Source organism: Schistocerca nitens, chromosome 1, assembly GCF_023898315.1.
Source record: "Schistocerca nitens isolate TAMUIC-IGC-003100 chromosome 1, iqSchNite1.1, whole genome shotgun sequence".
Lineage (NCBI taxonomy): Eukaryota > Metazoa > Arthropoda > Insecta > Orthoptera > Acrididae > Schistocerca > Schistocerca nitens.
In genome coordinates, this window is record NC_064614.1 from 144,792,549 (window position 1) to 144,936,727 (window position 144,179).

At 41.5% G+C, this 144,179-nt stretch overlaps 1 protein-coding gene across 1 annotated transcript; it reads left to right on the forward strand.

The window, feature by feature from the left end:
• The first annotated feature begins 5,110 nt into the window (after positions 1-5,110).
• On the forward strand, positions 5,111-117,406 carry LOC126222592 (uncharacterized). The gene is made up of 5 exons (XM_049942195.1): positions 5,111-5,189; positions 53,532-53,713; positions 85,407-85,605; positions 109,690-109,796; positions 117,284-117,406. The coding sequence occupies exons 1-5, from the start codon at positions 5,111-5,113 to the stop codon at positions 117,404-117,406; spliced, it is 690 nt and encodes a 229-aa protein (XP_049798152.1).
• Positions 117,407-144,179: the final 26,773 nt, after the last annotated feature.

Below are 144,179 nucleotides of genomic sequence, written 5' to 3' on the forward strand. Positions count from 1 at the left end.
CAGGACACTGTGCAAGCTGATAGTGGCTTCATAACGGTTGTGAAATGTTTTCATGGGGTGGACTGGATCGTCTTGTCCAACTGAACCGATCATTGACTATAAATGGTTATGTTCGGTTACATGGTGACCTTTTGCAGCCATTCATATACTTCATGCTCCCAAACAATGATGGAATTTTTATTAATCACAGTGTGCCATATCACTGGGCGACAGTTGTCGTCTTTAGTTCGAAAAACATTTTGGACAATTAGAGCGAATGATTTGGTCACTCAGATCGCCCGACGTGAATCCCATCGAACGTTTATTGGCTGTAATCGAGAGGTCAGTTCCAACACATCAGTTGAGGAAATACACAGTAGCTGAAACATGACATCACGAGGTGGAATGAGACAGGAACTGAAGATGCTACTACGCAGTTACACCTATCGTAGGAAATTGCGCATTTAAGTCGCCTTGTGGTCTGATGGACTGCACGTTAAAAGATGGAAGGGTTACTCTCTAGCCTGCCCGCCAAAGCTATTTATTTTCGCTTACTAATTATTGCTAAAGTAACATACACATTTTGTTCGTAATAATATGAGACAATCTCTTAACACTGCACCATCATTACGTAATCAAAATATTGTTACTATTAACTTTCAGTAGATGCCTAAGTAATTGGAAAGTACCTAATTACTTCGAGTGTCTTGAGCTTCGCGCTGAGCAGGGTGATTTACGCCAAACAGTAAGTTGCATGGATGATGAGGAATGCCTGTAATTTTTTTGCCATATTTGTCATACGGAATGGTATACCCATGAAGGTATAATAAGGGAAGTTGTGATGACGTCACAAAATTGAAGCCGTTAGTTGCTCCAAATATTAGCTTCTGGTGGAAGTGTTTTGGTCAAAAATGGCAGCTTTCGCCATTTACGAGTGTTTTAATATGTTCTGATTATTATCTAAAGTACAAAAGGACCGAAATGTGGCAAGTGTATGAAGTATGGAGCAAGCGTGTCATCGTAGAGTGCGACCTGTTATTGATTTTAGTCTGCTGAGGACGTTTTGTTGTATGGTTATTATGCGAGGCCGCAGGATTTCTTTGCTGTCCAATGTGTAGTTTAAGGCTACAGGTATTAACTTACGTAAATGGAAACTTCAGCCTAACGCAAGTAAAAAAGGTTTCTGCATTCCATTTAAATAATAAGGAAGCCCAATAGAAATTACATGTGACTTTCGACAGAATAGATATACCGCGTGCCCATAGATGTTCGGTCTCACATGCGGTTCCTCTTTGTCAAAATGTCTTGGTTCAAACTCGTCTAGGGGTTGAACCGCATGTGTCGCATTACATGTCCTAAATTAGACACTTGTGACCCTTTGGTTAAATTGGCTGGCTGATGGCAAGTTTGCGAAATTGTATGAAGTTAATATGAAATATAACAACAGTAATAGTAATATCGGGAACTAAATTAACGACCCATAAATGATGTAGGCCACTCAGTTGCGATTTGATTAGAATAATGTTTATTCACATAGCAAACTAATTGCGAAAGTGGTCGTGTTTAGAATTATTGTTACACTCGAGCGCATATCCGTTTGACACAGATCGATCATTCACAATCTCATCGCGAAATGCAAGTTCACTACTTTACCTCGTTAACTATGCGAAAAGTTTTGAGTTCACACCAGGCTACTCACCGCTCAGAGACTAAATCGCGCGATATCACACAACGCGAAATTTTCGTTTGACTTGCTAGCTACCTAAAGACCGAGCGTCCGCTTTCGCGTCTCAATCCGAACTGTACCCTTTGGTGTTTACACCAGAACTGTCCGCTTTCGCGTCTGCACCAGCACTGTCTCAAGCCGCGTTTTCCCGCGCGCCGAACATCTTCGCTCAGCTGACTAGCACAGTTCCCTTTTCTGAGGCTGTCCATCTGATTGGCTACAGCTTATTCTACATTATTTTACATTGTAACATATTTAAATAATCAAAGCTTGACCACTTTTACGTTCTAAATAAAGTAACAAAATATATCTATTACATAATAAACGTTAAATTCTTTTACATAAAACCAATACAATTTCCTTCTTAACTATGAATGTCACAGACAGTAGCCTGGCACCCATGTGCTTTCTGATAAATAAATATACAACAAAAGTAACTATTTTGCACCAAACTTTACAACAAATATTATGTTAGCTAATAATTCAATAAGGTGTCATGCTGCCATTGTTCAATTTGTTTGGTGTGGAGGAAATGATGATCTGATGCTTAACTGATACTGATAATTTAAATTTACGATATCTTTTAAACAAATAAAGTTACAGAGTTGATATTTACAACGTTTGTCATTTTAATGATGCGCTTCCATATGAAATGTCGATCGTTAAGATCGACTAAAGCGTTCAGATTTTGCATTCAAGTCTGTGTTACAAAACTTGTTAATTTCACTTTAACAGTAAATCCTAAACTATTACAGAGACGATCAATATTCAAGTTTTATTGGGATCACCATGAATATTTATGAAGGATGGTAGATTTAAATTACTGTGGCTTCATTCCCTGACTTACTACAGAATTAAATGGTTTCCGTAAATGTTTCCCTTTATGGTCGATCTTAGGTCCGCCATATTTAAGGCTGTTACGTCTCCTTGGCTATAAATGCCTTCTACTGGATTTCCCTATGATGTAGGTTCTCGTCTGTCTCACTCGCACACTACAAGGCTTAGGCCTCAATAGACAATAGACGCCTGTGAGTTTCCCCATCTCGTGGTGAATCTGCGCCCTTTATGTAGCACACAGTCCTGGACGACGGGCTTCATTTCACAATTCCTGAGGGTTGACTCTTTCGGCCATATACACTCCTGGAAATTGAAATAAGAACACCGTGAATTCATTGTCCCAGGAAGGGGAAACTTTATTGACACATTCCTGGGGTCAGATACATCACATGATCACACTGACAGAACCACAGGCACATAGACACAGGCAACAGAGCATGCACAATGTCGGCACTAGTACAGTGTATATCCACCTTTCGCAGCAATGCAGGCTGCTATTCTCCCATGGAGACGATCGTAGAGATGCTGGATGTAGTCCTGTGGAACGGCTTGCCATGCCATTTCCACCTGGCGCCTCAGTTGGACCAGCGTTCGTGCTGGACGTGCAGACCGCGTGAGACGACGCTTCATCCAGTCCCAAACATGCTGAATGGGGGACAGATCCGGAGATCTTGCTGGCCAAGGTAGTTGACTTACACCTTCTAGAGCACGTTGGGTGGCACGGGATACATGCGGACGTGCATTGTCCTGTTGGAACAGCAAGTTCCCTTGCCGGTCTAGGAATGGTAGAACGATGGGTTCGATGACGGTTTGGATGTACCGTGCACTATTCAGTGTCCCCTCGACGATCACCAGTGGTGTACGGCCAGTGTAGGAGATCGCTCCCCACACCATGATGCCGGGTGTTGGCCCTGTGTGCCTCGGTCGTATGCAGTCCTGATTGTGGCGCTCACCTGCACGGCGCCAAACACGCATACGACCATCATTGGCACCAAGGCAGAAGCGACTCTCATCGCTGAAGACGACACGTCTCCATTCGTCCCTCCATTCACGCCTGTCGCGACACCATTGGAGGCGGGCTGCACGATGTTGGGGCGTGAGCGGAAGACGGCCTAACGGTGTGCGGGACCGTAGCCCAGCTTCATGGAGACGGTTGCGAATGGTCCTCGCCGATACCCCAGGAGCAACAGTGTCCCTAATTTGCTGGGAAGTGGCGGTGCGGTCCCCTACGGCACTGCGTAGGATCCTACGGTCTTGGCGTGCATCCGTGCGTCGCTGCGGTCCGGTCCCAGGTCGACGGGCACGTGCACCTTCCGCCGACCACTGGCGACAACATCGATGTACTGTGGAGACCTCACGCCCCACGTGTTGAGCAATTCGGCGGTACGTCCATCGGGCCTCCCGCATGCCCACTATACGCCCTCGCTCAAAATCCGTCAACTGCACATACGGTTCACGTCCACGCTGTCGCGGCATGCTACCAATGTTAAAGACTGCGATGGAGCTCCGTATGCCACGGCAAACTGGCTGACACTGACGGCGGCGGTGCACAAATGCTGCGCAGCTAGCGCCATTCGACGGCCAACACCGCGGTTCCTGGTGTGTCCGCTGTGCCGTGCGTGTGATCATTGCTTGTACAGCCCTCTCGCAGTGTCCGGAGCAAGTATGGTGGGTCTGACACACCGGTGTCAGTGTGTTCTTTTTTCCATTTCCAGGAGTGTATTTAAATGAGAGCGAAAGGCTCGTTAACTCACACGCCTAAGTACGGAGGAGACCAGACAGCGAGGTCATCGGTCTCATCGGTTATGGAAGGACAGGGAAGGAAGTCGGCCGTGCCCTTTCGAAGGAACCATCCCGGCATTTGCCTAGAGCGATTTAGGGAAATCGCGGAAAACGTAAATGAGGATGGCCGGACAAGGGATTGAACCGTCGTCTTCCCGAATGCGAGTCCAGTGTACTGGAATCACTGTGAATCGGTTCTTGACATTCAAACAACAGTGCATCAAGAAGTTTAAAAAATTTCACTCAAAAATGAATCTACTTCGCAAAATTGCCGGAAGCAGTTGTCGTGTGGACGCTAATACTTTACTTTGTGTATCCCGCTGGTGAATATTGCGCTCCCGTGTGGAATGCTGGAACTAATACTCACCCAACAACGCTCACTTGGTTCTAGATCCAACAAAGACCATTGGCGGAGGGGAGTCTAACTAAACCACCAAACCTGCTCCAGGCTGAACTGCATTAGAATTGCTCAAGGAAGGTGCGGGTACACCTTGTCCAAGTGACATGGTTTCCATTCATTTGCATGTTGCGACTGTGGAGTGGAGGAGCAAAGAATGGAACCCACTGTTAAGGAGTGCCTACTTCGAGCTTCTGCAGGTGATCTGATGACTCTGCACCAAGTGAATCAGAGTACTCTGGACTGGTTGACAGATTTGGACATTTTCATTTGAGTGTAGACACTTCTGTGTACTTATAAAACATCACGATATACAAATAGACATTAACGTGCAAGAGGTGTAGCGCACGCGAAATGTCGGATTGTTTGACGCGGACGTAGGCGAGAACATGGTGCCGTTTGCAGCCTGTCGTGCAAGCAACGTGCGGTCTCTGTCAGAGGTTACGAGCGACGTGCCTCCGGCAGCAGGTGAGTGAGTGCCGCGACGTGACGAGCAGACGGCGACGTGGCGACGGACGTCTGACGGCTGACGAGTCCTCCGCTGCGCTGCGCTGCGCAGTCCCGCGTCTGGCCCTAAACGCGTTAAGGGAGCCCCCGGCGTGATTAAGGGCTGCTGCTGCCGCAGGGCGCGCCGCGGCTGATGGGACGACGCCCCGCTACTCCAGGGCTGCTCCTCCTTGCCTGTAGCCGCCGTGCGATACACGCCGCGTAACCTCCAGCCTACTGCAGGCGACCTTTAAGCTGGGGCTAATCTCACACTAGGCGACTTTCTCCGATAAAGGTGAAAGACTACCACGTCTTGTAAATTGTCAACAGAGTTCGGCAAAAGGAGACAGACGACAAAAGGTCATCATTCAAGTGTTAAGAATGGCTGTGGTGTGAGGTCTGAGTGGGTTACGGTCAAATGGGAGGTGTTCCATGGATCAGTGTTGGGGCCACTCCTGCTACTTATTTATATGAGGCGTGTTTTTTTAAGTAAGTACCGTTTTGAAATTAAAAAAAAAAGACGTGCTAAGATATTTCACAGCTGCAAAATACTAACGTAAATTCTTTACAGACGAACGCAAAAACTGGTAGAAGCCGACCTCGGGGAAGATCAGTTTGGATTCCGTAGAAATGTTGGAACACGTGAGGCAATACTGACCTTACGACTTATCTTAGAAGAAAGATTAAGGAAAGGCAAACCTACATTTCTAGCATTTGTAGACTTAAAGAAAGCTTTTGACAATGTTGACTGGAATACTCTCTTTCAAATTCTAAAGGTGGCAGGGATACAGGGAGCGAAAGGCTATTTACAATTTGTACAGAAACCAGACGGCAGTTATAAGAGTCGAGGGGCATGAAAGGGAAGCAGTGGTGGGGAAGGGAGTGAGACAGGGCTGTAGCCTCTCCCCGATGTTATTCAATCTGTATATTGAGCAAGCAGTAAAGGAAACAAAAGAAAAACTCGGAGTAGGTATTAAAATCCATGGAGCAGAAATAAAAAGTTTGAGGTTCGCCGATGACATTGTAATTCTGTCAGAGACAGCAAAGGACCTGGAAGAGCAGTTGAATGGAATGGACAGTGTCTTGAAAGGAGGATATAAGATGAACATCAACAAAAACAAAACGAGGATAACGGAATGTAGTCGAATTAAGTTGGGTGATGCTGAGGGAATTAGATTAGGAAATGAGACACTTAAAGTAGTAAAGGAGTTTTGCCATTTGGGGAGCAAAATAACTGATGATGGTCGAAGTAGAGAGGATATAAAATGTAGACTGGCAATGGCGAGGAAACCGTTTCTGAAGAAGAGGAATTTGTTAACATCGAGTATAGATTTAAGTGTCAGGAAGTCATTTCTGAAAGTATTTGTATGGAGTGTAGCCATGTATGGAAGTGAAACATGGACCATAAATAGTTTGGACAAGAAGAGAATAGAAGCTTTCGAAATGTGGTGCTACAGAAGAATGCTAAAGATTAGATGGGTAGATCACGTAACATAGAGAAGGTATTGAATAGAATAGGAGAGGAGTTTGTGGCACAACTTGACAAGAAGAAGGGACCGGTTGGTGGGGCATGTTCTGAGGCATCAAGGGATCATAAATTTAGCATTGGAGGGCAGCGTGGAGGGTAAAAATCGTAGAGGGAGACCAAGAGATGAATACACTAAGCAGATTCAGAAGGATGTAGGCTGCAGTAAGTAATGGGAGATGAAGAAGCTTACACAGGATAGAGTAACATGGAGAGCTGCATCAAACCAGTCTCAGGACTGAAGACCACAACAACAAGAACAATATATTTCAACAATTTTATTTTTACATGAAAGCCTGTACCTTAATCTACTTTTCCACACAATTTCCGTCAATATTCAGGCACTTGTCATAACGTTGTACCAGTTTTTGAATACGCTCCTCATAGAAGTCTGCCGCCTGACTTGTTAATCACTGCATCACCACTGTTTTGACTTCGTCATCGTCTCGAAGACGCTGACCGCCCAGGTGTTTCTTCAAGTGCAGGAACAGATGGTGCCGGCCGCGGTGGCCGAGCGGTTCTAGGCGCTTCAGTCCGGAACCGCGCGTCTGCTACGGTCGCAGGTTCGAATCCTGCCTGGGGCATGGATGTGTGTGATGTCCTTAGGTTAGTTAGGTTTAAGTAGTTCTAAGTTCTAGGGGACTGATGACCTCAGCTGTTAAGTCCCATAGTGCTCAGAGCCATTTGAACCATTTTGAACAGATGGTAGTCACTGGGCGCAAGATCGGGGCTGTACGGAGGATGATCTAGAGCTTCTCATCGGAAAGATGTGATGAGATCTTTGGTCTGATTTGCCACATGCGGACAGGCATTGTGTTGCAGTAAAACGATGCCTTTCCTCAACTTCCATGGACTGTTGCTTTGATTCTGGTGTGACGTAGATCACCCACGTTTCATCGCCGGTAACAATTTGGCTTAAGAAATCATCACCGTCGGTGTGGTACCGCTCAGGGAAAGTCAATGCTCTGCCTAAACGTTTGGTTTTGTGCACATCCGTCAACATTTTCGGTACCCAACGTGCGCACAATTTTCGGTAATACAATTGCTCGGTCACAATGGCATACAAAACACTACGAGAAACAATAGCAAAGTCATCCCGCAAGGAGGAAATCGTAAATCGTCTGTTTTCTGTCACCTTATTGTCCACTTCCTGCACCAAACTTTCATTAACGACCGAAGGACGCCCTCTCCGTTGTTCACCATGCACATTTGTGCGGCCAGCTTTAAATGGTCTCACCCACTTTCTTACCATTCCATCACTCATAATGTTTTCTCCGTAAACTGCACAGATCTCACGATGAATATCGATCACTTTTAGGCCTTTATCACTAAGAAATCTTGTAACAGCCCGTACTTCACTGTCGGCGGGACTCACGATTATCGGAGACATATTAAACATCCAGTACACAACGTAAACATGGGAGAATCAGACTGTAATGGCGTCAGTGCATAGATTAAGGTACAGGCTTTCATGCAAAAATAAAATTATTGAGATATCTTAGCACGTCTTTTTTTAATTTCAAAACGGTACTTACTTAAAAAACGCGCCTCGTATGAATGATATGCCCTTGTAATGTTATGTGAGCCTCGCTGCCCTTTCCTAATGAATTTGTGCCTAATTTTACTCTGAGAAGCTCAGTAATGTATGTAAATACCGTAAATGTAAATTTGATTCAAAAAGTACGTACTTGAAGTGAAGCGCAGCTGGACAACAACAAACTCTTTAGCGCGCAATCCCCGCGAAGATAGTATTAGACAATCTTTGAGTGTGGACTCAAAAAAAGAAGACAATTTACTAACAAAAAGAGGACTGTTAATCTGTATCTTGTGGAAAGAGCACGTGTTACTAGGCCGTCGCTCAGAACGTATTGTTTCATTTAATGAAAATTGCTATTTCAGTGACAACACCGAGTAAGGCATCTGTAAGAGTTGGCAAACATTTATGTATACAAATTTTCTGGAAGTGAAGAATAGAAATATCATGTATTTTGAAAAGGAAGTGAACTTCATTGTCGTCGCCGGTTATCAATCGACAGAATTGTAAGTGTACAAAGTTCACTAAAATACAGGAAAGAATATGCATTCTCTATAGTTTTCATACTATACGTAACAACCACTCATCATTTCTTAATTGCAGTAATTGGGTTATGTTCTTGTATAATAGTATGGTGTCGAACTCCACTGACCACTTTTGATGCAACAGGATGTGTAGTTTGAAGGAAGTTTGGGTTAAACATTTCGTCGTTTCAGTCTTTTTCATCGGAAGAAGTGCTCGCCAAAGTATCCGTACGGAGCACAAAATGTGCCACGCGGAATTGTTACCAAGACCAGAAAGTTCACACGCTCATAACGCTGAAACTATTTAATTTTAAAACACCAAACTTTCATTAAAATGTACGTAACACCAGTCGCTTCAGTAACGGCACGTTCTAAATGAAATTAAATCACTAGTTCTTCATCTCACAGATTACTTTTACAGCGCTATCTAACACGGTGTTATCCGTAGGCCGGTTAGCAAGCGGCTATCTCGAACTATTCTACTCACTGCCCATTCCACTATATTCGCGTGGTAACAGCTTAATTCTGATAGGCTGTTGGTCTAAATGACCAATCAGAATGTTCCTTCCAGATCATTCTCGCGGCAAAACTTGCCTTATCCAATCAGTAATCTGATAGTAATTAATGTCATTAAAACTTCAGTTTCTAGTATAATGTTTAATCAAAATAAGTGAAGTGCAAAATATTCTCCAAATTAATAAATAAACTTACTCTGCCTGTAACTTTAATTCTCGCTGCTGTTATACAAAAGCAGGCTCACACCGACAAACAGCACGTCATCTGAATCGTGGTTGCACCATAACTTTCCCACAGTTCGTTTGTACAAGGTTTTACATAAAATGACAGTGTTGTTGTGTCGTCTTCACCATCATCATTCATCACCGTTACGGTCGGAGGAAGGCAATAGCAAACCACCTCCACTAGGACCTTGCCTAGTAAGGCGGCGCGGGTCTCCCGCGTCGCTCCCCTACGCTCTGTAAAGGAGTATGGGACTTGTGGTGTCACCGCCACACACCACACTTGCTACGTGGTAGCTTAAATCGGCCGCGGTCCATTAGTACATGTCGGACCCGCGTGTCGCCACTGTCAGAATCGCAGACCGAGCGCCACCACACGGCAGGTCTCGGGAGACGGACTAGCACTCGCCCCAGTTGTACGACGACGTTGCTAGCGACTACACTGAGGAAGCCTTTCGCTCCTTTGCCGAGCAGATAGAATAGCCTCCAGCTAAGTTAATGGCTACTACCTAGCAAGGCGCCATTAACCATTTGTAACGTTGCATGTACCTCAAGATAGAGTCTCACTTGTATCATCAAGAATGCTGTATACCAAAGGACGATATAAAATTTAAGTGTTCTAGTAGCTACGTTCTTTTCTGTATCACATTCATCACGTATCCTGTTCCAGACTTAACGCCAGACGGCGTGAGTTGACGCGTGCCCTTTCGGCTACTTCACTGTGGACTGGCTGCCTTAACAGTCCACTACAGGACTCATCAATCATCATCATCAAGTTTTAACGTATGTCCCACATACACTCTCTAAATCATTCTCATGCACTCACACAGCAAAATTGTAGGCAAATAATAATTTTATCGCTTTTTGTGTTACGTAATGTAAAGTAACTAAAGTTTTGAAAGTAAAATTCTAATTAATTGATTTCATGCAGTGACAACTTTGTAATGGCTTCAACTGATAATGAAAGTCAATTTGTTATTGTTCCTAACTGGGTTTTAAAACATAAACGTCAGTTTTAGGACTTATAGGTAATTTTCATCACCTCCGGAACTATAATAAATAAAAATACGAAATTTTGACAGCATCATTCCATTAATAACAAAAGGCTGTGTACCAAATTTGAACAAAATCGAATAATAACTAATATGAATTATTTAGATTCGTAGAGGGTATGAATTTTCGTACCGATTGAATGTTACTCTATGCAGTTCTCACGGCGGGCAGCGTCAGCTGAGCTGTGAGCAAAGAGAAAAACAATGTAGCCACCCTGCAGCCACCGTACCAAACGGCTGCGTGCTTAACTGCAACGAATGTCATCTCGTCCTAACTTGCTACGTTACAAGTGATGCTGTTTCTGGGCGACTCGATCAAGAGAACGGTGTCCCTCAGGGGTGTGTTATAAGTGCGACTGGTTACTATTCCTATCAGTAGTAGTCAATCCACGATTCATTGCTTGTGGATTACGGTGCCATGTTTTGCTCCTCCTCCAACCTTGCGACGACCACTCGTCAGTTGCAACCAACGATACGGCGGTTGGGCGAGAGAGTAGATACCATAGACTGAATTTTCCTCAGAGAAAGGCGTTTGTATTACGAGGGCAGTTCAATAAGCAATGCAACACATTTTTTTCTGAAACAGGGTTGTTTTATTCAGCATTGAAATACACCAGGTTATTCCCCAATCTTTTAGCTACACAACACTATTTTTCAACGTAATCTCCATTCAATGCTACGGCCTTACGCCACCTTGAAATGAGGGCCTGTATGCCTGCACGGTACCATTCCACTGGTCGATGTCGGAGCCAACGTCGTACTGCATCAATAACTTCATCATCCGCGTAGTGCGTCCCACGTATTGCGTCCTTCATTGGGCCAAACATATGGAAATCCGACGGTGCGAGATCGGGGCTGTAGGGTGCATGAGGAAGAACAGTCCACTGAAGTTTTGTGAGCTCCTCTCGGGTGCGAAGACTTGTGTGAGGTCTTGCGTTGTCATGAAGAAGGAGAAGTTCGTTCTGATTTTTGTGCCTACGAACACGCTGAAGTCGTTTCTTCAATTTCTGAAGAGTAGCACAATACACTTCAGAGTTGATCGTTTGACCATGGGGAAGGACATCGAACAGAATAACCATGACTTTACCGGCTGAGGGTATGGCTTTAAACTTTTTCTTGGTAGGGGAGTGGGTGTGGCGCCACTCCATTGATTGCCGTTTTGTTTCAGGTTCGAAGTGATGAACCCATGTTTCATCGCCTGTAACAATCTTTGACGAGAAATTGTCACCCTCAGCCACATGACGAGCAAGCAATTCCGCACAGATGGTTCTCATTTGCTCTTTATGGTGTTCGGTTAGACAACGAGGGACCCAGCGGGAACAAACCTTTGAATATCCCAACTGGTGAACAATTGTGACAGCACTACCAACAGAGATGTCAAGTTGAGCACTGAGTTGTTTGATGGTGATCCGTCGATCATCTCGAACGAGTGTGTTCGCATGCTCCGCCATTGCAGGAGTCACAGCTGTGCACGGCCGGCCCGCACGCGGGAGATCAGACAGTCTTGCTTGACCTTGCGGCGATGATGACACACGCTTTGCCCAACGACTCACCGTGCTTTTGTCCACTGCCAGATCACCGTAGACATTCTGCAAGCGCCTATGAATATCTGAGATGCTCTGGTTTTCCGCCAAAAGAAACTCGATCACTGCCCATTGTTTGCAACGCACATCCGTTACAGACGCCATTTTAACAGCTCCGTACAGCGCTGCCACCTGTCGGAAGTCAATGAAACTATACGAGACGAAGCGGGAATGTTTGAAAATATTCCACAAGAAATTTCCGGTTTTTTCAACCAAAATTGGCCGAGAAAAAAAATGTGTTGCATTACTTATTGAACTGCCCTCGTAAGTTTGATCGTCCCTGTCGCTCTTTTAACCTGCCTGTTCTTAAAATGGAGGTCACTGTTCTCGATTTTAGATATTCAGTTTGGTTTCTGGGTTTGACGTTTGACGAGCGGCTGATATTATTACCACATACGAAGAGGATTAAAGCCAATGGTTTAAAGGAATTTAATATTTTGTAATTCCTCAGCCACAGGTCATCGAGAGCAGACCAGACATGTCTGCTGCAGTTTTAAAAGGCGTTTCTGCGATTTCGCCTTGACTGTGGATGCATGTTTTAAGGCTCAGTCAGGCCATCTTAACACCATCGACGCTCTTCACCGCGAGGGGACTAGACTGGTGACAGGAGCATATAGGACCAGTCCGGTTTCCAGCTTCTCTGTTGGGACTGGTGAATCACCTCTCGTCAACCGACGGCAGATCCTCATGATGCGTCATGTATGCCGCCTACTCTCCGCCCGCGATTCCCGGCATTCCGTACCGTTGCTTGCCCTCCACTGGAGCGACTGTTTAGAAACGAAGCGATTCGTGAATTTCGTACAGCAGGACTCAGTGGCTCTTAATGCGGCTAATATTTCAATGCTTTCATCGAGGTTATAGTTGTTCGCCTCCCTGGTTAATAAGGAGACCTAGAATTGAATATGTAACACGTCAGCCTCAGTTGCATATATACCCCAATCTTTACCCAGGTTTCAGCCAAAATAATTTGGCCTTCTTCAGAAGCCAGTGACACTAAACTATTGCATGCCAAAGTTTGGCCATGTCAAGTATAAAACTATAGCACCGTAGTAACCAGTCATAAATCTACAGTACTTGGGCTGAAGAGATACAGCAGGCCCCATTGCGCCGACGAGGTCGGTAGGCCGCGAGAGCTCTTCAGCCCAAGTAATGTAAAAATGGTTCAAGTGGCTCTGAGCACTATGGGACTTAACTCCTGACGTCATGAGTCCCCTAGAACTTAGAACTACTTAAACCTAACTAACCTAAGGACATCACACACATCCATGCCCGAGGTAGGATTCGAACCTGCGACCGTAGTGGTCGCGCGGTTCCAGACTGTACCGCCTAGAGCCGCTCGGCCACCCCGGCCGGCCCAAGTAACATAGATTTATGACTGGTTACTACGGTGCTACAGTTTTATACTTGACATGGCCAAACTTTGGCATGCAATAGTTTAGTGTCACTGGCTTGTGAAGAAAGCCAAATTATTTTGGCTGAAACCTGGGGAAAGATTGGTTTCTATTTGCAACTAAGGCTGACTTGTTACATGTTCAATTATCACAGTTGCTGACAGCGCTGGACAATGTTAAAAATTCTTAGACCTAGAATTATTTTAGATCAATCAGTATCCAAAAAGAAGTTTACTTCGTGATATATTTTGAAATCCTCGTTTTGCAGAATTTTATCCGATCACTGTGACTCTAGAATCGTTTACACTGATGAGTCTAAGCAGATTACTTCCATAGCTTGCGCTGTGTTTTTTCCAGAATGTGTTCTCAAGATTCGGTTACCTGGTACATTCACAGTGCGTGATGCTGAATTATATGCGACCCTGAAGGCACTGGAGAAGATGCTGTGTCTTACTGCTACCAAAGTGCTCATCTACACCGACACCCTAAGCGCTCCTGAGGCTATTGATGACATGTATCCGGTATAAAACTACCTTCAGCGGATCAGCGACACCCTTTTTGACTTACAGAGGCAGGGAAAAGATGCGTCATTCTGCTGGGCAGCGGGGCTCGGGGGCATTACAGTAATGAAGCAACAGATGAAGCAGCTAAAATGCCTGCTCGGAAAAATAAATTCTGAGTTTTCTGCCCCTGTACATACAGTTACGTCGCTGTTACGGCACAGGCTCCTGGGTCTGTGGGCGGCGGAGTGGCTAGGGTTGAGGAACAACAAGCAGTCGGTGTACCAGCGACACCCCGTGGCGTTTCTCCTTCCAGCCGTTGCCTTGACGCAACTCCGGATAGGGCACTGCTTTCTGATGCATGGATGCCTCCTCTGCCAGGAGAATCCACCAATATGTGATGCTTCGGGTAGCTGTACATCACATTTTAACAGAGAGCGTTTTATACCAAGCCATCAGGGCTGCAACCCACTTACCTGCTGACCTGTCCTCCATTTTATCAGTTATGAATCGAATGTCGTCCATCATTTAAGACTGTGTGTGATGGCCGATCTTGTCAATAGTATCTTACGTAGAAGGTTTAAAATGCCTTTCCAGTGTGATTGCATCATCTGTTATTTCTCAATGACGAGCCAGGCTCAGTTCTCTGTTACACTATTTTAGATGTAGCGCACTTACGGTCTGTGTATTTCAATCACAGGCTACCTTGAGACATACGTCTTTTGGTCTTCTGTGTAAAAGTGTGTGAGTGAGAGAGAGTTCCCCAGGCTGGGTGGGGATTAGATTTGTGGCGCATACTTCTCACAAAACAAAACAACATTCATATCTAATTAGTTAAGTAACTCGTTGTTGAGCGCCCTACACATACCACCACCACCATTGCCATAACTGTCTGCATCAGCCTGGCAATACCCCCGGTAGCTGAATGATCAGCGCGACAGAATGTCAGTCCTAAGGCCCCGGGCCGGCCGGAGTGGCCGAGCGGTTTTAGGCGCTACAGTCTGGAGCCGCGCGACAGCTACGGTCGCAGGTTCGAATCCTGCCTCGGGCATGGATGTGTGTGATGTCCTTACGTTAGTTAGGTTTAAGTAGTTATAAGTTCTAGGCGACTGATGACCTCAGAAATTAAGTTCCATAGTGCTCACAAGGGAACCTCCCCATCGCACCCCCCTCAGATTTAGTTATAAGTTGGCACAGTGGATAGGCCTTGAAAAACTGAACACAGATCAATCGAGAAAACAGGAAGAAGTTGTGTGGAACTATGAAAAAATAAGCAAAACATGGGCAAGATAGGCAACAACAAGGAAATAGTAAGTTCAGGAATGCCGTGGTTAGCGTGAGTAGCTGCGGAACGGGAGGTCTTTGGTTCAAGCCTTCCTTCGAGTCAAAAGTTTAACTTTTTATTTTCAGTTTATGTGACAAACGCTTATGTTTTCATCACTTTTTTGGGAGTGATTTTCACATCCACAAGAAAATCTAAATCGGGCAATGTAGAAGAATCTTTTTACCCATTCGCCAAGTGTACAAGTTAGGTGGGTTGACAACATATTCCTGTCATGTGACGCACATGCCGTCACCAGTGTCGTATAGAATATATCAGACGTGTTTTCCTGTGATGGAATCGGTTGAGCTATGACCTTGCGATCAAATGTTTTCGGTTCCCATTGGAGAGGCACGTCCTTTCGTCTACTAGTCGCACGGTTTTGCGGTGCGGTAGCAAAACACAGACACTAAACGTATTACAGTGAACAGAGACGTCAATGAACGAACGGACAGATCATAACTATGCAAAAATAAAGAAAGTAAAATTTTCACTCGTGGGAAGATTTGAACCAAGGACCTCTCTTTCTGCAGCTGCTGACGCTACCACGGGACCATTTTTTTTATACAAACATTTATTAAAAAAACAATGTTACACTCCAAATACATACTAGTTATGCATACATGAAGTTATTTAAACATTTCAGTTACGCTGACGTTAAGGAAAGACAACAGAGGATTGTGTTACTGACTAATTACCAGAAAGAATTAATTTAAACATCAAGAACAAAATTTTTAAAGACATTCAAACTTCAACCTGAAGAAGTAAAATCTGCACTTTGAATCACATGAGGTGCAATCTTTACAGAAGCATAATTTCTTTATGATGGATATCAGCAAGTTGATGGGATAATTTTTATTAAAACAATTTAATAATCATATTAGACAATTTCTGAAATACTTGAGAATGGCGGAAAGGAGATATATAATAATTTGACTAGCCTTCCAGCTACACTTTCTGGACATTAATTGAATCTGAAGTGATCAGATCTATATAATCAGTCTTTCGCTGGATCAGATCTATATAATCAGTCTTTCACTGAGAAACTGACTTACACATCACAGTGCAAAAATGAACAGGCAATGTGCCAGCCATTGAATATTACATTTATCAGATAGAATCTTATGGTTTTAAACAATCGATAAGGACATTTCTATAAAAACTGTCTATTTCCAAATTTCTAGTATAAGCCAATAATGCACCTTTAATGTTTTGTGTTTTGACACTATTTCGACACACAATCTCAATGTCACATAAGTTCTGTACATTAGCTTATAAGTTGCAAAAACTACTCTCTGAAGTAGAAAAAGTACACATCATTAATATACTGTAAAATCTTAAATAGTATCCTTAAGGTAACTACAATACATCACTGTCAACACAGTCTTCTTTTTTATATTAACCAATGCCTATTCTTTCAAATACAATCTTTAACATATTACCGAACTTTTTCTTGTGATTCGAATAGCTTCTAATTTTGTGAAACTCACACAGCATGTGTACCTTGAACTCTATGATGCTATCGGATCCTAATTTGTTAAGGACGTAGTTAACAAAATTTCCCAGCAACCAGTGCACAGCGTTATTTTTTGCTTCTGGGAAATAGCGTGCGTCAGGCCTGTGTATCAATGACAGCGATATATACTCAGGGGATGTTCTTGTAATCAGAGCTATTTGCTCTCGGACCCACTTCCAACTATTCATGTGACCACTGCAAGTATATCTGTGAATTACCGTGTCAACTAGATGGCATTGTTGACATAAATTTGTTTCACAGAGTCCGATTGCGTGCAGTCTTTCATTGGTGCTAACTATGTTGTTAACTGTCTTGTACCATGCCGTTTTTATGTTAGACGTGAGCACATTAGAACTAATGTTTTTCCAAATCTCAGTCCACTCAATGTTTGGAAACTGTCGTTCTATTTTGTTTCTTCCTTCGCTTTTCTTTCGTTCCCGCATTATGGCTCTCGATGTTAAGTGTCGTGACTGCCTGAGTTCGACACTGACATAACTAAACTCAACATAGAAAATCCTCACGTGCTGTAAGCGACTGTTGATATTCTGCACGTCAATCGGGGGAAGCAGGCTTGGAGGTTTAATGATCTCGAAAAGTTGGCTGGTTATGCTTTCTCGCGAGTCTTTTATTAAATTAACTTGCCTTTTGATAAAAAGAGCAGAGGCTTTATCCGTTATATCAGTTAATCCTAGTCCACCATTTTTAGGATCTAAAGTGGCTACTTTAGCAGGTACTCTGAACACTTCACCTCTCCACAAAAAGTTGGTGATTTTGGACATTATTCTCCTCGCTATCATTCTCGGTATTGGAAACAGCTGGGCAGTATAATAAGCCTTAGCAAGGATGCATGAGTTGATATACTGTGTTCTTTGAACTTGGTTCATATATCGAGTTAAATTCTCTACAATGGCTCCTTGCACTTTATCTGCTGCAACTTTCCAATTTAAAGCCGTCATTTTCATAGGACATGCTGTCAGGGTGATCCCAAGTGTTTTATGTTGTCGGACTATTTTTGCCCACTCGACGTTGATATTATCAAAACCTCTGAGATTTAACATCTTACTTTTTTTTTCGTTTGCATTGGCTCCAGATGCTCTACAGTACGAATCAATCACCGTTGCTAGCGTGGTTACCTCGTCATTATTCCTTATAATGACCCCTATATCGTCAGCATAGGCTCTTATAACTGTTTTATTTCCTGATAATGTTAAGCCTTTTAATGTAGCATGGACATGTCGGAGGAAAGGTTCCAGCGAAATTGCGAAGAGCGACATGGACAGAGGACTTCCTTGAGGAACACCTCGTTGTATTTGCATCGGCCTGGATTGTTGACAATTCACCGCTATTTTAGCATTTATTCCAGTTGCTATGTTCTTAATCAACTGTATGACCCTATCGTTGAAACCAACTTTCTTCAATGTCTGTAGAAGATATTCATGATTTACTACATCGAACGCTTTATAAAAATCTAAAAACAATAAAGCACACTTTATGTTTGTTACAGAAGTTATTGCAATGATATCCCTGAATTCCGCTAGATTTTGAAAAATGGTTCTGCCTTGTGCACAGTTCTGATGTTGACTAATAATTTTATCTGTAAGGCATGAAATTCTCTTGTTTATTATTCGAGCTATTAATTTGTAATCAGAATTCAGCAGTGAAATTGGACGAAAATTATTTAAATCTTTGTTTCCATTATTTTTTGGCACCAAAACAATTTTACTCTCCTTAAACTCAGCCGGAATCATTTTCCCCTGAATAACCTCATTTACAATGTCCGTGATTTTTGCACCTACTATTGGCCAGCAACGGATGTAAAACTCTGCTGGCAGACCATCCGGTCCTGGGGATTTTTTTGGTGGTGAGGCGCACAGAGTCTCATACACGTCTTCTTCAGTGACAACCTCGAGAAAATTTTCGTTGTCATCATCTGTCAGCTGTGGGGCTAGGATGTCAAGGAATTCTTCCAAGGAAGCATCTCTACTTTGATGTACAGAATATAGCTCGCAATAATAGCGATAAATCTCGTCCATGATATCCTGCTGGGTTCTGAGAATCGTACCGTGTTTTGTTCGAATTTCATCAATAAAAGTCCTTCTCCCGTTTTTCGTATGCTTCACTAAATGATATAGGGAAGCAGTTTCATCTTCTGACACCGAATTTGCCTTCGATTTTATTTTCAACCCTTCCATTTGACTTCTCTTGATATTAAGTAACTTGGCTTTGACTTTTTTGATGTCTGCTATCCGAAGTGAGGAACCTGCTGAGACTTGATCATATAGATCTCTCAAAACGGAATAGTAATACTCTATAGTGCATTTCATTTCCCTTGCGCTCTGGGCACTGTATTGAATAAGAACTTTCCTCAACTTTGGTTTTGCCATTTTAACCCACCAGTCAGTAGCAGTGGCATATCTACTACGGGCTCGCAGGCATATTGCCCATGTTTCTTTAATCAGATCTTCTAAATCATGATTTACTAACAAGGAAGTGTTCAAATTCCACTGATTCTTGAATCGGCGAACCGGCTGTCTTGTTAGATTTATGCAAGCTAAGACACTTGAATGGTCTGAAAAGTACGTAGGAATGGTTTCTACTTTTGTCACGGAAGTTTCAAGATTTTTAGAAATATATAGTCTATCAATCCTGCTGCGTGATATTGCCGTGACATAAGTGAACTCAACACTGGAGGGGTATTTGATTTCCCATACATCCTTTAATTCTAAACCAGTAACTAGTTGTTTTAGTTCACTTGAGAAATTTAAATTAGGTAACTGATCTTTTCGATTTAAAACACAATTAAAATCACCTCCAAGTAATAACTGTCTTGGCGATTTCCTTAACAAGTATATCAGGTCATCTTTGAAGAAACGTGCCCTGTGAGCTCGATGAGAACTTCCTGAAGGGGCGTACAAGTTGACGATAGTCACATCATAGAAATTTAGTCCTATTCCTCTTCCGGATTCCAGTCGTTCCACCTCGCTTACTGCAATCCCTTCCCTCACCAAAATAGCTGTTCCAACACTTGTTTCGTGAGACACATTTATGTAACTGACAAAACCGGGAATTACCAAATCCGAAATTAGAACTTCTTGTAACAGGGCAATATCAGTCGCGGATTCGTACAAAAATTCCTTAAGGGCCGATAATTTCAAACCGGTCGTGATTTTATTTATGTTTATAGTGGTGACAGAATAAGATTGCGTCATTGTGCTGTCACTATGAAGTTGTTTTGATGAACTAATATAGTTTTATGTGGTTCAGGGTTCAGTTAAGCTGTAACAGCTTTCTCGGAAGGCTGAACATGGAATAACACTTCAGTCAGTTTATTAGTTACTGTCCCGTTTTTTTCTGCTTCTAATGTTTTCTCTTGTAACGCAAGCAGACTGATTTCCTGGTAAACTTTCTGATCTTTCCTCAAGTGATTCGTGTACGACCGTTTCGGACTGAACATTCTTTGGGCTTGGGTCGCCCCTACCGGATTTTCCCTTCCCTTGGTTACGAACTACATTCTCATTTGGTTGTGTCGGTATTTTACTTCGCGGCTTATCTGGAGCAGCAGCAGACGCTTTCGCAATTTCGGTTGCCGGCGGCGCCTGCCCTGAGGTGTTGACCGTGATTTCAGTTTGGCCACCACTTCCTCTTTCTTTATTAATTTCACCCACTTTCTGATCGAGGGAAACAAGTGGAGACTGAAGTTTTGCAACGTCTCCCTGAATCTGTTTATTAACAGATAGATTCTGATCTTTGCAATCGGCTACTGCACCTGATGTTTTTTGCAAATTAATGCTGCTTACACCCCCTTTATTTTCTGGTACCGTATGTGTATTATCTTTCTGTTCATTAGATTCCATTCGCATTTTGCCTTCAGGTTCCTCTGCCTCCTCATCGCACTGTTTTTGCTTGCGAAGTGAGGGAGTGGGACAAGACAGCTCGTCCTCTGAACAACTATCAGTTATCTCCAGAGGTCGTTTTATCGGTTGCGTTTCAGTTTCACGAGTAGTGGCAACAGGGTTTCCTTTTGTTGTTAACGGGGGAAACTGACTGTTATCGTGAAGGGAGACATCAGCTTGGCCCGCTGCGTTAACATCCTCAACCAGTTGTTCCGGGCTATTCTTTGGTAACAGATCATTTAAGGTAAGCTTCTGACGCTGTATCAAATTACTTTTAAGAACAACAGTTCGCCGCGGACATTCCTGTCTGAAGTGGCCGGTTTCGTTACATATATGACATGTAGCTTCCTGACCTGTATAAACAATTTGTGCCTTATACCCACAAACAGTTATGTGAGACGGAATATTCGTCTTAACGTCCATCTCTACACAGCGGACCCCGTTAAAACACTGCAGTTTAAAGCGAGGCGACCATCTTTCATTTGCAATTGATTTAACGTCTCCGTAGTTTGAAAGAGCTTCCTTAATCTTATCATTTTCAATTTCAATGGGAAGATTCAAGACACGAACGGTTTTGTAATGAATGTCCGCCCTATAGATGGAAACCTTACTTTTATAACCATTTCTATGCACAAAATCTACTTCATAGCCCCACTTTCGTAACACTTTATCAACAGTCGAAGCACTGATTAACTTGACAAAAACACAGTATTTTTCCTGATCCAGTTGCCAGGTATGAACGGTTTCAGAATTTAGACCAATTACCTGTGTAATCCAGTCATCTATTTCCAGGGATGTCGGCTGAACAGGACGGGATTCCTTGTCAAAAGCAAATACCATAGTATTCTTCCTGAGGTTTGTAGCCATGGTTAATCCAGCGAAGCAATTTCGGTTAAACAACCGAAATTCCAAGTAGCAGCAGCAAGACCAGAAAGAGTGATCAGATCACAAGGAACAGAAACGAACACGGAGATTAACGGACGGACGGCACTCGGCGGAGCACAAGTACAGCGATGTAAACACAGAAGTGCAGCGCAACAGTTAACAGCGGCCACTCGCGAGCGCGGCTGAAACGGAACTGTGGACCATGGCACTGCTGAGCTTACGTCCTCCTTGTTGTTGCCTATATGTCCCATGGACTACTCAGTTTGTATATTTTGCTTATTTTTTCATAGTTCCACACAACTTCTTCCTGTTTTCTCAATTGATCTGTGTTCAGTTTATCAAGGCCTATCCACTGTGCCAACGTATAACTAAATCTGAGAGGGGTGCGATGGGGAGGTTCCCTTGTCAGAGCCATTTGAACCTAAGGGCCCGGGTTCGATTCCCGGCTGGGTTGGATATTTTCTCCGCTCAGGGACTAGGTGTTGTGTTGTCCTAATCCTCATTATTTCATCCCCAACGACGCGCAAGTCGCCGAAGTGGCGTCAACTCGAAAGACTTACACCCGGCAAACGGTCTGCCCGACGGGAGGCCCTAGTCACACGACATTTACATTTTAGCATGGCAGTGCACCATGTCATGAGGCAGTGTCTATGAGGCAATGATTTGTGTACAGTAACATTACTGAAACGTCCCGACAATGGGACACCTTTGGGAGGAGTTTCTCCAGACTCCAGCGTCTACTATCACTAACTTCTCTGGTTTCTCCTGTTGCGGAAGAATTAGCTGAAATTCCTTCACAGACATTCAGACACCTCACTGAAAGTGACTCCAGCAGAGTTCGAGCTGGTGTAAAGGCGAAGGGTCGCCACAGCCCATACTAATGCCCATGAACACGTGACCGGACATTTTAATTAGATAGCGTATACCAAAATTCGCATTGTGGATCCCTGGAAGCGCAATCTGATTCGAAAAATTCTTTATTTCACAAATGCAATACAGATTTTGTGAGACATTCCTAACAAGCACAGATTAAATATTAAGTACACACGCTGCCTGAGCAAAGACTAAACGTGTAATGATCTTTGACTTACAAGCTCGGTTCGTACAGAGCAATTGTGCTTGCCATCTGATACATTTATCACTTCAAAAACTAATAAACAGTGAGCTTTGTTAGTGAATCTGAAATTAACCAAATTACTGTTCCAAGCTGCACCTCAAGAACTGCCTCATCTCGTCCTTGCATGATTACTGAAAAATACTAAGAAAAATTGCTGGTGCAGGCATTATAAAGCTTGATGAACAACTTTCTTTCGGCACAAACCACATAGGAAAATGGCGCCATAAGGCCACCTAGTGTCACTGAGAATGGAAAAGGCCACATGGCTGTACCCACGGACAAAGGAAATCTTCCAGAGCAATAAGTACGTCTGTGTAGAAAGAATATGATAAATGAGTGCATAACGTTCAAAATAATTAAACAGAATTGGTAATTTCGTATAACACCTCTTGGTGTCAGCTGTGGCGACCTTTTAAGTTTATCGGTCAAATAACTCACTTCAGATCTCACTGGGATGACAAAAGTCATGGCATACTGGCGTAGGGCAGCAGCTCAACATGTCATGACTCAACAAGTCGTTGGGAGTCCCCTGCAGAAATACTGAGTCATGCTCCCTCTATAGCCAGCCGTAATTGCGAAAGTTTTGGCGTTGCAGGAATCTGTCCACTAACTGACCTCTCAATTACGTCCCATGCATGTTCAGTGGCATTCGCTTTGGGCGATGTGGACAGCTAAATCATTCGCTCGAACTGTCCAGAACGTTCTTCGAGCCAATCGCAAACAATTTTGGCCCTGTGACTTGGCGCATTATCATCCCTAAAAATTCCATCGTTGTTTGGGGACAAATGGTCTCCAAGTAGCCGAAAATAGCTGTTTACAGTCAATGATTGGTTCAACTGGACCACAGGACCAGGCCCATTCCATGTAAACACAGCCCACGCCATTATGGAGCCACAACCAGCTTGCAACACTGCCTTGTTCGCTACTTCGGTTCATGGCTTCGTGAAATCTGCGCCACATTCGAACCCTACCATCTCACCAACTGAAATCGGGTCTCATTTGACCAGACCACGGTTTCCCTGTCGTCTAAGGTCCAACCAACGTGGTCACAGGGCCAGGAGAGGCGCTGCAGGCGATGTTGTGCTGCTAGCAAAGGCACTCGCATCGGTCGTCTGCTGCCACAGCCCATTAACGCCGGATTTCACCGCATTGCCCTAACGCAGGGCTTCACAACATACGTGCTCGCGGAGCAAGCTGTGAGCAGCAAGGCGCGAGCACGGAGCAGCGCGAGCACGGTACCCCCACTACCGGACCAGAGCGGAGAGTGGGGAGTCACGTGGGGTACACAAAAGCTGCCGCCAGTCGATGTAAATCCGCGGCCACCTGCAGGGATATCACTCAAGAATTATTACTGCGACAATTGAAACAAATAAAGGAGAATGTACATGTGCCACATAATTTTATTAGCTTAGTGTATGCCTCTACCATCTGTAGACACTGAAACTAAAGAATTCCACGACAATCCTATATTTTCAACACTTTCTTCAACACTACTTAAAATATCACCTCCGGTTGTAGTGTTCTTCATGGCTACTACATCGAGGAGCTCCTCCCTCACCTGAAGATCTCTATTAACACCTCTAATAAATATGGCAAGCTGCGCTGTTCCAGTGATATCAACACTTTCGTCCAGAGCTAGAGAATACGCCATAAAATCTTTACAGATATTTGCAAGCTGGCTCTGGACGTCGTCTGCCATGTCCTGTATGCGACGCATAATGGTCGTGTTAGATAATGGCACAATCCGAAACTGTTCAACTTCAGATGGACACAAATGTTCCGCTGTAACTACCAAACATTCCTTTATTAAATCGCCATCAGTTAAGGGGCGGAGGGATTTTGCTAAAAGCAAAGCAATTTTGTAACCCACTCTGAGAGCTGCCTCAGTTGATTTTTCTTCGTCGTCCAGATCTTCTTCGGATAGCTTCCTTTTAAGTTTAATAACTTCCCGTGCACGATCTGGTCAATCACATTTTCCACGTCCGTAGTCTTCCGCGTGGTACGACATATAATGTCGCTGCAAATTAAATTTCGTAAAAGAATTCAGCGTTTTGTGACATACTAAACATTTTGCAACACCATCTTTTTCTGTAAACAGATACAATTCCCCCCAATGGGGGTTGAACTGCGAAAGCATGGTTGGGGTTACACAACGGCGACTTCACATGATTCTTAACCAGTGAAGTGACTGTTAAGAGCTGATCGTAGTACTTTAAACGTTACACAATCGGCGCGAATTCAATAGGCACGCTGCGGCCCTATTCAAACGTGCGTGCGCATTTCCCCTCCCTCCCCTCCCTCCTACTCCACGACCTTGTAGCTGCTCGCGAGCACGTGCCTGAGCAGACGCGAGTACTCGCGCTCAAAACCGGCCGGTTGTTAAGCCCTGCCCTAACGGATCCCACATTGATATCTGCGGTTATTTCACGCAGTGTTGCTTGTCTGTTAGCACTGACAACTCTACGCAAGCGCCACTGCTATCTACAGCGAGAGGTAACACCTGAAAGTTGGTATTCATGGTACACTTTTGACACAGTGGGTCTCAGAATACTGCATTGCCCAACGATTTCCGGAATCGAATATCCCGTACGTCTAGTTCCAACTACCAGTCCGCGTTCAAAGTTTGTTAATTCGCATCGTGCAGCCATAATCACATCTGAAATCTTTTTATATGAATCACTTGAGTACAAAGGACAGCTCCGCCAGTGCACATTGTGTAAACAATACTACCGCCATCTGTACACTCTTATGTACATGTCGCTATCCCATGACTTGTCCCTTCAGTGTAAAACGCCCTCACTTGTTACACGCTAACGTTTATTTTTCGCACGTCAATAGGACTTTAAAGTCCTTATGGCTTTAGAAGTTCCATAAATTTGGCTGTAATGCTATATTGTCGTTTTAACGAAGAATGCAGATGCTTTGTTTATTGTGAGTCCCAACCCTCCGCTTCAGGGATCTGGAGTGGCTACTTTGGCATTTACTCCAAACATTTCTACATTTTTTCTTCCCACAAAAAGGTGGTGATTTTTGACATTATTTCTCTAGTGATGCTTTTTGGTATGGGAAAAGTTTGTGCAGTATGACACGCTTTAGAAAGTATCCATAGCAGTCTCCTGGGTATCAAGAGGCTAGCCCAAGACGGAGTAGCATCTAACCAGTCTTCGTACTGAAGACCTCAGCAACAACAGAAAGTCTTCAGGGGGTTATGTATTTTACTCCCTGCACCTGATTCATATAACGTCGTAAATTTTCTGATATGGCTGCGTGTGCTTTCTCTGATGCTTGTTTCCAATTTATACCGGCCGTTTTCATCGTGCATGCTGTTAAGATTGTCCCAAGCGTTTCGTGTTGTTTGATTTTGCCCGTTCTACGTTAAGTGGTCGATACCCTTGAAATTTAAAATTTTGCTTTGATATTCATTTGTGTCAGCTCCCGAGGCGCGGATGTAGGTATTAATCATTGTCGCTAGCATGGTTACTTTGCTGGTATTTCTTACGATGACTCCTACATTATCAGCATAGACTCTTATGGTTCATGGCCTATTAGTGTTACGTCCGTCAAACTGGCAGGAGCATTGCGATGAAAGGGGTATAGCGAAACGCTGAATAAAAGCATGGAAAGAGGACTTCCTGAGAAACACCTAATCCTAGTTGTAACTGCTTCGTTGTTTGGCCGTTAACCGCTGTATTAGCGTTAATGCCTATTGCGATGTTTTTAATCAAGTGTAACTATCTTTCGAGGAAGCCCAGTTTTTGCATCGTCTGTAGGAGATATGTGTAGTTCACTGGGTCAAAAGACTTATGTGAATCTTAACAATAAAACACATTTTAAATTTGTCACTGTGGTTAATGAAGTGATGTCCCTGTATACGGCTAATATGATTTCATCTTTACCTGCGATTTTGTCTGCGAAAGAAGAAATTCTCTTGTTATAATTCTAGCAACTATTTCGTAATCAGATCTGAGCAGCGAAATAGGACGCAAGTTACTTAAACCTTTCTTCTCTTTATTTTTTGGAACAAGTACAATTTTTCTCTCTTTAAGTTCAGTGGGTTCTGCTTTCTCGTGAATAGCATCGTTTGCAAAGAAGTCATTTTCTCACCCCCTAAACGCGTAGAAAATCGCTATTGGTAAACCATTAGTACATGGAGATTTTTTGGGGGTCGAGATGCGCAGCTGAGTTGCAAACAGTCTCATGCACTTCCTCTTTGCTGACTTTCGAAAAGGATTTCTTCATTGTCATCAGTGGAAAGGGGTATCGGTATAATTTCGGCAAAATTCCCGAGTAGACTTCTTCATAACAGTGATAAAATTCATTTAGTGTCTTATTGTGTGATCTGAGTACCAAACCACTTTTATTTCCTATTCCATCAATAAGAAACCTTCTTCTGTTTCCAGCATGCTTGGATAAGTGATTTAGGGATGTCGCTTCATCCTCCGATGCAGTTTTAGCTTTGGATTTTATTTTGAGCCGTTCTGTTTTTTGCTGAACATATGAATTTTTCAACTTTGTGTAGTTCAGTTCTATAGTATGTTTAACCTTGTTGGCTCCTCACGCGCTGCATAGCACAATGACGTTTCTCGTCTTCGGTTTCACCATTGTTTAAAACTATCACAGTTGCACCCTACCCAATGCACGCAGGTATATTGCCCATGCTTACTGTAAAAGGTCTCCCTTTCTTGTAACAAGGAGACATTCAGATTCCACTGATTCCTAAATTAATGGGTCGGTTGTGTGATTAAGTGTATGCAAGCCAACACACAGGATTGGTCGGAAAAATGTAGGGAACTGTCTCAATTTTTTAGAAAGGTAAGCCGGCCGCGGTGGTCTAGCGGTTCTGGCGCTGCAGTCCGGAACCGCGGGACTGCTACGGTCGCAGGTTCGAATCCTGCCGCGGGCATGGGTGTGTGTGATGTCCTTAGGTTAGTTAGGTTTAAGTAGTTCTAAGTTCTAGGGGACTTATGACCTAAGATGTTGAGTCCCATAGTGCTCAGAGCCATTTGAACCATTTTTTTTTAGAAAGGTAAATCAAGATGTTTACAAATATCGGATCTGTCAATTCTCCTCCGTCAACCCGGCCTGGTACGGATCCCACACTGATTAGCAATACTCAAGTGTAGGTCGAACAAGTGTTTTGTAAGCCCCCTCCTTTGTTAATGGACTACATTTTCTAAGAACTCTCCCAATGCATCTCAACCTGGTACCCACCTTACCAATAATTAATTTTATGTAATCATTCCACTTCAAATCGTTCCGCACGCATACTCCCAGATATTTTTCAGAAGTAACTGCTACCAGTGTTTGTTCCGCTATCATATAATCATACAATAAAGGATCCTTCTTTCTATGATTCACAGTACATTACATTTGTCTGTGTCAGTTGCCACTCCCTGCACAAAGTGCCTATCCGCTGCAGATCTTCCTGCATTTCGCTGCAATTTTCTAATGCTGCAACTTCTCTTCTTTGAAAAAACGTGGCCTTATCGGCTCTTGAAGTGCTCTCTGATGAGTCGTACAGGTTGATAAGAGTCACGTCAAACACCTAGCCTCCTTCCACATTCAAATCGTTCTATTTCAGCGCTGGAATTCCTACCCTTATTAAAATAGCGGTTCTTACACTTGATTCGTGTGACACATTTGTATTCTCATCATATCCCGGGCTCTTCAAATCCGGCATCACCACTTCTTTCAGCAGGGCGATATCCGTCCCAGACTCATACAAGGATTCTCTGAGTTTCGCCATTTCCCGTTCTGGTACAAGCTTATTTATGTTTGTCGTAGTAGTTGAATAAGACTTTCATCGGACTATCATTTTTGTAGCTATTTTGAATTTGAGTATTTTAGTTACTTGCAGGTTCTCTCGAAAATTACACATTCACGGAAATTTTCACAAGATACACACATCAAAAAAAGTTTTGCATCACCTCGGTTCCGAGAGTTCCGGAACCTGGACAGAAAATTGGAATAGAGATCAACATATTACTCATGAAAACCACGCATTTCATGTTGAACCACCATACGGCGAGACCTTCAGAGGTGGTGGTCCAGATTGCTACACCGGTACCTCTAATACCCAGTAGCAAGTCCTCTTGCATTGATGCATGCCTGTATTCGTCGTGACATACTATCCACAAGTTCATCAAGGCACTATTGGTCCAGATTGTCCAACTCCTCACCAGCGATTCGGCGTAGATCCCTCAGAGTGGTTTCACGTCGACCATAAACAGCCCTTTTCAAGGAGCCCACGCTGGCCACTCTAGTCATTCACAAGATGTGCACGATGGGGGCTCGAATTGGCGTCCACGAAGACGAATGCCTCGCCATTATGCTGCCGATGTGGTTGCACTATCCGTCGGAGGATGGCACTCACGTATCGTACACTCCATGATCACCAGCGGCGTACGTCGGCCCCACATAACGCCACCCGAAAACAGTAGGGTACATCCACCTTGCTGCACTCGCTGAACAGTGTGTTCAGCCTGACTTGGTTGCCCGCAAACACGTCTCCGACGTTTGTCTGGTTGAAGGCATATGCGGCGCTCCCATGAACACCTCGCCGCTTTTCTGTCTGCGGAATGAATATGGTATATCTACATCAACATCTATACTCCTCAAGCCAACTTGTGGTGTGTGGCGGAGGGCAAATTGTGTACCACTGTCATTCCTATTAGTGATGTATTGCGAAACAGTCGAATGGTGTTTACATGTTAATGGCACGTTAAATGGATACGCCGTATTCTGTAGCGGTTCTAGGCGCTCAGTCCGGAATCGCGCGACTGCTACGGTCGCAGGTTCGAATCCTGCCTCGGGCATGGATGTGTGTGATGTCCTTAGGTTAGTTAGGTTTAAGTAGTTCTAAGTTCTAGGGGACTGATGGCAACAGATGTTAAGTCCCATAGTGCTCAGAGCCATTTGAACCAAGCCGTATTCTGGGAATATTTACTATTTGCACGATATACGAGAGAGAATTGTCAGAGCATGAGCTTCGATAAGTGCCGAAGTGATAAGGAATACCACTCAACCCATGATGAAAAGATTGCAACACTGCATTGATACCACTGGTCATCACTTCGAACACCTTCAGTGAATGGACGTTCATGCCACCTTTTTGACCTTCGTTGACCTTCAAAGCCCTTACTGCTACACGTCATTGGATTCGTCTCGACAGACGCTATCAGAAAATAAGTATCAAACTGTAGCATTCCATTTAAAAGCCGGCCGCGGTGGCTGAGCCGTTCTAGCCGGTTCAGTCCGGAACCGCACGACTGCTACAGTCGCAGATTCGAATCCTGCCTCGGGTATGGGTGTGTGTGATGTCCTTAGGTTAGTTAGGTTTAAGTAGTTCTAAGTTCTAGGGGACTGATGGCAACAGATGTTAAGTCCCATAGTGCTCAGAGCCATTTGAACCAAGCCGTATTCTGGGAATATTTACTATTTGCACGATATACGAGAGAGAATTGTCAGAGCATGAGCTTCGATAAGTGCCGAAGTGATAAGGAATACCACTCAACCCATGATGAAAAGATTGCAACACTGCATTGATACCACTGGTCATCACTTCGAACACCTTCAGTGAATGGACGTTCATGCCACCTTTTTGACCTTCGTTGACCTTCAAAGCCCTTACTGCTACACGTCATTGGATTCGTCTCGACAGACGCTATCAGAAAATAAGTATCAAACTGTAGCATTCCATTTAAAAGCCGGCCGCGGTGGCTGAGCCGTTCTAGCCGGTTCAGTCCGGAACCGCACGACTGCTACAGTCGCAGATTCGAATCCTGCCTCGGGCATGGGTGTGTGTGATGTCGCCGGCCGCGGTGGTCTCGCGGTTCTAGGCGCGCAGTCCGGAACCGTGCGACTGCTACGGTCGCAGGTTCGAATCCTGCCTCGGGCATGGATGTGTGTGATGTCCTTAGGTTAGTTAGGTGTAAGTAGTTCTAAGTTCTAGGGGACTGATGACCACAGCAGTTGAGTCCCATAGTGCTCAGAGCCATTTGAACCATTTGTGTGTGATGTCCTTAGGTTAGTTATGTTGGCTAAGTAGTTCTAAGTTCTATGGGACTGATGAACTCAGATGTTAAGTCCCATAGTGCTCAGAGCCATTTGAACCCACTTCAAAAACAAAGTTGACCATATCTCTGACGCGTCTCCACCTAGCAACAAAAAACCGACGTCATATTAAGGCCCCCGTTGTCCCATGCAACATTTGCCCCACAAACTATTCAGCTACTATCTACATCTACATCTACATCTACATGATTACTCTGCAATTCACATTTAAGTGCTTGGCAGAGGGTTCATCGAACCACAGTCATACTATCTGCCGGCCGAAGTGGCCGTGCGGTTAAAGGCGCTGCAGTCTGGAACCGCAAGACCGCTACGGTCGCAGGTTCGAATCCTGCCTCGGGCATGGATGTTTGTGATGTCCTTAGGTTAGTTAGGTTTAACTAGTTCTAAGTTCGCGGTGACTAATGACCTCAGAAGTTGAGTCCCATAGTGCTCAGAGCCATTTGAACCATTTGAACCGTCATACTATCTCTCTACCATTCCACTCCCGAACAGCGCGGGAAAAACGAACACCTAAACCTTTCTGTTCGAGCTTTGATTTCTCTTATTTTGTTTTGATGATCATTCCTACCTATGTATGTTGGGCTCAACAAAATATTTTCGCATTCGGAAGAGAAAGTTGGTGACCGAAATTTCGTAAATAGATCTCGCCGCGGCGAAAAACGTCTTTGCTTTAATGACTTCCATCCCAACTCGCGTATCATATCTGCCACACTCTCTCCCCTATTACGTGATAATACAAAACGAGCTGTCCTTTTTTGCACCCTTTTGATGTCCTCCGTCAATCCCACCTGGTAAGGATCCCACACCGCGCAGCAATATTCTAACAGAGGACGAACGAGTGTAGTGTAAGCTGTCTCTTTAGTGGACTTGTTGCATCTTCTAAGTGTCCTGCCAATGAAACGCAACCTTTGGCTCGCCTTCCCCACAATATTATCTATGTGGTCTTTCCAACTGAAGTTGCTCGTAATTTTAACACCCAGGTACTTAGTTGAATTGACAGCCTTGAGAATTGTACTATTTATCGAGTAATCGAATTCCAACGGATTTCTTTTGGAACTCATGTGGATCACCTCACACTTTTCGTTATTTAGCGTCAACTGCCACCTGCCACACCATACAGCAATCTTTTCTAAATCGCTTTGCAACTGACACTGGTCTTCGGATGACCTTACTAGACGGTAAATTACAGCATCATCTGCGAACAACCTAAGAGAACTGCTCAGATTGTCACCCAGGTCATTTATATAGATCAGGAACAGCAGAGGTCCCAGGACGCTTCCCTGGGGAACACCTGATATCACTTCAGTTTTACTCGATGATTTGCCGTCTATTACTACGAACTGCGACCTTCCTGACAGGAAATCACGAATCCAGTCGCACAACTGAGACGATACCCCATAGGCCCGCAGCTTGATTAGAAGTCGCTTGTGAGGAACGGTGTCAAAAGCTATCGTACTTTCGGAGTGATTCTAGGCGGCAATAATGCAATGACACATCCTGTATATACGCGGTGTCTCTCCTAAGAGTCGTCGGGCACTTTTCCTCTAGTGTTTCGGCAGATATTTGCAATTTCGTTTTTACTATGTGCACCTGTAGCCATCCCAAACAATTACTCCTCATCGCGTCTCTCATGCGACCCCCAATGTCGACGGAATACGTCTGTTTGTTTCTCGTTACAAACAAAATGGTTTCTTAAAAGCGGAATTTTACGTGCCCATTCGATAGAGCGGTCCCAACTTCAGCAACTGCGATATTCGTGCTACGAATATGTATGAACAGGGACAGTAAAACTCGAAGAACAAACAGAACTCCAACAGCGATTGAGCAGTGCTGCTGCGTGGGGACAGAGCAATGCTATCGCTGTTGGAGTACTGTTTGTTCTTCGAGTTTTACTGTCCCTGTTCATACATATTCGTAGCACGAATATCGCAGTTGCTTAAGTTGGGACCGCTCTATCGAATGGGCACGTAAAATTCCGCTTTTAAGAAACCATTTTGTTTGTAACGAGAAACAAACCGATGATTTTCATGCACACATGGACTTCACATGAAAGATGTGATAATTTTTATTTATTTGGGCTGACTACAACAACAGATTGAAGAAATAAAAATGCAAATATCTGCCGAAACACCAGAGAAAATGCGTCTGAGACTCTCAGGAGAGGCTCCCTATAGTCTTATAACACTCGCCTAGTGCACACCCGAAGTTAGTTTAACGTCTGAGGACGTCTCTCTTTTCAGCATGACATGCTTTCTTCTGTTTGCTAGAAACTCTTGAATCCAGTCACACAGTTGGCTTGATATTCCATACGTTCGTACTTTGTTCACTAGGCGGCAGTGCGAAATTGTGTCTAATGGCTTCCGGAAGTCAAGGAACAGGTCATCTATCTGGGCGCCTGCATCTACTGTCTTACTGTCTTTTGCGTCTCGTGGACGAACAGAGTGGCTGAGTTTCGTACGATCCTTTTTTTTCTTTTTGTAACCGATGTTGTTTACTAGAGAGGAGATTTTGGGCTTCCAGAAATGTCATAATACGCGAGTACAAAACGTGTTCCAAAATTCTACACCTGACAGACGTCACAGATATAGGCGTATAGTTTAGCGCACATATTCGACGACCCCTCTTGAAAACGGAGCCGGCTAGTGTGGCCGAGCGGTTCTAGGCGCTTCAGTCCGGAACCGCGTACCTGCTATGGTCGCAGGTTCGAATCCTGCCTCGGGCATGGATGTGCGTGACGTCCTTAGGTTAGTTAGGTTTAAGTAGTTCTAAGTCTAGGGGACTGATGACCCCAGATGTTAAGTCCCATAGTGCTTAGAGCCATTTTATTGAAAATGGAATTCCTTCCTCCAATCACAGCAACAGTTCGCACCTCCATAGGCTTACAATACACTGCTACTAAAAGAAGGACTAGTTCTTTCGCATACTCGGTGCAGAATCGTACTGGTAGTACGTCAGATTCAGTGGCCTTCCGTCTGTTGAGCGATTTCAGTTGCTTTCCTGTCCCATGGTCACTTACTTGGTGGTTCGATGAACCCTCTGCCAAGCACTTCAGTGTGATTTGCAAAGTATCCGTGTAGATATAGATTTAGATATCAGTCATTTTGTCGTTCGTCAGGCAATTTAAAGGAGGACTCCAATTGGATATTACTTAGTGAAACAGTTTTGGAAAAAACATTCAGTCTTTCGGTCTTTTCTGGATCGCTCTCCGTTTCAGTGCCATTCTAGTCATAGAGTGTCTGAACAGATGGCTCGCCGTCCCAGTAACTGTCGATTGGCTCATGGCGTCTTTTTTTTCCTTTTGCAGATCCCTAGCGCCGGCAGGAGGATCAAACTTTGTCCTCGTTTCTAACGCCGGAAATTGTGTTACCAAGGTGGGGGACATCAAAGCGGTTTACTACGTTTCTACCGTCAACCAGCTGGGTCGGTTTATTAGCTGTCAAAACATCACTAACAGCTTCTGGCGGCGAGTTAAATTACCTTTTTAACACAAAAACCCGACTCGGACGAGTCTGTGAAAAGTGGCCCGATTAATTGCAGGTATGATAGGTAGATTCCTGATCAAAATAAACTACTAGGACCGTACATCCACTTACGAGTATGTGCGACGGAATATTCGTCTTTATATTCATATGAACAGAGTGGATAGCATCAAAACTTTGCAGTTTGTGGCCTCGAGACCATGGTTCACTTGAAACAGACTTAACTTGTCCATACTTACTTCCTTAATTAAATATTTTCAATTTAAATTGGTCCATTCAACACAAGAACGTTTTTATAGACAACATCAGCTCTCCAACTGGAAACCTGGCTGCTCGACCCATCTCTGTATGCAAACTCGACTTCAGTACTCCACTTTCATCATCGGACTCTCAACGTCTTCATAACTACAGCACTTAACGTTGTCTACTTGAATCGCACGAACTAACTCAGAATTGACTCAAATTACGTCCGTTATCCAGTGGCACATTTTGCACGGAGACGGTTTTCCATTTTGAAAGAGGGGTCGGGAGTCTTTTCGGACGCCAATAGAGATGATGCAGTGCAGTGATGGAATTCCGGTTAAAATGCAGAAATTGGTTGGTTGATTTGGGGGAGGGGATCAAGCAGCATGGTCATTGGTCACATTGGATTATGGAAGGATGGTGAAGGAAGTCGGCCGTGCACTTTGAAAGGAACCATCCCGTCATTTGGCTCAGGCTATTTATGGAAATCACGGAAAACGTAAATCAGGATGGCCGGAAGCGGGTTCGAACCAGCGTACTCCCGAATGCGACTCCAGTGTGCTAACCGCTGCGCCACCTCGCTCAGTCGCAGTAATTCCGTTGAACAACATAGTAACGAACAAAATTCGCGTAAACCGTGAACGAGCATAAACCAACACGGACAGACAGCACTCAGAAAAACAGCAAGCCAACTACGTGAATACCGCGAGTAGAGCGCAGCAGTGAACAGCTCTTCAGTTCAACGCGTCTGAGGCGGAGATGATGCCACGAACAGCAGACATCAGTGGAAGTAGACGAGGGAACAAACTGTAGTGAAACACATACTGTGATCGTAATGAACATTTCTGTACTTTGTGCATTACGCGGACAAGAGGGTAATTCTTTAGATATCGTTACAATACAGTAATTCAGATCGCTCTAACTTTGTGTCTAATTCCTTTACACTATTGTATAACACATAACTTGTTGTTTTGTAATAATTCGTGAACAAGAAAATCGTTTACGTAGTCGAAGTAAACAACTATTCTACTTTTAAAAGCGTTAAAAATAGTTTATTTAAAGAAGGACACGTAAGGAAGGTTCTTCCTTGTTAATAATCTAAGCACTTGCATTACCTGACAAAATTTGTTAAGTGTCATTCAACGAATCGAAGCCAGGAAGACTTTTTATAATACAAAATAAAGTCGTCTCTTTGCAGACGAAAAATAGCTTACGTTTTGAGAGCTCTTTTCAACCACACTAATTTTGGTCCGTCGTCCCAATTTAAATTCTCATGTTCTCCTGTTTTCCACCCATTATCCAGAGAATATGAGCCTAAACACCTATTTAGCCCTTAATGGTTTGCGTCAAATTACAGTGAGGGTGAAACACCTCTTATACATAACGTGGTTGCAAGCGGACACGATGTCGCGATTTCTTTTGATTGTCCTCATAAAGTATGGCTTGTGATACCCGACATTGAAGGTTTTTACAAGAAAGAAAATAAACTCAAGTTTTAATCATCCTGGAGTTGACCCTAAGCAAAGTGTACTCACCGTTTAGTGCTGATAGGTGCAAGGGCACAATCACAGTTCAACAAAATATTCGTGATTTAAATAATGAAAACAGCACCAGTTGCTTATTTTTTACTGCCTAGCACAACACGTTCCGAGAATTTATTCTCATTTTCAAATGCATTTATGGATTCCTTTACATCAATATGTTTGGTGATATTTGCATGTGAGCTTTTCTGCCTCTCTTTTTCAAGTTAGACTGCAGTCGGAGAATCGTACAAAATGCGGGTTTTTTAAATGCTAATGTTAGAAATGGTATTTTTGTTCGTTTACTTACGGGTATTGTGCCTTCCCCTTTATACAGAATATCACACACACGCAAATAATCACTTGACTGTTTACAAAACATGCTACAAAGATATTATGACACTATGGCACCACAAAGAGTTTGTATACAGTCATAGTTGTTACAATGTTTTGAATTACATCGATTACATGTTTCTTTGTAATGAGAAAAATTATATATTTATGAAAAATGTCACAGTTACATATGCAGGAGAAACATTAGGTACTACACGCATCACTTTATCACGGAAGACACCTATCTCAGAGACACAGCATTCCTGGTTTCCATACATTAACCACCTGTAAATAACAACTCCAATGTTACCACTAATTATATATTTGACTTGCAAGTACTTCGCTATTAGCTAACTTACAATATTACAGTGAACAGAGGACCAACTGAGAACAGTTAACAAGCCCCCAAGTTAAAGGCTCCACATGTTAAATAATGTAGTTAATCGAGCGTAAATATGCGGTGCAATCACATTAACGTGACCACCGTCTATGTTCGATGTCAAGGTGAAATAGCCCTCATAGAAGCAAAGTTGAAACTTCCCATTTGAATGTACATAAAGACTGTGCTGGTAAACTTCTGCATTATTTGACACAGAAACAGCTGAGTAAAACTGAACGTACTCAGACAGTTTTCTCTTTACTTATTCTGATCATTATTAAACTGACACACAATATTTTAGCGCAACGCAATCTGACTTTCAATAATCCCTACAAAAGAATAGCCCTGACTAACAATACCCTTCATGAATCACTTACCTCAGAAAAATCTTTGTTACTCGAACTACTGCAATACAACGAGCGCCAATACTGGCAACTAAATAAAAGATTCTAAGTACTGAAGGCACTAACTACTGATAGGCATATAGTTAGCAAATGAAAGATATATATTGTTCTGACTCACACATGTCCAGATCGTCCGCTCATATCAACATCTCAAAACTCTGGCATCTCTCTCCCCACATCCACCACTGCTGGCGGCTCACCTCCAACTGCCCAACGCTACGGGCTGTTCACATCCAACTGCCTAACACTAAACTAGCGAATAATCCAACAATGAGTCCAATCAGCCACAGACTGCACACAGCGCAGTCAGCGATTTTAATACAGAGCGCTACGTGGCGTCCCCGACATAAAAACCTAAACAGCCTACTTACAAAGTGGCACCACCAGCAGCCGAATGTATATAAAGTGTGTGGAGGGGAACGCGGAAACCAGTGAAGTCGTTGTCGTAATGGGGAAACGCAACGATTTTTATGACGTCCAATAGGTCATGATCATGGATCAACTACACCGTGCATAGCAAAAGGGCCATAGATGGCAGATAGCCGTGCAACTGTTGAGAAACTGACCGTCCATCGGAACGAAGGAGCTATCAACAGTGTCTCCTCGAATACCGTTCAGTGAATGCTGCCCCTTATGAGCCTCCGCAACAGGCTCCTGGTTCAAGCGCCCATGCTGGCTGCTGGAAATGAAAATGAGCGTTTGGCGTCATTGGCCGGGAGGCCCCTTACGGGGCAGGTCCGGCCGCCTTGGTGCAGGTCTTATTACATTCGACGCCACAATGAGCGACCTGCACGCCGGATGGGGATGAAATGATGATGAAGACAACACAACACCCAGTCCCTGAGCGGAGAAAATCCCCGACCCAGCCAGGAATCGAACCCGGGCCCCTTACGACGGCAGTCCGTCACGCTGACCATTCAGCTGTCGGGGCGGACGGTGAGAGAATTGGAGAACACGATGCTGAGGACGATAGTCGAACACGCTCAGGGTCGAAATAGGTCAGGACAGCACAGCAGTGGCGACGTGCCGTCTTGCGTTGTCTTCCTGGTGCCAAGAGCCCCACTTCAAGATACTTTGTGTGGTATTACGATCGTGTACGGCCGAGCGTTCAATATTTGTGTCCTGTCGGGCGCTAGTTGCGTGGGACCACTGTGATCTGCATCTACATCTGTACTCTGGAAGCCGTCCTATGGTGTGCACCAAAGACTACTTCGTGATGCTGACACTCTTCTGTTCCTGTCCCGAATCGTTTGCGGGAAGAACGATTATAATATTGATGAGCCTCTGGGTTAGCTCAGATCTCTCTAATTTTACATTAGTGGTTTTTTTTTTTTTTTTTTTTTTTTTTTTTTTTTTTTTTTTTTTGCTAGGGATATGTGATGTATAGCGAATATGTGTGGACCGAATGTTTTGTTAGCTACCACTTTCGTGGTGAATTACACTTCCTGAGGATTCTTTCAACGAATCTCAGTCTAGCAGTCGCCTAACTTGCGATTTGTTCTTTGTCGTAATTTCACTTGAAATCGCATGCTACCAGCTATTTAATGGGTATTGCCCTGTGATTGATTGTCCTGCAATCGTGTAATCGTAAAACGATACTGTATCTTTCTGCCTCTTTATGGGCAGTACATTATATTTATTTATGTTGAGGGTATCTTGGAGGAGTACTTCTAAATCAAATGGGTCTAAGCACTACGGGACTTAACATCTGAGATCATCAGTCCCCTAGACTTATAACTACGTAAACCTAACTAACCTAATGACATCACACAAACCGCTCGGCCACAGCGGCCGGCGGAGTACTTCTGTGAAGCTTCGAAGGTAGGACAAGACGTAGTGCTGGAAATGAAGTTCTGAGGGCGGGTCGTGAGGCGTGCTTCACTTAGTGACTACCGAAACGGAAGGTGAGAAAGAGATGGCAGAAATACTAAATTAGGTCTTTCGAAATCGTTTTACCCCGAAAGATCGTAACAGATACGTCCTTTAAGTCGTTGCACGAACGTCGAAATGGCAGGTATTGAGACAACCTATAGCGGAATAGAACAATAATTACGAGGGTTGGAACTTACATAGTGAAAACTATTTATTCACAACCGATACAAAAGAGTTTTACATGTTTGCACCAGTTACTGTCCTTCAAAGTAGTCACCAGCGTTGTGTAGAACCCGTTGCCAGCGATGTGGAAGGCGTTAGCAGAGCCTGTTCTGTTGATGGTGCGAATGGAGCGGTGTACTGCCTGTCGAATCTCTGTAACAGTTCTGAAGCGAATGCCACGAAGTGGTTTCTGCATCTTGGGAATCAAATCAAAGTCACAAGGACTTTAGTCCGGGGAGTATGGTGGGTCGTACAGTACTTCCCAGTCCAATCGACGGAACAGAGCAGCCACAGCTTGCGCTGTATGCGCCCGAGCATTGTCGTGCAAAATGATGGGTGGGCTGCGTAGAAAGTGTCGCCGCTTCTTTCGCAAAGCTGGTCGCAGGTGATGCTCCAAAAACGAACGGTAATACTGTGCACTGACGGTCTGCCGTGGAGGAATTTAATGCGTTAGGATAACACCATCAGAGTCGTACACGAGAATCACCATAACTTTCACCATACTGGGGCTCTGACGCACTTTCGACTTTCGCGGCGACCCATAATGACGCCATTTGTTGGATTGGCTTTTCAGTTTTGGTCTCGTGGCATTCTCTTCAGAAGTGTTCCAGAGATTTGACAGGCAGTAGACCGCTCCATTCGCATCATCAACAGAAGAAGCTCTGCTAACGGTATACTACGCCTTCCACATCGCTGACAACGGGTTCTACACAACGCTGGTGACTACTTTGAAAGACAGTAACAGACGCAAACATGTAACTCTTTTGTATCGGTTGTGAATAAATAGTTGCCACTATTTAAGTTCCAACCCCCTATAATCGCTTAGTAGTGGAAAGGCGTCTGCACCAGATGAGGGGCGTATAAGATTCTACAGAGATTACGCGAAAGAACTTGCTCCCCTTCTAGCAGCAGTTTACTGTAGATCGCTGGAGCAACGAAGGGTACTTAGCAACTGGAAAAAAGCGCAGGTCAATCCCGTTTTTAAGAGGTGTCATAGGACATATGCACACAATTATAGACCTATATCGCTGACGTCACTCTGTTTTAGAATTATGGAATACGTTTTATGCTGAAGAATTATGACGTTCTTGGAGAACGAAAATCTCCTATATAAAAATCAACTTGGATTGCGCAAACCGAGATCCGGCGAAACTCAGCTCGCTCTGTTCCTCCATGAGATCCACAGCGCAGTGGACCACGGCGCTCATGTGGATGCCGTGTTCCTTGACTTCAGGAAGGCTTTGACACCGATAAAAAAAAATATGGTTCAGATGGCTCCAAGCACTATGGGACTTAACATCTGAAGTCATCAGTCCCCTAGAACTTAGAACTACTTAAACCTAACTAACCTAAGGACATCACACACATCCATGCCCGAGGCAGGATTCGAACCTGCGACCGTAGCGGTCGCGCGGTTCCAGACTGTAGCGCCTAGAACCGCTCGGTCACTCCGGCCGGCGCGAAATTTATGTTGGCGGCAGTAGGATCGTTGTGCAGTCAGCTTCAAATGCCAGTTCTCTAAATTTTCTCAATAGTGTTGCTCGGAAAGAGCGTTGGCTTCCCTCCAGCCATTCCCATTCGAGTTCCCCAAGCATCTCCGCAACACTTACGTGTTGTTCAAACCTACCGGTAATTAATGTAGCAGCCCGCCTCAGAATTGCTTCGGTGTGTTTCTTGCATCCGACCTGGTGTGCATGCCAAAAATTCGAACTGTGATGAAGAATAGGTCGTAGTAGTGTACAAATGAACCACACTTCCCGAAAATTCTGCCAATAAACGGAACTCTGCCATTCGCCTTCCCTAGGACAGTTCTCACACGCTCGTTCCATTTGATATCACTTTGCAACTTTACGCCCAGATATTTAAATGACGTGAGTGTGATGATACTAGTACTGTATCCGAACATCACGGGCCTGTTTTTCCTACTCATCTGCATTAAACATTTTTACACATTTGCAGCTGGCATTCATCATACCAACTAGAAATTTTGTCTGTGTCATCGTGTACGCTCCTACAGTCACTCAACGACGATACGTCCCGTACACCACAGCATCATTAGCAGACAGCTGCACATTGGTGCCCACCCTGTCTGCCAGATCATTTATGTACACTGGTGTCAAAAATTAAAGCAACAAACCATTATTCACGATATAATCATATAAACTGTCAACATATGTCCATACAATCGTGTTCTGCGCGAAAGGTGGCATTCCGGTCAACGGACAACCGCGCCAATGATGACGTGAGGGCACCTATGAAACGAGGCAGTGTTTGCCGGGTAATGCCAAATGCACAATCGCTGTGTACGCAGTCACAGACGGTGCAGAGTGGCGCAGAGAATACGCATACCAGACTCTCTGCGGTAGAGGGCCATAGAAAGAAAGGAAGCAGAACAGTTACAAACTGATGTGGCCCGGTGGCTTAATGTGAATCGTTCTGTTGTTTCTCGGATGTTGCGACAGTTTATGTGGTGTCACTGCCAGACACCACACTTGCTAGGTGGTAGCTTAAATCGGCCGCGGTCCATTAGTACATGTCGGACCCGCGTGTCGCCACTGTGTGATCGCAGACCGAGCGCCACCACACGGCAGGTCTCGAGAGACGTACGAGAACTCGCCCCAGTTGTACGACGACGTTGCTAGCGACTATACTGACGAAGCCTTTGCTCTCATTTGCCGAGAGACAGTTAGAATAGCCTTCAGCTAAGTTAATGGCTACGACTTAGCAAGGCGCCAATTGTAACAGTGCATGTATCTTACGAGTCTCATTTGTATAGTCAAGAGAGATGTATCACAAGGAGTGATTAAAAGTTAAGTATATTCCAGAGCTACGTATTTTCTTTATAGCAGTCATAACGTATCCTGTTCCAGACTTGACGCCAGTCGGCGTGTGTGTACGCGTGCCTTTCGGCTTCCTTCTCAGTGTGGCGTAGCTAGCTTGTTACGCCAGAACAGTTTATACAGACCGGAACTGTATCCCGAAGACCAGGGGAGAACCAACGACGTGTGACATCAGAAACAGAGGGCCGTTATTTGGCTCTAATGGCACGACGGTGCGGCCTTCGTATTACGCAGCAACTGTCATATGAGCTCGCAGCATCCATTGGACGTGTTGTATCGGAGCAAATGATGTACAGAAGGGTTTGGCAGAGTGGCCTTTATTGTCGGAGACCTGCTGTACGTGTGCCTCTGACGCGTCTTCACAGAAGGGAACGTCTAGAGTGAAGCCGTCAGCATACCACCTGGGCGGTCCCACAGTGGGCCAACGTTGTTTTCACAAATGAGACCGAGGAGGATCCCTACTGGTGTGGGCAGGGATTATGTTGACCACTCGAACCCCTCTTCATGAAATTGTACGGTTGAATCGGCAAGGTTTAACTGCTTTCAGGTACCGTGACGAGGTCTTGGGATCTCATGCGCGATTGTTGCGAGGGGCTGTGGGCCCAGAGGTCGTGCTGATGGACGATAATGCTCGACTTCATAGAGCACGGGCTGTTGATGTTTCATTGGAAACGGAAGGTATTGCACGCATACAGTGGCGTGCTCGCTCTCCCGATTTGAATCGCATAGAGCATGTCTGGAAAGCACTAGCGGGACGGCTTGCATCACGTCAGCATCCACCAAGACCGCGAGCAGCTCTTCAGGAAGAATGGGCATTATTGCCTCAACATGAGACTGATGACATCATTCACAGCATGCCCCGTCGTTGTAAGGCCTGCATATCTGCCAGAGGAGGTCACACGCCGTACTGAGCACATTAACCAGATGTCGAAATGTGTGTGCAAATCCGTTAAGTTGGAAAAAAACTTTGAACTTTTTTGCCTACCGTTACGCATGTTGAATTTGTTTATGTTCTGTATTTTTTACACTGTTTCTACTTTGCTATAACGTGTTTTTATACTACACTCCTGGAAATTGAAATAAGAACACCGTGAATTCATTGTCCCAGGAAGGGGAAACTTTATTGACACATTCCTGGGGTCAGATACATCACATGATCACACTGACAGAACCACAGGCACATAGACACAGGCAACAGAGCATGCACAATGTCGGCACTAGTACAGTGTATATCCACCTTTCGCAGCAATGCAGGCTGCTATTCTCCCATGGAGACGATCGTAGAGATGCTGGATGTAGTCCTGTGGAACGGCTTGCCATGCCATTTCCACCTGGCGCCTCAGTTGGACCAGCGTTCGTGCTGGACGTGCAGACCGCGTGAGACGACGCTTCATCCAGTCCCAAACATGCTCAATGGGGGACAGATCCGGAGATGTTGCTGGCCAGGGTAGTTGACTTACACCTTCTAGAGCACGTTGGGTGGCACGGGATACATGCGGACGTGCATTGTCCTGTTGGAACAGCAAGTTCCCTTGTCGGTCTAGGAATGGTAGAACGATGGGTTCGATGACGGTTTGGATGTACCGTGCACTATTCAGTGTCCCCTCGACGATCACCAGTGGTGTACGGCCAGTGTAGGAGATCGCTCCCCACACCATGATGCCGGGTGTTGGCCCTGTGTGCCTCGGTCGTATGCAGTCCTGATTGTGGCGCTCACCTGCACGGCGCCAAACACGCATACGACCATCATTGGCACCAAGGCAGAAGCGAGTCTCATCGCTGAAGACGACACGTCTCCATTCGTCCCTCCATTCACGCCTGTCGCGACACCACTGGAGGCGGGCTGCACGATGTTGGGGCGTGAGCGGAAGACGGCCTAACGGTGTGCGGGACCGTAGCCCAGCTTCATGGAGACGGTTGCGAATGGTCCTCGCCGATACCCCAGGAGCAACAGTGTCCCTAATTTGCTGGGAAGTGGCGGTGCGGTCCCCTACGGCACTGCGTAGGATCCTACGGTCTTGGCGTGCATCCGTGCGTCGCTGCGGTCCGGTCCCAGGTCGACGGGCACGTGCACCTTCCGCCGACCACTGGCGACAACATCGATGTACAGTGGAGACCTCACGCCCCACGTGTTGAGCAATTCGGCGGTACGTCCACCCGGCCTCCCGCATGCCCACTATACGCCCTCGCTCAAAGTCCGTCAACTGCACATACGGTTCACGTCCACGCTGTCGCGGCATGCTACCAGTGTTAAAGACTGCGATGGAGCTCCGTATGCCACGGCAAACTGGCTGACACTGACGGCGGCGGTGCACAAATGCTGCGCAGCTAGCGCCATTCGACGGCCAACACCGCGGTTCCTGGTGTGTCCGCTGTGCCGAGCGTGTGATCATTGCTTGTACAGCCCTCTCGCAGTGTCCGGAGCAAGTATGGTGGGTCTGACACACCGGTGTCAATGTGTTCTTTTTTCCATTTCCAGGAGTGTATTTTGTGGCAAAATAAACACAACCTTGCAAAATTTCCGTTTATTGCTTTAAATTCTGGACACCAGTGTATGTAGAGAATAACCGCGGTGCTATCACACTTCTCTGGGGCACTCCGGACGACACGCTCGTCTCTGACGTACACTCGCCGTCGAAACCTGTCGCGGTCGGGTCCCGAGCGCAGCTGCTGTGTTTGGCCGTCACCGCAACGCCGCCAGGCCTGTCCGCTAATCTGGACACCGGACCAGACGCCGGCTGATCCTCCAGCGAGCCGGAGGCTGTCTCTCGCGCCCTCCCCCAAAAACGAGAGGGGCGGGGGAGGGTGGGAGTGGGGATGGGGGGTCGGGCATAGAGGCTGCGTGGCGGCCGCAATCAGCTTAGCCGTGCACGAACCGCCGCCCCCGCCTAATTACCGTACCGGTGCCATTATCCGCGGCCTACCGCACGCTACAGACGGCCGCGGGCTTCTGTGATCTCAGCCGTGGCCACTGTGTCTGGGAGGGACGTCCCCTCTGGATCACCAATACCTGCTCACCCAGTACCGCCGCGCGCTCCGTCCAAACGCACAGTCCAGGCTGATATTGCGGCAGTACATAAAAAGAGCACTCTTTAAACGCATTCGGCAGAACCTTATTTCGCCGCGTAGGATAGTGACACTGCCTACAAATTAGATGAGCCCACTGATGCAACAGGTATTGCTCAGTTGCCAGTTTTTGTAAGGATGGTTGTCGACCCCTATTCAGCAGTCTGGGAATTCTGACATTGCCCTCACAGTATATATTTTCTATAATGTCGTTTGTTGTTAGCAATATTAGCCTATTCCCAAGAGTTAGCAGCTTTCACTCAGTTGATACTAGGCAGATATCCAATCTGCATGTGGAATGCACTTCCTTGACTCTTGCGCAGAAAGCAGTGCAGTATTCTGCTGCATCCATTTTCAATAAGCTACCACAAGAACTCAAAAATCTTAGCAGTAGCCCAAACTCTTTTAAGTCTAAACTGAAGAGTTTCCTCATGGCTCACTCCTTCTATTCTGTCGAGGAGCTCCAGGAAGAGCTAAAAAATTAAGCAAATTCCAGTGTTACATTGTTGATTTTCTTTATTTAAACTTACGACTTGTCACCTGAATATGTTTTTTTATATTTCATTTTATCTGTTTCTAATATCGTGTTATAATTTCATGTATTGACTCGTTCCATGACCATGGAGATTTCTCCTTAATTTGGTCCCACGGAACAATAAATAAATAAATAATAACTTTACTGTCAAGGAAGAATTCTTGAAATTAATTCCTTTGAAAGGCCATACAAGAGGAGAAGATATATTTTTTGCCATGGAGCAATTCCATCGGGGAAAATACCTATCCACGAGCTTGTAAGCATTACCACAGATGAAGCCCCAGCCTTGAGAGGTTCTAAAAGTGGTTTTATTGTTCTGTGCCAAAGAGATAAAAGTTTTCCACCGTTTTTAACTTACCACTGTATTTTACACCAGCAGTCTCTGTGTGGAAAGTTTTTAAATTTGAATGAAACTATGAATGCTGTTGTAAAGATAGTCAACAAAATTAGATCTCGTTCTCTTCAAAGAAGACTTTTCAAAGATTTGGCAAATGAACTAGAACTACAGTATGGAGATTTACTGCTCCACACTGAAGTGCGTTGGCTCAGCAAGGGAAAAGTGCTGCAACGTTTCCACAAGCTTTTACCGGCTATCAAACTCTTTTTGCAAGAACAAGATAAGACGCTGATATCCGGCAGAACACCCGACAACCCAAGATGTCAAGATAAGAATAATCTGTCAGCGTGTATTGAAGATCCTCTCTGGCTTATGAATTTTGCTTTCTTAATTGTCCTAACAGAAAAGCTTCATGAGCTGAATTTGAAATTTCAAGGAAATGACAAAGATATTGCTGATATGATATCTGAAGTAAATTCTTTTACCGAAAAATTGTTTTTGTGGGAGTGCTGCCTTAAGAGGTGTGAATTAAGACATTTTCCAACTCTGAAGACACAAATGGAAGAAAGTGAGATACCTTACAATAGTGAATGTCATCCAATAATGATCTCCAATTTGAGGGATGATTTCAGTGATCAGTTTTCAGACTTCAAAAAGATTTCAGTGGTAACCCAGTTTGTATCTTCCCCTTGGGCTAACGTTGAACTATTGAATATGTCTTCTTCCATTGCAAAAGTTTTTGACATAGATAGGGCAGCTCTTGAACTTGAAATAATATCATTAAAATGATTTGCTCCTCAAAAGTGTAGCAGAACCCCAAACCTGTTGGCCTCTAATTCCTCAGGAGAAATACCTTATCTTAGTTAATGTTGCTCTTGGAATAAAGACCTTGTTTGCTTCACCCTAGCCGTCCGCTGTGGCCGAGCGGTTCTAGGCACTTCAGTCCAGGACCGCGCTGCTGCTACGGTCGCAGTAGGTTAGTTAGGTTTAAGTAGTTCTAAGTCTAGGGGACTGATGACCTCAGATGTTAAGTCCCATAGTGCTTAGAGCCATTTGAACCATTTGAGCTTCTACCTACCTGTGTGAATCACTGTTTTGAAATATGAACTTTATTAAAAATAAACACAGAACAAGGTTGACTGATGAACATCTGGACTCGTGTATTCGACTAAGTGTAACAAGTTATAAACCAAATATGAAGGACATTGTTGACAAAACAGCTACTCAGGTTTCACATTAAATGTAAAATAATTGTTGTGTTATTAATGTAAGAATAAACTTGAGAATATTATGAAATAAAATTATTACGTGTCGAATAAATAGTGAAGATTTAAAACTTTTATTTTAAATAGTTGTTTTACAGTACCGGTATCCAAAAATTAAAAATGTAGCAATTGAATTTTTAAAAGTAGATCACTTTGATATGTTGGTACAGAATAGTAGATCATCAAGGCTTTGTGGTTGCCTACCCCTGGTCTACGTCAACAGCTACGTCACAACTCTGCAATTCACACGTAAATGCTCGGTAGACGGTTCAAACGACCAATTTCAGACCGGAATCAATGTTTCACACTGTAGCGGAGTCTGTGCTGATATCAAACTTCCTGGCAGGTTAAAACTGGGACTCGAACCTGGGACCTTTGCCTTTCGCGGGCAAGTGCTCTATCGACTGTGCTACCCAAGCACGATTCACGACCCGTCCTCACAGCTTTACTGCCGCCAGTACGTCATCTCCTACCTTTCACATTTCACTTGAGATCTCCTGCGAATCTTGCAAGATTAGCACTCCTGCAGGAAAGGATATCGCGAAGAGCACCTGCGATAGAGCACTTGCCTTCAAACGGCAAAGATTGTTCATTGCAAAAACACACTTAAATTGTCTGTGCGTGCTTTACACGTGCCTTCGCCGGTTACAAGAGCCCGAAAACTATTTTTGCGTTCAGCCAGAAAGCGATGGAGGACATATTGATCGTAAATTGCTGTCTGCAAGTCCGCATTCCACTTTGTGCTCACTGAAATAAAATGTTCCTACTTGCTATTTACTCGGCAGCTCGGCAGAATCAGGAACTATGACTATAAACAGAAGTATCCCTAATAATAATAATAATAATAATAATAATAATATCCCCGTCAGAAACAGTACTCTTAACGGTTCAGAGGCGACCTCCAAGGGAACTTCAAAGTAAAATGATCTATCGTCCTGACTTATAACCACCAAAAGTTGACAGTTCACGTTCAAAGTAGAAAACGATCTGGCCACTTGCCAAGCGGTTTTGTCAACATTACGGCCAGCACACAAACAGCTACTTCTACGAAATCTAAGCGATCCAAAACGGTATACAGTCCTCACTAGTTCACTTTCCACCTTTACTGTCGGTGTGTGTGTGTGTGTGTGTGTGTGTGTGTGTGTGTGTGTGTGTGTGTGAAATCCTAAGGGACCAAACTGCTGAGGTCATCGGTCCCTAGACTTACACACTACTTAAACTAACTTATGCTAAGGACCTCCGGCGGGAGCGGCCGCGCAATCTGTGACATGGCGCCCTGAACCACGTGACCCACTCTCACTGAAAATGCATTCAAGTCTGCCCAGCTCTGACGTCATCTGAGGCACAGTACACGCAGACTTTAAAGTGTTAATGTACCTAAGTATACACTGACAAAGTGTGAAAAAGTTATTTTAATTTTTAATTTCACTCTTAGATTATGGTGCAATCTGTTATATGCTACTCACAGGTTCGTTACGATGACGTGGGACTGGTAGCAGTGAACTGGGGTAAGCCCCGGCACACTCGCTCACGTCTGGAGCTCATCGGGCCGTATTAATTATATATATATATATATATATATATATATATATATATATATATATATATATATATATATACGAGGCCTGTTCAGAAAGTAAGCTCCGATTGATTGCCAAATTGAAACCACAGTGAACATCAGAAATATTTTACTTGTAACAATTAGCTACACCTTTCAGCTACTTCTCTATGTAGTCGCCGTTCTGACTTAGACTTTTGTCATAGCGTTGTACCAACTTTTCAATAGCCTCATCATAGTAGGCAGCCGCCAGTGCTTTCCGCCAATTCTCCACGCTGGCCTACACCTCGTTGTCTGTGTCAAAATGTTGTCTTCAAAGACAGCGGTTCATGTGACCAGAGATGAAACTCAGGGGGAGACAATTGCGGACTGTATTGTGGGTAATCTCACATTTCCATTTGAAAACGATGCAGGAGCATCTTCATTGCCCCTGCAGAATGCGGCTGAGAATTGTCTTGAAGAAGAAACAGCACGACAGTTATGTAATGTTAGCTGCATAGCTTCAGGCGAAATTTCTCACCAGGCGCTCGTACTTGGCGGCAGACACTATTTTCTAGACATCTTTACGCACTCACTGCGAGCTCAGAAATGAGAAGAGCGACGTGATGCAAACTGGGGTTATACTAGAGACACTACCCAACACATCTGTGCAAAGCTTTATCGGATTTTCATAGTCGTTTCCATTTCGCGACCGATCGGAGCTTACTTTCTGAACGCCCCTCGTATATATATATATATATATATATATATATATATATATATATATATATATATATATATATATATATATATATATATGTGTGTGTGTGTGTGTGTGTGTGTGTGTGTGGCTATTACAAATGATTGAAGCGATTTCATAAATTCACTGTAGCTCCATTCATTGACATATCGTCACGACACACTACAGATACGTAGAAAAACTCATAAAGTTTTGTTCGGCTGAAGCCGCACTTCAGGTTTCTGCCGCCAGAGCGCTCGAGAGCACAGTGAGACAAAATGCTGACAGGAGCCGAGAAAGCGTATGTCGTGCTTGAAATGCACTCACATCAGGCAGTCACAACAGTGCAACGACACTTCAGGACGAAGTTCAACAAAGATCTACCAACTGCTAACTCCATTCGGCGATGGTATGCGCAGTTTAAACCTTGTGGATGCCTCTGTAAGGGGAAATCAACGGGTCGGCCTGCAGTGAGCGAAGAAACGGTTGAACGCGTGCGGGCTAGTTTCACGCGTAGCCCGCGGAAGTCGACGAATAAAGCAAGCAGGGAGCTAAACGTACCACAGCCGACGGTTTGGAAAATCTTACGGAAAAGGCTAAAGCAGAAGCCTTACCGTTTACAATTGCTAAAAGCCCTGACACCCGATGACAAAGTCAAACGCTTTGAATTTTCGGCGCGATTGCAACAGCTCATTGAAGAGGATGCGTTCAGTGCGAAACTTGTTTTCAGTGATGAAGCAACATTTTTTCTTAATAGCGAAGTGAACAGACACAATGTGCGAATCTGGGCGGTAGAGAATCCTCACGCATTCGTGCAGCAAATTCGCAATTCACCAAAAGTTAACGTGTTTTGTGCAGTCTCACGGTTTAAAGTTTGCGGCCCCTTTTTCTTCTGCGAAAAAAACGTTACAGGACACGTGTATCTGGACATGCTGGAAAATTGGCTCATGCCACAACAGGAGACCGACAGCGCCGACTTCATCTTTCAACAGGATGGTGCTCCACCGCACTTCCATCATGATGTTCGGCATTTCTTAAACAGGAGATTGGAAAACCGATGGATCGGTCATGGTGGAGATCATGATCAGCAATTCATGTCATGGCCTCCACGCTCTCCCGGCTTAACCCCATGCGATTTCTTTCTGTGGGGTTATGTGAAAGATTCAGTGTTTAAACCTCCTCTACCAAGAAACGTGCCAGAACTGCGAGCTCACATCAACGATGCTTTCGAACTCATTGATGGGGACATGCTGCGCCGAGTGTGGGAGGAACTTGATTATCGGCTTGATGTCTGCCGAATCACTAAAGGGGCACATATCGAACATTTGTGAATGCCTAAAAAATCATTTGTAATAACCCTATATACGAAGAAATTCTAAATCACAAAATTAGTAATTTTATATGTATATAAATATATATAAAATTACTAATTTTGTGATTTAGAATTTCTTCGTTTTTAACTTTTTCTATGGCTCCCATTAATCGTTTTTGGTAAGGATACCACATTGGGCAGCAATACTCCAGCAGAGGATGGACGGGCGTAGTGTAGACAGTCTCTCTAGTGGATCTGTCAGAGCTCATCGCCCCGCCCCCCTCCCCGGAATCTACGGGGGTGACTTGGGTGTGCAGATGTGGTGCAGCTCCCTCCAGCGATCTACCAAGGCGTCACTGCTTCCGTGCCGTGACGCGTCGGCGCTGTTATCAGGGGCGAAGGCGGACACGGCGGCTATTAGGTTGCTGGTCCTAATGCTCTGGCTGGTCAGTGTATGCCCAATTTGCCGCTGCGATTCTTGTGTTAATCTCAATTTCCCAATTTCTATTGCATTCTGTTGGCTAAAAGTACTGCCCAAATATATAAAAGTGTATATTATTTCAAAAGAGAATTCGTTAACTGTCGGTGAGATACCATCATTGGGTGCCATGACCTTACTTTTCTTCTTGTTAATTTGTAACTGTTCTTTGTTTGCAATATTTCTGTGACAACTTGTCACGAGCTGCAAGTACACTAGACTGTCACTTATTAGAGCAACATCGTATGCACATGCGAACCGAGTTATTGTGTTATTATCCAGTCTTATTCGAGGTGGGTGTAATTGTTTTGTGTTCTCTGTCTATCTTTTCTGAAAAAAAAACACCCTAAGTAGCTTGCAGACCAAACGGTGTTTTTAACCTAAAACAATTACAATATGTACAACTGTATGTATACAGTTTACAGAACAACCACGGAAGATGCTTTGTAAATAAAAGCGAAACGCGACTGGTGTGATTCTTTTTAATTACACTACTGGCCATTAAAATTGCTACACCAAGAAGAAATGCAGATGAACGGGTATTCATTGGACAAATATGTTATACTAGAACTGACATGTGATTACATTTTCACGCAATTTGGGTGCATAGATCCTGAGAAATCAGTACCCAGAACAACCAACTCTGGCCGTAATAACGGCCTTCATACGGCTGGGCATTGAGACAAACAGAGCTTGGATGACGTGTACAGGTACAGCTGCCCATGCAGCTTCAACATGACGCCACAGTTCATCAAGAGTAGTGACTGGCGTATTGTGACGAGCCAGTTGCTCGGCCACCATTGACCAGACGTTTCCAATCGGTGAGAGATCTGGAGAATGTGCTGGCCAGGGCAGCAGTAGAACATTTTCTGTATCCAGAAAGGCCCGTACAGGACCTGCAACATGCGCTCGTGCATTATCCTGCTGAAATGTAGGGTTCCGCAGGGATCGAATGAAGGGTAGAGTCACGGGTCGTAGCACATCTGAAATGTAACGTCCACTGTTCAAAGTGCCGTCAATGCGAATAAGAGGTGACCGAGACGTGTAACCAATGGCACCCCATACCATCACGCCGCGTGATACGCCAGTATGGCAATGACGAATGCACGCTTCCAATGTGCGTTCACCGCGATGTCGCCAAACACAGATGCGACCATCATGATGCTGCAAAAAGAACCTGGATTCATCCGAAAAAATGAGGTTTTGCCACTCGTGCACCCAGGTTCGTCACTATGTACACCATCTCAGGCGCTCATGTCGGTGATGCAGGGTCAAGGGTAACCGCAGCCATGGTCTCCGAGCTGATAGTCCACGCTGCCTGCAAACGTCGTCGAACTGTTCGTGCAGACGGTTGTTGTCTTGCGAACGTCCCGATCTGTTGATCGAGACGTGTCTGCACGATCCGTTACAGCCATGCCTGTCATCGCGACTGCTAGTGATACGAGGCCGTGGAATCCAGCACGGCGTTCCGTGTTACCCTTCTGAACCCACCGATTCCATATTTTGCTAACAGTCATTGGATCTCGACCAACGCGAGGAGCAATGTCGCGATACGATAAACCGCAATCGCGATAGGCTACAATCCGACCTTTATCAAAGTCGGAAACGTGATGGTACGCATTTCTCCTCCTTACACGAGGCATCACAACAACGTTTCACCAGGCAACGCCGGTCAACTGCTGTTTTGTGTATGAGAAATCGGTTGGAAACTTTCGTCATGTCAGCACGTTATAGGTGTCGCCACCGGCGCCAACCTTGTGTGAATGCTCTGAAAAGCTAAACATGTGCATATGACAGCATCTTTTTCCCGTCGGTTAAATTTCGCGTCTGTAGCACGTAATCTTCGTGGTGTAGCAATTTTAATCGCCAGTAGTGTAGATTGCAGTCAGCTCAAGATGGATAGCCGATAGTAACAGATGAAACAAAAAGCATTGCAGATAATACTGCTTCTTGTCTAGTATCAGTTATGGCTTCAACTAATAGATGAATGAATAACTATGAATGTCGTTCCAGTGTGCGGCCAGACCTGTTCGCTCCATTTGTAAAGCCTGCTCGGCTCTACCTGGTCAGACTGCCTCGTAACGGTGCGCGCTCGCTGTCGTCGTGTTGCAGGCGGCCAGACCAAGGAGGAGGTGATCGAGACGAACGAGCGCCTCCGGGCGGTGCGCGTGCGCCTCGAGGACTCGTACGACACGGCCAAGCGGTCGCTCATCACGCTCATGAGCAAGTACACCGAGAGCAAGAACGTCCGCAACGTCTTCCAGCGCTACAACCTGCTCAAGGCCATGATCAAGGTGAGGGAACCACAGCTGCCGCACCGCTGCGCTCCACTCGGCACCACCTAGGTGGGTGGTCGCTTCCTCATTCATCACCGTCAGCTCACGAGCACTGAACGTGCAGGTCCGCTTGTTTTTCTTTCTTTTTTGGGGAAGGAGGCACGGGGCTAGGATGGGCGCTGCGACCGTATGGATTGTATGGAAATGTGCATGTGGTGTGGGTGACGAAATAAAATGCAATGTCTCTCGTCAACTCGCCGAAAGTCAAAGTTCTAAACTGGTCAGAAGTCCTATACCTTGTAAGGGGTCCGTAGGCCCTTACTATAAATTTGCACTCGGCACAGGTCGATAGGGCGATGCACACATAGCCGACGCATGTAATCGGGGTTCGGCTAGGCTGTACCAGCTATACCCATTGCTCAAGGGCAATGGACTGACCACCGAAGTTAAGCTAAAAATCTGGAAGATGGTGGTCCTTCCTGCAATTCTTTATGGCTGTGAGGTCTGGGGCATGGCCGCAGACACTCACCTAAGAAAAGTACAAATAGTACAAAACAAGGCCCTTAGGATAATCACAGACGCTCCCTGGTTCGTACCAAATACACTCATACACATAGACACAAACACACCCACAATCACCACAGTCATCCAACAAAGAACACAATCTTTCTACTCTAAAGCAGAACACTCACCATACGAGACCATCACTAGCTTGGGAGCTGACCCACTACATGTTAACTACAAGCATCCCAAGAATACACTAACCAGACACTTTAGGTACTAAGACACACTAAAACACTACACAAAGAAAACAACAATACTCTATAAAACATGTTAAAATCCAACAAAACCATGCAACAGGAAACCCAAGCTGAGACAGAAGGCATTAAGGCAAAAGCCACAGGACCTTTGAAACTACATGGGCAGATGCCCAGACATGAGCAACATCGATAGGGCGAACAATCGATAGTGTCGTGTTGCGAGAGCGAGTGTGGAGTTGAGCCAGTGTCATGTTGCGGGTAGAGGTGTGTGGAGGCCAGTTGTTGTAATGCAAGGCTTTAACGACAAAGGGAGTTGCCATCGCCGTGATTAAACCCCTTTGTACTAGAAATAATACCGGGAAAGTGAAGAAGTATAATTACGGAAGTGGTCAGTGACATTTCTAGTGCCGATATTTTGGTTTCGCGTCTACCGCGCCGGCATCACCTTGGATTGCAGTGTTGGATTGCAGTGTTGGATGCAGTGATGGATTAGCGTGTGACGATAATAGAAAATGACGAAGCCTGTGCTGAGATTAGCCGTAATTAGATATGTATGACGAAGGCAGTGGCTGTCTCCTCCTTTTTGTGTTTTTGAGACGAATATAGGTTCGTGATTAGTGAAACTGTGTTGGCGTTTTTCTTGTTACCGGACATTTCATTATTACAGCATTGAGAAGGACGAACTGGAAAGTAACAACTTCCGTAGCAGTCAATTCCGATTGCCAGCCCCATTAGGTACACGGTCACATTAATAATAATTATTGGGCTGCTATTCGATCAGATCAGGTCGGGATAAATAAACGGAGGTGTTACAACCTGCTCTGAGCTCACACGTGCTACTGCACGGAAAGACTTAGCCAATATTACACAGTGAAAAAACTCTTCACAATGGGCCTCCGTAAACGTGACTGGACTAGTTTCATCTATTGGCTACGTTCCATCTATGGGGAACCAACACACATCCATCGCAATGTACCCAATGCTCCACAATTTAATATAAATGCAGGCAGTATTTACTAGGCAGAGATCACATACGCACTGATAGTTTTTTTTTTTTAAGTTTCACAAATTCGAGATTATTTCCCATATGAACATAGAAAAATCGAAAGTCACAGTTCACAATGAATTAATTTCAGAGCCTGGCCGAGTTTCTTAAGATCTTGGGGGCGATTGAATAAACCACGATTAATTGCGTGAGTTATCTTTAGAAAACCGTTGATCTTCCACAGTATCTCAAACTATAAATTCCACAATAGCCACACTCTGAAACGTTATAAGTGCGACTTGTGTCACACCCAACCCGAAAAGTAACAAATCCATCAGATGCCGAAAAATTTCTGTGTTCGAAAGTAGGAAGTCTGAATAATTCCCACACGCAAACTAGCGCCTGTTTCACCGTTCATCAGACAAAACTTTCTCGAAACACAGACTAACACAGGCTGACCACCTCCATCGGCGTCCGAACATATTACCTCCTCTCCAAAATCCCGCTGTTCACCTAGCAAACCTCGTTCAAGCACCACTGAAATAATTTAAACTACTGAAAACGAAAAATGCTGAAATTCTTAATTTTAACTTTATATACAGTTATGATTCATCACATCACTTGGAAAATTTTCCGAAAAATATACTGTTATCAGTTTTCTTCTATCTACCATAGTTTATTTATAAACAATATTTCCTATGGTTTTCCTCCGTTTTCGGAGTTATATGTGTAAATACGAGGGCGGTTCAGAAAGTAACCTCCGATTGGTCACAGTGCGGGTTGTGGGGGGAGTAGCGACGCCATCTGTGCGTTCACGCACTCAACAGGTCAGTCGGCATCAAGCCGTGGTCGAGTGAACGTCGTACCTGCGCTAGTTTAGTTTTTGTGGCAGTTTGAAATGTGTGCTGCAATAGAAAACCCCGCCAAATGTGAAGTGCGTGCTGTCATAAGGTTTTTTACAGCCAAAGGATATTCTGCAGCAGCTATTCATCGTGAGCTTTGTGCCGTGTACGGACCAAGAGTTATGAGTGAAGGAGTTGTCCGTGAATGGGTACGTTTATTTAAAAAGTAGACGAGAAAACGTTCATGATGAAGAGAGGAGTGGTAGACCATCATTGGTGACTGACGAAATCGTTCAGACAGTTGATGCAAAAGTTCGTGAAAATCGACGTTTCTCAATGTCGGAGTTGTCTACTGGTTTTCCACAGATTTCTAAGACTCTCTTGTACGAGATAGTGACAGCAAGATTGGGTTACCGTAAGTTCTGTGCACGATGGGTGCCCAAAATTCTTACCGACCACCACAAAACTCAAAGAATGGCCTCTGCATTAGACTTTCTGTCACGTTATGAGGACGAAGGAGAACCATTGTTAAACAGAATCGTGACCGGTGACGAAACCTGGATTAAGTGCGTGAACCCTGAGACAAAAGAACAATCAAAGATGTGGGCACATTCAAATTCGCCTACCAAACCAAGAAAAGCCTCGCAAGATTTTTCTGCCAGAAAACTGATGGCAACGGTGTTTTGGGATGCCAAAGGGGTGTCGTTGGTTGAATTCATGGAACGTGGTACGACCATTAATCAAGACGTGTGCTGTGAAACAATAAAAAAGTTACGACGGGCTATACAGAACAAACGCCGTGGTATGCTGACTTCCGGTATCGTTTTTTTGCACGATAACGCCCGTCCTCACTCTGCTCGCAGAACAACGGCCCTTCTTGAGTCCTTCAAGTGGGACGTTATCAACCATCCACCTTACAGCCCAGACCTGGCGCCAAGTGATTATCACCTCTTCATGCATTTGAAGAAATGGCTCGGGTCACAGCGGTTTGATGACGACGAAGAGCTCAAAGATGCGGTCACAGGCTGGCTCCAGGCACAAGCGGGTGATTTTTATGCAGAAGGAATTTCAAAGCTTGTGAAGAGATACGATAAGTGCCTCAATCGCTATGGAGACTATGTAGAAAAATAGTGCAAAGATGTAGTTGTAAGATGTATATATTAAAATATTTTTATTTAACTTGGTGTATTTTTTTGAATCAACCGGAGGTTACTTTCTGAACGGCCCTCGTATTAACAAACAGTTTGAATTATACATTAAATAATTTTCTATGTATCTGAAGTTTACACTGCTGCCGCTACTTGTAATGTTTCTCTATTTATTTAGTAAGAAAAGTTATTTTTAATTGCGTAAAATCCACTTTTCGGCCTCTCATTTAAATGTATGAATAATTTCAGGAAATCTATTTCCACAGTCCGCTACAGTTCTACGAGAGTGTCCACAAACTTCTCGTTTGTTACAATCGGATAATGTGTTGCCGGGATATTTGCTTTTACAGCTCAGAAATTATTTATAACATTTAACTTAAAATAACTTATAAACATTTTTTCGCCCATAATGGCTACGTTTGTGAACGGTGAGTATGAGGGATAATTATTTATTTGTAATTTCTGTGACTGATAGCAGAAATTACAAATAAATAACTTATGAACCAAGGTGTGTCTTCGCACGTGTAATCGTCCATCTTTCCCGCTTCAACTGGGCCTACTGGCGCTTCAGTGACACATATGATTCAACATTTATTAATTTTGAGGTAAGCTATAATTTTGCAGTGAACGCGAAAAGCGGCAGTGAGAAACGAGCAACCGTTGTGTTGCCCAGCGGACGGGTTTTCCCATTGACGCGGTCACCTCAGCGGTCGGTGGAAGTCCAGAGACAACCCCATCTGTGGAGCGTAGTGTGGAACAGGCCCTCCACGTGCAGCCATCAAGCTGATTTCAGCTGTCAACATGAATACGACCCGATATTAGCCGCTGCCGGTGCGTCCGCGGTCGCGTGTTGGTGACTAATTAAAGTGCCTCACCCTTTTACAATAAGCTGTCGTGTTACAGCGCGGTTATCGCCATTCTTTACACTGTCTGGATGCAAGCTGCCACATCTTCCTCTCTCGGCCAGGCATCACATCTTGGAGTACGTTCTCGATTATTTGTTGGAAATACACTGGTGTGCACAACCTAAGAACGAAAGTAACTTAGCCGGCCGCTGTGGCCGAGCGGTTCTAGGCGCTTCAGTGCGGAACCGCGATGATGCTACGATCGCAGGTTCGAATCCTGCCTCGAGCATGGATGTGTGTGATGTCCTTAGGTTAGTCAGGTTTAAGTAGTTCTAAGTCTAGGGGACTGATGACCTCAGATTTCAAGTCCCATGGTGTTTGGAGCCATTTTTGAAAGTAACTTTCGCATAATGTGTCACTGTCCAGTAAATAGCTTGGTGAATCTTGGCTCATATGTGCAAAGAACTACCACAGCCTAGTACAGATAGTATCTCAGAGAAACACGCAGTGAGACGAACAAAAACGACACTTTCATTCAAAGACAATAATTACACTGGAGCAACAGCGATTAACCACGCTCCCCTAGACATTACAAAAAGGTGTACATGATTCGATTCTTAATAAGGTGCGTGATGACCACGGACGATAATGCGTGCTCTGTAACGGTCTTATTTGCCGGCCACAACGCTGGTGAGGACTTCTTTTGGTGGGACGTTATACTTCTCGGTCAGTGCGGTTGACAACTGCTGAATAGTCGCTGGAGCATGTGGACGTGCTGCTACACATCTCCCCAACGCATCCCGCAAGTGCTCGATGGGATTTAAGTCGGGGGAACGGGCAGGGCATTCCATTCACCGAATATCCTCTCGTTCCAAGAGCATCTCTACCTGCGCAGTTCGATGCGGCTGCACATTGTCATCCATAGAAATGAAGACACCGCTTAATGCACCCCTGAAAAGATGCGCATTTGGAAGGAGTGCAGTCATTCAAGTTGACTGGTGAACAGACCTTGTTCAAAGATTTCGCGGTCAGTGCACCCATGTAACTTTATGCCTCCCCACGCGTAACACCTGTATCACCAAAACGATCATGTTCCACAATGCTGGACGTACCATCAAATGGCGAGAGATGGGAATACGTGAAGCACCCAGGAACATTGAGAAATATTGAAATTTCTCGTGGTCCAGATGTTGTTGTGTGGGGAGACATAATGTTGCATGGGTGTGCTGGCCTCCAAATCTTTGAACAAGGTAGACTCACCAGTCAATGCTATTGTCACTCTGTACTCCTTCCCCATGTGCGTCTTTGCCTCTTCATTCTTATGGATGACAATGCGCGTTCCTCTTGGAACGAGAGGATTCTCGACAAATGAATTGCTTACATTTTCTATTTATTTGTCTGTTTCTTGAAAATCACAAAGCGGAAAACTGAATGTTTTGCAGATATGTAAATACATAATTTACGTAAAAGCAAGAAATTCCTAAGAAATGAAAGTATCTCTTAAAGTAATGTGTTTTTCAATTGTGATTGTCTGTGACGTGACAAAACATTTACGAATGAAATGCACCACACGCAGCCAGTAAATTCAACGTGGCACACATTGAGTCTTGTGAAACTGGCATCTGACTTTCAAGAAATATTCTTTTTTTTTTTTTTTTCAAAGTTCTTGATAGATGGGTTATAGGTCTAGAGTTCTCTGTACAAAATTTGAAAAGTTCTCCAGAATTCAGCAAAAAAATATGATCATAGCCTCTAATTCACTTCAAATTCTTCCAAGTCGAAGAGACATTTCATTTATGGTACATTTTATATTTTTATGAATGTTATGGTTCACAAATATCACCTACACTAGAGCTACTACTGCACAAGAACACCAGCTGAACACGCACAACCGAACTGTTCAAACGAACGTGGGTAGTATTCGTGCGCATGCCCCTTATGTCTTTCTTAGTTAACGTGTTCTTGTTGCCAGATAGTTACCTACTTCTTTACGAATAAGCTTTAAAGACATGTCGTCTAAATCTTCACCTTTTCTTTTAACAGGTTTCCATGATAATCTTCTGTTTAACAAATATTCTGGAACTGTTGTGTGTGTTCATGATCGTCTTCTAAATGTGACAATAAGTTCGCTGTCTCCAATACACAAAAGAGCGCCGCGAATTCTTACCACCGCATCTCCGTAGTACTTCAGATTGCAGAACGCTTCGCGTAGCGAAGTAATTGTACGTTACCACGACCATTAAACACACTGCAGAATCTGCCTGTGCCACAGTTTTACTTTAAATATCTAACTTAAATTAGACAACGAAACATTACGTAATCTTGCTCAGATGGCTAACCAATTGGGGGATCTGATCGTCCTGCTACATGAGGACAAAGTCTTCCGGTTGGAGTAAGGGCATACAACTATTGTACGAATTTCTATTTTTATGTAGTGAAAGAGGATCACTCATTATTGCAGTTACCTCATAAGCTATTTGCCCCACAAAAAATGTAATTAAGGTTTTTTGTAGAACTCTTGGGCAGCTATTAAGGTTTGTGATCAAATTTCTTTTCGCAAACTGGCAAATTATTTTTTACGACATTAATATTTCCCCTGTTTCCTTCGCGAAATTCTCCAGAACTACTGAAATTTTGTACAGTGAATTCTGAAACTATGTATCTATCAAGAACTGTGAAAAAATATATATTTCTCGAACATCGTGTGCCAACTTCATCAGATCGACAGCTTCATTTCGCCGAGTGCGGCGTACTTCCGGCTAGTGACACCATTTACCACAATTGGTGCCCTTTCGAATTTAAAACATAATTTCGTAGTGACAGCTACGTATCACACACAATAATGCGTGACGCAAAGCGCAAAAAATCTCAAAATCGCCAAACGAGGACATTATACAGTGTAAAGTCTTATGATTATTAATTTCGAAACTCCAAAATAACTATGTCGAAAGATTCATCGTAAAACTACGATGTGGGTCTATAAGGCTTAAGAGAATCGTTTGGTATAAATCAAGTGCAATACATTAGAGAGCGAAAAAAAAAACACGCAGGAAAAACGTTGTTGTTAATTGTTATACAAATATAAAGACTTTTGCCTGAAATGAATACATCCGCTCTTTATTTAGAAAAAAGAATAGATTTTACAGTATCACACCAGATAGCTGCTTTCAAATAGTACTTGTCTCGTGTGACGGACACAGTTTCTCGGAACGGTACTGCAGTGGCCTCAATACAGGCTGTATCGCAAGGGATACACACTATGTGATCAAAAGTATTCGGACATCTGGCTGAAAATGACTAACAAGTTCGTGGCGCCCTCCATCGGTAATGATGGACTTCAGTATGGTGTTGGTCCACCCTTAGCCTTGATGGCAGCTTCCAGTCACGCAGGCATACGTTCAATCAGGTGCTGGAAGGTTTCTTGGGAAACGGCAGCCCATTCTTCACGGAGTGCTGCACTGAGGAGAGGTATCGATGTCGGTCGGTGAGGCCTGCCACGAAGTCGGCGCTCCAAAACATCCCAAAGGTGTTCTGTAGGATTCATGTCAGGACTCTGTGCAGGCCAGTCCATTACAGAGATGTTATTGTCGTGTAACCACTCAGTCACAGGCCGTGCATTATGAACAGGTGCTCGATCGTGTTGAAAGGTGCAATCGCCATCACCGAATTGCTCTTCGACAGTGGGAAGCAAGAAGAGCTTAAAACATCAATTTAGGCCTGTTCTGTGATATAACCAAGCAAAACAACAAGTCCCCACCATGATAAACACGACCACACCATAACACCACCGCCTCCGAATCTTACTGTTGGCACTACACACGCTGGCAGATGACGTTCACCGGGCATTCACCATACTCACACCCTGCCATCGGATCGCCAAATTGTATTCCGTGATTCGTCACTCCACACAACGTGTTTCACTGTTCAATCGTCCAATGTTTACGCTCCTTACACCAAGCGAGGCGTTGTTTAGCATTTACCGGCTTGATGTGTGACTTATGAGCAGGTACTCGACCATGAAATCCAAGTTTTGTCACCTCCCGCCTAACTGTCATAGTACTTGCAGCGGATCCTGATGCATTTTGGAATTCCTGTGTGATGGTCGGAATAGACGTCTGTCTATTGCACATTACGACTCTCTTCAACTGTCGGCGGTCTCTTTCAGTCTACAGACGAGGCCAGCCTGTACGCCTTTGTGCCGTACGTGTCCCTTCACGTTTCCACTTCACAATCACATCGGAAACAGTGGACCTAGGTATGTTTAGGAGTGTGGAAATCTCGCATACAGACATACGACACAAGTGACACCCAATCACCTGACCACGTTCGAAGCCCGTCAGTTCCGTGGAGCGCCCCGTTCTGCCCTCTCACGATGTCAAATGACTGCTGAGGTCGCTGATATGGAGTACCTGGCAGTAGGTGGGAGCACAATGCAGCTAATATGAAAAACGTATTTTATGGGGGCGTTCGGATCCTTTTGATCACATGTTGTGTCTTCTTCAACACGCAATTGCGGCCAGTCACCGCATAGGTTCGTGTACGGCCGTCGTAACTGAAACCTCCCTTACTTGCGATTCACACACACACACACACAGAGAGAGAGAGAGAGAGAGCGACGAGCGAAAACATTAACACCACCTGCTTAGTAGCGCATATTAACACCACCGATTGCGAATGGGTTGGACTCGATGAGTCCTTGGTTGGCGTCCAGGCGCATTTAGCGTCGCATGTCTACGGACAGGTCACACAATTCCCATGTATCACAGGACAGTGGGTTGTGGGCGCGAAGCTTGTGCTCTGTAGTGTGCCACAAGTGTTCTATCGTGTTCATATCAACCGAATCTGGAGCCCAAGATTTTAACGTCGATGTAGTATCAGGCTGCTCAAATCGTTTTAGCACGATTTTGGTCTTGCGAAACGGACAGTTATTCTGCTGAAAAAGTGAAATCCCCATTTGGAAAGATATCAAGTATGAAGAGATGCAGGTGGCCCTCTTAATAATGTTTACGCAGTGTCATAATGCTTTCAGCTTCTACGACAGTTGCCAGAAGCCCTGGAGAACGTCCCCCTTAGCATACTTTCTGCCCTTACCATCCTGTACCCGTGACGCTGTGTGTATTTCCATTGGCCGTTCGCCAGGATGACGGCGTATCCTCTGACCGTGGTGACCGAGCGGTTCTAGGCACTTCAGTCCGGAACCGTGCGACTACTATGGTCGCAGGTTCGAATCCTGCCTCGGGCATGGATGTATGTGACGTCTTTAGGTTAGTTAGGTTGAAGTAGTTCTAAGTTATACGGGACTGATGACCTCAGATAGTGTTCGGAGCCATTTGAACCATTTTGAACGGCGTATCGCCGGGCATGATTAGCCGAGCGGTCTGGGGCGCTGCAGTCATGGACTGTGCGGCTGATCCCGGCGGAGGTTCGAGTCCTCCCTCGGGTATGAGTGTGTGTGGTTGTCCTTAGGATAATTTAGTTTAAGTAGTGTGTAAGCTTAGGGACTGATGACCTTAGCCGTTAAGTTGAAAGGTGGCTACACTGAGCCACAGCGCCAGAGATCGCGCCAGAGAGTATTGTTCCGCCACCTCCACTGGCAGTGATTATTGAGAAGTAGCGGAGGGCAGTGCTTGCTGAGATGTCGTAGTGAAGAGTGCTTGTCGAGAAGTCGTAGTGGACAGTGCTTGTCGAGATGTTGTAGTAGGGAGTGCTTGTTCCATGTTTTATGCAGTTGTTTGATGGGCTAGACAGCAGATGTTGTTCTAATGGAGATATTGTAATGATCAGAGTGCTTTTCGTCAATATATATGAAGGTAACAAAACTCCTTTTTTTCTCATTATTTCAATGTCCTGAATAATGCGTCATTACAGGTTCAGTCAACAAAGCATCTGGCTTGTGTTCTTGTATTAGAGTGTAATTCTGGTTTTCTGCGCAATTATAGTATTTCTAATTTTTTTTTATCACTTCAGTATAAATGGTATTTGAAATTTCTTGTCTTATTAAAGAAGAACCGTGCCAGATGTGTACATTGAGTCATACTTCCACACACAGAACAGTTATACTTGTGCTTTGGTTTCGTAGGTTTTATAGTGCATGGGGGCTTAATTATTTTAAATGAAAATAATTTTAAATTTTCAGTCGCTGTCTGTCCGATTACGAAGTCTCGTAAACGGTTGGCCCTGACTAGTATTACTGCTCGATCTGACTGCATAGAATAACAACAAAGGATGAAAGAAAATTTCCGTTAACACAATTAACTAATTAAGTCCCCAGCAACTATAAAACCTACGAAACCAAAGCACAAGTATAACTGTTCTGTGTGTGGAAGTATGACTCAACGTACACATCTGGCACGGTTCTTCTTCAGTAAGACAAGAAATTTCAAATACCATTTATACTGAAGTGATAAAAAAAATTAGAAATACTATAATTGCGCAAGAAAACCAGAATTACACTCTAATACAAGAACACAAGCCAGATGCTTTGTTGACTGAACCTGTAATGACGCATTATTCAGGACATTGAAATAATGAGAAAATGGCTCTGAGCACTATGGGACTAAACTGCTATGGTCATAAGTCCCCTAGAACTTAGAACTACTTAAACCTAACTAACCTAAGGACAGCACACAACACCCAGCCATCACGAGGAAGAGAAAATCCCTGACCCCGCCGGGAATCGAACCCGGGAACCCGGGCGTGGGAAGCGAGAACGCTACCGCACGACCACGAGATGCGGGCGAAATAATGAGAAAAAAAAAGGAGTTTTGTTACCTTCATATATATTGACGAAAAGCACTCTGATCATTACAATATCTCCATTAGAACAACATCTGCTGTCTAGCCCATGAAACAACTGCATAAAACATGGAACAAGCACTCCCTACTACAACATCTCGACAAGCACTGTCCACTACGACTTCTCGACAAGCACTCTTCACTACAACATCTCAGCAAGCACTGCCCTCCGCTACTTCTCACTACTTCTCAATAATCACTGCCAGTGGAGGTGGCGGAACAATACTCTCTGGCGCGATCTCTGGCGCTGTGGCTCAGTGTAGCCACCTTTCAAAGTCCCATAAGATTTCACACACATTTGAACATTTGTTTTTGAACGGCGTATCCGAACACGACCATCACCCTCATGTAACAAATATCGACCTGGTTTAACAAGAAAGACGATATATCCGAGCAGGCGACACGTTTCCATTGAGCCACAGTCCAGTCTCAGAGATACCGTGCGCAGTGCCATCGTAATTGACGACGTCGTCAGGTCAACGTGAGGAATGATACGGGTCATCTGCTGCACAGACCCGTATTCAACCTGCACACTGACCGCTGCGCTCCAGAACACGTGCGTCTGCTGTAACACTGCATTCTGTCGTCAGATCTGCCACAGATCAACCGCCTAAGGATCGGGCTAGGCTCTGAACTCCGCGTTCTGAGACGGGGCGTTGATGTCCACCACCATGTGGCCTACTCGTGGTTTCAAACACACTCACACGCGAACTGCCGTCAGACGGTCGTGTTTCTCAGGTAAAATGGAGATAAGCGTTTGGCGTCATTGGCCGTGAGGCCCCTTGCGGGGCAGGTCCGCCCGCCTTGGTGCAGGTCTTATTACATTCGACGCCACATTGGGCGACCTGCGCGGATGAAATGATGATGAAGACAGCACAACACCCAGCCCCTCAGCGGAGCAAATCCCCGACCCAGCCTGGTATCGAACCCGGGCCCGTAGGACGGCAATCCGTCACGCTGACCACTCAGCTATCGTGGCGGACTCTTTCTCTGGTGCCGACCCATAACGATCTGTCCTTTGTCAGCGATGCTGTTGTGTCAGCGGATTTCGCCGCATGCATCCCGTATCGCCGCTAGATTGGTTCCCCATTCGTCTCTGCTCCACTTGCCTACTTCACTTGCCGCGTCACAACGCCATCAAATGGCGAGGAGAAAAACGATCTAATAATAACATCGGAGCAGGGTATGCGATGTAAAACTGAGCAACATTTGCCAGTTTACCATAGTTCTAAAATGCACAGCTCGGGACCAATGGCCATGTACAGGCTGTTACAAAAAGGTACGGCCAAACTTTCAGGAAACATTCGTCACACACAAATAAAGAAAAGATGTTATGTGGACATGTGTCTGGAAACGCTTAATTTCCATGTTAGAGCTCATTTTAGTTTCGTCCACCTACGCTGAATGGAGCACGTTATCATGATTTCATACGGGGTACTCTACCTGTGCTACTAGAACGCCTTTACAAGTACGACACAACATGTGGTTCATGCACGATGGAGCTCCTGCACATTTCAGTCGAAGTGTTCGTACGCTTCTCAACAACAGATTCGGTGACCGATGGATTGGTAGAGGCGGACCAATTCCATGGCCTCCACGCTCTCCTGACCTCAACCCTCTTGACTTTCATTTATGGGGGCACTTGAAAGCTCTTGTCTACGCAACCCCGGTACCAAATGTAGAGACTCTTCGTGCTCGTATTGTGGACGGCTGTGATACAATACGCCATTCTCCAGGGTTGAATCAGCGCATCAGGTATTCCATGCGACAGAGGGTGGATGCACGTATCCTCGCTAATGGAGGACATTTTGAACATTCCTGTAACAAAGTGTTTGAAGTCACGCCGGCACGTTCTGTTGCTGTGTGTTTCCATTCCATGATTAATGTGATTTGAAGAGAAGTAATAAAATGAGCTCTAACATGGAAAGTAAGAGTTTCCGCACACATGTCCACATAACATATTTTCTTTCTTTGTGTGTGAGGAATGTTTCCTGAAAGTTTGGCCGTACCTTTTTGTAACACTCTGTATGTTGTGTGTTGTTAAAATTCGTGGTCAACCCTTCAGCTATTATTTATTTTACACAATACGCCACTAGTTTCGCTCAATGAACAGTAGTATTAACCTTAGCTGGCATAAACGACAGGAAAGTTATGCCATAAGCTGAAAAAAAGTAATTTGCTCTTTTAAGCCCACCATAGTACTAAAAACTTCTAACCCGCCAGGGTAGCCGAGAGCGCTAATGCGCTGCTTCCTGGACTCGGGTAGGTGCGCGCGCCCCGGATCGAATCCGCCCAGCGGATTAACGACGAGGGCCGATGTGCCGGTCAGCCTGGATGTGGTTTTTAGGCGGTTTTCCACATCCCGCTAAGTGAATACCGGGCTGGTCCCCCAGTTCTGCTTCAGTTACACGGCTCGCAGACATCTGAACACTTTCGCACTATTCCATGGATTCCACTCGACGCAGACAGTTGGGGTACACTAATTCCGTCCCGGGGGGTACGGGGTGGCGGCCGGAAGGGCATCCGGCCACCCCTTAAACATTAACATGCCAAATCCGATTAACGATGGCTGACCCTAAGTAACTGCGGGACAAGGCTCAAGCGATAGATAGCACGTACAAACTTCTCACAATAATAGCTGTGTTTTTCGTCAGGAAGCACATCCACATCGACAGCTAGTCGTTGGTGGTAGTGTTGCTCGCAGCTCTCCACGGTAGCCTATTTCTGCAACCCTCTTCATCACTACTTAACTACAGCAACCTACATCCATATCAGCCCGCTTACTGCATTCATTCCTTGGTCTTCCTCTACAGTTCTTATCCCACACACTTCCCTATATCACCCAAATGACTACTCCTTGAGCCGGCCGCGGTGGTCTCGCGGTTCTAGGCGCGCAGTCCGGAACCGTGCGACTGCTACGGTCGCAGGTTCGAATCCTGCCTCGGGCATGGATGTGTGTGATGTCCTTAGGTTAGTTAGGTTTAAGTAGTTCTAAGTTCTAGGGGACTGATAACCACAGCAGTTGAGTCCCATAGTGCTCAGAGCCATTTGAACCATTTGAACTACTCCTTGATGGCTCAGAATATGTCCTATAATACAATTTCTTAGGGTATTTAACTTATTTTCTCCCAATTCCATGCAGTAAGTACTCATTAACTATTCGATCTAGCTGTCATTCAATATTTTTCTACAGCACCACAATTCATAAGCTTCTATTCACGTTTTGTCTGAACGGTTTCTTGTCCGTATTTACCTTCCGTACAAGTCTACACTCGAGAGGAATGCCTCCAGAAAAGTAATCCTACCACTTAAATTTTACTTTACCAAACTGCATTTTCTTATCACAGGGAATTATTCCTAATCCTTGTGTATATAAATATGGCTTATTTCTGTCTGTCGATATTGTTATTTTTTTATTTATTTACTTTTGTTTTTATTTGAGAGTCATGGACTGCGTCACCCATCTAGAGATCATAAAATTATGCAGTTACATAGGAAACTCTCCTGATGATACCATCAGTTTGTCACATATGTATACAAGCTGTATGGAAATAGCATTTCACTGTCGTGTACATATATGACATTGAACTGATAGTTCCATCAGAACAGGTAACTCTGTAACTACAACATAGGCTCTGAAGATGGGCGACATTACCCGAAACCACTCATGTCTATATACATGTTGTTGTGGTCTTCAGTCCAGAGACTGGTTTGATGCAGCTCTCCATGCTACTGTATCCTGTGCAAGATTCTTCATCTCCCAGTACCTACTGCAACCTACATCCTTCTGAATCTGTTTAGTCCATTAATCTGTTGGTCTCCCTCTACGATTTTTACCCTCCACGCTGCCCTCCAATACTAAATTGGTGATCCCTTGATGCCTCAGAATATGCCCTACCAACCGATCCCTTCTTCTAGTCAAGTCGTGCCACAAATTTCTCTTCTCTCCAATTCTATTCAATACCTCCCCATTTGTTATGTGATATACCCATTTAATCTTCAGCATTCTTCTGTAGCACCACATTTCGAAAGCTTCTATTCTCTTCTTGTCTAAACTATTTATCGTCCACGTTTCACTTCCATACATGGCTACTCTCTCCACACAAATACTTTCAGAAACGACATCCTGACACTTAAATCCATACTCGATGTTAACAAATTTCTCTTCTTCAGAAATGCTTTCCTTGCCATTGCCAGTCTACATTTTCTATCCTCTCTACTTCGACCATCATCAGTTATTTTGCTCCCCAAATAGCAAAACTCATTTACTACTTCAAGCGTCTCAATTCCTAATCTAATTCCTGCAGCATCACCCGATTTAATTCGACTACATTCCATTATTCTCGCTTTGCTTTTGTTGATGTTCATATCATATCCTCCTTTCAAGACCCTGTCCATTCCGTTCAGCTGCTCTTCCAAGTCCTTTGCTGTCTCCGAAAGAATTACAAAGTCATCGCGCGAACCTCAAAGTTTGTATTTCTTCTCCATGGATTTTAATTCCTACTCCAAATTCTTCTTTTGTTTCCTTTACTGCTTGCTCAATATACAGATTGAATAACATCGGGGAGAGGCTACAACCCTATCTCACTCCCTTCCCAACCACTGCTTCCCTTTCATGCCCCTCGACTCTTGTAAGTGCCATATGATTTCTGTACAAATTGTAAATAGCCTTTCGCTCCCTGTATTTTACCCCTGCCACCTTTAGAATTTGAAAGAGAGTATTCCAGTCAAGTCTATATACATATAAAACGCAATTTCCCGACTGACTGAATCACTCACTCAGTCGCTGACCCATCATCGCCCATCCCAAATCACTAAGGTCGGAAATCAAAAATCGCTGAGGGTGTCTATCTTGTACCGTAGGCATCGTTTAAGAAGGGATTTGTCGAAATTCGACCTCCATGAGAGTGAAATATGAGAAGAAAAGTTGTTTTTGAAAAATGTCGCTATCAAGGCAATTTTGAAGCTAGACCTACGATATTTGGCTTTTGGTTTCGCGGTCAGAAATAAAGAACTACCCGTTTCACAATTTTTGAAAATTTAACTCCTGTGAGTACGAAATAGTGGGGGAAATTTTTCAAAAGAAAGTCGTTGTTATAGAACTAATACAGTACTTTTAAAGCTACATCTATGAAAATTGGTATTTGAATTCTCGGCTAGAAATTTAAAAAAAAAATACATGTTTCAGTGTTTTTGGAAATGCAACCCCTAAGGATGTGAAATAGAGGATGAAAACATTTAAGAAAATATTTCGTTATATAAAAAAATGTTAAACCTAAATCTAGGAAAATTGGTATTTTACTTCTCGGATGGAGATAAAGAAATATGTGTTAGAGGATGAAAGTTTATATGGGAATATCACCACAAGAACGCAAAAGGCATGATTAATGAAAACCTAGTACTCCAGCTGCAGAATTTCTTTTTGGTCAGAAGTACATTCGGAAAAGAGCATGCTTCTATGGCCTTCATTTTCGTGAAAAGTTTATGGCGTGAACAACATAAAAATGGATTAAAGACAGGCAAAAAAAGTCTGTGCAAACGATACAGGCTACGAAAGAGACAGAAAACAAGCCTTTCTTTACTTAAGTTTGTATTCGATGGCAGTAGATTTCTACAGCCACATAGTCACCTTATTAAATGTTTAACGGCTTTTGCAAGTTATAGACTCAGGTTGACTAAACATTGGTGACGAATCTCTTCCATCTGGAACTGTTTCCATTACGGGAATAATTTCTGTAATATGATGGCATAGAAGAGAAGAATCGTAACCAGAGACCGGTTTTCTGTTTGCTTCTTTATCGCCAAGGCATCGTGTGTTCAGTACGCACAGTGAGTAGTATGATTGCCACAGGGATCTACTGTGATGTCATCAAAAAATGTTTTCGATTTTAGTTGAATTAATATATGGCGTTGCAGCTTTTGGGGATCGCAAGGCAATCCGTTCCAGAGTTAAATGGCTACAATCTAAAACAATGAGTGTAAGTTCGTTTTCCTTTTGCTCAATCATAAGGTAAGTTAGTCTTCATATAGCAGGTATCTTGAGACGAAGGATATTCCACTGATGTCCTTAGGTTAGTTAAGTTTAAACAGTTCTAAGTCTATGGGACTGATGGCCTCAGATATTAAGTCCCATAGTGCTCAGAGCCATTTGAACCATTTTTGAACCTATCAGATATTGTGCGAAGAAGTTTGAATTCAAATGTTGAGAGAGAAAGGCACAGGGTGCAATAATCAAGCCGTTTGCGTGTTTACACCCAAACTCGACAATGTCGAATGAAAAAATCTTACCAGACAAAGAACAAGTGGCGCGCAGAAAGCAGACTATATAGCTGTCGTGATATAAACATTTTTGGATGCACTAGTTAGCGTATTACATGTTTTTTTTGTTACTGTTGATTTCCTGGTTCTCATTTCATAGCGAACGAGTATACAGGAAGCTCAAAGTAACGGCGTCATTCGAAGGAGGTACTTCCGCTTAACGAGGCGGCGACTCCGCGGTAACCACGGAGGTGGTGACTGCTGTGTCTCTCCATTTACTGTCGCGCGTCGTGCACTTGCGACCGACGGCGGACGGTCATATTTCGTTTGCCACATCCTCTTTTTACACGTTCAGTTCTCCGTCTTAATGTAATAATAATAACAATAAAAAATAGTTGCCCCGTTAGCAGCTACACAAAGTCACTACCGAACGGCGGTCGACTTTTACCGTACATAAGCTGCGGAAAACTTTGGACTTAATTGCATTTAACTTCACTGCAACAGCACAGACCTGAAGAGTTGCCCATCAGGAACGATAGTGCTCGAGAAAAGCACCAGGCTATTGCAACTAACGAACTGAACGGTGGAGTCAGGTTGCTGGCGCACGTGGTTGCAACTTCAGCGTAAAGTTGCCAAGTGTCGCACGAGTTGAAAAATCATTCACGAATACACTTCCCGTCGTTTATCAGATATAGTTTTACAAACTATGGAAGTATACGCCTCACAGCAAAACAAAAAAAGGCTGCCGATAAAGAAAATGAAGCACACAGTAGACACGGTAACTTCGTACACGGTCACACAATCGGCTTATGTAAATGATTAGAGTTCCAATTCTGTGTGAGTGGTAGAACGGCCACCAGGCCGCGTTAGTGCTGTTCGGGTTTAGTGCTGTTAGCAAGCCTTGTAGGTTATATAAGGGGCGTGAGTGGTAAAGTGATCACTGCGAAGGAAAGGGAGATGCTGCGTACTCGTATGAGACAGCGTAATCACCACCTGACAGAGTTTGAAAGGGGCCTCATTACGGGTCTCCATTTGGCCAACTGGTCGAATCATGCAATATGAAGACTTGAGGGTCATTCAGATGTGACAGTGGTTCGAAGTTGGACTTCTTGGGAGCGTGAGTGTGGGCATTACGGGTCTCCTTTGGCCAACTGGTCGAATCATGCAATATGAAGACTTGAGGGTCATTCAGATGTGACAGTGGTTCGAAGTTGGACTTCTTGGGAGCGTGAGTGTGGGCATTACGGGTCTCCTTTGGCCAACTGGTCGAATCATGCAATATGAAGACTTGAGGGTCATTCAGATGTGACAGTGGTTCGAAGTTGGACTTCTTGGGAGCGTGAGTGTGGGCATTACGGGTCTCCTTTGGCCAACTGGTCGAATCATGCAATATGAAGACTTGAGGGTCATTCAGATGTGACAGTGGTTCGAAGTTGGACTGCATGGGAGCGTGAGTGTGGGCATTACGGGTATCCATTTGGCCAACTGGTCGAATCATGCAATATGAAGACTTGAGGGACATTCAGATGTGACAGTGGTTCGAAGTTGGACTGCATGGGAGCGTGAGTGTGGGCATACGTGTCGTCAAGTCTCCGTTCGACCACGTCGAACCACCACAAGAGTGTACCCTCTGCGTCTGCTATCCGAGAACAAGTAATGGGCTCCTTGCAATACTCTGTGTCATCGCGCTCCACTAGTCTGAGACTTGCACCAGCCGGACTATATGGTAATTACGCGACCCTTTTCCACCACAACTCAAACGTCCGCACCTGGAATAGTAATGTGACAAGCTGTGATGGATTGCTGATGAATGGCATTGCGATGTGTTGATTGATGAATCGTGGTTCTGCACTGCACCGGATGACCATCATCTGCAAGTGTAGAAGCGACCTGAAGAGAGATCCCATTATTCCAATGTTTTGGAGACCCACAGTGATGTTACTCCTGGTGCCATAGTGTGTGAGCCATTGCATATGGCTTCAGATAGCAGGTGGCAGTGAAACTCTGGCAGAATAACAGTACATCACGGAATTCCTGCGTCACCATATGTTACCTGTCAGGCTACAGTATCTTGGTGCCATTTATGCACAGGACACTGCTCGTGCACACATAGCACATGTCTCGATGAACTCTCTGCATGATGGTTTTACTCTGATGTGGAGCCACAGTCACATAAAACTTTTTGAAAGGTATGAGGGTTGGTACTTATATAGTGGCAACTATTTATTTACAGCTCGTTCAAAATATATACGTGTTTCAAAGTTTTACTGACCCTCAAAGTAGTCACCAGCATTGTGAATACCCCTTTGCCTGTGATGTGGAAGTCATAGGATACTCTTAAGCAGTGCCATTTGTGTTTACAGTTCGAGTGGCATGGTGTGTTGCCAGACGAATTTGTAGCAGTTCTGAAGCGAATGCCGTGAAGTGTTTCCTTCAGTTTAGAAATCGAGTTGAACTTAAGAGGGCTTAAGTCAGAGGAGTACTTAGGTGGTATAACACTTAGCAGCCCCATCAGTCAAACAAATCAGTAACAGATTGCACTGTACGTGCTTGAGCTTTGTTGTACAGAATGACGGTCAGGTCCTGCAGAAAGTGTCATCACTTCTGTCTCTATGCTGTTCATTTTTGGAACACAACCTACGACCAGCTTCAGAACTGCTAGAAATTCGCCGAGCAGTAGACTGTGTCACTCGAACAGTAAACACAACTGACATTACTAAGAGTATCCTATGACTTCCACATTGCTGGCAACAGATTATACACAATGCTGGTGACTACTTCGATGGTCAGTAAAACTTTGAAACATGTATCAATTTTGTACGAGCTGTAAATAAATAGTTGCCACTATTAAAGTTCCGACCCTTGTATAACCACCATGTGACTGTACAACAGGTTTTATTACACAATCAAAATTTTGGCCTTAGGTCAATAGCAAGGGTTTCAACATTGGGTACAACTATAAACAAAGCTCAAGCTCAGTGGGAGGGGGGAACGAGGAAATGAACAGGGAAAAGGGGACTAGACATAGAGAGAGGAAAGAGGAGATGGACAAGAATTGGGTGAGGAGATGATAGAGAGGCGAGAGGCGGTGGGTGATATGGACAGATAGAGGGTGAGGAGGTGATAGACAGAGTGAGGGGGGGGGGAGGGGAGGCGAGAACACAAGATGCCGTCAAATTTTTTTTTCTTTTTTCCTTTATTGTAATTTCATGCCCCTGCCCCATATAAGCAGGAGAGGGCTGGGAGCAGCACAGTCCGCCGCTCTTCTGCTGAGTGGCTTTACAAAAAATATAAAAAGGGGAACTTATACATAAAAAGGGGGACACAAAAACACAGTAAATGCTGATAATGGAAGTTAAAATATACTCCAATACGGGGACATTCACTGGGGGAACAGTTAAAAAGTCGACATAAAGTCAAAAGAACGCAGCTGGCAATTCGTGGGGCACTTAAAATACACTGGGATCAAACACAATTTAAAAGTTGGCCACAGTATAAAGAAACACACAGAGTGAGACACTTAAAAAACCACTGTAAACAACGTAGCATACACGAAAAATAAAACCACTGGTAGGGAACTGTCGAGGCATGGGATGGGAGGCTGGAGAGGAGGGAAAAAAGTGGGGAGGAAGGTGAGGTGGAAAGGGATGGGGGGGGGGGAGTAGGACGAAAAAGGGGGCAGGGGAAGCACCAAGAGGCTGGAGACGGGTGGGGAGGGAGATGAAGAGAGAAGAAAGGCAGGAAGGAGTGCAGAGACACAAAAGGGGGCCACAGGAAAAGGGGTGGGTTGTAGGAGGGAGGAAAACCGCCCAGGGGAAGAGAAGGGGAAGGGGGATGGGGCCCTGAGGAGTAGGAGTAGATGTCAGGGCGAAGCTAATCAATCAGGAGGGGTTGGTGCTGGAAGCAGCAGTGGAAAAGGAGGTGGAGGGTGTGGAGATTGAGGGAGGACAGAGCACAATGGTAAAGGCGCAGCAATGGGGTGGGGGTGGAGAGAAAGGTGGACACCACAGGGTTGGGGGGATCGAGTCGGCAGACAATGTACAGGGTGCAGATGTGTTTAAGAAAAAGAAAAAGGTCGGGGGAGGGGATGAAGTCGTAAGGTTGCACGTGGGGGATGGAGGGCAGATGTGGAACGTGAGTCAGAGTGCATGGCGTTCCAGGATTTGGAGGTCTTTATAGAATCTTTGAGGAGTCGAAATCCGAGCGACACTGGCATAGCAAAGGATGGGCCAGATCAACGATTTGTAGATGTGAAGGATTGTGGATGGCTGCAGTCCCCATGTCCAGCCAGACAGGAGTTGCAGGAGGCAGAGTCTATTGTGGGCTTTGTGTTGGATTGTAAGGAGATGTGGAGTCTAGGTGTGGTGGCAGTTAATGGTGAAGCCAAAGTATGTCAGGGTAGGAGTGAAGTGGATAGGACGACAATAAATGGTTAGGTAGAAATCATGAAGACAAAAGGAGCAGGTGGTGTGGCCTATGAGGGTTGCCTGGGTCTTGGAGTGGTTGATATGAAGGAACCACTGGTTGCACCAAGTGGTGAACTGGTCAAGGTGGGTTTGGAGGGTAGATTGGGACCGTGGAAGGGTAGGTTAAATGGTCAGGAAGGCGGTGTCATCAGCAAATTTAAAGGAGATGAACAGGTGGTGGTGGTTTTGGCATATCAGCAGTGTACAGGAGATAGAGGAGAGGGTAAAGGACGGAGCCTTGGGGCACGCCAGCAGTAGGATAGAAAGTACGGGAGTTGGAACTGTGGATAGTGACATAGGAGGGAATATGGGAGAGGAAGGAAGCAACGAGACCGACGAAATTGATAGGGAGAGGAGCCCAGGTTGCCAGACACAGTCATAGGCGTTCTCGAGGTCGAGGGAAACAAAGATTGTGGAGCGACGGGCGTTAAGTGGCAGAGAAAGAAGATTGATAACGTAAAGAAGCTCGTTGTTGGCGCCATCAAAATATGTATTTTCGGTTATATAAACCAGTTTTCTCAAAAGCAAACGCGAGAACATTTGTGTAATAGGCTGAGTTATTGGCAGTTAGCATGACTTCTTCACTTGATATGGTTGTGGAATAAAACAGATGACCAAGCCACAGATTTAAACTTCGGTACACTGTGTCTAAGCAACCACTGTCAGACTTGTGTTCTACTGAAATGTAATGATTTTTAATTCTTATAACGCTTGATAATGGCCTAAGGCCGAAAAGTAGATTTTGGAATAAAACATGATGTACAGTCAAATGGCAGTTATATACGAGCGTTGGAACTTTAATAGTGGCAACTATTTATTTACAGCTCATACAAAATAGGTACGTGTTTCAAAGTTTTACTGACCTTCAAAGTAGTCACCAGCATTGTGTATAACCCGTTGCCAGCAATGTGGATGTCGTAGGATACCCTTAGCAGTGCCAGTTGTGTTGACTGTTCGAGCGGCGAGATCTATTGCCCAACGAATTTGTAGCAGTTGTGAAGCGAATGCCGTGAAGTGTTTCCTTCAGTTTAGAAATCGAGTTGAACTCACGAGGGCTTAAGTCAGTGGAGTACAGTATGTGATATAGCACTTAGCAGCCCCATCAGTTAAACAAATCAGTAACAGCTTGCACTGTACATGCTTGAGCATTGCCCTGCAAAATGATGGTCAGGTTCTGCAAAAAGTATCATCACTTCTGTGTCTATGCTGTTCATTTTTGGAACACAACCTATGACCAGCTTCAGAGCCGCTACAAATTCATCGGGCAATAGATTGCGCCGCTCGAACTGTCAACACAACTGGCACTGCTAAGAGTATCCTACGACTTCACATCGCTGGCAACGGGTTATACGCAATTCTGGTGACTACTTTGAAGGTCAGTACAACTATCAAACACGTATCTATTTTGTACGAGCTGTAAATAAGTAGTTGCCTCTATTAAAGTTCCAACCCTCGTATTTCAAAACATGTTTGCATGATGCTGAGATACTCCATTAGCCAGCAGGATCCCTAGATCTGTTCGCAGTAATGTGCGGGACCAGTTCGGACGTCAACTCCAGCTCCAGCATCTGGGAATCGAGGATCAGACACGACAGTTGTGGGCCAGCGCGCCTCTGAAGAGGATACACCAGCACTCTGTGGTCCTTCTCAAACGAATCAACGTCCAGGCTAGGCGGGGTGCAACACCGTACTGATAAGTGTGTTCATACTGCTAAGTTCTTTGTAAATTTCACTTGATTTTGTAATCACCGAAATATACCCTCTCAACTCGTGAAGCATCTTTTCGTTTTTTCGTCCACTTGTGGGTGCTGAACTTTTTTTCAGGTAATGTAATCGAAAGGACTGTAGTCAGGAAAACATGAAGCTCAAGGACCTTCCTCAAGAAAATGTAGAAGCAAAATAAGAAGAAAATTTACTCGCACTACGTTTTGTGATTTCCCTCATTCTCTACTCTAGTGTGAACAAGGAAATGGCTTAATGGCCATAGTTTCATTGGCACTCATCGTCAGAAATACCAGTACAGTTTCTTTCTTATTACGAAATTCAATTAATGTTAACAGTTTTTGATGTTGGTGACCAACAGTCATACAATATTTTTTAAAGGAACACACCGCCATTTGATTGTTGCCAGCTTTGAGCTTCACAACATGTTAAATGTCTCCCACTGTATGTTAAATACATAAAATTAAATACTTGAAAATGACATAAAAGGCCGAAATCTGGGTTGTACTAAAATAAACAATAAAAAAGTATAGTGGTGGTGTGTCTTTTTTAAAAAAATGAATTGGTGGTACTTGGGTAACTGTAATTTTTTTTATTCCAAAGAAAGTCATTTCAGAGTGAATAAAACATTGTCTTATGGTTACAGCAGCAACATTTGTTTGTCAGGATTATCCTAATCTCAGCATATGGTGAAAAATTCATTTAGAGTTCAGGTCATCCCCCCCTCATGAAGCAACTTACGCAAAAACCAGAGAAACAGAAGCACTAAAGAGAATGAATGTTATACCACTGCAAACGAAGTCCAGCTGCTCAGTAGCTTCGACACGATTTGTAAGTAATTTGAAACTCTCCGACTTAATTACTTGTTACTCTCCATATTTAAATCTGTTTTACGAGGCAAGACATTCTTAGGAACGTAAGTAATTCATTGCAGACTGCAGATTTTGTCCTACCTTCCTTCCGTACTGTTTTTTAACCCTGAGATAATGTTCGGAAGCCTGGGCGTTTACTGTTTTAAATCTCAATACCTTCAACAATGGTCAATCCTGCAGTCATATTAGATAAACAAGGTGGCGGGATTCGGTTCGTTCGCAAGCTTCTGGGGAAATGACGTCAGTCTACAAAGCAGACTGCTTACAAAACATTTGTGTGTGTCCCTTCATCGAATACTGCTCGAATGTGTAGGACACACGAAAAATAGGATTAACACGGGCTTTTTGTAGTGACGTGCAGCAGTAGACGAACTATTTATAATTATAGTATTCAATGGCCATCGAACATTAATGGAACGTAAACAGCCGGGTCCTTATACACGGGAAAAAGTAAAGTGCAATGGAAATTACACTTATAATTCTAGAAGTTTAGTCTACATCGCAGAATGGAATCAGTGGCGCTTCATGACAGCGTGAGCAAGTCTCATTAGCGTTTTCACGACACGCACCAGGGTAGTGGAAACATTCCAAGTCCATCACTCGTAGTCGAGTACTGCTGACAAAGTTCCATGACACTACACAATCCAGACAACAGATCACGGTTGCCTGTCTAACGGCGACCAGGTGCACCAAAAATTGGTTTTGAATGTTTCGCATAATTATTGATAGAATTTAAGTGCTTAAAAAGCTCTCATAATCTAATCATTAAGATTTATGATCTTGTACCAGCTGAAAAATGCACATATACAAGAACAAAGGAGACGAATACGGGGATGAATGATTTGATAAAGCTGGTAAAAAATCAAGAAAAAATGTTTGTTTCGTAAACAACTCACTGTACTTCTTGACATAGTCTCCTTTGAGGGATTTACAGCTGGTCCAGCGATCCTGCAGTTTTCTCAACCCATTGGAAAAACAGGTTCTGCCATACTCTGAAAAATACTCGTTCACTGCAGCTATCACTCCTTCATTTGCTGAAAATGTCTTCCCAGTAAGCCAAAGTTTCAAGTTAGGCAACTGGCCAAGTGCAGAAAAGCAGCAAGGCTACATTCATATTTGGAAATAGCCTACGTTATTAAAATCGCACTTACGAATAACACTGAGAAGATGCAGAGGGGAAGTAACTCAGACATAAAACTAGTTGCATGAAACTTTTTTAATTGCAAAATTTCTTCTTTTATTTTCTGTTTATGAACTTTTATCCAGTACGAAGACGCGTGTTTTCTACGCACTCTGATAGAGTAGAATCGTCAAGGTTTATATCGTTCCAAAAGAACCCAAACGTGCCCATCATTTGTCTGTGGCAGCATACTTTATAATTCAGTTTCCTACAACTGTATCTAGAATCACACCGAAAATATTTGGTTTAAGGTTCTAGGTGCTTCAGTCCAGAACCGCGCGACTGCTACAGTTCGAATCCTGCCTCGGGCATGGATGTGTGTGATGTCCTTAGGTTAGTTAGGTTTAAGTAGCTCTAAGTTCTAGGTGACTGATGACCTCAGATGTTAAGTTCCATAGTGCTCAGAGCCATTTCAACCATTTGGTTTAAAACTGTACTCTGGAGTCAGATTTGATTCTTTTTCTGCTGTTTCGTCTACAAAGCATTTTCTTTTTCTTTTCCATATTTCTGTGCCGTGAAACGCTGCATTCAAGACAGGTGATATTCCGGTATTTTCTACTACCTCACAATTTTCGGCGTAAATAGTATGCCATCTGTTTCTTACTTTATTTAATTCTTTCACTAGACTCTTAATGTCACCACTTCCAACATCTAATGTGGCTTCCTTTCCTTGAAGCACAACATTACTGCGTTTACCGCAGCTAATACTTTGTACCACCCTGAAGATATCAAGACCTACTACAATGATTTCACATACTTCTGAATGACTTTTGACTCAGTATGTGCCTCTGCAGTAAAATAAATAATCCTGATAGTTGTTTACCAAATGGATGCACGGTATCTGTGCGTACAGACCACGTCATTTCTGACAGCTCTTACAGGTACGATCTAAGATTTTCTTTTAGAACTCTGCATATTTGGGGACCAGACTGTTACTTATACTTCCATTGAAGTCTGATTCATCCGTTGGAAACTGAAATACATTCATAAATATTACAACACTTGCACTTATGGAATAATAATGTTTTTCTCTACAGTGTGTAGTGTACTGGTAGTGCCTTACACGCAGAACCATATTATTTTGCATTAATTTAAGCACTAGGTATATTATGTACATGTTTTTTTAAACTATCCCACAGGTTCGACGAGGACCTTCACCGCTCAGGCCTCTTATTCAAAATCATGGGTGCAGGTTTCAAATGTTGCATTTAATTTCTGTTTAGTAAGGCAACCAGGAGAGCAAGCCCCCCCCCCCCCCAAGGACCTTATCCTCCTGCCCCACCCCCATCCCCCGCCCCACTATAACGCTAGCTCTGCACTCACGTTGATGTCTTGGCCTCCAAATTCGCCTGCTCTGAACTCGATGGGACGATATGCAGCGCCAGCTCCACGTCCACAAACCACCGACCCATAATTCACGGGAACTGTCTGACCTGTGCATACACAATGGTGACACATACCACCACAATTATCATGAATTTATGACACATCCTAGTATATACAGTTTCATATGCCCAAAAATTTGTTGTGCATTCGGAACGTTTGTACCAGATTGTACGATAGGCAGAGATCAGGTACATCCAGTAGGGATGCATAAGCTGTAACCATAACTCAAGAAACATTTTAAATTACAGTAAACACATTAGGCGTGTGTGAATTCCTAAGGGACCAAACTGCTGAGATCACCGGTCCTTAGACCTACCCACTACGTAAAATAACTAATGCTAAGAATGACACACATACTCATGCCCGAGGGATAACTGAGAGAAAATCTGGAATACATTTCACATAAATTTCTTCACCATGTTATAGTCCTAGGTGGAGTTTTCAATTTACCAGATATAGACTGGGACACTCAGATGTTTTGGACGGGTGGTAGGGACAGAGCATCGAATGACATTATACTGAGTGCACTATCCGAAAACTACCTCGAGCAATTAAACAGAGAACCGACTCGTGGAGATAACATTTTGGATCTACTGATAACAAACAGAGTCGAACTTTTCGACTGTGTAAGCGCAGAACAGGGAATTAGTGATCATAAGGCCGTTGCAGCATCCCTGAATGTGGAAGTAAATAGGAAGATAAAAAAGGGAGGAAGGTTTATCTGTTTAGCAAGAGTAATAGGAGGCAGATTTCAGACTACCTAACAGATCAAAACGAAAATTTCTGTTCCGACATGAACAATGTTGAGTGTTTATGGAAAAAGTTCAAGGCAATCATAAAATGCGTTTTAGACAGGTACGTGCTGAGTAAAACTGTGACGGACGGGAAAAACCCACCGTGGTTCAACAACAAAGTTAGGAAACTACTGCGAAAGCAAAGAGAGCTACACTGCAAGTTTAAACGCAGCCAAAACCTCTCAGACAAACAGAAGCTAAACGATCACAAAGTTAGCGTAAGGAGGGCTATGCGTGAAGCGTTCAGTGAATTCGAAAGTAAAATTCTATGTACCGACTTGACAGAAAATCCTAAGAAGTTCTGGTCTTACGTTAAATCAGTAAGTGGATCGAAAAAGCATATCCAGACACTCTCGGATGATGATGGCATTGAAACAGAGGATGACACGCGTAAAGCTGAAATACTAAACACCTTTTTCCAAAGCTGTTTCACAGAGGAAGACCGCACTGCAGGTCCTTCACTAAATCCTCGCACATACGAAAAAATGGCTGACATCGAAATAAGTGTCCAAGGAATAGAAAAGCAACTGAAATCACTCCAACAGAGGAAAGTCCACTGGACTTGACGGGATACCAATTCGATTATACACAGAGAATGCGAAAGAACTTGCCCCCTTTCTAACAGCCGTATACCTCAAGTCTCTAGAGGAACGGAAGGTTCCAAATGATTGGAAAAGAGCACAGGTAGTCCCTGTCTTCAAGAAGGGTCGTCGAGCAGATGCGCAAAACTATAGGCCTATATCTCTGGCATCGATCTGTTGTAGAATTTTAGAACATGTTTTTTGCTCGCGTATCATGTCATTTCTGGAAACTCAGAATCTACTCTGCAGGAATCACCATGGATTCCGGAAACAGCGATTGTGTGAGACCCAACTCGCTTTATTTGTTCATGAGACTCAGAAAATATTAGATACAGGCTCCCAGGTACATGCCATTTTCCTTGACTTCCGGAAGGCGTTCGATACAGTTCCGCACTGTCGCCTGATAAACAAAGTGAGAGCCTACGGAATATCGGACCAGCTGTGTGGCTGGATTGAAGAGTTTTTAGCAAAAAGAACACAGCATGTTGTTCTCAATGGAGAGACGTCTACAGACGTTAAAGTAACCTCTGGCGTGCCACAGGGGAGTGTTATGGGACCATTGCTTTTCACAATATATATAAATGACCTAGTAGATAATGTCGGAAGTTCCATGCGGCTTTTCGTGGATGATGCTGTAGTATACAGAGAAGTTGCAGCATTAGAAAATTGCAGCGAAATGCAGGAAGATCTGCAGCGCATAGGCACTTGGTGCAGGGAGTGGCAACTGACCCTTGACATAGACAAATGTAATGTATTGCGAATACATAGAAAGAAGGATCCTTTATTGTATGATTATATGATAGCGGAACGAACACTGGTAGCAATTACTTCTGTAAAATATCTGGAAGTATGCGTACGGAACGATTTGAAGTGGAATCATCATATAAAATTAATTGTTGGTAAGGCGGGTGCCAGGTTGAGATTCATTGGGTGAGTCCTTAGAAAATGTAGTCCATCAACAAAGGAGGTGGCTTACAAAACACTCGTTCGACCTGTACCTGAGTGTTGCTCATCAGTGTGGGAGCCGTACTAGGTCGGGTTGACAGAGGAGATAGAGAAGATACAAAGATGAGCGGCGCGTTTCGTCACAGGGTTATTTGGTAAGCGTGATAGCGTTACGGAGATGTTCAGCAAACTCAAGTGGCAGACTCAACAAGAGAGGCGCTCTGTATCACGGTGTAGCTTGCTGTCCAGGTTTAGAGAGGGTGCGTTTTTGGATGAGGCATCGAATATATTGCTTCCCCCTACTTATACCTCCCGAGGAGATCACGAATGTAAAATTAGAGAGATTCGAGCGAGCACGGAGGTTTTCGGGCAGTCGTTCTTCCCGCGAACCATACGCGACTGGGACGGGAAAGGGAGGTAATGACAGTGGCGCGTAAAAGTGCCCTCCGCCACACACCGTTGGGTAGCTGGTGGAGTAGAAATGTAGATGTAGATGTAGATGAGCTCCGGCGGGAGGGGCCGCTCAATCCGTGACATGGTGCCTCAAACCGCGCGGCCACTCCGCCCGGCCATATTAGGTCATAATAGCAAAACGTAAATCACAATTCTAGGCGACAATGACAATATGTTTGTTGTTTCATTCGTTTAGAAAAGTAAACTTGTACGACAGGCAGAGATAATGGACTACTGCAGTGGTCACAGTTATTATCTATGACACTGCTGTATACAAATTATCCATTAAATAAGTACTTTAAAACAAGTGAAATGGCATTTGTAATGAGATGATATGAACATGGAGTCTCTTATTCCTGATGCCCTTCCGGCTATGATGGTTAAAATTTCGATTCGAGATGCAGTTTACAGTTTTCATGTAAACGTAAACACTACTCACAGATTAGATCTTTGACCTGTTCTGACAGTCCGACTGCTGCATGTACGAGGAGCGATTTATGGTCGTGGGACATGAGACCAGACGGTCGCCAATTTCTCCAGCCGTTACTGTCAAAACATGAATCCTGCTGCTGACGTTTTTAATAGTTAGGTTTGATCCTAACTTAAACAGTTTTCACATTATTTAAAATACGTTGAGTTTACTCCGTCCTCTAAGCTTTCTAGTGACCTTTAAATTATCAAAATGTAAGCTCTTTTGGTAATTTCCAAGAATGTTTGCCTATCGAAGCCGAGGGCTCCAAATGATATATATCAAACGTGCGATTCTAAATCGATCACGCGATTGTGGTGGCGGGTGTTATGCGCATGTTTAAAGTGGTCACTACAACAACGACAAAAGAAGAGCGTTAAGAAAATAGTTGTAATTACAAAAGGAAACGACTTACCTCACTTGTCGTCGACTTTGTCGTCATGAGAAAGTCCATTTGATCTGTATGCTACGGGAAGCATTCCCTTTTTGCCGTAACCTTGGTAGACTCTGCCAATGTCACGCAAAAATATGGGTGGAGTGTCACATTTCCGACAAAAATTCAAACAATATTCTACATTGCATAAGATTCTTCCACGTGAGGCAATCGGCCGAAGAAACGTCTGCAATACCAGACATCCCACTCACTACCGTCATAAATCGTTTGGGTTTTCCTAGCACCTCACAAATAATTTATCATAACGCCCACCACCACAGTCGCATGATCGATTTAGAATCGCACTTCCGATATATATCTTTTGGAGCCCGCGGCCGCGATAGGTAAACATTCTTGGAAATTACTGCTCTTTTTATAGCTATGTAACCACTGAAGCAAAGTGTTTCGTCAAATCACGTATCAGTTTGTATTCTGTAATAAGTTTAGCTCGATTTTCGGTTTTTCTTACACAAGACGTGATCACTGTCAAAGTACATCAAGTATCAGCCACAAATATATCTTTTGATTAGATGTCATAAAAACAGTTGTAATTACCGTTCGTCAAAAACTTTTCTTTATCAAGTTGAAAGAATAGAATCTGAACATTATAAAATGTTAATTTCTTCGACTGCAGGAATTATAAGCCGAAATTTGAGTGTGCAGACTTCTATTGTAGTGCTCCGTAATTGCTTAACAGTGTTGTAGTATCTGATACACTATCTAATTCAGTGCTGTAGTATGCGATGCATGGTCTAAAGCGGTATAACCGCCTACAGGAGGTGATCCGGCTGGAGACACAGTACTGGACGCTGGTGGACATCCCGAAGCAGGAGAAGCAGGAGACGGTGCCGGCGTTCGTGCTGCGCGCGTGCGCCATCATGGAGAAGACGCAGAAGTCCGGCGAGGGCGTCAAGACGTCGGCCAAGCTCGCTGAGGAGGAGGAGAAGCGCCGCGAGCGCATCGACCGCCTCGAGAGTGAGTGAGCGACCGGCCGCACTGCACAGTCTCATTTCGCCTCATTGCTCCTGTTCCTGGAACCTCGAACATTGCCATCGATAAGTTCCCTGCTGTCGAATGGAGCGGTGCGCTAGTAAATACGAATATATCTGTGAGTAGCTACCACAGTCTAACACTTCGCCTCGATTTTGTTGCCTACCGCACCAGCAGCGCCCCACGCGGCTAGTAAATAACTTAAACTGTTAGTTTGGCGCGATCGTGAAAGCGAATAGTAGTTGTTTATTTTGATTTCTACAATGGTTTTTACAAGCTGCAGCGTTTGTGGCGCAATAAATTGCAGCAACAACAGGAAGAAGACACCACAGCTGTCTTTTTTACGTTTCCAAAGATCCTGAGAGGTATATACCATCATGTTACTAAACTGTATCGTCAGGATTCACTTGCAAACCACATGTGTATTAATGGTTAACGTTTCGTTTTAGGAGCAGAAAATGGTTAGTTAGTAGCAGACGAGAAGATATTATGAAAAAATGACCCAGTTTATCTGTATAATAATATTAGGTTTCGTTCGCTACATTTCGAACAAAACCAGTTCATGAACGCAGACAATAATAAACTCGTGTAGAATGCAGTACCCACACTGTTTGACATCCCAAATATGCCACCTCAACTGTCGATGAAGAGGAAACTGCCACAAAGATCCGACAATCCATCTAAAGCTGTAAAACAGTCCTATGACACAGAAGCTGGCAGTTCAACTCTCCGTGGATCAGTGCCAAATTCGTGTGAATCGTCAACACAGATATGCTTTGACGATGAAGTGGTTAGATTAAGTGGAGTTATTCGTGTCTTACAAAAGCGTTTGGTATGTATTTCATTCACTTCTGTTGTTGGTTACTTAATTTTCCTTGTTTCCTTCGTGTGCTGACATTATTTTGTTAGCACCTTGTTCACTGACAGATTGTTTGAAAATTATTCAAATATTTGGTTTTGCGTGAAATGTAATGTAATCAGCTCATTATAATATTTTCAACATATTTCTCCAACTATTTGGCAGTTGCTTGTCCCACTTAGAATAATATAAAGATGAAGGTCGTACTTGTGGCAACAGGCGACAACAATGACAAACACAGTAGGCCTACAGAACGATAAATGAGCCGTCGATCACTTTTGCATGTAGAGGTACATGTCTGTGCTTCTTACGTGTGAATCTGTGTGTTTATATTCTTTTGATGTCAACGTGGTAAACTGCAGTTCTATCCAATGTCACAAGTGTTTCATCACGAATGTGTTTCAAGAATTTCAAGCATTTTATTCACCATAGATCATTTTACAGTGATATTGGCTTCGTCATACAAGATGTACTAGTACATACAGAATAACAAAATAAACTTCTGTCAATACATTATAAATACATTTGAAGCATGGCAGTGTACCAAATTACAAAGGATAGCTTTTAAAAGCTAACGCAACAAGCTATCTTATAATCTAATATAATAAGGTATTTTATTGTTTATAGTATAAACTTTGTAATTACACACGATTAACCACAGCACAAAATAATATGTTTAACTACAGACAACTTTTATATGTTTATATTCTCCTCAGACATCTCAAAGAATTCTTTAATGTCATAGAATGGATGATCTGACAGCCAGCTGTACCACTTTATTTTAAAAGAATTTGTATCCATAGACTGAACATGAATTGGCAGTTTATTGAACATTTTGAGTGGGTTAACTTTGTGGTAATTTCCTGTTCTCGCTAATCTGTGGCGCGGTATGTCTAAATTACCGTTCGCCCTGGTGTTGTGTTCGTGTATTTCCTTTCTGGCAATAAATTCTGAAATATTATTTTTAATATAGAGTACAGACACATAGATGTATAAATTTATAATTGTAAGTATTCTGAGTCTGGAGAAAAGAGGACGACAGTGCTCCCTATGACCTCTTTTACATACTATACGTATGACTTTTTTTTGTAATTTCAATACGTTTTTGATGTGAGGGGAGTGCCCCCTTATAATAAGACCATATGAAATATGTGACTGGAATAGCTCAAAGTATGTCACCCTGAGGTACTCCAAGCTCACTACCTCCCTTAGTTTCAAGAGAAGATATGCCACCTGAGATATTTTTTCACATACATGATTGACATGTTCCTCCCAATATAGTTTTGAGTCAATGTGAATACCTAAGAGTTTTACTGACTTATTGCCTACTTCATTTGATGTTCCCATTAAAAGTTGTTGTGTTTTGTCAGGGTTGCATAGGAGCTTATTGGCTGCAAACCAGTCCAGGGCCTTATCTAGTGTTTCTTTTGTTAAGTTATTCAGATCTGAAATGTTCTGATGTGTGGTAAGTAGTGTTGTATCATCAGCATAATACACAACAGGGTGAGCTATATTTTTAGGTAAATCATTAATAGTGACAATGAAGAAGAAGGGTCCAAGGATAGACCCTTGTGGTACACCTGTGCTGATTTCCATGATGGAAGAATTTAAATTTCTGACTGAAACGAATTGTTTTCAGTTACTTAAATAAGAATTTATCACAGATAAAGTGCTCCCTCTCACCCCATAAAACTCTAGTTTCCCCAGTAGTATGTCAACAGGAATGCAATCGAAAGCTTTGCTTAGGTCACATAATACCAGTGATACCATGTTATTATTTTCAAAAGCTGTTAAGGTTTGGTCAATGATTTCCAAGATGGCCCCTGTTGTGTTCTTCCCCTTTCGAAAGCCAAACTGATTGTTACATAGGACATTGTGTTTTTCAAAGAAGTTGCTTATTTGTGTGTGTATCAGCGCCTCAGATACCTTTGAAAATATTGGAACAATGGAGACTGGTCTGTAGCTTTGGGGGAGATGTTTGTCTCCTTTTTTAAAAACTGGGACAACTTTTGATACCTTGAGTGCATCCGGAAAAACTCCAAATTCTACACATTTATTAAAAATATAAGCTAATGGTTTGGCGATTGAGTGTATTGTCTTTTTAATTATGTTATTTGATAACCAATAACAGTCCATACTTTTAGAACCTGAAAATTTGGATACAGCTTTTATAACATCAGCAGGTATGACAGCCCTCCATTGAAATGCCAGGTTAACAGGCAGTGGTGTTCCAACAAGGTTCATTGCAGATGAATTTGTTGCTTTGATACTGTTACTTATTTCTTTAACTGAGTTTAAAAAGTACTCGTTTAATTCTTCAGGATCAAGCAGAGCTGTTTCTGTGCGTTTCGGTGTATTCTCTTGTTTTATTATTTGCCAGGCTGCCTTGCATTTATTGGGAGCTCTTTCTATATAGTTCTCCACTGCTTGCTTTTTTGCCAGAAGTAGTTTAGCTTTATAGTATTTTTTGCATTTCAGATATGACCTATGAATGTTCACACTCTGTTCTGCCCCTAGGTCAGAGGCTTGTTTATTCATCTGGTACAGCATATGCAAGTTTCCTCTAATTTCTACTAGCTCTTGTGTGAACCAGTTCAGACTTTTCTTTTTCATTTCATTTGGATATCTAATTTTTTTTTACTGGTGAGCAAGGATACCATAAATCTGTGTACTTTTTAAAGAAGTTACCAAAGCTAATTTCAGCTTCCCTTTTTCCAGATTGACAATTATATATAAAGTCCCAATCTGCACTTCCTAATCTATCAACAAACATATTTATGTACTCTTCCTTCTGTCTTCGTACCACTACTACTTTAGATTCTTCAGTTTTAACTGGCTGCCTCTTACAGAGGGTAAGGAGTAGTGGCTCATGATCTGCAAGTCCACTTCCTGCAAGTCTAACTGTAAAATCCTCCCTATGGAAATTCACAATAATATTGTCTATACAGGCATTCTTACGTGTGGCACAGTTATTTGTACAATAGAGGTCTAATGATCTTAGCATATTCAAAAATGTCCTAGCAACTGGTCTCTGTGTGTTTACCATTTCTATGTTGAAATCATCACATATAGCAATTCTCGTTTTACTCTTCAATATTTTTTTAATTATTAATTCACATTTTTCAATAAACAAATTTACATCACCATCTGGCGACCTATATACACTAACTACCACTATATTTTCATTCATTAGTTTTACACAACTAAACTCCCCATCTAGCTCTGAGGAGTATGTAGATACATCAATTCTGGAAAACATTATTCCTTCTTTGACAAAAATTCCCCCCCCCCCCACCATTCTTTCTCTGTTTTCTACATATCATGTCTCCCACAACATACCCTTGGGGAATGAACATATTTACTTGTTCTTGTGTTAACCAGTGCTCAGATACACATATAACATCTACATGCTCAGTGTTACATAAATGTTCTAATTCTAAAATTTTATTTCTAATACAACGTATGTTAACTTGTAGAAAAGTAAGTAGTTTGTCTCTGTCTGTATTCCTCTGAGAGTAATTTGACTTTATATTTGAAGTTGTAGGTTCCGTTAATGTCTTTAATCTTGATGCACTGTGATCATGTGTGTTATGATAGTCACATACCTGTTCATCCACTTGATGACTCACTTTGTTAACTGCTTTCGTCTGTGAAACCACTGCTGATCCCACCAAAAATCCTGGTCCCTCAGTTGTGGTTTCTTTTTTCGGGTTGACTGCCGTACTCCACGTGTTGGTATTCTCATCCCTTGAGCTTGATTTGCTGTTCTTCTTTTTGCAAGTAGGTCTCTCTTCTTATATGGTGCCTTCTTTCCTGCCACCTTATTTGCTGCTTCTTCAAACGTTTGCACTGTCCTCTTGGGTAAGTTTATTGCTTGAGTAATTGTCCTCTCCCCACAAACAGAGTTCACTTTTAAGGATTATGTTGTTATTTGTGCTGGAGTTGTGTCAATAACAATTCTCACTGATTCTTTATCTGACACTTCAGTATCCTTCCATTTAAGTTCTATTGCTGTTTTGTACACTTTCCTGTTTGTTTCCACTGATTCATAAATCCTTGTGGCAATCAGTTCTTTACCAGTTGCATTAAGGTGTTGTCCATGTGCTGTATAAAGCTCCTTGTTACTAGGAGTATCAATAAAACAAGTGTTATGGAAGCCTTTCACTGTCTTTTTTTTTTTTTTTTTAGCTTTCTGTTTGCAGATTGAATTTCTTGGTTTACACAAGACCATTCAGGCAGGTCATGTCTATGTGGTACACCAACTACAATCCTACAATCACTTTTGTATTGTATTTTGTAACACTGACAAGGCTTTATGTAGTGAACGAATTGCCAACTTGGTTTCATTCTTTGCCACATCGTTAGCCCCTGCCCAGATAACTGCAAAATCTTCACTTGTTAACTTATGGAGGTCATTGCATTTTTTTAGTATTACACTAGTGGGGGCACCTGGTATCACCTTCCCTTCAACATCATATTTATTTGAAGCTAAGTTTAAAATGTTTCTTGCACAGTCTCTGCCATGGCTATCTGAGGCAACGAATATTTTGGGTCTCCTATTCACTGACTGACTCTCAGGAGCAAAGGTTTGCATTTTCATTGCTGCACCCATAGATTGATTTCCTTTTTGAACTGCGTTCTGTGTTGTGGTATGCACACTGTGTTGTGAATCGTGATTTATGTTGGGTGCATCAAATCTGTAGTTTTTGTACATTTCTATCTTGTCTGATTCTCGCTTCTGTAGTTCGTTTGTTAGCAAACATATAATTGTTTTCGAATACTTAAGTTCCTTTCTTACTATTCTGAGTTCATTCTGTAACTTTTCGCACACACACGTTTTTAACGGGTCTGTTTTGATTTCGTCCATATCGTCACCGTCAGTACGAAAACAATCACTGCATTTCCAGCTTTTCACTCTATTCGTTGAATTTACACACGAGTAATGGAATTTCCTGTTACACTTTACACAACACACGCCTTTTCTTGCTGTTTTGTTACAGGAACACGGTTTATTCCACGCTTCCTCACTTATTTCGTAAATAGAATTCAAATTTTCCGAACTGGTCGCGGCCATTGTGCACTAGTTAGTTTCAAAGCACAATATGTCCCTCTTCTTTCAACAGATCGCCGTATTTTTAGTTACTCACCGAGAACAATTACTAATCCACATATACACACCATAAAATGTTTAACTTAAGCTCGTTAAACGATCAAAGTAACTTATTTTGTGCACACATTTATCAGTACACGCAACCTGCTTGGCACATTACTGTTGTAGCTTGCCACTCGATTTACAGTTTTTATCTATATTTGCGCTTATTTTGGAATCATTTTTAGAAACATATATGCCTTCTAATACTACACAAACGCTTAGCGTAAATTAGGTAGGAAATGGATGGAAAACAAACATTATGCTTACGACACGTCTGACGTTCATTTTGCTCGTCGCCCTCAAACGCTAACAACTTTTAGAGCAGTGAGTGTCGCGACTGTTATGTTAGGCTGTGGTAGCTACCAACTGAGATCGACCTATGTTTAGTTTTAAGGTCCATTCATACTTCACAGCACAGATCCGAACAATACATTTCAAAATTTAAATGGAGGCATTCACCAAGGCTGTCAATGGAACGAAACAGTCAACGTTTTTCGGGAAGAAACTATTGACAATGATGCTGATGATGAGAAAGGTGTCTTCTTCTGCTAACAGCGGAAGTTAACCATTTTCACAGCGATCTCGCATATTATAGTAGTAGATTTCGTGCTTTTTTTCCCTTCCTCTTCTGCTTTTACGCTGGACCACTTCTGTCAATCATTTTCTGGCCATCTTCTTCAGTAGGCATTCTTTCCAAATTGCCCAGTACCTTTTCATTCGTTCTGATTTTTTTGACGTTTATCATCTGTGAATACCCATTTACTGTTTGTCATTTATCTATTTTTGGTTTAAATCTTATTTTTATGTTTTTCATCTTCTTTAAATTTTCTGTTTTGTTTTGCATATCGTCCAGGGTCAATTCTAGCTCTTTGATCTCCTCCCTGATTTCCTTTATCCATCCTACCTGTTGCTTCATGTTCCAAAATTTCTCTATAATTTTTCTCATTAATAAGGTTTCTGGTGCACTCATAATCTGACCAAAAGAGAGATACTTTTCTTCCATCCACTACCTGTAATGGGCTCCAGTTCACTGTACACCATTTCATATGGCGTTATCTGCCACTGTCAAACTTTTTGATAGTTCTTATTTGTCCAATTTCTATTCTTCTCTCTACTTTTAAAATTTTGTCGATTCTCTTCTTCTGGGTGACTTTACAAACAGTTTCACTTCTGTGTGTCACCTCTGGTTGAACTACCATTTCGTTAATCTTTTAATTTAGTTTTCATTGAGAGATATTTTTATTGAATATAGATCATATTAATTTTTGAGCTTCTGTCATTTTATTAGATCTTTATTGCCAAGCAGGTTTCTAGTCCAAGCTGTATGCAATAATTTCTCCTAAGTATTTAAATTTTTCATTATTTTTACTTTCCCGTTCTTTCCTGTTATGAGGTTGATTAATTGTGAATCTGCTACCATTATCTTGGTCTTTGCAAATGATATCTGGAGTCCAATTTTTTTGATATATTTTGTAGGCTTCTTACTCAATTCCTGATTGTAATTAGCCACTAATGCTAAGTCATTTGTGAGCCCCAGGCAATTTAAGTTTATATGACCTTTTTTGGGTCCAATTCTTATGTTTTCAGGATTTTTCTTGTACCATTCCCTCATCACATAATTCAGAGCACAGTTGAAAAGTAATGGTGATAAACCATCTCCATGGCTTAACCTTGTAATCATAAATGCCTCTTCATATATTTCTCCTCTGAACTTTACTTTCGATTAGGTGATTGTCAGAATTAAGTTTATCAAAATTAATTTTGGGCTTGAGACCAAAATTCCATAGTAGCTTTATCACTGAATGTCTGTGGATACAGTCATGTGCTGTTTTGAAGTCTATAAAGGTTATGATGTGATGTTACAGTTTTCTTTTGTAGCAGTCCATTACCAATTTCGGACTGATTATCTATTCTGGGCAACTTCTCCAGTGTCTAAATCCTCCTTGGTATTCTCTTAGTTCCAGTTCAAGTTGATCTTTACGATGACTGTATGGCCTTCTCAGTTTTCATAACATTATTTTGTTTTCTTTTCATGACACACTGAAAATGTTCTATTGTGAATTGGTTATTTTTTACATTGAGTATTCTTTCCCAGTAGAGGTCAGTTAAACAAAAGTTATTTAGATTTTACAATAACTGAACAGAGCTGACCCCTAAACTGTGTATAAATAAGAACACAATAGAAAAGACCAGCAGCCTCTATGTATTAGCTTATAAATATAATTTAATGTTTCCAGAATGAGATTTTCACTCTGCAGCGGAGTGTGCGCTGATATGAAACTTCCTGGCAGATTAAAACTGTGTGCCCGACCGAGACTCGAGGCGAGGTACTGGCAGAAGTAAAGCTGTGAGTACCGGGCGTGAGTCGTGCTTCGGTAGCTCAGGTATAGCACTTGCCCGCGAAAGGCAAAGGTCCCGAGTTCGAGTCTCGGTCGGGCACACAGTTTTAATCTGCCAGGAAGTTTCATAATTTAATGTGTTTGTATGTGTATATTTTCAATTGTCAATGTAGAAAAGGTTCTCAGGTGAAGACATTGGATGTTATTGAGAAATTCCCGCAAAATTTCACTGGTGCAACTGAACAACATCTTCAGATCACTTGCACTAATGGAATACTATGGGACTTTCATAATGACATCCAGTGTCTCGCTCAAGAATGTTTTCTTCAACTAGTCCTTTGGGAAAGCCTCAAGCAACACAAAAATAATTTGAATGTTTTGAAGTGTTGTTTCACTTCTCAGAAATTCACTATACAATATTGATCAGAAATATCAATAATAAATTTTGCTTTGCCCATTAACAAACTTTATCAATACTAGTTCCTTAATTCTGATACTATATTTTGACTTTTTGTATCACACTTGGCATCTCATAACTTCATTTTCATCATTCAGTATTGGGCTAAGCAAGTTGATGTCATTATGACACTGGGTCTAGTGTGAACACTTCACCATTTGATGGTAATGTCAGCTGACTTTCCATGCCATTCCATTTATATTTAGTGTGAATTGACATCTAGGCATAAAATCAAACCTCCCTTCAATAGTCTCTCAAATCCACAACTTTTGTAGAGATACATATATTTTTGCGGTCCCTTTTCGTTCAGCTGTAAGGCCATAGCCTCTCATGTCAGAGGAGATTTGAAATTGTTGAATAATAAACAGAGACTATACGTTATGTTTGTTTATTCAGTATAAGATAAAAACATATTGTTCAACTTTAAAAATGGCCATCATCAAGTGTTGCCACCAACAGCTTGTCAGAATTCAAGATGCACATTGTTACCTGAAGCTGTGAAGCCAAACCACCACCTGTTGCTCCCGTCATTCAGCTAGTTACTCCACTAACTCACTGAAGGAAAACTCTCTAGAACCAGCCGTGACTCCCTCCCTTCATCCCACATTTCCAGCTCAGACAGAATCCTTTATTACGTTGGTTTGTGGCACCACTCTTTACCATGAATCAGGTTTTCAAATGATACTGAAAAACCAATATTAAATGCGATTAATCGAATCAAAATAGTGTATGTGGACCCTCACAGACAGGTAGTTCTATTTTTGTGCAAATCATCATTATAATATATTGACTGAACCAGGTGGACATAAGAATAGAAGGGTTAAAACTACTCTGGTGGATGTGCCTATCTTGTGGTTGTTGGTTGCTCGATGTTGTAGGTTCACAGATGCATTTTTACCATTGAGATGATTTGACTTTATAACGAAGAAAGTCATAAAATTGACCCCCGTATAGAAAGTACATCAAGGTTAGTACATGCCTGAATATATGGGGGTCACTTTTATCGGCAAACGGAAGGGATGGCAATGGGCAACCCTCTATCACCAGTGGTTGCCAATCTATTCATGGAAAGATTTACATGAGCCACATATCAACCAAAGTGCTTTTTTAGATATGTGGATGACACCTTCGTCATTCGGCCCCATGGCAGGGACAAACTAGATGATTTTCTAATACTTCTCAATTCATGCCACCCAAATATAACATTCACAATGGAGCTGGAGAAGGATGGACAATTCCCATTCCTGGATGTATTAGTCAAGATCAAGGCTGATGGCACATTTGGGCACAGAGTGTACTGCAAACCGACACACACTGACTTATACGTGCAAGCCAACAGCTGCCACCATCCGGCACACAAGTACAGAGTGCTCAAAACTAGTCCACAGAGCACATACTCTGTCAAACCCTGACAATTTGGCGATGGAAATAGAACACTTACAATTGGTGTTCGTAAGAACGGATTCTCATCTGGTGACATCCAGAAGGCACTTCAACCTGCCAGTCAACCACAGGATCCAGTAGAAGAACCAGAAGAGGTGAAGAGGGTGCCACACTTGCCATATGCTGGGCCAATCTCTGCTAAGGTCAGCAGAATTCTCATGAAACATGACATCCAGAGCATATTTTGCCCATCCACTAAGATTGGGACAATGTTGGGGAATGTAAAGGATGACCTGGGCTTACAGAAGCCAGGCTTTTACAACATACATTGTGAGTGTGGGATGTCATACATCAGACAGACCACCAGGACTGTGGACATCAGGTGTAAAGAACACCACACACAACCAAATAAGCCATAGCAGAACACTGTCTAGAGCTCAGTCACTCAATAAACTAAAATGACACCAAAATTGTCAAACAGACCCCTAGATATTGCGAGATCAAGATCACGGAGAATCTCATCAACCGTGACACTGGATACCAGCTCAGCACAGCCTGGGTTCTGGCTCTTGAACTTCTGAAAGCTCAAGGCAAAACGCATTGAGATTTCACATGGAACGGGGATGGGGACCGAGAAAACAGCCATGAGACAGAGCACCAGACACTACAGATTTGTCCTGACACTCCCGAGATGATGACCATGACCCTAGAGGACGTTCAAGCTGGGTGTGGACGATGGTCAGAACACCAGCGAACACAGAGGACCATAGGAGTTGGGCCTGGTGGGTGTGGACCGCGAATGAGGTACTGGACATGGCGCAGACCAGTTATGAAGTGCCCGGCTAGAAACAGAAGTGGAGACCAAGGAAACAGCCAGAATACACAGCACAATATTTGGCAAGTGACCACATTGCCATCAGAAAGTTAAGTTTTATGGTCATGTAATAATTTTTTGGTCTGGACTGTTTTTGTAATTTTTCTAGCAAATCACTGCTCGAATAATCAGTTTTTGAAAATATAATTTAATTCAATAGATAAAAATCTACTCATCAAGTGCTGGCAGAAAAACACACGTATAAAGATATTAAAGTTTGCACATTTTCGAAGCCAGTGGCTCCTTCTTCTGGCAAAAGGATTGAAGGGGAAGGAACAGAAGTGAAGGAAAGGGGTAGAATTTGGAAAAGTTGCACAGTATCCTGTATCAGGGGAGACTTACCAGACATGATGAGAAGGAAAGACAGATTCTTGGGGACTACACTGGATAAGATTTGAAAACTGAGAGATTGAAGGTTGAAGATAGGGTAATACATAAGAAAAAGATTACTGCCTAAACATAATGCATAAGTTAATAAGAATCGAAAGTTAAGTGCACTGTATGTGATAGAGGTGGGAAGTTATGAACTGTTAAGTCATTTTTTGGAGGAATCAGCAGTACTAGGATTGGATGTGATGGCCCGGAATGTCTGATTTTGAACTAGGCTGATGGTGTAATTGTGTCTAGTGGAGGCTGTTGACGTGGAAAGGATGACGACTGTCAAAATGTAAATACTGTTGTTGGTTAGTAGGTTTCATGTGAACGGAAGTGGGTAGCTGACCTTCGATGTGGATGAGACCAATGCCAGTGAAGGTGGCATGGGATTCAGAGCAGGACCATGTGAAATTTAAACAGAGAGAATATCTTTAGAGATTCGAAGAATTTTAACAGGTCAGCCTCATCATGAGTCCTTATGGCAAAGATGTCATTGATGTGTCTAAACCAAACCATGGGCTGAAGGCTTATGGATCCCAGGAAAGCACCATCCAAGTGACCCATGAAAAGGTTGACAAAGAAAGGAGCCATCCTGGTTCCCATGGCTATATAAGGCCCGGGTGACTGTTCTTACCCCTGTGACTGTCCCCACTGTAAGACTTGCCATATGCAAGCTTGTACCACCACCTATACCAGACCTGCAACTGGCAAAACATATGCTATCAAGGGGAGAGCCACCTGTGAAATGACATTTATCGTATAACAGCTGTTATGTAAACTATGTTTGGCCTTTAACATCGGCATGACTATTATCGAGGTATCAGTTGGGATGAATGGGTGTAGTCAAAGGGTGTATACTGGCAGCATGCAATATCCTGTTGCAGAGCATGCTCTAAAATATGACAGTTGTGAACTTGATGCCTGTTTCACCACACTTGCCACCTGGACTCTTTCTCCACACATCAGTTTCCAGAATTATGCAAGTGGGAACTGACACTACAACATGTCCTTGGTTTCACCACTCACCTGGCTTTAATTTATGTTAATTTCTTCACAGTAACTATTCCTTTCTTCACTCTCGTTTACTTTTCTATACCTTTTATTTTATGATCTGTTTATTTCTCACTGCCCCCCTTCCAACTCTAACATGTATAATGAACTTAGTTTTCTGTTCATATTAACTTATGCATGATATTTTGACAGTAATGACAGAGTAGTGAGTACCCGTGGTCTAGGGGTAGCGTCTTTGATTCATAATCAAAACGTCTTCGGTCCCGGGTTCGATCCCCGCCACTGCCTAAATTTTGATAAATAATCAGCATTGGCGGCCGCAGACTTCCGGCGTAAGAAGTCAGCCTCATTCTGCCAACGGCCTTGTCAAAGAGGGCGGAGGAGTGGATAGAGGTTCTTGTCCTAGGGGTGGGAAATTGCCCCTAAAGGCGGAAGAATCAGCAATGATCAACGACATGAGGATGCAGAAGGCAATGGAAACCACTGCATTAAAGACACGTAACGTGTATCCACAGGACATGTGGCCTGTAATTGAAGAAGTGTCATGATGATCTCTCCATTGGCAAAAGATTCCGGAATAGTCCCCATTCGGATCTCCGGGAGGGGACTACCAAGGGGGGAGGTTACCATGAGAAAAAGATTGAATAATCAACGAAAGGATAACGTTCTACGAGTCGGGGCGTGAAATGTCAGAAGCTTGAACGTGGTAGGGAAACTAGAAAATCTGAAAAGGGAAATGCAAAGGCTCAATCTAGATATAGTAGGGGTCAGTGAAGTGAAGTGGAAGGAAGACAAGGATTTCTGGTCAGATGAGTATCGGGTAATATCAACAGCAGCAGAAAATGGTATAACAGGTGTAGGATTCGTTATGAATAGGAAGGTAGGGCAGAGGGTGTGTTACTGTGAACAATTCAGTGACCGGGTTGTTCTAATCAGAATCGACAGCAGACCAACACCGACAACGATAGTTCAGGTATACATGCCGACGTCGCAAGCTGAAGATGAACAGAGAGAGAAAGTGTATGAGGATATTGAAAGGGTAATGCAGTATGTAAAGGGGGACGAAAATCTAATAGTCATGGGCGACTGGAATGCAGTTGTAGGGGAAGGAATAGAAGAAAAGGTTACAGGAGAATATGGACTTGGGACAAGGAATAAAAGAGGAGAAAGACTAATTGAGTTCTGTAACAAGTTTCAGCTAGTAATAGCGAATACCCTGTTCAAGAACCACAAGAGGAGGAGGTATACTTGGAAAAGGCTGGGCGATACAGGAAGATTTCAATTAGATTATATCATGGTCAGACAGAGATTCCGAAATCAGATACTGGACTGTAAGGCGTACCCAGGAGCAGATATAGACTCAGATCACAATATAGTAGTGATGAAGAGTAGGCTGAAGTTCAAGACATTAGTCAGGAAGAATCAATACGCAAAGAAGTGGGATACGGAAGTACTAAGGAATGACGAGATACGTTTGAAGTTCTCTAACGCTATAGATACAGCAATAAAGAATAGTGCAGTAGGCAGTACAGTTGAAGAGGAATGAACATCTCTAAAAAGGGCCATCACAGAAGTTGGGAAGGAAAACATAGGTACAAAGAAGGTAGCTGCGAAGAAACCATGGGTAACAGAAGAAATACTTCAGATGATTGATGAAAGGAGGAAGTACAAACATGTTCCGGGAAAATCAGGAATACAGAAATACAAGTCGCTGAGGAATGAAATAAATAGGAAGTGCAGGGAAGCTAAGACGAAATGGCTGCAGGAAAAATGTGAAGACATCGAAAAAGATATGATTGTCGGAAGGACAGACTCAGCATACAGGAAAGTCAAAACAACCTTTGGTGACATTAAAAGCAACGGTGGTAACATTAAGAGTGCAACGGGAATCCCGCTGTTAAATGCAGAGGAGAGAGCAGATAGGTGGAAAGAATACATTGAAAGCCTCTATGAGGGTGAAGATTTGTCTGATGTGATAGAAGAAGAAACAGGAGTCGATTTAGAAGAGATAGGGGATCCAGTATTAAAATCGGAATTTAAAAGAGCTTTGGAGGACTTACGGTCAAATAAGGCAGGAGGGATAGATAACATTCCATCAGAATTTCTAAAATCATTGGGGGAAGTGGCAACAAAACGACTATTCATGTTGGTGTGGAATATATGAGTCTGGCGACATACCATCTGACTTTCGGAAGAGCATCATCCACACAATTCCGAAGATGGCAAGAGCTGACAAGTGCGAGAATTATCGCACAATCAGCTTAACAGCTCATGCATCGAAGCTGCTTACAAGAATAATATACAGAAGAATGGAAAAGAAAGTTGAGAATGCACTAGGTGACGATCAGTTTGGCTTTAGGAAAAGTAAAGGGACGAGAGAGGCAATTCTGACATTACGGCTAATAATGGAAGCAAGGCTAAAGAAAAAATCAAGACACTTTCATAGGATTTGTTGACCTGGAAAAAGCATTCGACAATATAAAATGGTGCAAGCTGTTCGAGATTCTGAAAAAAGTAGGGGTTAGCTATAGGGAGAGACGGGTCATATACAATATGTACAACAACCAAGAGGGATTAATAAGAGTGGACAATCAAGAACGAAGTGCTCGTATTAAGAAGGGTGTAAGACAAGGCTGTAGCCTTTCGCCCATACTCTTCAATCTGTACATCGAGGAAGCAATGACGGAAATAAAAGAAAGGTTCAGGAGTGGAATTAAAATACAAGGTGAAAGGATATCAATGATACGATTCGCTGATGACATTGCTATCCTGAGTGAAAGTGAAGAAGAATTAAATGATCTGCTGAATGGAATGAACAGTCTAATGAGTACACAGTATGGTTTAAGAGTAAATTGGAGAAAGACGAAGGTAACGAGAAGTAGTAGAAATGAGAACAGCGAGAAACTTAACATCAGGATTGATGGTCACGAAGTCAATGAAGTTAAGGAATTCTGCTACCTAGGCAGTAAAATAACCAATGACGGACGGAGCAAGGAGGACATCAAAAGCAGACTCGCTATGGCAAAAAAGGCATTTCTGGCCAAGAGAAGTCTACTAACATCAAATACTGGCCTTAATTTGAGGAAGAAATTTCTGAGGATGTACGTCTGGAGTACAGAATTGTATGGTAGTGAAACATGGACTGCGGGAAAACTGGAACAGATAAGAATCGAAGCATTTGAGATGTGGTGCTATAGATGAATGTTGAAAATTAGGTGGACTGATAAGGTAAGGAATGAGGAGGTTCTATGCAGAATCGGGGAGGAAAGGAATATGTGGAAAACACTGATAAGGAGAAGGGACAGAATGATAGGACATCTGCTAAGACATGAGGGAATTACTTCCATGGTACTAGAGGGAGCTGTAGAGGGCAAAAACTGTAGAGGAAGACAGAGATTGGAATACGTCAAGCAAATAATTGAGGACGTAGGTTGCAAGTGCTACTCTGAGATGAAGAGGTTAGCACAGGAAAGGAATTCGTGGCAGGCCGCATTAAACCAGTCAGTAGACTGATGACCAAAAAAAAAAAAAAATTTACAGTAATCTCTGTCTTGCATATTACTGTCTTCCACCTTTAAACTCTCCTGTTTTCAAGTCTTGTCCAGTGCAGTCCCCAACACTCAGTATTTCCTTCTCGTCCCATCCCATTAGTCTCTGTGACCTGGGGTTTTATGCGACTTTTCTGAACTCTACTTCTTTTCCTAAACTTACCGGACCTTTTTCCTCACCGAGCGAGGTGGTGCAGTGGTTAGACACTGGACTCGCATTTGGGAGGACGACGGTTCAATCCCGCACCCGGCCATCCTGATTTAGGTTTTCCGTGATTTCCCTAAATCGCTCCAGGCAAATGCCGGGATGGTTTCTTTGAAAGGGCACGGCCGATTTCCTTCCCCATCCTTCCCTAATCCGATGAGACCGATGACCTCGCTGTCTGGTCTCCTTCCCCAAACAACCCCCCCCCCCCAACCTTTTTCTTCACCCCTCGTCCTTCCCCTTCAGTCCTTCTGCCAAAAGAAGCAGTCACAGGGTTCCACAGAGTTCAACCACGGGTCCCCTTCTGTTCCTGATATATGTGAATGACCTCCTTTCCTATCTGAAATAGGAAGCTGAACTGACACTGTTTGCTGATAATACAAGCATCACTATTAATCCAGTAAAAGAAACTCCAATTGAAAATGATGCAAATAAGGTCTTTGGAAAAGTCATTAATTGTTTTTCTGCAAATGGGCTTGCTCTAAACTTTGAAAAAACACAGTACATCCAATTTTCTGCTGCAGAAAGTACAGTTCCTTCAATAAATATAATACATCAACAGAAGTCAGTAGACAGGGTAGAGCATACTACGTTTTTGGGTGTACATATAGATGAGAATCATAATTGGAAAATTCATATTTTGGATCTTCTAAAGCGACAAGGTTCATCAACTTTTGCAATCAGAATAATTGCCAATTTTGAGGATATAGAAATTAGTAAGCTAACATACTTTCACTCTCTGATGTCATATGGAATAATACTTTGGAGTAACTCAACATTTAGACAAAAAGTATTCACTGCTCAAAAGAAAGCGATTAGATTGATGTGTGGGGTTCATAGTCGCACATTTTGTAGGCATCTTTTTAAAAGATTGGGAATTCTTACAACAGCCTCACAGTACATTTACTGACTAATTAAATTTGTTCTCGACAACATGGACCAGTTTAAAAACAACAGTGACATTCATGATTATAATACCAGAAGAAATAATGACTTACACTATCTTTTACTCAACCTATCTTTGGCACAGAAAGAGGTAAAATATGCTGCTATAAAATTTTTTGTCAAATTACCAGATGAAATAAAATGTCTGACAGACAGCAGTAATAGCTTCAAAAATAAATTGAAATCATATCTCCTTGACAACTCCTTCTATACCATAGATTAAATCTTGGATAGGAATAAATAAATCTACCATATAAATATAGTATATGCATTTTGTGCACTTGACACGTTCCACATCATAACGGCTATTGTACCGTGCGATTGATCAATGGAACACGCAACCAGCTAACTAACTAACTGAAAGCTTGCAAACTTTAATATCTTTATATGTGTGTTCTCCTATCGCTACCTGCTGAGTAGATTTTTTTATCTACCCAATTACATTATACAATCATTACTTAATTTTGACATGTGCCTCATATCTCACCTTGTAATGCTTCCTTGGTAGATAGATAGACACTAACACAAATTCTCACAACAAACATGTTAACAGTTCAATATCATTTTCAGATTCTACAAGTTTCATTCAGTCTTTTTCTTGAAATTTTTCCTCGCACAGTCTTGCCTGTAAACATATTTCCAAAAATCTTTTGATTTTTGTTGTTTTATTGGCCTCAGCTTGATTAAGCAGTTTCTATGTGCAGTGTAGCGTGACTTGATAACTCTGTGGTTAAATGGGAAAATGCTGTACCACAAATTTGAAGAACTTGGGTTCAATCCCTGGCTGGTTCTAGGATTTTCATCTGTCACTTATCACTTCATTCACCTTTGGCAATCTTGATGTGAAAAATGCCAAGTTTCATTGTAGTTTGCAATCCACATATGTGCCCCTACAACTGGCTGTGTGATTCTGTAGTTCTAAGGTTGGAGAAAAGTTATGGCATACCAATTTCAACAGAGCCATGACTAGTAAAAGCAAAACAGACTGATGACTGCTTTACTTTTACTACATGCAGACAGTGGCTGATAGCTGAAATTAGACCTACACAAGGTTAAAAAAAAGGATAAATTTCTTCCAAACATTACCCAAACCACTTCTCTGTCAGTTATTTGCTCTTCTGCAAATATCCATCAGTGCTGTTGTACTTTTAGATCAAGTCAGGGATTCTGACGTGACTGCTCCTCTGCAGTGCACATGTGTGTTTACTAGTGAATGTAGGCCATGGTAAAACACAAATCATCAAGTTACTCATACCAGCCAAAGATTGAAGTTATCAAATTCTAGTCCTGTGCATGCATGACCACAGAAGTTTATCCAGAAGGGGGGCAAAGTCCTAAAATTGCTGTTTTTGATGTAACTGATACAGTGAGTTTGAAAACATGTTGTGCCCCAACCATTAATTTTGACGGGGTGCACAAAAGTAATAGTATCTCAAGCAGTTGATAATTATCCACTTAGTAATTTGAAGGTTGATGCTTTGATACCTAAATGGCAGGCATATTTTAGTAGTGTATCCACTCTTTTGATATTATTAATATGAATATGGCTGCTAACTTTTTTATTCATCAATCTGAAATTATATAATCATTTTATTACATCCATGGTAACCAGTGAGCAATGAAATATAAGCAGAAAATATTCATAAAACATTAATTGTACTCAGAATGACTGAGAAAATCAGGTTTGATATCAACAAAAGTAAGCAACAAAAAGTGACAATGTAATGTTTGTCAAAATTCAGATACACACACTTATTCAACTTTGATATCAATGATGCTTGATTTGCTTATTAAAATACAGAGCTTATCATGTTAATGGATTTATTCCATTACTTCCACACTTATTATTTTTAATATTGATTGGCATAACTGAAGTTGAATGAAATATGATCTGAAAGCTATATTTTTTTGGGCTTATTGGAAAAAAGCGTAACCCATGGTTGGCATTTGACTGGATGAATGTGGGCAAATTCCCAAAACCAACCTCAAATTGCTTGGTAGAGTGAATTTCTGACAGCCTCAGATTGAACAAAGATAGTCCTTGTCTCTTCATTTGTCACATTATTGTTCAGACAGTGGAACTGGACTGCAGGATTTATAGCTCTATGACTGTATTTGGTACTATGTTGTACCCCATAGAGTTTGGGAACATCCCACAGACCCAGAGAGTTGCTTTTGACCTGAAAATATCACATTTTCCCCCTCTCTTCTGTTGTAGAAAATGGCATTATCTGTTTTCAACTGATGTATTTATCTCAAAATATAAAATATAAATTTACACACCTACTGTACAGCATGATCATGTTCTTCACAAAGCACTATAGTACCTCTATCATGTAAAACTGAATCTGTATTCAGCAATCCATCAGGTGTCTTTGTCCACAAACAAACAGTAAACTATTATTCCTTCCTGCAGAAATGGGAGGGGTGTCCTTATGGGAACTGAGAGACAGATGTCAGGCTGGCATACTGCTGCCATGTTTGTTGTCCTGGAAATTGGTATCGGTATTTGTGCACCAAGAAATCTGAAGTTCAATAAGGGCTGTATGAACAAGTCTCAGATGAAAGATTGAGGACACCATTTTGGCCCAGTTCTGTACAGTTTTGCATTCATCTTTGCTACATAACAATGCCAAATCACCATTGCTTCTAGGAATCAGCATAATTTCCCATGAATACCTTAGCAACTAAATAAATTCGAGGTATATAGTGATTGTTAAAGTCACAGTATTTCCCACTGGGCTTACCAGTGTTAAGCCTGCAGTCCAGTAGAGTCACTGATAACCATTTCTAGAAATTGGTTAGTGTTCTACAATGAATGCAAATTCCAGGAGGGAGCAAGTGTTCCCCTTTGTGGACAACTATGGTACTAAAACACTTGCCACAAGGTTCCTTATGCAAATCAGTGCCATCAGACACATGGTTTACATTCACAACAAATGTCACACTGAAAGCAGGGCCAAACTGAAGCTCATAGCCCCCCTTCTCACTCCCTGCTTCATTTCTTTTTATTGTATCTCCTCCATCTCTCCAAAGTGGGTTGTTAAAGGTTAATTTACTCTCTACTCTCCCCTGCATGTCTGCATTTATGTACAGGCTGTGCAGAGCTTCACACCACAAATTGGGCCTGCACCACAAAGATTCAAAATCTGAAAAAGAAAATTCTCTGTTTTTATGCCGTGTGGTGGGCAAACTTATGAAAGACATAGACATAATTATTTTGTACAGACTTATTTGGCTGACTTTTTTAGAGGATAGCTAATAAGAAATAAGTCGACCTTCACCTCTTAGACCTTGCACCACCTAGCATCAAACTCCCAGTGGCATCAAGTCAAAGGTGTGGCACTTCAGTCAACAAAACTGCTGAGATATCACAGAAAGCCAATTTGTTCCATATTTCATTTCCTCAAAACGAGAACCTCTAAAATGTCAGAGGCTGTTTTCTTAATACTGAACTCACTCTAAGAATATACCTTTAAGTTACGATAACAAACAATAGAGAAAAAAGATACCACTCACCATATAGTGCAGATGCTGAGTCATAGATATGCACAACAAAAAGACTGTCACAACATAAGCTTTCGGCTCACAGCCTTTGTCGAAAATAGACGACACACACACACACACACACACACACACACACACACACACACACAAAAGCCAGCTGAGTGTGGCTAGGAGACACGTCAATTTTAGCCTTATGATATACATAATCACATAATGATGATGAAGCTTGCACAGGATAGGGTAGCATGGAGAGCTGCATCAAACCAGTCTCTGGACTGAAGACCACAACCACAACAATCTCATGATTCCCTAACACTACTTTTTACCACTACAGGTTGATATTGGACATAGTAATATTATAAAATTGTTTTTCTTATAGTGTAACAGCACATTATCTTTATATAAGTGTGGTTGTGTTTGTATCTGTCATCTGTTTTTGACACAGGCCGTGATGGCCGAATGCTTATATTGAGACAGTCTTTTTGTTGTGGCTGTCTGCAACTCAGCATCTCCGCTATATTGTGAGTGGCAACTTTCCTTTTCATAATACTGTTACATTCCATCCTGGATTTTTCAACAGTGAAAAAAGACCATTTTCAGATTTGGAGCTGATCTAAAACAAGCTTTGAGTCTCCATGTTAGAATACAGGCTCAATGTTTGACTTCATTCAGTATAGAAAATTACTTTTTAAGACAGAAAAATTATGAAAAAGTTATAAGTAGCTTGATTAGTGTGAAGTATAGGTGCCAACCAATTAGCAAATAAGATTATTTAAAACTATCTTCTTATGGCAGATTATTTAAGAAGAAGTGCATATGTATTAAACTTTGATAAAATTTGCTTGGCTGATACATCTCTTCTGTTATCTTGGATTTGTCTAACAAGCGTGTTTGCTTGTAGTTATAATACGTTATTTTAAAAAATTAAACACTGAACTGTGGGAGTTCAGGTTCACCTGTTTTGGAAACAACTATTCTTTTTAATGCCCAAACATGTTTCAGCATCATTCAAAATAAAATGGCAATTATTGAAGTACTGAATTAAGCAAGGACAATCTCAACTTTCTGTTTTTCTTTCTTTTTTGTGAGAATAGTTCTTCATGGCAATGTTAATAAAACATTTTTAATACTTTAATCCTTCCTGTTCTTTTCATTTTCTTAAGCTCATCGATTCTTTAAAATTATAAAATTAAGTAATAAACCTAAAATGCTGCATCATAGGCTTTTAATATGAAGATTGCTTTCAGGTTAGTTATCACAAAATTTGCCCTGGTACCACAGCTTCAGCCTAGGGGTCTATACATTCTAAATACAGCCCTGCTCCTCCCCTGAATACCATTGATACTCTTTCCTACACCTGTCCACATCATGACGTTGTCCCTTCTTCATTATCTATTTAATTATCTGCACAATGTTGCATCTTCTAACTTATTCTTAGTTTTTCTTTAATTCTCATTTCCTGTAGGCTACTTGTTTAGTTCTTGGCACCTCTCTTAACGTACATACCAGCCACCTTGGTTTTGTTTCAACTACATCTGTTTTAAAATCTAATTCAATTTATTTAGTTACTTCTACCGTTTCTATTCAGATCTTCTACTTATGTTCTTTACTCTGCCGCACTTCCTTTGACTCAGTCTCTAATGACCACATGACCAATAAGTGTATACACTCTTAACTTTCCTTCACTTACTTTCTCAAGCAGCAGATTTTACCTGGGCTAATTAGCTTTAGCGTGTTGAGACTTTTCATTTGTCAGATGATATGGGCTCAATTCACTATTTTTGCCCATTTTATGTACCATCAAGACAAAACTTAAATTTTATTGACTCTAAAGTTCTCTTTTTATCAGATGTGAAATAACTCTCCCACTCACTAACTGTGATACATTGTTTGCTTTTAAATTCTTAATTAGGTATTGGCTCTCTTATTTTGCAAATATGAATATCATTTTCTTTCTATAAACTGTTTAACACTACTTACTTGTGTCAGTGTAATCCATGATAAAAACTATTTACATCCCAATGTTGATGTGCTACAGGAATGGAAAATAACAGTAGTGCATCCTATATTGAAGATGGAGATAAAAGTAAATTCACATGTTAAAGGGATATAAGCTTTTTGCACATAGCATATAGACTACACACAAAGATAATCAAACAAGAGTTGTACTAGCAGAAGTAATTACAAGTATGCACAGAAAGGTTTCGGTAAAGGCAGATTGTGCATGGATTGTTTTTTCACCAGTTACAGTTCATAAAAAAAATGTTGACCATTAAACATTTCTACTTAACACTGATTCTAGTGGCTGTAAAGTATCATTTACAGGGTAAACAAAATCAAGTTATTCCGGGACATACTCGGAAAGGGTGTTCTTTAGTCTCTGATGAGAGTAATGTGAAATATCTATGAAAGCACATGTATTAAAATTTTAAATGGACTGACACAATTTGAAATTAACCGTGGAATGTATTGTGTTATATTGCATTAGACAAGGATGTACCTGTCACATACTCTCTTTAATTGATATGTTGATGATGCCATAAACACAAGGCAAAGATTATGAGGGTGACCTACAATACAGACTGCATCTGCTTGTGAAAGTAGCAAATGAGTGTAACTTAAATACCTCTGTATCAAAAATATAGTTATGGCATTTTGAGAATGTGAACTACTTAGCATCAAAACAGATTTTAACAATGGAACAATAGAGCAACTTAACAAATTTGTTTGTCTTGGGTGTGACATTAGTAACATATCAAAATGATGATAAGAGTAAAAAGCTACAGAAATTCCTGTACCATTATCAATGTGGCATACAGCTGCAGAAGAGAATACACTGCTTGAACTATATAAAGCAATGACAGGAGAAAAAATGTTGTATGGATATGAATACTGAACACTATACTTGCTACATGATGGATCAAATGGATAGAAGTGCAGAGATACGATTTCTGAGAGCAGTAACTGGTTAGAGGCTAACTGATTGGAAAAGAAATGGACATATCAGAGAAGGACTAAATATATTTAATCTGAATGGAAAAATAGTGACACACGGGAGCAAATAGAAAGAGCGTGCTAAAATATTGTCACTGAAGTATAAGTTGAAAAAAGGCAAAAGGAAGATCTTTTGATTGATGGTGGTGGTGATGATCATGATAATGATGATAACAGTATCTACCAAAATTTTAGTTTGTAGAGACAGAATTGATTTATTAGGAATGAAGATGATGAATTAATCTTAGATATAGTAATTCACAGAACTGATTGACTCCTACCTGCTTTTTACTTTATTTATTTAGTTTACTTATATTTGGTATTGGACAGGATAAGCCTTATTATTTTAATCATTTACTGTAACTGCTTTTGTAGAATGCCAATTTTATTTAATAATTTGTAATGTTTTCTCTTTCCCAGATATGACAACTTTGCAGATTGAGTCAGAAAACACTCAGATGACCAATGATTTATACCGTCTGCTCAAGAAGTATTCTGGTCTCAGGAATCTTATAAGGGAACTCAAGGTACTTGCTGATTCTGGATAATTCATTAGATTTCAATACTTTTGCAAAACAGAACAAAAAATTCTGCTTTATTATAAATGCGTAAGCATAACAACTTCGCACTTACATCACACTCGTGATAATCATAGAACGTAAGGAAAAGATACACCGCTATTTGCTGTAAAGATGACACATTAAATTAAAGACGTGTACAACTAAAAGACACTTAGATATTAGCTTTTGGCTACCCTTTGTCAGAACAAGAAAACACACTCACAATCATTCACACAAATATGCATCCTATTGCAAGCCACCAAACAATGGCAGTCACATGTGCGTGAGGTGTGCTTGCTTGTGTTAATGAATGTGTGTTCTTGTTTCTTTTTCTGATGAAGGCTAGGACAAAAAGCTAATATGTAAGTGTCTTTTAGTTGTGCCTTTCTGCAACTTAACATGCCATCTTTACAATAAGTAGCAGTCTTATCTTTTCCTTATGTTGCTGATGTTCCTACCTGGAGTTCCCATTGTTTCGTGATGGTCATATTACTGTAACAGAAGTTCCAGGACAGGAACAAAAATAAAAGAGCAATGGCAAGTATTCATTTGCAGTTGAATGGTACATGATGCAAAGGCAAATTAAACATCATAGAAAAGTTACTAGTATTCAAGTTATTACTCTTTTCCTATGTCAATTAGGCACATTCGCATTCATAACTACACAAGGATGTTGTCGCTCGTGGTCAGTTAAGCTCATCATTGTGTGTGTGTGTGTGTGTGTGTGTGTGTGTGTGTGTGTGTGTGTGTGTGTGTGTGTGTGTGTGTGTGTGTGTGGTTATGTATGTCTGTATGCTGCACATGAATCAACTACATAGTCGCCTTTCCTCATTCTTGTTATTGCCAGAACTTTAAAAAGAAATCATAATATGAAAATAGCCTCAAAAAATATATTAACTCTTAACTGTACAGGAAGGTTTTGCATTTACACCATTTTCAGGCACCTGGAATGTTACCTTTCTCAGGCAAACCCCTTACCAACCCCAGAGGCTGCAGTACACTTGGCAGTAAACCGCCCAGCGAATCCTCTGTTGACAAAAAACTTCTCGTGATAAAGAAGAAGCCTGGCCTGACCTGCAGAGTACATCCATGAGTGTGGTGGCTGAAAATGCAGGGGCTCAGCCCTGCACATATTATATTACTGTCAAATAATTTAAAACTTGGCTTCTATAGTTTTCTGTTTAAATAGTCATTGAGTTATATAAATTGTCCTTTTAGCTGACTTATTCTTTCAACCATTACTTCTACTACCTCCAAAAGTTTGTGGAAGCTCTCCTGCATACCTTGCTGGAATAGCAGTGCTGGAAGAAAAGATATCACAGAGAAATGGGTTAGTCCCAGTTTAGGGGATTGTTTCCAGCACACATTAAAAATCTACCAGGAAGTTTCAAAACATTAAAAGTACACACTCCACCATAGAGTGAAATATTCATTCTGAATATTGCCCTAGTCTGTGGTTAAACCATTTATCCACAGTACTTTTTCTTCTAGGGTTGCTATCCCAGCAAGGTATATAGAAGACCTTCTGTGGACTTTGGAAGGTAGGAGGGAGGTACCTACTAGAGGGAATGAAGCCGTGAGGGTGGGTTGTGAGTGATGCTTGGATATCTCAGCCAGTGAGAGAATAGTCTGCAAAAGGCAAGCTTCCAGGTTCTAGTTGCAGTCTAGAACATACTTTTAATCTGCTATGAAGATTTAAGAAGTGCACATTCTACAGCAGAGTGAAAGATTCATTCTGGATATTGTCATGTACAAGATCTTTAAATGTTATTACTGTGCAAAATAAATAAATAAAAACCTTCTTTCACTTTATAAATTCCTAATACAAAACTGATTATAGTTCTCATGCTAAGAGTGACACAGTCTCCAACACCTTAATAGGTATGAAGGAGTGGCCATCTTCAGGTGGATTGAGAAAATGTGAAGAGGGAAAGGAACACATGCAAATAAATGCATATGATAGGGAACATGAGCGCTGTATACAGAGCACTACTGAGGTAACCCTATACCCTTAGCGAAACTGCCAAAGCTGAGCTGCACTCCTTCCTCCCATCTCCCCTCCCCCCGATCCCGTAAAACTACCTTCTTGCAATTTTACGATTTCTGAAACTGTGTTAAGGTACTGCAGTCAATAACATTGTCATAAATATCCTCAAACGTATTTCAATGAAAATAATCCATGTTTGAAAATATAACATAATTGGATATGTAAATAATCTTTCACCAAACAACAGCAGGAGAAAACGCATATAAAAGGTGTGGAAATGTACAAGCCAGTGGCTCCTTCTTCTGGTGGAAGGACTGAAGGGAAAGGAAGAGGGATGAACGTAAAGGGCTGGCAAGGTTTAGGAAATGGAGAAAGTTACGGAAAAGTTGTCTAGAACCCTAGATTAGGGGAGACTTACCAAATGGGGTGAGAAGGAAAAACTGATTGTTGGTGCCTGCACCAGATGAGATTTGGAAACCTGAGAACTTATAGGTGAAAGGTAGAGTAATAAGCAAGACAGAGATTACATAAATAAATCATGCAAGAATCAACAAGAGCAGAAAACTGAATGTATTGTACATGGTAGCAAGAGAAGAGGGAAATGGACAGGTTGGAAAATAAAAGATACAGTAAAATAAAAGGGAGTGAAGAAAAGGCATAGTTACTGGAAATAAATATTGAGAGCACAGAAATTAATGTAAAGTTAGACCAGATGTCTGATGAGAACCACAGGGGAATTAGGCAATGAATGTAAAAAAAAAAAAAAAAGATCTCAACAAAACAAGCACTCTGTGTCTGCATAGGGGAACGGTCACTGACCACCCATAGGTAGTGAAGGGGAAGGTGGGGCATAGGTAGGACAGGGGTTGGAGTTTCCAAGAAGTCATGACCCAAGGCCCAAAAAAAGCACACTACAGCATCTGAAGCACGAGCAGAGATGGCTGGGCCAGCAACAGGATGGCTGTGAAGGATGTGATGGGGGTGGCAGCTGCAATGGCTGGGAATGGCATCAAGAGGACAGGGCCAGTGACGAGTGTGGAAGTGCCAGTAGGAACAATTGGGCCAGCCATTGGAATGGCTGTGGAGGTGGGAGGGGTAGCAGTGCCAGCAGGAACAATTGGGCCGGCTGCCGCAACAGCCATGGAGGTGACAGTGTCGGCAGTCAGGAAAAGCACGAAGAGGGCCAGCAGCTATAGGGCCATTGATGACTTGAGGGTGGGTTGTGACAGGGCCAGCAAGGGAGCAGGCATCAGCACTTACAGGGCTGGTGATAACAGGAGGGCTGATGAGGCAGGAGGGCTGGCTGTGACGAGGTCCATGATGAGAGGCTCAGTGTCTGATACCATCAACCACAAGGGCTGGGCCCCACACCAGAGGGACTTCTGCCAGAGAACACAGGGAACAGTGCTGTAGTGCTGTACACCATGACAACATTGCAAACAAACCTGACAGGAGGTGGCCTAGCTTGTCACATATATCTCCCGGACACTCTGACCGAACACTGGTGCTGATCACATCCAATCAAACACCATGAGAAAAACTGAAGAACCAGAGTGAGTAGAGGGATGTTCCAACAGCATATCCAGCTATTGTTGCCTGAGGCAACAATAGCTCTGAAGACATGGTACATAGAAAGACAAAAAATACACCAAGGGACTACTGAAAACATTGCAGACCAACAATATCATGCAAGAGAATACACACTGGACAACAGATGGATGGAGCATCTGAACTACACTGAAAAGAGAACATTGATAAGAACTTGCATCTACTGAGAAAACGGGAACACTAACTGCCAACAAATGCCTACCAAAATCTGGACATCCATGCAAATGAACATAGTCACAGAAACAAAGAATTGAACAGATCATGTCCAGAACATGGATGGACACACTTGTACCTTATTAGGACTTGAATGCAGACTGTCACAGTGCAATAAACAAGAGTATGCTGCCCTATCATGCCAAATCACTGCACAAGCAAAAATGCGTTAGTATGAGAAACACATGATCAATTGAGAAAATATTAAAACCTGCTCAAGCAAAAACAAATGGCAGCCCATCAGGGAACATTGAAACACTTGTGAAGAAGCAGCCTGCTCTGTCCTGTCTGGACACTGCCACCCTAGGGATGAGGGCCAATGATGTCTGCGCCATCTAGGCAAAATGCAGCCTTGAGCAGGTGCTGGAGAGGGTGAATCTTGATCAGGCACTGTACTGAGTATCCACACAAACTATGAGTGTCACACCTGAGAGCAACAGCATCATCACTATTGTATTGTATGGCAGTCAAGGGAAGAGCACTGTAACACAAAACCATTATCCTGATAGCTACTGAAGTAACCTTAGCCATGTGGTTTGACTAGTGGAGATTGAATTTGCACATAGCAATAACAGATCTCTCTGTTTATTAACCTCAACAGTCCACACTTGATTGCAAAGGAAAAGCTCATCTTGATGATGTGATGTGTATCAAGTGCCTACTATTGCGAGGGCCATGATTGTCAGAAGTGGTGATGAACCGAGAGGTACTGTGAATGATCTGAAGAGGCTATTAACTCCTAGATCGAGGCATGGGAGTAACTGATGGGCACCCAACAGCTGACGATCCTGGTGAAAGCATGAGACAGTGCTGTCTGTTGAGTAGCAGTGACAGCAAGTGTTGTGGTTCAAAATGTAGACTCAAGGTGGTTGACGGTCGGTCTGGAGCCCTGAGCAGAAGTGGCTGTCAAGGGACTGAGCAGTGACCTAAGTAACCATCTCAGAGAAATACAGGCACAGTGTCACGCGGACACGTGACTGCGTGAATGCAAATAGGTGCTTGTGACTGCAGTGCTGATTACTGCGGCCTGAATGCCACATATCAGTGTGACTTGCACCACCCCACAGATGCTGTGGCAGCTGTGAGACTTGGCACTAAACTACCTAGTGAATCTTCCGTTACCAAACAACAACCTGTGACAAAGCAGAAACCATGCCTGACCCACAGAGTACAGCCGTGAGTGTGGTGGCTGAATATGCAGGGGACCAGCCCTGCATATACTACATTACTGTCAATTAATTTAAAACTCAGGTTCTATAGTTTTCTGTTTAAGTTTATGTCATCATTGCTTTACAAGGTGTACAACTTTGCTTCTGCCGTGTTTTCCCCAGTATTTGAAGCTTTAATGAAACAAATTGGTTACACATGTATCATTCAAAGTATTTTCCATCGCTGGCTGCTACTTTATCCCATCTTTCTGGCAGTGTATGAATCCTGTGTCGAAAAAATTGTTCATCTTTTGAAGCGATCCACGAATCGATCCAATTTGTAACTTCTTCATGAGATCGAAAGTGCTGGTCAGCCAGGCCATGCGCCATTGATCTAAACAGGTGACAGTCAGAGGAAGCAATGTCTGGAGAATACGTTGGGAGTGGGAGGACTGCCCATTTTAATGTTTCCCAATACGTTTTGACCTCTTTTGCAATGTGGGGTCGAGTGTTGTCATGCTTTAAAATCACTTTATCGTGCCTCTCACTGTATAGCGGCCATTTGTCTTTTAATGCTCTGCTCAAACGCATTAATTGCATTTGATAACGAGCACCTGTGATTGTTTCACTTGGTTTTAACACCTCACAGTACACAACACCGAACTGGTCCCACCAAATGCAGAGCATGATCTTGGAGCTGTGAATATTCGGTTTGGCCATCAACGTGGAAACATAGCCAGGATATCCCCATAATTTTTTGCATTTAGGGTTATCATAATGAATCCATCTTTCGTCTCCAGTCACAATGCGATGCAGAAATCCCTTCCGTTTTTGCCATTGAAGCAACTGTTCACAAATACTGTTCAACGTCTCTTGGTTTCAGCTCACATGGGACCCAAGTTCCTTCTTTCTGAATCATGCCCATAGCCTTGAGATGTTTTGAAATGGCTTGCTGTGTCACTCCCACTAATTGTGCCAAGTCTTCTTGAGTATGACGTGAGTCTTCACTCAGTAATGTCTCAAATTCTGCATCTTCAAAAACATTCTCTCTTCCACCACTATGCCGGTCTACAACCTTAAAATCACCGTTCTTGAAACATTGAAAACACTTATGACACATTTATTCACTAATAGCATCCTTACCATACGTACTTGAGAGCATTTGATGGGATTCAGCCGCTGTTTTCTTCATATTGAAACAAAACAGTAACACCTCCCACAAATGACGAGAATTAGGCTTGTAAACTGACATTTTCAATCGAGAACAACTTTATGATGCAGACACAAATAGACTAATATTTGAATGAGGTTATGTTGACCGAGGTCCAAGATAACTGCCTGATGTATGCGGTCTGTTTCTTTCAACCGCTACTTCACCATTGTAGCCACCTATTGGCAAACGGCGGAAGCAAAGTTGTACACCTTGTACATAAACTGTGCTGTTAACTGACTTATTCTTTCAACTATTACTTCTCCCATCAAATATGTCTCCTCTGTACTCACTTTGTCTACTTTCACTTTTGAAACAAGGAATCTTCAAGTCCATATACTGAATATTTTTCATGACTGATATTTTTTTTACATTCAAATTTCATCTGTCCATTACTCATTCTTATATATTTAAAAAATAGCTCAGTAATAGCCTCATTCAGCAAGATTTGATAACTCAGTTTTGTTTACATTATATATGGCAAGAAGAGACAGGCACTGTAGCAATTCTTCAGAGAGAGTGAGGGTAAAATCCTTGTCCAGACATACTGATTTAGGTTTTTCTTGTCTTCTCTCAATCACTCCATGTGAAATCTTGGGGAGATTCATTCAAAGAGGCAACAATCTTTTTTCTTCACATCTCTATTTAACAGAGCTAGTGCTCCAAAACAAATTCAAATGGATGTAGGCTGTGGTATGTATGCAGAAGCGAAGGTGCTTGCATTAGGTAGTCTAGCCAGAGAGGTGCGTCAAACCAGTCTTCGGAGTGGTGACCACAGGAACAATCAACTGCTTTTCTCAGTGCAGGACAAGCGAAGGGGCATGGTGGGAGAGGGCGTGGGGCAGGGGGTTAGCAGAGACTGAGGCCAGGAGGATTACAGTAATGAATGGTGTTTTGATAACATAACCGCCATCTATGTAGTTCAGAAAAGCTTATACTACACAGTATATTAGAACAGAATATCATATACATAAAAATTTCAGAAAGCTGTTGCTATGCATTATATCCTGTTCACTGTGTATTATTTCTTGTAATTAACATTATTTTCTAAAACTGAATGTGCACTGTGTTGAAACGCGAAACAATTTTACTTTGCCTACAGGGTGTATAACCCAATTATAAGTTGCTGGAATTGTTGCATGTATTTTGGACAATCAGTTTTGCATTTTATACACTATTCTGCAGTTATTAATCAGCACTTTTAACCAACAGTAAGAAAACAATTGCATGCCAATGAATTTAAAATCATCACCAATATTAATCAAGTATTTTCTTCTCTCTGTTGCAGTCTGAGTATATGAATTCAAAGGTGTATCCTATATTTCCACGTTACACCATTTTGAAGGATATGATCAAGGACATCATGCATGATCCAGATTACATGGAAGTATGCCATGAAGTGGACGTTTAGTGGTAGCCTAGCCATATGGCGACCACCAAATGCCAGGTTGCCATCTGAAAGGTGTCCTTGAAACCGTCAATTGAAATCTGTAGGGTTTATTGCTGCTGAGCTTTTGTGAGTTTGCATTGTGGTTTGTGCAGGGTGTTTATACAAGAAAATTATGCAATATGTTGGTATGGAACATTTAAACATTACGCTAATGAAGTTTGAAGAAAGATTATTTTTTTATTGCACTCAGTTTATAACTTAATGCAGAAATGCTTTAAACGCTTTGATAATGCATCATTTCATGGTGGCATTTTATTCCCAAATTTTCCAACATGTGAAACATTAAAAACCCCTTAAATTGTTTTAAAACTGTGGAAAATTTAAACCACAAATGCAGTATGGAACGTAAATCATATAAGAGGTGCAATGTAGTATGTGCCGTCATGTATGACTGTGTGTGTAGAAATGCTGTAATAATGACAAGACAATTCAGACCACACTAACAACTAATATTTTTATATATAAATAACCTTTTTTATTTTGAAGAATAAAGGCTAAAACTCAAAATTATGCATCTTTTCATAAGAAATGTATTTTAAACTCAATATTTTAAGAAATTCAAGCTAAAAGATCTTTATATCATTACATAAGACGTGAATGAGTTAATAGTACTGTGTATGTAGTTACTGCAATGTGCACTCACTTCTCTACATAATCATTACACGAAGGCAACTGAACCAAGACTTTGCTTCATACACCTTTTATATTTATTTTCTATCAATACAGTTTGCCTATACAGATTAGAAAATACATTTTACTCACCACATTTCTCTTCCATTCAAACACATAGATAACACAAACTTGAAATTGGTACACTAAGAAATGGAAGTAAACATGATACATAAGAAATAAACATTCTGTGAACTAGTACACTGTAACTGTATTACTTTGTATGTCATATGTAGCCCTTGTGCAGATCCTGGTTGGTTCCAGAATGTTTTTCCTCTGTCACTAATCTCTGATAGAAATTTGTGCATGCAGAGAAAATGCTGTACATATTTACTGTCTAAAAAAACCACTATGGTGGGAAGAACTTTAAACTAAAGAACCAGTGTTGTCTACAACCTAATATTTTCAGCAGTATACTTAAAAAAAATCTTTTTAGCAGCTTACTCCTACAAATAATATGTTTGCAGCTGCACTACTGCAAAGAAAAGTTCCATCAACAGTTCTAGTTATCTCCTTGTTCCATTGACTATAATTCCGATCTCTCTCTACTATAGCAGGCTGAGTCAGTTTTCAATAACAACACACTTTCTCAATGAAAGATTTGGCAACTTACTTATCATTTACGTGCTTATCCTTTACATTCACTATTATTATTATTATTATTATTATTATTTTATTATTATTATTACTCACAGTGATTATTACACACTCAGTAATTCTTCTATGTGTTGAAGGAGTTGTCAAGCACTTTGTGTTTGAAGTTAAATTTTATTATCCAGCAGATTTTTCACATGTTGGATCAATGGGGCACACATAAATTCCTGTCTCTCTTGAAATTTTCAACATTTTATATCTTTAACCAAAGGCACTTGCAGACACAGAGCTAAAGAAACTTTCTCTATTACCACAAAGTCAAAGTACCACTGCACAGATAAAATCATGTTAAGAATGTCATCCCAAAATCCATGAAATGCTAAGAACCAAAACCCAGCCACTGGGTTTTTTTGTAAATTGGTTCCTACATCTCAGAAAATTTCACTTAAACCATTACACACATATTTTACATTAAGTAAATTTCAGTATGCAGGAATTACTCAAATATACAATGTCCCTAGTTATTTGAGGCAGTTATTACTAAAACCACTCTTGTTAAATGTAAACAATTTTCAGAAGAATCACTTATCTTTTATGTTACTTCTTGAACATACTTGAAGCCACACAAAAAACACACGTTGGAGCCTAATAACAAGTAATGTTTTTGAAAAATACAGTCATCACTGGTACAGATCATTTTTCTCACAAACACAATCTAGTGTCAGAAAAAAACTACAAAATAGTTGCACTAATTGTGCTTTCTTACCCTTAAGGGGCGCTAACATTTGCTACAAAAAAAATATAAAATTACATTAGAAAAGCAGAGGATTCCATCAGTCATCTCCACTACTGTTGTTGGATTCAAAAAAATTCAAATTCTGTCCATCTTACTCAGGAGGAAAGGAAAAATATGATTTCTTCACTGTGTGAATCTGGTTGAAAGGTGACTCTGGCAAAATCTGCACTTTTTCACAGTGCCATTGTATACCACGGTCCTACATAACCGAATCCCTCAACTTCAGACATTCTTTGTCCCTTTATTTGGCCTTTTCTTCATAGAGAGTGTGAAGTTCCAATCAACAACTTCCTACATGATGAACATCAATGACGGATCTAGCTTTCAGTTGCTGAAAGTTAGCAGAAGTCACCTACAATTTAAATGAATTGTTTCTTAAAGAGCATATCTGACCATCAGGCGAAAACATATGGCCAGTTACGGTAAAAAAGAAAAAAAAATTAATCAGTCAATCACTTTCAGAACTAATAAGTATGGAAAGCATAGCGTGACAAAAATTTTTGTCTAGCAAGGTTTCCATCTGAAATTAAAAGTGAATCACTTTCTTGATATTGCTTGTTTTTCAAATACTGAAACAATAAAGGAGTCACTTCCTTCCATTGCCTTTTGGTATTTCTTCCATGGTAAATGAACATTATGATTTCACAGTGAAAAGTACCTGAAACATAATACCATAGCTGTCTTGCATAAAATTTATTACAAGAGGGACAGGCATACTTTGCATACACTACTCATTAATATATGTCAAGATTTTTGCATGAAAAGTCTTTTTAAATGGAAAAGGTTTTTCTTAGATCAATTTCTTTTTGCATGTTAGGCATTAATAGCAAATATCAGATGTATCACACATCAAACATGTGTCATGCCATGTACATTGAACGTATACCAACATTAATGATATACTCTCTCAGAAACAGTTTGAAAGTATACCAACATTAATGACATACTCTCCCAGAAACAGTTTGTAATTTTTTTTTTCTCCAAATGAATACCTTTTATGTGGGTCGTGATGGATAAAATAAATGGGAATTCTTGGCTTGGATAAGGATATATGAAGTTCGATAAGCTTTTTGAGAGGCTGAAAAAATGCATCGAGTCTACAATTGCGCCCCCCCCCCCCAAATTCTTTGGAGAAATGTTGTTTAAAATCAATGTTGCTGAGTCATGCATAGTCAGTTTCACACATTATCTTAAAATTTATGATTGTCACACTATAAGGAGGTACCTCAGCTGTAATACCATTAGCAATAAGTAACATAAAAAGTGAAAACAATTGTTGTGTGCATAAGGGGTACCTCACACCATACATGCATTATCTTTCTGAAAACTAGTTCTTTGTTCATTCTGCTTTCTCCCCCCCCCCCCCCCCCCCCCGCCCCTATACTTTCTTCTGAGCTCATTGCCAAATCACAAACATGTACTTAAGACAAATAATAACTCACTCAAACAAATGCAACAATATTTCTCGGTAGGTGACCCTAAAGAACATGAAAATAAATAAATTTGAACTGCACTGTTCATGCAAAAATACCCACTGCAAACTGATAATGGCCATTCTTTTGCAAGAAACTTACAGGACATGAGTTGATTTTGTTCAGTCACCTTATTTTTGAGTCTCAGTGAATTCTTTCACCATATTTAATTTAAAAAAAAATTATTGCTTGCACTGGTGGCTACCAGACTTCACTAAAATAAAAAATACATCAAATAAACATTGACAGCTTGTTTTTTAATGAAGCCTTCATATCCAAAATTACGTCCTGAACAAGCTTCAACAAAGACACAGCTGAATAAAAAAGTATGTAGCCAATGAAAGTTATTCTGATTTACAGTGCTAATAAACTATTTTTTTACAATTATATGCCAACCAAATACAGATCCCCCTTCCCCACCAACATCACAAGAGGATTTTGCAATGATGTAACTGGTTTCGAGCAGCCAGTTGTCATCTTCAGACTAAAGACAGACACTGAAAGGAGTTTCTGTTGAGTTAACAATGCAACTGAAACTGTCTGAAACACGTGCCTTTAGTCTGAAGGTGATGCCTGGCACTGAAATCAATGACAGTATTGTGAAATACTCGTGATTTTGTCCTTAAAAAATTTTAAATTTAAAGTACAAGAAAATGTGGTCACACAGTCTCCAAGACAGTACATCGTTGTTTTTCCCCTTATCATGCATTTAACTGTAGTAACTAAAATTAAGGGATCATTATTTGACAATGCTCCTACTCCATTCACCACCTGGTTCATATTATTCCAGAGTAAAACATTTAATCTGAGGGAATCATTTGTAATAATGTCATACCATTTTAATTCTTATTCTTCTACAGGAATTAATTTCTTCTTCTCAGGTTTGTGAGTTGCTTTTGTAACTGATTTCTTGTTCTCCTGTTATTACTTTATTATATTCACAACACTAGGACTAAGCATCCAAAAAGTTGGACAAAAAGAGGAATATGATCCCTTTCTCCAAATGTGGACAGGCTCCAACATGCACCAAGAGTTAACCTGGAAAATGATAATGTGATAAATTGGGATCCTTGATTACTAGAGTTACATATCTCATGGCAAATAAAAGTTTTTCTGACAATGCACCACACAGAGCCGTTGGACAGTGCTACACACCCTAAAGTAACATTAAATTACTGGTTGAGTCAAGCTTATGTGGCTTGATGAGAAGTAACATTTATTGTATTTTGTATTTGCTTTTCACAGTATAATGCCACAAATTGTCACTAGAATTTGCTGATGAGCAAGAGTTTCCTGACCGTTTAAATAAAACTAATATTTTTTAGTATTTTTTGCGTACTCAAATAATTCAGAGTCTTATCTCCCAGCTGGAGAAGCATATTTTTTATTACATGATGTTGATGGCTGTAAGTGAGAATGACAAAAGAGTCAGACAGAAAGAATGTTTACATCCCTTGTACCAGTTTTTTCTGAAGGTTTTTTTAAGGGGGGGGGGGGGAGGGGGTTGGCATCACATTTGAGTTTTCTTGTAATCATGTATTGTCAATGGAAAACAAAGAAATTCATTACATGCTTGTGTAAAACACAAGGAGAAAACCACGTATGAGTGGTGTGAAAGGTGTTGATGTATAAGGATTTGAGAGTTACCGTAACAGATCATGTACTGTTTCTCAACATGATCATTATTAGTGAATATGCCAGTCAACGCTTTCTGATAGCATGGTTAATTGAACCACTTTTCACAATAGCAGTAAAAAGTACACCAACTCAGTGGGACTAAAGGCATAAATCTCTATATTATAAATCACTAAGTAATATCATTCTATAATTTAATGTTTTGGTTCCATAACAGATGTGTGCCTTGAAGCAAAAAAACAGCAAAATAATAGAATTTTGCTTAAGTATAAGCACAAATGTTGACCAAATAATACGTAAATTACCCTCCTCCACCAGTGTCATTTGCACAAACATTGAAGTGTGGCTTTTGAACAAAGACTGGAGTGACACTTCCATTTTACGTACATCCTCATTTCAGCAGTCACACAGCCCAGATGGATTTCTCTCTACTTCCATTAGTTCCTTGTTTCTTTGTAACCTCTTGCCCTGTTGTTTACTTCACTAAATTTGGCACCCTGACTTCTCATTCTTTCTTTGATTCACTTCCCTTTTCTTACTCCTCATTTTTCTCTTGTGTATCTCCTCTTGCTTTGGTTTACATACTGTTTATCACGAACACTATTGCTATATCAGTATTATTTAATGGTTATTTTATACTGTTTCTTTTGAACATATTTATATTCTTGTAGAATTAAAAATTAAATTTCTCACCTTGAGAAAAAATTGTCCTGTACTTATAAATTGTTTCAGGACTTCATCTAGTAGGTCAGAAATTTTTTCTTCATGTTCTTATGTCATCTATCTTGTTGAAAGTTTAGTTGCTTCTTTCAGTAGTTCTTTTTCCAAGTCTGCAGGTAATCCACTGACTATAGATCTACTACCATTTTTCCTTGAAAATTCTAAATATAAATATGCCATTTTCATGGGATTTAATACAAATACTCTTTGCTACTTCCCAAGCTACAAGAAATAGAGCTACATATTTCCTTTTCTGGTTTTCTATTTTTTTGTATTGTACTTGCACTTATATGATTATCTACTGTAAAGTACATATAAGATTTTCATAACAGTAAATAATTTTTGTAAACAAGTGCCATATCTGAAATTTATTCAGCTACATGGAATGTGTTCAGAAAAGGTTGTACCCAAACACTGATTACCTCTCATGACATGCTGATTGCCATAATGAAAATGCAATAGTTAAGATTCTGTTATATCTTGTTTCTTAAATGCACATTCCCTTAGTGCCTTATGCCATCCACATAACAAAAATGCAGGTGTTATTTATGAGAACATTAAAAAAAGCCCCCAGTGAGTAAACTGTGAATCCATATTATGTCTTAGTACTCACCTCACCTCCATAGTTGAGAACTTGTATTCCAAGGGTAGACATTTCAAATCCTGAGAGGATTAAATTTATTCTGACAGGTTTTTCTTAAGTATGGGGAAAAGATATGGTGGTACACAATGTATGGTCACCATACTGTGATCACTGCCCATAGCTAAATATCAAACCTCTTCCCTCTGTTTCAAAGGGTTATGACATGATGGTACTGATAGTGTTCCATCTGTTCAAAGGAAATGCTAAAATTGATATGGTTAAAGAATAGTAGGTTAACATTTGTTTCCAAGGTTTTACCCTCAACTTACTTTCATTTCCATAATCATCCACAACAACACAGACACCATAGTGTCATGGTCACAAAAAAAAAAGAGATAGGCCCTACACACACAACACCCTCAGTATGTGAAGAAGAGGGATTCTTCCTAACTTATGTCCAGTGAACACCCATCAAAATGGCTCATAGGATTCGCATTTGAACTTTCTCAGGCAAGAAACCATTTAGTTATCTGAACATAACAGTTAGTAGGAGGTGGCTTCAAGTTAAAACACCAAATACTTTCCAAATGTTAATAAGTAACATTACATTCAATTAAAATTTAGAGGCAGTAAGCAAATTTATTATGTCAAGGAAACAGCTCAAACACTGTTAAATGTTATAAGAAATATATAACTTATTATTTCATATAAATTATCTGCTAAACTAGATAGAACTTCCACTAATCTAACAACTGAAAATCCATAATTAAATAACGATGTGAATAGTAGGAGAGATTACTGCTCATCACATAGAGGAACCATTGAGAAGCAGGTGGGCAAACTTAACAGTAGCCTTTTACATTTTTAGCTCTTGGGCATGATCTCCAGTCCCTCCTAAAATCCCTATGTCCATCCTGGCACCTCTCCCACGAGCCTATTTCTCTCCTCACCACCACTACTTCCTGACTGGACTTCCACCTTCTGCATGCCTTCTAAAATAGATAAACCACCCATCCAGTATGCCCCCTGTGGCTGGATGCCTTCACCTCAGGAAAGAGAGAATCGCTCCATGTGATGAAGGACTTCACCTGAGAGACAAAAATCTAACAGTCTACTATTAAATATGCCTACCTGCTGTTTGATGCCTCATCTATGTGGTGAGAAGCAGTCTATCCTAATATTCATATTGTTAAAACCTCCACTAAGTATTTCCAATGTAACACTGGGGAAACAGCATGTCAACTCAGTTTTAGAGAGCTGTGAATTGCCTTAATTACCTGCAGGATGTCTGTAGTGTTTTTTATTATGAGAACAATCTCACCTGACCATCTCATAGTATCTTAGCAGAGTGATGTTATACTTAAAGCCTACTTCTAAAAGCTTTCTCACACTATTGTTCCAGATTGCTATCGATAGCCAAATAACAGTTAATAGTGTTATTCCAGACCCACCTCCAAGTGCCAAGCCAGGTGCCAGTAGCTACCTCAACATTTGAAATTTTCCATTATGATTATGTGAGGTACTGAGTATGCTCAGGGCCTCAGGCCACCTTTCTGTGAATGTAGGCTGCTTTCAATGCATTACCGTATATCTTATTTCATGAAATAATTTTGCATTATACCTTGTTTCATGAAATAATTTTGCATTATATCTTGTTTCATGAAATAATTTTGTGTTATTTCTTGTTTCATGAAATAATTTTCTAATTTCACATACGTAAGTAAATTCAAAATACCATTGACATTAAATCCAGTATCGGTTGTTATTATTTGCAAAATTCTTGTAAAACAGAAAATTCAAATATGCAGAGAGACTATACATGGGACAATGAAGGAATGCCTACATACTAGCTGCACAGACAGGAGGATTACAGCAAGACTGCCAAACATACAGCCAGAAAAAATACACGTCTAATCTCAAAGTAAAGAAATTAATTTCCTTTTTCATAAGAAGGACAAACAGTAAACATGAGAAGGTGAGGAAAAGCATAAAGGCAAAGAATACAACGAAAGGTCAATACAAATTGTAGTTCAGGAGAGACAAAAGTTGTTCATAAGGAGAGAGTACCTGGAGACTTTGGGTTTTTGCAGTAGTTTTCTCCTCTCTCCTTCATCCATATGTTTTCCTTAAGCTTTTCATACAACATGTCTGACTTTCCTCTGAAGAAAGGCTATTAATTTGATGCGTTTCTGTATCTGCCAGCTCTGTGATGGGTCCTCCTGAGTCAGTTAGTCAGCAGTTGGTGTTTCTTCTCTGTCTTACACATTGTTCTTCAAATGTTTCACAAGCCTTTGGATTTACACAAACTGGTCATATTGCCTTTGAAGAATACAGCGACCACCTTGTAAAAGAATTTTTTTCTTATATATTTCAGCCTTTGGTGACAAAGGTGACCTGAGACTGAGACATATTATAAAAAATTTCTACAGAGTTAATTTCAAAAAGGACAAAGTATCTGTGAATTTTGGATACACTTATTTAAGGAGTTTCTATTTTTCTCTATTGCTTCAATCTTTCAGTCTGCATTGACTTAAGACACCTCTACTTTTCTCACTTTAGAAAAAAACACTAATTGGCCTTCATAACAATTTCTATTTGATCATCATCTTGTACCCAGAAGCACTACACAATTTTATAATGATTATTCACATACATGATCATATTATTCATATGAATAAACATATTGGAATAAATTGTGGAAAATAAAGAAAAAATGCCTATATGCCTATATATGTAAAGGTTCTTCCAAAGATTTCCAATTCTCCACATTTTGAGACCAATAACATACTGCTGCGTAATCTAAATAATAGCTCCAAAACAGAAAATATGATACAAAAAATTTTACAATAGATTTTGCTATAGGCAATTTCAATGTATAATTTGTAGATATCTTATAAATTTTACAGTCATATCTCCATTGTGATGAATCCAGTTTTATATCAGCTTACTACCTGGATTTATTTTTTTTCTTATATAGTACTAACCACTAAATGCCACAGTGAGTAAAAAAAAATTTAACATGCTACATAGTTTTAAACAATTACTATTCTAATAACACAAAGAGAAGGACCTTATGTCAAAGCTTCACATAAATAAAACTGAAATATTTGTTTTTTATGATGCAAAGCATATCTTTTTTATAACATAAACAAATCTATCAATTATTCTTTGGGTATTATACAGGTGAACTGACTTAATCAGTATGTGTGGTCTCAACTGTCTTTATAATGCTTAAGTCTCCTACACAAAGAAAATGTTTATTAGTGTATTGTTCAAAATGTATCTGTGTCATTTGGGAAGTGTTTGTCTAGAATCTAGCTTAACATCCAAGAAATCTGGATCTTATAAAATATGCCCTCTGTATGTTTGTTAAGTCAATATGGAATAGCTTTCAAAGTAACATATCTTGTAATTTATACAGCATAAAAGTCTATCAACTACTTTAAATTTATAAATAAACTTTATACAAAAACAATATGAAGTTTTCTCTTAGAAAAATAATGTAGATAGTGTTAGCAATATATGACAAACATAAACAAACTTCATTTAACCCCACAACAGAAAACAAATGAAACAATTAGAAGATTGTTGATGTGTCATTTCTGTATATCACATAATATAAGCACCAGCAATGTGTTACAAATTTAATCACTGGTTCAACATTTGTGACACTTTCCTTTGATTTAATATTCTGCAATGGCAAATGTGATACTACTTTAATTATTCTGATGAGCTTCAAGAGCTTTTGTTAATGTTTATATGTCCTTAAGTGCCAAAACAAAGAGGAAAGAACTATTGTAAGATGTGACTGTTCACTGTACTTTTGCTGAAGTAGAAATATATACATGAGCTTACGATCAGTTTAACTAACTTTATTGCTACAGAGTTTCATTCAAACTATGTATTATTATTATTATTATTAATCATTATCAACTGAAACTGGTTAATACATGCTGTGGTTTAGCTTTTAAGAAGAATTGTCCATTGGTGCTGTATAAAATGCCAGTTTAGCCATGGAGCCTAATGCAGACAAACGAAAGACTTGAATCTCCAAAGGATTGTTCCTGTCTCAACTTTTTTGATGTGATGTGGTGCACTTCAAATGTAATGTATCATGTTACTACCCTCATACATGAATGCAAAAGGACCAACGTACACATAAAATTGCTCATGTAGAAAATTACAGGACCTCTGAACACTGATTTTTTAACACCACTCATAATCTGAACTGGGTTATACTTACAGCAACACACAGCTTGTTCCACACACTCTTCACTATATTGCTGAAATGGAGCATCACAAACAGCAAACAGCCTTCCTTATCCAATGTCTTAGCAACCTAAAGGGTAACATGTGTATTTGAAGTTTTACAGCAATACAAGAAAATTTTCCTTTCTCTGATGCAACACCAAACAGAAATTGTTAAAAACAGCATTATTTAGCTTTCTCTTCAAACGATTAATGTCTATATTATTTTCCAAATGCTTAAAAGTATTGAAACACCAGTTACCACATTTAAAAACGATTTGGTCTTATGCATATCACTGTATAAGCCTACCATATACTGCATCAGTGTTGTTTGGTGTGCCAACAACAATGAAGAAATATGTAAGACTGATGCATAACATAGCAATCTCATCCAAGCCACCTGCAATTAAATAAGTCTGACATCATGAGAGAGTCCATCTCCATTTCATGCAACATAAAATTACCACAATGTGCTACACTCCTGCCAGCTCTGTTTCAAGGAATACCCTAATCAAATTGGGACATCTGTGTTTAGTAAAGCAATGAGAATACATTGTACACCATGAATATCTTGCATTAAAATGCATAAAAATGTGCCTCCTATCACACAAAACAGACCAAACTTACAGTTCCAGTTCAGGAAATTATTCCAGTTCAGAAGCCAACAGCCTTGCCACAGTGGTAACACTGGTTCCCATCAGATCGCCGATGTTAAGCGCTGTCAGGCTGGGCTAGTACTTGGATCAGTTACCATCCGGTCTGCCAAGTGCTGTTGGCAAGTGGGGTGCACTCAGCCCTTGTGAGGCAAATTGAGGAGCTACTGCCTCGAAAACTGACATACGGCTGGGAGAGCGGTGTGCTGACCACGTGCCCCTCCATATCCACATGCAGTGATGCCTATGGGCTTAGGATGACATGGCGGCCGGTCTCGGTACTGCTGGGCCTTCATGGCCTGTTCGGGAGCAGTAGTTTTTTTTAGTTTAGTCTTCAGGAACAACTTATTGTTGGAAAACTCTGAACTTAATCTCTTGTTCTCATACTACCATTTGTTCAACTACAAACAATGAGAAACACATTACTTTAGTTTCTCTCTCATCACTTAAACAATGAAAAAAGGTTGGTGTGAGAATATCAGGGTAGTGTCATATCAAGATCAGGCTTCAGATCTTCAGAGACTTCTAAATTGATATTCTGTAACTCTCAGTAGTCAATTTTCATCATGATTACAACAACTATTTCTTCTTGTAATCATCATAGACCACTTTTGAGGTCCACCCCCTCTCTCATACCCCTTCCCCTTTCTCTGACACATCAGCATTTGGTTCCAGTCAACAAAATGTTTTATCACTTTTTGCATGAGTGAAGTTTTTTTCCTGTCTTCATGTCCATTTTTTTGTCTTCTATATCCTCACTTATGGTATTTTTCTACTTATTTATTGCTTTCTACCTGTTGCATCACAATTCTTTTTGTGTTTAGTTTTAAAATAATAAGCCCTATATTCAATAGGTATGACACGTCCCAATTTGTATTCATATATGAGTATGTCAGTGCTCTATCATTCATGTAAACACTGATAAATTCATATAATGAACTATATTATTCCATCTTGAATAACTACTGATGATGTGTGTAGTTTCAGTTTGTATTATACTTACTCACTGTTTGAAAAGTGTTATAACACAAATTTTGAAAAACTATAATTATCAAATGTAGTAACTGTCATAGTGTTGACATCATAAAAGCAGAGAGATTAAACCTAGTATATCGTTAGTAACATCATATCATACTGGAACTCAACAATAATTTCTCTCTTCCTTCTTTACTTTCAAATGAGAAATTGGTTGGTTGTAAATTGTGAGGTTCAGTTTTCCTTATTTTAGTACTGTTATTTTAATCAGCAAACACATTTATGACTGTCATTCCTGTAAATTTTATGAGGCATAATGAATTATGTAAATTTTGGTATATCAAGACCAGTAAATGTTGAACTTAATGCTGAAGGTATATCATTAGTATTTATGGCTTGACTGTTTGGTTCACAGCAGAACGTTTCTATAAATCATGAAAATGAGCATACAGACAAAAAGGAGGAAAGGTTACCACTCACCTGCAGAAACTCACATGCAGCGCATAGCATAGACAAATGCAAAAGCCACTAGCTTTGGCTGTTTTACACAACAACAAATATCACTTAATCACTCTTCAACCATCCCTAGTTCAGATTAAAAAAAACCAACTCAGGCAACTGCTATATGTTAAAAAAAAAAAACAAAGAGTAACACAAAGACAAACTAAATGAAACTTGTTCATCAATTATGTTACTTAAAATGCAGTTTGCCTGAGAGTTGTTCATTCAAATAGTCACAGCAAATGCTCAAGCATTCAAACACTAGTTCCTTCCTCTTTGTTTTCTGTTAAACAATGTGATGACATACAAGCACTATTAATGTTTTATGAACATTGTTCATTTATTATCTGATAGTAAAATAACATGTATTTTTACTACTTAAACAAAGAATTTATTTATGATTATATTTTGAAATAATGATAAATGGAGAAAAAAACATCTAAAACTTGTATCATGCTTTGCTGTATACATGCTGTGTGATATAAATTACAAATCAGTGAATGTTGTTGTTATGAAAAAATACCTGCATATATTTTAATTAGTGGTGTTTGTAAAATCTTTTATCAAAGTTAAGAGTACAGTAAACAATAATATACAGGCCTAAAATATCATCATCTTCAGTAAAAAAAAAAAGATTTTTAGCAAAGAAACCACATTATCTCCTGAACTATTGGTTCAAGGCACATTTGGAAAAATATAAAGTATATGTCAGTGACCCAATCAGAGAACAGGTTCTTGATGTTTTATGAATGTGTAAAATGCTTAGTGGATTAGGTGGATGAGAATCCAGTCAAATAAGCCCCAGTATAAATGTTTAAGTAAGTAGTCCTGTCACCAACCCAAAAATGTATATCTGAAATACATATATAGTATTTTGTGCATATTATTCCAATATGCCTTGAATTTCCCAGCTGTATTAAAATATAGTTTTACTAGGGATGTAATTTTTTAGGAACAGATGAGGCATAATACAAATGAGAAATAGATAATGATCCACACATTTCTAGAAGCCTGCAACTGAGCGTTCTTGGCAGCTAAAATCTGCCATACAATAAATGATGTGTTCATATGACCATGCCACAATGAAGAATCCTTCTTTGAAAAAATGTGTGATTATATTAGGTGTCCTTGTGGTTGACAGACTGCTGTTATATCAAATCATAGAGTAACTTATCATGCTTTTGTAATTGTGATAATAGTGTTAATTACTAGTATAAAGGGGTAATTACCATCAGCTACACGATATCCCAGAGTTAAAAAAGAAACAGAGAACAGGAAATACGTGAAAGGCACTAAAAAGTACTATTCATGGGAGTGATCAACAGGGCTTCTGCTATGAAGAAAATATAACACAGGTGGCTCGAAAAATGAAAGAACTATCTTGTATTTTATATCTTCTTTATGTATGGTCCTGAATGATATAGTGCTGTTTTCACCCTTATTTCATGCCACCATCCTCATGGACCTCTCTCAGCATTTTTGCCTTTAAGTCTGCAGAAACCATTCTTTCATTTTGAGAATTAAAGGTTTTACTTTTTTTATATCCTTCAATATACTTCTGAATTTTATGTTGGTAAGTATGGATTTTTTATCCTGTAATTCACTGATTGCAGTTGTTAAAGAAATATAAAGTTGTTTCAGCCAGCCAAATCCTTTTGTCAACTATTCACAGAGACACATTCTGGATGACAAGTACTGAGACATGTTTTTTAGTTTTGAGTGTCTAAATTTCACTACTGTTCCCATCATAAGTAAGTAGTGTGTGATGCACATTCTACCATCAGTTACATATTAATTGTTCAGCAATGCATTTAACAACATTTCACTGAAAAAGCTTCCTCATTCAAGAACAGAAAACATCCTTCTCTAAACCAGGTGACAGTTATATGTATATCAAATGATTCCATAAAAGTTTGTTTTCAGAGCAACAATTCCCAATGGAAGATGCAATTTGCTCTCGTTGAAAGTGAGCTCTAGTTCTCACCAAAATTACAGTAAATAAAAAATTTGTTTTCAACTGCCAGTTACAAAATGTCATCATTTAACATATTTAAGTAGGATTTTAAGATAAATCACGTGTAATCTCTCATATATAAATACACAAAGATACATCTATGATATAAATAAGCCTAATTATAGCAATGGAATATTTTATGTTTTCCTTCAATATAAAAAAAAGGAAATTGTTTGATAACATAAAAATTGGTGGAAAATTGAGCAGCATGGCTACTAGTTCAAAGAAATGGATTGACTAATTGATTAAAACTTGTATGTTAAATGCTGGAGGGCATCATGTGAATATTCGCACATGTAATCTCCTCATTCCACTGTATGGACCTTTTGGACCTTTTGCTGTGGTATCTGTTTAATAAACAAGGACTGCTTGTATGAAACAAGAACTCCCATCTCTGGATCTCACTAAAGTACAGAAATAGTTAATAAGGACCAAGAATTTATAATCACAGGCAAATCTGATGCACAACAGAACTGTCATCCTTTCAGTTACAGAAATTTAACTCTTGTTACCAAATGATACCATTTATTCTCAAAGCAACATTTACACTGCAACAATTATGTAATAAGCATCATAACTTATGATCATTTCAAAAGAGGAATTAACATTATTTATGAATCATACATGAAAATATTTTTACATGATATTTGACATATTAATCCAAGTGCCAAACTTTAACTGCTTATGTAGATCATAAAATATTTTCAACAGCCAAAAATACTTTAAACCACACAATGTACTACTGAACTGTTTATTTCTTAAGCCTCAAGAATGTAGCAATCATACCATTTAATTTCTTACTTCATTTTATAACAGAGTGAGTTGGAATTGTGATATAACAGGCTGGAACTCCTAAGAGGAAAATGCAATTACACACATTATTCATAAAATAAGAAATAGCAATGGACAGTAACATGCAGCAATTATCAAAAACATGACATCCAGTTTCATTTTTCTCTAATATTATGTGCAGAAGCAGTCGTGTAGGAGATGCAAACACATCCATCTCTGTTGCTGCTTTCTTGACTTGTCTGTAAGAGAGGCTCTGTATATTTCTTGTCAGCAGATATTCCACTTTTATTTTCACACCATCAGAACAATATGAACAAAAATAAGACATCAAGTAAATATTGTTATCTTTTTGTGTGAGTGTGGCATATAGACAAAGTATGCTAGAGTGTTATGTATCGTACCATTCATATCACAGATCATATTGTCTGACAGCTTTAGTCTCAAAGGGTGTTGTGTATCTCTCTCTTTGGAAAAATGTATCAAGTTATGTGTTAACATTTTAAATAATAATGTATTCGAAATAACTTTTCTCTATTTCTTATTTATCCTGTATACATGCATTTTATAAGAATATGACTATACATATAAAGACACAAAGCTAAAGTACAGAAGTGTTGTGATGGTCATGTTTGGTAAAATGGATTAAACTGAAATCTCACTTATTTACTCTCTGGTGATAAAGTATTTGGCAAATCATGTGCCAACCTCACTAGTACACACCATATTGTTTTGTCTTGTGACTTTTTTTCTTGTACCATATTAACCAGTCCCTATTCTTTTAAATTCTTTCAATAACTGATCTTAGAAGCCAAGTTCCAATCGTCAAAAGAGGCTTTCATCATCTGATCACTCTCCTAGTTTAGTTTTTATTCCTCACTCCTCTCTCATTCTTCTTGTGTCAAACAGCCACTACACCATTTCTTCCTTCATTTCCTTATAGTATCAGCTTGTCACATAATACTGTTTATGTTATAGCTGCTATGTTGTCTTTCTCTGTTATAACTAGCCCTAATGTATGTATAACTCATGTACATTCAAGTATTCTTAGTACCTCCTCCTGTTTTTCAATTATGTTCTAGTTATTTGTTCTTTCTTCTTATTAAACTATGCTCTTAGATGGTTTACACTCATTTCATGATCTTTATCATAGCTTCATTGATGTGAAATCTAACCTTCTTTGTTTATCTTTTCTCATCTCTTCTCGATTCTCTGGCAATACTCCGATGTTGGCTGCATGTAATATTTACTTTTGTTGCCATTTATCATATCCTCTTCCCAATATTTTCATCCCTTATCTTTAGTGATCTTGTGTCAATCTAACTAATGACATATTTTAACTTTAGTTCATGCGAGTGTTCTACTCTAATTTTAACCTTTGGCTTAACTCTTTTTGATGATTCCACTCTACTTTGACAATATGTTTGCTTCTTTCATTGTATTGTTTGTAGTTTCTAACTAACCCACCTGGATAGCTGTGTATGCATGTTAAGGCACCGTTTCCAGGATGGGTGTACTGGCACCGGATTGAATCCTCTTGGTAGATTAACGATGAGCGTTGGTATGCTGGCCTGCTTGTATGTCATTTTTAGGTGGTTTCCCAAATTCCACTAAGGTGGACACAGGACTGGTACCTAAGTCTCACCCTTAGTTACACAACTTACAAACGTTTTCAAAACTTTCACTCACTTTCACATAGTAACACTACATGCAGACATCTGGGGTACACGTCTTCTGTCTCACGGGGGTAATAGGGTTGCTATGAAGGTGCATTCGGCCACCCCTTAAACTAACCATGTCAAATCCGTTAATAAACACGCCAACCCTGTGCCATTATAAAGCCATAAGAAAAATGCAGTTTTTAACTGAATGTGGTCTTGTACACTGGAGAAATCGAGAAACATTGCACAGATTTATTTGTTGCATCCCTAAATCTTTACAAATTTGTTTCATTCTTTATCACTGATGGTATCACCAGATTTGCTTCTCAGCAGCTTGTTCCATCTCATGTAACATAATTACGCATAATATTGTAAAATAATGCTTCATAAGGAAATGCTGCTACAATTATTGCACTTCATTTTGGTATGTTTCTAGTACACTGAGATTATTACCAATGTTCTCACTCATTTGGTACTTTTTATTCTTTCCATATTCTGTTGGTTGAGATAATTATTTCACTAAGCAACTTCCTTTAATCCCCTTTAATCATTTCTGATTATTTGAAAAATGAGAGGAGTGGTAAAACACTGACCTTGCATTCTGGAGGGTAACAGTGTGACCACTAAAATTTAGGTTTTTAAAGGTTTCCCAAAATCAGTCGAGGTGAATGCTGGGATGGTTCGTTTGAGAAGGACATGGTTGATTTCCTCCCTCATTCTTCCTCTTAGTCTAAATTTGTTCTCCAACTCTTGTTGTTGATAGGTCACTAAACACCAACTTCCTATCTTCCTCCCTTCCTTCTGTTTATGTTAATTTAAGAATTACTTTTTTGTTGTGTCCCAGGAGTCCCTGCTATCATGAAATTTTATCTGTAAACAACCACTAGACTGCAACTAAGCCACTTTCTCTTTTTTCTTCGTGTGTTCTTCCAGGAGTGCTAGTGCACCAAAGAGAAAAAAGGAAGATTAAGTTGTAACATAGCATCAATGATGAGATCACTGGATACAGACCACAAGCTCAGATTGGTGAATGAAACTGGCAACACCCTTTCAAGGGAATCATACTGGACTCCACCTAGAGCAGTCTAGGGAAATCATGCAAAAGCTAAATCTGGATGGCTGGAGGTGGGTCTGAAATGCCTTCTCCCAAATACAAGCCCAGTTTCTTACCCCTTTCTTGATCATTAGTCCAATAAGGTGTGCAGTGAAGTCTGGAAAGTAAGAAACATAATGGCAGAATTGAAACTATAATAATAATATTAGTTATTATTATTACTATTATTATTATTATTACTGTTATCATCTGCATCAGTTACAACAACAAAACTGTTTTATATATTTAACCAAAAAATAGGTATGTGCAACTATTTACACTGGATAAACATTCAACAGCCCAGACTATACAGGCTCAGTCCACTGGACTGCCTCATTGAATGCTTCATGTAGATTCTTGATACCACTAGGGAAATGTCTGTCAGGGCACTCATATACAGTGCACTCCTTGACTAAATATCACCTGAGTCAGACATACCGTCTGTGCAAAAGCCCCACTTGTACATGTTGTATTTGCACATACCTTCTCTAATCTGGAGTCTACTGAGCTCTATCCACACCTCCCTAGGATAATGAAAGCCTGGAACTTGTAACACCTGGGTGGTCCATAAGCTCTTCTCTCTGGGATTTCGAAGTTTGCCACTCAAGTTTCCATTCGGTGTTCTGGCTGAAGCCAGTGGAGCGCATTTGGATTTCTTCTCTGCACACTCATCTTCTGGATTTGAGGCAGTTTCTAGGCAGTGACAGTAAATCTTCATGAAGAAGGATTGATTAACTTTTAGAAATTTGGAGACAACATTTATAGAGAGCTGTGAAAGGAGGTGGTCTCTAGATGGTTCAGTCTATAAGAACAGTTCTGGTTTGAGCCCCAGTCTGTTATACAATTTTAATCTGTCAGGAAGTTTTACAGAGCTTTCTTTTCTATGTGTCTATTCACTTCTCTAAATCCTCAATATGATGTATATTTCCCATCCACCTAATCCCTGTATCAATGTCTTCACAACCCATTTATTTTTGTGTACAATGAAAAAATGATAAAATTGTCTGATCCATTGACATATTTTGATGCTAACAAGGCGCATTAACTCACGCAATCATTACAAGGTCAGTTATTTCTGAAAATAAAAAGTTAGGCACAGTGTGAATTCATTTCAAAGTGTGAATTCATTTCATAGTGTGAATTCATTTCATATGCCATGTCTTGCATCAAGGGTAGGTAAACACAAAATGGTAGACAGTTCAAATGTACCTTGGGGTGCCATGAAGGAGCACCTGGGGTGCCATGGATTTGTTTCAGAGTTAGTGGCAAAAAAAAAAAGTATCTGTTGAGTTTTCAGCCAGTTTTTATTACATGTGACTTTGTTATAAAGTTGATGATAAAGGTGATAGACTACGGAAAAGTTTTTAAACTTCGTCAAGTTGAAGTAAAAAGTGAGAACTTGATGAAAACAATAAGGAAATTCATAATGAAGATAGGAAATGCAAGTATAAGAAATACAATGATAGCTACTTAGATTATGGTTTCATATGCGCTCTTGTAAACAATGAAGAGTGTCCACAGCGTGTTTTGTGTTTGAAAGTACAGCCTGTTGAATGTATGCTACCTAGCAAATTAAAATCTCATTTAGAAAGTGTTTATAGGAATAATGTACTCAACCCCAAGAACATGTTTCTTCTGGAAAACTGAGTAAATAAAAGAACATAAATCATTTTCTAACCAGGCAAAAATCTTGAATAAAGCATTCCTAGTGCCCTATGCTGTAGATTATCAAGTAGCAATATGTAAGAGAGTCCACACGATTGCAGAAGAACTAATTCTACCATGTGCTATTGACATGGTGTCCATTATGCATGGAGAGTCTGTAGCAACAGATTTTGCCCATTCATTTCCCTGGTACTACAATAAGAAGTCAGATTCAAAATTTAGGAGAGGATCTTCATGAACAAATTATAGAAAAAAATTCAGTAAGAGATTATGGTTTGCAGCTTAATGAGACCACTGATAGCAATAGAGATGCTCATATAATTTGCTATGGGCAATTCGTTTATGAAAAATGTAATGCAATGATGGAAGATCTTTTTTTTTAATGAACCATATGCCGGTATAACAGGCAAATATTTGTTCATAATAGTGGACAACTTCATGACAGAAAATCAAATTAACTGGGCTCATTGTGTTGGTATGTGTACTGATGGTGCACAATCCATTAAGAGCATAACAGTGGTCTACAAGCATTTATTCACCTCAAAACTTTGGATATTATGTGGACCCATTACATTATCCACAGAGAAACACTTGCTTTGCAACATTTGAATGATGATCTGAAACAAGTGTTGCAAACATTTTTATAAATGTGGTGAACTTCATTAAAATTCATCCCCAGAAAGCTGGATTTTTCAGACAAAGGTGTCACAACATGGGTGCTGAACATAGATCTCTCTTATTTTACAGGAGCACTCACTGAATGTCCAGAGGAAATGTATTATCATGCATTTTTGAACTTAGGCAAGAAGTTTGGCCTCACATGGAAAAGAAAATCATATTAATTTGCTAGGTGCTTTCTAGAGACTTAGCGCAGGAAATTTTTTCTACAAAGAAGAACATTTATCTGAACTTCATGATCATTTTGAAAAAAATACTTACCTGCAAAATGTGAAAGGTTTCAGTGGGTTCAAAATCTCTTCAGTAATGATTCTCCTTCTCAGTTCAGTACTGCAGAATAGGAAGAGCTGATACAACTTACATCAGGTTCTTCACTAAAAGTGACACTGGCAACACTAGTATTCAGTAATAAAAGAATTTCCAAGCTTGAACAAGAAAACACTGAATGTCTTTTGCAACTTCCTATATTTGTGAGAGTTAGTTTTCAGCTGTGGCTGTCATTAAAACCAAGTACAGATCAACAGTGTGTGTTGAAAGGGAAATGAGGGTAGCTATATCTCATTTGCTGCCAAGATTTGACAAGTTGAGTAACAAGAAGCAAGCTCAACTCTCACACTGAGGTGAGTAGTATTTTATTCGTATCCTCTTTTTATTTATTATTTCAGTTTTTACAAGGTATCGTACAGGGGGGCCTCAGAGACAACATAGTTGGTTAGGGGAACAATGAACTCAAAAAGATTGAAGACCGTGACCCTGAAGAAATACCTCCAAGGTAGCTGAGAAACAGGAAGTATACTTGATGTTTATGCCTGGGATTCATTCAGCCTGTTGAAGGGACTAGTCCAGCTGCCACTGAGTGAACAGGATATAACCAACTGCCGATTGTGGTGCACATTGGAACAATGCCTATGGTCTGGGATCTGAGGTCTGGCAGAGAAGGCTGAGAAGGACCAGCCTTGCTAATGGAGTTTCAACAACACTTGCAATCTGCAGCATAGTCTCCAGAACTGATTGTGGCCCTCTGCTTCTGAATTGATAGGAAGGCTTAAACCAAAGACTTTGAAGGTTCCGAGACAAGCTAAGCTGTGATTACATGGACTTGCGCCATAAGGTTGAGAGCTGCAGGGCTACCTATATGGGGCAGGTGTGTACTATAACATCTGGTGTGTGGAGACCACACAAAGACTTTCTATATTAGGTGACTCTCTATCAATTCCAGATAATGACAACTGCAGCAGACATGAAAGTGACCCATATAAGATCAAAAGAAACGCCTCTTCCCCCACCCATCGAGGTGAGAGTTTTAAAATTCTTGTGATTAATTGTTGAAGGATTTGGATCAAAGTGCCAAACTGCAAGTTTGAAGCACTACTAAAAAGCTTTGAAGCTCACATAATGCTAGTTACAGATAGCTTGTTCAAACCACAAATTGATAACAGTATGACTGCTGGGGGGAAATTTAAGAATGTATCAAAAGGATAGGCTAATGGTAAGTGGAGGGGTATATTTGTCACAATGGACAAGACACTCAAATCCACCGAGATGGAAACTGAATCTGCATTTGAGACTATTTGGGCAAGACTAGGTATCAATGGTGGGCATAAACTTATAATTGGCTCCTTCTATCAAGTACCAGCTCACCTCCAGGTGCAACCAACTACTTTAGAGAAAACTTAAGTTCATTAGTATGTACCATCATTGGAGAAACTTTAATCATCCAACAATCAACTGGGAAAATTACATCTTTGTAATTTCTGGGATTGTGAAGACGTCCTGCAAAATATTACTAACTGACATGTCTGAGGACTACGTAGTACAGATTGTTGAGAAGCCCACTTGGAATAGAAATATATTGGATGTAACAGCAACAAACAAACCTGACCTCTTTGAGGACAGCCACATTGAATATAGCATCAGTGACTATGAGGCAGTTGCAGTACCAATGATCACTAAAGTACAAAGTGCAACTAAACAAGCCAGAAGGGTCTATACGCTCAGAAAACTCGATAAGGAGGCAACAGTGTCATACCTTCATAACAAAATCAAAACATTTAGCTTTGGAGAGTGGCAAGTAGAAGAATTGTGGCTCAAGTTCAAAACAAGACCTCCCATACAGCCTGGCCACCTGGAGACACTGTATCTGCAGTGACAAGAACTCTCTTGATCACTATACTGAGGGTCTTACCAAGGCCTTCACTGACAGGCACTATCTCTCAGATCTAATCTGCAAAAAGATCTCCCATGCCATTTTCCCTCACACATGCAATCCTCCCACTACACCCAAGAACCAGCCACAAAGAAGTGTCCGTTTCATTACCCAGTACCACCCCAGACTGGAATAACTGAACCACATCCTTTTCCAAGGCTTTGGTTACCTATCATCATGCCCTGAAATGAGGGACATCCTACTTGAGATCCTTCCCACCCTTCCTAAAGTTATGTCCTGTCACCCAACCAATGTCTGCAACATTCTAGTCCATCCCTACTCCACTCCAAAATCCAGTCCCTTGCCACAAGAATCATATCCCTGTAGAAGGCACAGGTGCAAGACCTACCCAATCCACCCACACAGCACTACTTACTTCAGTCCCTTCACAGGTTTATCCTACCCCATCAGGGGCCAGGCCACCTGTGAAAGCAGCCCTGACATTTACCAGCTCTGCTGCAATCATTTCACAGCTTTATATATTGGTGTGACTACCCACCAGCTGCCCATCAGGATGAATGGCCACCACCAAACTGGGGCCAAGAGCAGAGTAGATCGCCTTGTGGCACAACACGCAGCTGGGTGTAACATGCTTGATTTAAATGCCTGCTTCACTACCGTAATAAAGCTATCTTCATCCTCCCCTCCACCACCAGCTTTTCTTAACTGAGATGAGAATTACCCTTACAACACACTCTCCACTTCCATAGTTATCCCAGCCTCAACCTACGATAACATACTGTCTCAGCACTCTCCACTCAACAATTACCACCCCTCTGTCCTAACATCACCTCCCCACTCTCATCTCTTATCCTCTTTGTTTGCTGCCCTCTACCAATGTAACCCCCCCCCCCCCCCCCCTACTTTCCCCACTCCTCTGTTATTTTTTGCTCACTTTTTTCTCACCTCTGTGCCCACACCCAATGTCCCAATGCTGCACTTGTTGGCATTCTAGTCACTGCACACTTCACCAAACAGTGCCCCTTTGTCTCCCCTCCCATAGGCCACTACCCCTTCCCCTCCCACTCTAAATTTCTGTTGCCATCCCACATGATATCTGCAGTCTGGCCTGAGCTGCCACAGTTGACAGTCATGTGTGTGTGACATGTGCTTGCTAATGCATATGAATGGTGTGTGTTTCTCTGTTTCTCTTTTACTGATCAAGGCTGTGGGCGAAAGCTTTGTATAAGCGTCTTTTAATGGTGCCTATCTGCAACTTAATGTGTCTTCTTTACAGTAAGTAATAATCTACCTTTTTTTACATCATGTTCTTGATAAATATGTCTCTAGAACAACAGTTCACAATGGGAGGGATCCTCCATGGAATATAGTCACTACAAAGAAACTTCTAAAGAAACGGAGACTACTGTATAACTGGTGTAAAATGAAGCATGGGCTTATAGATCCAGTGATGCTGAATGAAACACATTTGGCTATCAAGAGGGCAATGCGCAAGGTCTTCAACAATTACCATGAAAGAGTTTCATTGAAAGATCTGTCACAAAATCCTTGCAAATTCTAATTATATGAAAAGGCTGTTAGTGGTACCACAGAGTGTCTAGACATTCATGGACGAGAAAGGAACAGAAATTGAGGGTGCAAAGCAAAAGCAGAGATTCTGAACTCAATTTTTTTATGTTCCTTTACAAACAAAAATCCTGGAGTAGTGCCCCAATTTAATTCTCACACCACTGCAGAGGTGAGTGATACAGATAAACACACAGATGATGCCAGTAGCAGAAAGTCATGCAGCTGTAAAAAGATTGATGTGTGAAATAAACGACAGCTACCACTGTCATACTGAGAGACATTATTGGTGCGAACATGAGCTGTAATTTGCCAATGACTGCAACCTGCATGCCCGACAGCCACAAGTAGAGCCTCCTCCACATCTTAGATGAAGCCCTCCAGCAGACATGCTGAGTGCAAATTGGATTTATTTCTGGTCCTTGATGCTTTTTCCCTTAGTTGCTCTATAACACACACACAACTACTGGAGCTCCCAATAACTAGTAAAACCACCTCCCTGTGTGCTTGCTCAGACTCTGTTGAAAAAGCAGCCATCTGTCCACTTAAAGGATAAATGGGTACCATTTGGATTGTCTGGCCTTTTTCCCGAACTAGCATGAAGTCTGGTAGACTCCCAGGTTCCAGCATCATAGTTCATCCTTGATTGGTCCCAAAAGACTTTTGTCTTGGCTAGTGTGTTTCTGGAGTATTCTTCAGACTTTTGTTGATGTGTTCCCAACATACAAGATAACTGACGTCACAACACATTGCTCTTCATTCTCAGCAGACGGTGGTCTCAGCTCTTTTAGTCATAAGGCATGTTGTATCTGTTGGTTACTAAAACAGTTCTTATAGAACGTGACCTGAAGGTGATGCAATTTAGCCATTAGACTGTCACAGTCCACTGTTGTATCTGTTGGTTACTAAAACAGTTCTTATAGAATGTGACCTGAAGGTGATGCAATTTAGCCATTAGACTGTCACAGTCCAAGAGTTTGCCTGCACCGTGCACTAGTTTGCTTAGGACAGCTTCTTGTTGTGAAGGGGCTAGACAGATGGTGGCATACAAGAACAAATTTGTATGTATCAGTTTACCACAGAGGTTGCATCATAGTGTACCATCTGGCCTTTGTTTGATGAGCACATCCAGAAATGGAAGTTGATTATTTTCACCTATTTCCACCACAAATTTGATGTTCTAGTGCAGTGAATTCAGGTGTTGCAAGGAGTCATGTAGGTGATGTCATCTGAGTGGATACAATTTGATGTTCTGTTGCAGTGAATTCATGTATTGCAGGAAGTCTTGTAGGTGATGTCGTCCATGTGAACTGGTTATGAATGTATCATCTACATACTGAAAACATCGCAAGGGCTTGTAGACTGCTGACCCCATAGCTTCCTCTTCAAATGTCTCAATAAACCTCTTGGCCACCACTGGTGATAACAGACAGCCAGTCACTACTCCATCTGTTTGTTCATAGTAGATTCTGTTGAACAGAGATTAATTCAAACAGTTTCATTAGTGCTGATCCAAACTTATCTCCTATGAGACTAAGAGAGTCTCTTAGAGTTGCCTTTGTAAATGAAGATAGCACGTTGAATCTCACTATAATGTCTTCTTGGCCCAGTCAGAAGTTCTGGAACTGCTTGATGAAATGTGCAGAAATATGTATGTGGTGCTGGCATTTGTCCACAAACGGGATGAGCACTACTTATATCCAAACCCTCATGATTACAGTTTGTAAAATATTATTCTGTTTTGAACTTGCAATTTATGTACTCTTTTTCTTATCAGTTAAGATCATTTAGACATACCAAGTGTAACCAAAATATTTATACTGCGCTATGCAAGACACAGTTCTGTATCTTAAACTGCTGTGCTTGAAACACACTGCTCCATCTGCCATATGCATGATCCTAGCTTGCAACCTTGACTGAAAAATGCATTGTAACTATTGCTCTCACTACATCCATTGAGATATGTTTGGCGATGTTATTACTCCTTGAAAATACAATATTAGTAGCAATTTTAATCAGTTTTAAACTGTGTCTGCCCTAAACTGAACTATAGTGAAAAAGGCTATCGACTATTAAATGCCAAAGTGGTTGGTGGATATAGGGGTCCAATTGTATATGCAACACTCTGACATAAATACACTTCACTTCATTTACCATTGCTTCCCTTGATTATTGTTTCTGATTATGTGATTATATCCACCATTCTAACAGTTGTTCTATGCAGAAACAGGATGAGAGTTGCTTTTAACCCATAT

Excerpts from the sequence above, each read along its gene's own strand:
- LOC126222592 (XM_049942195.1), top strand. The coding sequence starts at position 5,111 with ATGGTGCCGTTTGCAGCCTGTCGTGCAAGCAACGTGCGGTCTCTGTCA. Across the intron at positions 5,190-53,531 it reads CGACGTGCCTCCGGCAGCAG|GCGGCCAGACCAAGGAGGAG; the intron begins GTGAGTGAGTGC and ends GTCGTGTTGCAG. Across the intron at positions 85,606-109,689 it reads GCGCATCGACCGCCTCGAGA|ATATGACAACTTTGCAGATT; the intron begins GTGAGTGAGCGA and ends TCTCTTTCCCAG.